At 30.6% G+C, this 144,179-nt stretch overlaps 5 protein-coding genes across 7 annotated transcripts in view; 2 read left to right on the forward strand and 3 right to left on the reverse strand.

Moving 5' to 3' along the window:
• The window catches only part of LOC132935281 (leucine-rich repeats and immunoglobulin-like domains protein 3), a 12,411-nt gene extending 4,124 nt beyond the window's left edge, over window positions 1–8,287 (reverse strand). The window contains exons 1-8 of the mRNA XM_061001773.1: window positions 7,679–8,287; window positions 6,707–6,778; window positions 4,231–4,302; window positions 4,018–4,149; window positions 3,766–3,909; window positions 3,508–3,651; window positions 3,270–3,410; window positions 2,981–3,124 (exon numbers count right to left, since the gene is read on the reverse strand). Of these exons, the coding sequence (XP_060857756.1) occupies window positions 2,981–3,124; window positions 3,270–3,410; window positions 3,508–3,651; window positions 3,766–3,909; window positions 4,018–4,149; window positions 4,231–4,302; window positions 6,707–6,778; window positions 7,679–7,848 (1,019 nt within the window). The 5' untranslated portion in view covers window positions 7,849–8,287. The remainder of the gene's footprint in view (window positions 1–2,980; window positions 3,125–3,269; window positions 3,411–3,507; window positions 3,652–3,765; window positions 3,910–4,017; window positions 4,150–4,230; window positions 4,303–6,706; window positions 6,779–7,678) is intronic.
• A 9,481-nt stretch (window positions 8,288–17,768) lies between these two features.
• Window positions 17,769–34,718, reverse strand: LOC132936375 (uncharacterized). 2 transcript variants are annotated; one of them, XM_061003095.1, is made up of 4 exons: window positions 34,551–34,718; window positions 21,431–21,578; window positions 18,315–18,651; window positions 17,769–18,206 (listed from the first exon to the last, which is right to left on the reverse strand). In XM_061003095.1, the coding sequence occupies exons 2-4, from the start codon at window positions 21,517–21,519 to the stop codon at window positions 17,985–17,987; spliced, it is 648 nt and encodes a 215-aa protein (XP_060859078.1). In that variant the 5' UTR covers window positions 21,520–21,578; window positions 34,551–34,718; the 3' UTR covers window positions 17,769–17,984. The 2 variants fall into 2 exon arrangements, with proteins under 2 accessions (XP_060859078.1, XP_060859079.1); XM_061003096.1 differs by lacking the exon at window positions 34,551–34,718 and adding an exon at window positions 34,212–34,405.
• A 4,695-nt stretch (window positions 34,719–39,413) lies between these two features.
• LOC132937310 (protein unc-80 homolog) lies at window positions 39,414–91,397 on the forward strand. Of its 2 annotated transcripts, XM_061004137.1 has the most exons (61): window positions 39,414–39,762; window positions 42,751–42,799; window positions 45,028–45,054; window positions 50,517–50,537; window positions 52,414–52,559; window positions 62,907–63,072; window positions 63,159–63,351; window positions 63,448–63,557; window positions 63,764–63,844; window positions 63,955–64,026; window positions 64,097–64,215; window positions 64,830–65,012; window positions 65,818–65,987; window positions 66,090–66,292; window positions 66,368–66,486; window positions 66,561–66,657; window positions 66,739–66,939; window positions 67,000–67,235; window positions 67,315–67,553; window positions 67,630–67,802; window positions 67,924–68,072; window positions 68,144–68,261; window positions 68,343–68,502; window positions 68,675–68,834; window positions 68,902–69,014; window positions 69,089–69,279; window positions 69,346–69,549; window positions 70,273–70,408; window positions 70,477–70,761; window positions 71,084–71,224; window positions 73,953–74,047; window positions 74,113–74,290; window positions 74,380–74,537; window positions 74,620–74,739; window positions 74,969–75,129; window positions 75,189–75,342; window positions 75,403–75,650; window positions 75,714–75,921; window positions 76,014–76,206; window positions 76,263–76,438; window positions 76,549–76,797; window positions 76,881–77,013; window positions 77,295–77,435; window positions 77,579–77,772; window positions 78,515–78,625; window positions 78,716–78,945; window positions 79,005–79,200; window positions 80,492–80,710; window positions 81,420–81,556; window positions 81,621–81,825; window positions 81,882–82,034; window positions 82,096–82,299; window positions 82,434–82,550; window positions 82,641–82,784; window positions 83,389–83,515; window positions 86,272–86,484; window positions 86,572–86,756; window positions 86,816–86,978; window positions 87,164–87,370; window positions 87,931–88,052; window positions 89,286–91,397. In XM_061004137.1, exons 1-61 carry the CDS (start codon window positions 39,668–39,670, stop codon window positions 89,736–89,738), a joined length of 9,951 nt encoding a protein of 3,316 aa, XP_060860120.1. In that variant the 5' UTR covers window positions 39,414–39,667; the 3' UTR covers window positions 89,739–91,397. The 2 variants fall into 2 exon arrangements, with proteins under 2 accessions (XP_060860120.1, XP_060860121.1); XM_061004138.1 differs by lacking the exon at window positions 71,084–71,224.
• Window positions 91,398–93,265: 1,868 nt separating this feature from the next.
• Window positions 93,266–101,688, reverse strand: LOC132937311 (homocysteine S-methyltransferase-like). The gene is made up of 6 exons (XM_061004139.1): window positions 101,441–101,688; window positions 95,711–95,904; window positions 95,484–95,630; window positions 94,098–94,360; window positions 93,711–93,919; window positions 93,266–93,625 (listed from the first exon to the last, which is right to left on the reverse strand). Exons 2-6 carry the CDS (start codon window positions 95,883–95,885, stop codon window positions 93,478–93,480), a joined length of 942 nt encoding a protein of 313 aa, XP_060860122.1. The 5' UTR covers window positions 95,886–95,904; window positions 101,441–101,688; the 3' UTR covers window positions 93,266–93,477.
• A 23,500-nt stretch (window positions 101,689–125,188) lies between these two features.
• Window positions 125,189–126,166, forward strand: LOC132950311 (uncharacterized). Its single transcript, XM_061021717.1, has one exon. It carries the CDS (start codon window positions 125,189–125,191, stop codon window positions 126,164–126,166), a length of 978 nt encoding a protein of 325 aa, XP_060877700.1.
• Window positions 126,167–144,179: the final 18,013 nt, after the last annotated feature.

A 144,179-nucleotide genomic window follows, 5' to 3' on the forward strand; every position in this document is an offset into this window, starting at 1 on the left:
AGAATGATAGTTAGTATACTAATACTAATCTAACTACTTCGAACCTAACCTTGATGTTATCAATCTTCTATCTATTGTATACTATAATATTGATATCAGATTGTAAACATTGTCCAACCTACTTGGCTTCAAAAACCCATACACAGTAGAATATAGAGTTGGGCATCTAGTATAGTAGTATATAACTGTGAATAGCATTGTAATAAATGTCCATAGATAATATATAATTGTGTAATATATAATTATGTATTATCTATGTAAATCTTTGCAACTTAGGCCGAGGATATATACTTTTTATATTATTAGGTAAATTAATAAAAAATATTGATATATTTAATACTGGTATTATAGTATTTAAAAGAAACATTTAATTAATTGGAAACTATTTGTTGTATAGTTCTATAGACAAAAATTTATAATATGTTACAATTTATATATTTATGAAAAAAAAAATTGTAAATAAAGAGTTTAATGCTGTTATAAAGCTAATTAATTTTATAAATCAATTTCTTAAACTTTCCCCAATGCTGGAATAGTAGATAACATAAAAAAATCTATATCATACAAATACTATTGTTCATAATTAAAGACCGGATATAATTGAGTTAAAAATATGTCAAAATTGCACTAAAAATATGTTAAAATTATGAAGAAAAGTATGTTTGTTAATTTAATACAATTTTATTACTTAAATAATATATGGACATTAACATATTACAGAACTATAAAATACTATAAAAAAAATATTATAAAAAAGTATTTAAGGATTAAAATATATTATTCTTCTGAAGTAAAATGTATAATTATAATATACATTCCTAAATTTTGTTTATGAAAATTGTATCGTCTATTACTTAAAGTAATATGTTTAATGTTTATACATCGAAAAATTACATACAACATCAACATTTTCTATCGTAGTATATTTAAAACAATTTTAAAAAAGTTGGCGTTATATCTAAATAAATATTTTGATTTCTGACATAACCTCAGAGTAAGTCTTAATAGTTTTCTCTTCTTCATATTTTTCAAAGACATTTTTAAATTTATCCTTAACTTTTTTCCCATTGGGACCTGGAATACTTTGGCCAATAAAATTATTATTATCGATATATTAATAATATCACAACATTCATATGAGTGTATGACCTGAGTGTAGCTATATAACGTTTATCTACTATTAAGGACAACCATGATGTGAAAATGTACATCATATTTGTATTTTTACGTGAAGTATACAAAAATTATAAAAGATTGCAATAAAAAATTAAATAGGAAGACTATAATTATTCCGATTGGTGTACATATTTGATTAAATTTATCCGGTCTTTAATCATAATATATTATACATTCTTAATATTATCAAATTTGTTTAAAATAAATATTTTTTTTTTTTTTTTTATTTAAAATATAATTACAATCTATACAATTTGGTACAATAAGTAATTTAGATAAAGGTATTTACATGTCGAGAATAACAGATAGGGGAGGGCACTCAGTAGTGCCACCCGACAGATTAAATTAGAAGGTCTCTAGGCCAGGAGCGTTTTAAACGTCTCTGGGGGTTATCAGGGATTGTTAGAGAAGATATGCGTTTTATTAATGGATTGTAGTGTTGGATTAACTTGGAATGAAAGGAGACGTAGTGAGACTTTGTTAATTGAGAGAGCGATGGAATATTTAGATCTTTGTGGAGATTGTTATTTGTGATAAACCATGGAGCAGAGACAATTTGCCTCAGACAGATAGACTGGAATGCCTGGATTGTTCTCGTGTTGGAGGGTTTGGCAGAGCCCCAAATCTGGATGCCATAGGACCAAACAGGTCTGATGATGGTTTTGTATATTAATAGTTTATTTTTTAATGATGTCTTGGATCTAAGAAGTGGGCGGAGTAAATGGAGTCTGGAGTTGACTGTTTTTCTTTTTATTTTAAGGTGTTGGGCCCATGTGAGGCGCCTGTCAAAGATCAAACCTAGGTATCTTATTGTCGGGGTGATTGGGATTTGATTATTATTAAACGATACAGAGGGGCAGTCCCCTGGTCTAAGAGAGAAAGTGATAAAGGATGATTTAGCTTCATTAATTTTGATCTTCCAGCGGTTTGACCATAGTTGAATCGAGTTGAGATGATTTTGTAGCCGGAGAGATACTACCTGGGGGTCATGGTTTGAAGCCAGGATTATCGTGTCGTCAGCATATGTACCCAGTGATGTATGGGGAGAGGTCGGAGTGTCGTGGGCGAATATAGAGTATAAGAAGGGAGCTATGTCACTTCCTTGAGGGACTCCAGCTAGTATTTGGAAGTTTGATGAGTAGCTGTTGTTAACGCGGACACAGAAGGTGCGATTTTCGAGGTATGATTTTAAGAGAAGGTAGTAGGGGGCAGGGAGGAATTTTTTGAGTTTGAAGAGAAGTCCTTCATGCCACACCTTGTCGAAGGCCTGAGCCACGTCAAGGAGTACAGCCGCACAGTAGAGTTTTGATTCCATGCTGGTAGAGATTAAGTCGACAGTGCGGTGGAGTTGGTGGATGGTGGAGTGCTTGGACCTGAATCCAAATTGGTGGTTTGGGATGATGTTGAGTTTGTCCGATAGTGGAAGAAGCCTTTTGAGGAGTATTTTTTCAAAAATTTTTGCGAATGTGGGGAGGAGAGAGATTGGTCTATAGGAAGACGGGATATCAGGCGGTTTGTCCGGTTTTAGAATTTGGATTATGTTTGAATGTTTCCAGGCTGTAGGAAAGTAGGATAAACGAAACATAGAGTTGAAAATTAGTGCTAAAAGAATGATAGATTTTTCAGGGAGGTGTTTGACAACTAAGTTGCTTATTAGGTCGTGCCCAGGGGCTTTTTTGGTTGGGAGTTTGCGGATGATGTATTAAATTTCACCCGGGCTAGTATGTTTGGCAAGGAGGGAAAATAAATATTAGGTATATAAATATGACTAATTATATACAGTATGTATACTAATATAACTTACAGTGTTCGGATCATTGGTGTATTATTAAATGATCCTTCTTCAATGAATGATAATCTATTGTTATTTAAATGTAGTTTATGTAATTTCCTTAAATTTTCTAAATTACTCTTTTCAATGTACTGTAGTTTATTATAAGACAAATCCCTAAATAAACAAAATTATACATATGTGTATTAATTAAAATATACTTGTATTTACAATAATAATATCAATATGAATTTTTTAAATAGTTTTAAGCATTCAAATCAATTATTTGACAAAATAGTAATTTTAATATATGATGACTTACAATTCTACAAGGTCTTCACAATATTCCCATCCACTTATTATTTGATCTATTCTGTTATAACTTATATTTAAGTAGATAAGTGAATTCAATCCATATAACCAGCCTTTGGATATTTTGCTCAAATTATTATCTTCTAAATGTCTGCATTTAGAAAAATAAAAAGTTACAAGAACAAATTAATAAAGTTGCCATTATTGAAAATTAGTTTGATAACGCATTAAATATAAAATATACTTACAATGCTTGTAAATGCATCAATCCATAAAATGATCCATCTTGTAAATCTTCAATAAGATTTTGTCGAAGTATTATTGTTTTTAAATTTACCAAGTCCTTAAATAATAAACCATGAATGACAGTTATGTGATTTCTACCTAAATCGCTAAAAATAACAAATGTTTATTGAAATTAAATGTAAATGTTTCAATAGACAATAGAAGTTAAAGAAAAAAATATGTATGTAAGATGCATACATAAATGCAAAATCAATACTTACAGTGTTTCAAGATTTTTAAGTTTTTTGAATAATCCAACAGGTAAATTGTTCAGCTTATTATGGGATATTTTTAACTCTACTAAGTTTGTCAATGTGTCCAAGCAATTTGCACTTAAATTGGTGATTAAATTATTGTTTAGATTCCTAAATATATATATAAATGTATAATAAAGATACAATAGATTCATTAAAATCCATATTTTAGTTTATTATAATTGAAGAATGAGTTGAAATGTAGAATGTTATACTAACAGTATTTTCAAGTGTGTAGATTGTGAAAAGGAATTATCATCCAAAAATGTCAATTTATTTTTGTTCATGTCCAAATTTTTTAAGCTAGGTAAATGCTCTAGAGCCTCCAATTTTTCTATTTTATTATGTGCTCTGAAATCAAAAATTTTAAATTTAACTTAATATCAATATTAAAATACAACATTTGATAAGCGTTAACAAAATTAAACTTACAAATTTAAATTATTGACAGTCGATCTGTTTACAAATATTGGAAAAGATACAATAGAGTTCTTAGTAAGTTTCCTAAAAATACAAAAAGTCAATTGTTGGATTTTAAATAATTTTTTAAATATAAAACCTAATAAGTTTTAACATTTTAGATGATGTTAATTCTTAAGCATTATACAAATAAATCATAAGATAAAAAGTGTTAACTGACTATGGAATACAAAAGTACAGTAAATACTACCCAGTATATAGGCATGACTTAAGTAAAAAGTGAAAAAAAATGTATTTCAGTGCATCACAACTATATTTTTTATTCTGAATATATTTTTGATGAATAAAATAATATAATTTTTAAAAGTACCTAAATTAATAATGATAAGAACCGTTAACAAATACTTGAGTTGATAATATGAGGGACATGTTCAATGAAAAATCAAGTTATATAGCTAGTACAAAAATTAAATCCTAAATTTTCTGTTGAAAGTTCATCTAAAATAATCAATTTTATTCCTGAGGTCCGTTCTTAGTTGAGACCAATCTTTTAAAAATGATTGTAGTTGCTTATTTTTATACAATAATTTACATTTTATAATTCGTTTTTTGCACAACAGTCTTTTTTTTCATAGATAAATGTAACATGTCTAAACAATAATACATAATTATATATTAGGCATTCTAAAAGTATTAGATATTAAGTTAATATAGATAATATTTTTATACACATATTCAATTTATTTAACAAAATCTAATCATTGGTTAGGTATATTTTGATTTTTTTAAAAATTTACTGTGTTCTAATCAAAGGATATGTTAATATTTCTTTTTCATATTCAATGATTAAAAAAATAGTATTATTGCATTTGATTTTTAGATTCTGGAGCTTTGAACGTATTGATTTTACAATAATGTGTTTGGTTCTGTCTGTAAACATTTTTTTCTGATCGATAATTGAATTTAATTGGTATTTTTTAGAGGTCAAATTGAAAATTTATAGAAGTTTTCAAGTGTTGGTAAAAACAAAAATTGGTGATTTTTAAGCAAAACTAGTTTTTGAGAAAATAAGTTTAGTTTTTTTGATGTAACTTATAAACTAATAACTTTAAATACTTTTAATTTTCACCGGACATTTATATTAACATATTCTATAGACCAAATAAATTTCTTTTTGAGCTTAAAACCACAATATTTTTTTGAGGGTCTGAAGTAGGAGTTTCAATAAGTCTGTGTTTGAAATTTTTTCAACATTAGATCAACTGTAAATAAAATTTTTTTTTTATTTTGTTGTCATTAAAAAACAAATAATTGTAGATAGTTGATCTTTTTAAAAATTATTTATTTTATCATTTTCTATACATAATTACATTTTCAAAATATTTTTATCCGTTTTGAGCTATTTATAAACATTTAAAATTTCATTTTTATAAACATTTTAATAAAATGTTTGTTTAATCAAAAAACTTGAAAGTTAAATACAAGATTCCTCAAGTTGTTTTAACAAGTTTTAATAACTGTTAATATTAAAGATAAATAGGAATGATTTTTTAATAAACATTTAAAGATTCAAATTTGACAACATTAATCAAAATCTCGATAATTTGCAAACTATTTTGTAATTAGGAATTTATAAAATGTTAAGTTTTATAAGCTAAGAATTTAAAATTTAAAACAAGGTTTTTCATAAGTGGTACAGTTTTTATACTGTCCCTGAAAAATCTAAAAAAATATACAAACACATTTTTTTTATGTAGATATTTGTTCAAGTTCAGGTTTGGACAAAATTAGATACTCAAACGAAAAATAACTGTTGTAATTTAAAAATAATATTATAATATAGGCTAACAATAAATATCTATATTATAGTAGCATTAGTCACTATGTTAATTTACTTGTCACATATTGACAAGTCACCAAAATACCATCATATTGTCATTTGCCTATATGTAATAATAGTTTAATCTAATTTTGTTAAATTATTGATATTCAAAATTAGAAACAAAATATTATTGGCTAGTAGTGATTCAATAAGTACTCTCCAAATTCAAATACAAAAATAAGTTTGCTATATTTACAATGATAAAACATTATTATTAATACCTTATTAAGCCTTTACCTATAGTTTTTTATTAATATTTTCTATTAATAATTTTATAAAATTATATACTTGTATCATAATTCATAATAAACAATAATAATATAAAATGTAATTACAGTAGAATACCTATTATCCGAACAAGATAATACAATATATATAAATCATTCCATACAATTATTATCGAACGCTGATTATCGGCTATCACCGCTACAGTGGTATTTTGGTATAAATAAATGTTAATAAATAATCCGGATATTTGTGTATCCGGACCATCCTTGAAATTAATTTGTCTGGATAATCGGTGTTCTACTGTACTAGAGTAATTACCTAAATTGTTACAAAATAATACATTACATAATTTAAATAGTTTTAATATTGATTACTTACAATGATATTAGATATGGATAACTATTAGTATTGATTGCCAAAGTTCCATCAATCTTATTAACACTCAAATCCCTAAAAATAAAAATATAAAATTTAACTATAGAAAAAATGTAGGTATCAAGATCTAGATTACAGTTTTTTGAATGAATTTCTATATCTAGAAGAATCATTGCTAATAAATTCAGAGTAATATTTTTAATAAATAATTCATTTAATTTGATTCGATGCTATAATTTGAAGTAAAACCAAAATTCTTGGGCAAATTAGGTTAGATTTAGTTTAGATTATTTTAAAAAGTTATAGGCTACAGACTATAGTGCTATACATTAACGGTAGGAATATTTAACATTATTATTAATCTTTCTGGTAGTTATTCTCAATCACAGTAAAATTGTCTTATGTTAAATAGAAACATCGATTTTTGTTACCATACATGAGGCATATTTTTTTCCAATTAGATTTAGTATTAGTACGTTTTTTAAAAAAATTTTTTGTATCTTTTTGTTGTAATTGTACATAGGTAGGTAGGGAAGTTTTATAGATTGTATCTTACCATCTTACTTTTTTTAAGCATTACTATTATAAAAATTAGGTAATGATTAAATTTTAAATAGTGGCTCTCATTTGGTCAACTTTAAATTCAGACTTTGGAGTCATAGTTGTGAAGTCAAAATTACTTTTAAATGTAATTTATAGAAAATGCAGTTATTTATTTATTACAATTTTAACGGGACTAGCCCTTTAAACTTGGCACAATACTACTACTACTAGTATTAAACTAATTACTTTTAAAATTTAATTTAGTACATTAGGTTCATAGGGAAACAATATTAAGTACCTCGGTAATATGCTACTGGACTGTTGTCATAATAAATGTGATATCGAAAAAGAAGCAAGAATATTTTTATAGTTTATACAGACGATGGATTATGTACAAATGACTAAGTACTAAGTGGAAATTTGGTTACTTACAAAGTTTCCATCCATTGAGGCAACCCTTCAGGAAATGTGTTGAGCATTTTTTTGCTACAGTCGACATACGTGCCGAGACATTCACATCTCTTGGGACAGTCCTTTTTGGCATTGCAAATCAAGACTTCGTAGAAAAGAGTCGACACCAACAACAAGTATGCAACCAACATGATCGTATCAAACAGTTATGCTACACAAAACGATTGGAGTCAAGTGAACGGATGCTGCAAAAACGGTAAGCATTAAGTGTCTATCTTCGGCCCAGCATTCAACACGTTAACAGCGCAGCATAATGATGAATAATCCTGACACTTCATGTCGACTACCTATTCGAGGGAGCCATATTTTTTTGTTCACATCGCGAGTGCACAAACACGGACAAACAGAAAATCAAACTCCCGAGATAATATTCAATGCGCGTGGAAGACGTTATCCAAGTACGCCTACATCATTCGAATTTCTAATCGTCATTCGCGTCGGCAGGAAGGGAAATAACGCACGAAGCACCAGCTACCTAAAGCGGCAACAACCTACTAAAAACAGTAAGCACATCAGCCACGGTAATGACTAATGAGAGAATGAACCGTTATCACTAATTCCTAAACGACGTTGATAGTGGTTTTTTTTTTTTTGTTGTTGTTTAAATTTAAATAATACTGTAGCCTGTAGGTTTTGTCAAGGACCTCCTATACACAGTTACCATTTGTGGGCGGGCCCGTTCGCACCGTACACGAGAAACTCTACACCGGCGGCTGCCGACCGACGCGACACCGACGTCGTGCCGACTGCCGAACCGTATAATATTATCTACTAATATATTATTATTATTAAAAAATTATTATTATTATAATGCCACGATATGCGTATCCGGTGTTTTGGTTTACCATTTACGAATTTGTTGGCCAGCAGTAGACGCTTTTTTGAAAGATATTTCTATGGCGTCACCTCTAAGCGCACGATATAAATATATTATAATATAATGACTTCAAGACTCATTAATCATTATGATCTATTGGGTATCATCATGCTTAAAAATTTCCGTACCAAATGCATCCACAAGAATATTATATTTTGTCATAAGCACTAATACATATCTGCATAATATACAAATATATATGAGTGTTGCACGGCTGCGTACAGTAAGCGTAGGTTTTTATAAACATTTTCACTTGTTTGGCGATGAGTCGAAACTCGAAAAATTCCTTTTCAAAATCAGATACCTACAGCTTGTGTAGCAGTGGTAGGTAGAATAATAATAATATATAGGTATATACTTTGTTGGTAGGAGTGGTGGTGGTTATGTAAATATAATGGTGTTGCTGAATGAATCACTGTGTGAACCCACCCACCCACGTACCAACAATAAAAGATGTTGCACCTGTTGCCCTGTGACCTGCTGTATTATGATCGTCACCTGCGTCCTGCACATAATATTTTAATATATTTAATAAAATATGTGTATAAGAGAGAGTTGGGCACGCACAGACGGCAGTTGTTGAACACAATGAATACCTACTTATATTATACGAAGACTGCTTGGTTAGTGTGACAACGAGGCATTATTCTGATTTAGGCGGCATGCACAGTACCGATTTTTTTTGTTGTTGTGCAGCTACATATTCATGTATACAATATTCTTGTCTGGCCGGCACAATAAAATGTACCTACAGATTTGAATATTATTAATCGTCTTGCAGCTTTTGTCCCGATTTTGTGATTTCAATGTAGTCTTAACTTCTGCAGTTTATCACAAAAATATTTAAAATACAAATATTTTATTTTATTAGCATTTAGAATATTTAATTTTAATTTTGTAGGAAGACGCAAGGCTGTCCTAATAAGGAATTTATTTATTTATTTGGCGATACCTGCATCGCTTTTACACAAAAAAAACACATCTGGTCACTTTATACTTGATGTTTATCGCCATAACAAGATGTTCACATGCAAGACAGTAAGACGTAATTATTAAATGAAAAGATACCACGGGCTAGGTACTTCTCGTACATGGGCAGTCGCCAGCCAGACAGGGGGCATATCCGCATATCCTAGCACTGGTGAATCAGAAATAGGTATGCCATCACAATTCACCGGGCACAGATGAGGATTTGGTATTTTCGACGTGGAGACAGTTTCTTATTAGCATCTTAAGAATAACGAATGTCACGGATTATTAGATATTTTTATTAAACAGTAGATAAACGTTACGGTCCTCTATGAACTCATACATTTTATGGATACAGATGAATTTTACTATATTTCAAAAAATTTTAACTGCTAAGCATCGTGGTAATCTATTGAAGGCGGGCAAGTTAGTGAAAATAATTAATTTAAGCCAAGTTATGTAAGAGAACACAAGATCGATAATAAGTGAAAAGTTTAATCAAGTCAGTTAATATAATTTAGGTAACAAATATTAATTTAAGGTAATATAATATTATGCCTATCTAATCTACTAAAATATATATTCATTTACTATAAAATTATTATATCGAGAAAAATAAAATAAATGTTTGTATTATTATTACGGTACCTACCTATTGGGTTATTTTTATTTTAATATTAATATTTACGTATAAAGCTATAAAAACGAAAAATGTCAAAATATGTTTAACTTGATTGGATTATTTTTAAATCAACTGAAAAAAGCTAAATTATTTCAAAAGTCAATGAAACTAGTTAAATTTATAAGTTTATTTGAAAATGAACCAACTAGTAAATGCCCTATATGTCTATTGATATGACATTGTAAAAATCAATACATATAGAAATTATTTAAAATCACTAGACCAATTATGAATTAATTAGTAGGTAGGTAGATGCTTATTAAAAATAATAATATAAATAAATAGGGAAGTATCAAGTAGGTAACTATTAATATATCATTAAATGAATAATATTATGATCAAATTATACAGTACCTACGTAACTACTACGTATGATTATTGAGGCGGGCAACCAGTGCACGATTACAGCTGTGTGAATTATAAAATAAGTATACAAAGAATACGTCTGGCGGGGCCTTCGCGGTGAGAGGGTGGCAATGAAAGACACACCATACACAATAGAATCCGCGAGTGTATTTTCAGATTTTTTTTTGTCACCGAGTCCTGGAACACCTGTCTACAGACTGGTGAGTCGAGTAAGGTACCTACATATAATTTTAAATTCGAGTAACGTGAAGTTTATATATTATATGAGTATACGGAGCACATAATATAATAGGTTAACTGTATGGGACTATATGAGTATAATATGAAAACATTACATCATATTTGAACTATTTTGAACTCTGTTTTTTTTTTTTTTTAATAATGTTATTGTCATTGAAATAATAGAAGTTTATTATAATAATATATAAAATATATTGGTAATCCTCACGTATTTCCAATAAAAAATACCTATGTGGCTATGTACGTCTATTGTTTATTGCAATGTAATACTATAGTGTTGACAACACTCAACGATAACTGGAAACATTCAAATATACTCAAAGTCAATATCTCAACGCCGAGTTGTACAATATTATAATCGTTATTGATATATTGTTCATAAAAAAGCAAAAAATACCTATGATTCCTAGAATTGTAATATTCGCAATAACCAACCATAATTTTATTATAAGACAATTCCGAATTCACAAAGAATGTGTCCATGCGTCAGCTTCAATTTATAATCAAATTTATCACTCACCAGTTACCGTGTGGCGTGTACTATAACTACTAAGGCCGGGGCTTTACACGGCGTATTCCGCCGGTCGGCTTGCGTTTTCCGCCGCGGATGAAAACGCGGTGTATTACGTATTTACGTCCGTCATGGCGTCATGTATTGCTGCTCCGATATAAACCAATTAATTTTGAATTCGACGGAAAACGCTGCGGAATACGCCGTGTATAAGCCCCGGCCTAAAGAGAAACCCAGACGGCAGACGTTAACAAAAATAAGAATAGTCATAGGAAAGTCTCATATTCCAAGCTAACTTATACGATGCAGGTCATTGTTCAAAATTTAGTCAACATCGTTGCCTGTATAGCTGTACAAGTCATTTCCATTTCCAAGTAATATAATAATTGTCAATATAATTATTGTTATAGGTACACACGCAATAAGTCTAATTTAAATTTAAACCAACATATTAGGTACAGTTGTAGTAATAAGTAGGTAGGTACTAAGTTGTTCTCTGTCCTCAAATCTAATAATATGTATCTTTAATAAATAATAAATATACCTTGATTTAAGACATACGGATTTTTCTTTTTTAAGCTACTTACTTAAGTACTCGCTCCAACTGTGTACACAGACGTTACTTCAGAAGCTTTTTTTAGAAGTAGAAGTGACCGATACTCATAAAGTTACACAGGTTCATAGTTAAGGGGGGATATTATAAAAAAATAACAACCTTAATGTACAAAATAAAATATAGTATAAGTACCTAATATCTACATGGTTACATACTGATATTTATAGTTTGGAAATTAATTTATATTAAATCATAGCTATATTGTAATTTGTATTACAAATTTAATTATATTGGTACATTTTTTTTTTAACGTTGTGTCGAAGACCAGAGGAGAAACTGCTGTGGCATTGCTTCTCCTCCGGCCACCATCGTTTATTGTTGCAAGCAAAACATTTTATTTTAATTTGTTTGGTTGCAGCCCCGCTACCTGGCGGACTTTCCTTAGCGTGTGCTATAGTAGTATAGAGTATATTTCGTGTCCACCAGGGAGCAGCGTTAGGAGGGTTTACAATCAAAAATATAAATTGCTCAGGGCGACGGAAGGCTTGAGTCATTGCCTCCTGAGTCTTCGTGACCCGGCTTTCGTCAGCCGGTCTAGACGACTCGTACAGGGAGAGGGGAGGGACGTCTGACGGAAAGTCCCCGTCACCTTCCCTCGGCCGCCTGCCATGCTGTCTCAGGTTATTATATTGGTACCTGTATACAGGTATATAATAAAGAAACACGGTTTAAACGGTAATTTTTGAGCCAAGTGAGACGGGTTTTATTAAACAACAATGCATGCAAATGAATAAGTACCTACCAATTGTTTAGTGCCTTGATGAACTATAAAATCACGGTTACAATTGAATAACTCTACGCATATATTGTTTATTCAATCAATTGAACAATACAATGTAATATAGGTAATATACCTATAAACACTTAACAGTCCTGGTTGTTAGGATGGTTTAATTCATTGAAACTATATACCTATTAGGTACAATATAATTTGTACTATCATGTATAAGGTTCAAGTGTTCAACTTAAGTACTCGCTGTCACAACACCGCAACTTGCAGCTATTATAATTTATTTATATATTTGCCAAGGTAATAGCCATAATTGGCTCAAGTACAGTTATTTAAAACAATTTATGAGTAAATATTATAACAAAACTGTTTATAGGTAAACGGTCACTTTGTACGGTCCATTGTTCAAAATGTATAACGCGGACACTTTGTACGGTCGGGTAAAAAGGTACATTGCAGAACGCGGACACTTTGTACTATTATATACATAAAGTATATATATTATAAATATAAGTTATATACCTAAGTTAGCAAGTAAATAATACTATATATTATATATGACAAATTTTACTAAGTTTTTGGACGGTTTTGCGAGCAATACAATTGGATGAATGTGGCAATAGACTTCATAAGAGACAAAAATCCTATACTGCTGGCAATAATAAACTATTAAATTTATGTAACAAACATCAAAAAAAGGAAATAACATATATGGAATTTTTAAATTCCATATATTATACATGCAGTTTTTAAAGATTTTTTTAAATATTAAAGAATGGAAATTTTATATTTTTTAGATCGTTAATTTTGACGAATTATTTCCATATTATAGGTAAAAAATTATATTTTATTTGTCATTATGACATATTTATATTGTACACATTTTTAATTTGCTTTAAACTAATATCTAATATTATAATACAATTAAGATTTATAATAATATTATTGTTTGTTTGATTATTTTGATCATTATTAATATACGATGAAACAATTTACTTTTTATTTTTAGTTTTTCTATTTTAATAATTTACATTATAATTTATAATATTATATATACTTACTACTTAGGTATATAACTTATATTTATGATATATATATACTTTATGTATATAATAGTACAAAGTGTCCGCGTTCTTCAATGTACCTTTTTACCCGACCGTACAAAGTGTCCGCGTTTCGCACTTTTAATGCTCGACCGTACAAAGTGACCTAGAACCCTGTTTATAAGATAATACCACATAAAATAAAACTAATACGAAGCTTAAATTATATTGTAACATTGTCTATAACTGGTTAACAGTAAATGCGTATTTAGTAATGGAAAAAAGTCCAATCAGGACTTTGTTCGGTGGAATTTTATGTGGAAAGAACTATAAGTTCGGGAATTGTCTATTATAATTTATGGATATATGTGACGAAAGTCAGTGGAGGTGGCCAGGCATGGATCTAGAAATGAAAAAAGCGGGGGGGGGGGGGGGGGGGGCTAAATGAAAAAAATTTTTTTTTAATAACTAGAGGGAAATATTTTACACCCCGCATCGATCTCTGTTTTTTAATATTTTATTCTCAAACTTTATAATATATCTAAAAAAATACAAAATAAAAAGCATTTTTTTACAATTTTTTTTATACAATCGATTGAAATAAAATACAAAATCAGTAATCAATGCAGACTGTAGGAAGTTTTCTTCTTTTAGATAAAAAAAATAGTCATCAAAATCCGACAATTCTACTAAGCTGGAGAGTTATTCCTGTAAAGTCATTTTTTTTTATATAATACACCCTATACACCCCCCCCCCCTCCCTAAATAGGTATTGGGTAGTAGATACGTGGAAAAGTCTTATAATTGAGGGGGGCAACTAAAATGTAAAATTTAATTTCCAAATTTTATAAAATTGTGGAAAATTTGAAAAACTGGCACCGGGACCCTTAATGTAAAAACTAATTTTGAGCTTCGAAGGAGTCAGATGTAGGCAATTATTAAAGCATGCGTGTGCGCGCGCCGTGTAAGTATGAGTCTATCAAGTAAGGTTCTAATTTGAAATATTTCACAACAAATAATATGCTGACAAAAAAAAAACAAACTTCTATTAGTCCAATTTTAATTTTGGAAAATTATTTGAACTTGATTGCTTTTTCTCTTTTTCTATGTTGTAGGAAATAGATTTTTGATATTTTGGATGGTTTAAGTATTTATAATAAATGTAGTATGGTTCCAAATATTAATTTATTTAATTTCAAAAAATGATGCACTTTAAAGGGCCAACGAGACAAAAAAATAAAAACGTTTTTCCTACAAATCATAGGAAAGATGCTAACGAAATTGAAAATGCTAATTCAAATTATTTTTTAAAATTAAAACTGGACTACACGAGGTTTATTTTTTATTAGTTTATTGGTCTAAACTCTAAATGCTTGACAAATACAATCGCTTAGAATTTCCTTAAAATATTATATCAAAATTGAAAATGTTTTTTTTTTTAACAAATAACTTAAATAACATTCAATAGTAAAATATATTCTATTATTCTCATAATATTTTATATTATAATATTACTAGTTGTTATTAAGTTCTAACTTATAAGTCATTACGAACAATCTGAAGTATTATTTATTGATTGATTAAAAAAAATAATTAATTTGCCCATAATTATTGAAAAGTAAAAATTTGCAGTGTTTTTAAAAATGATCAGGAAAAACAAAAAAAAAAAGGGAAAGTAGGTAAATGCTCAGCTGTATAGTATAGAAGTCAAGTGTAGGACGTAGGTATAGGTACCTCGTCATTAAGTAGGTCGCTGTAATGGGTACTTATGTTAAATTTGAATTCAATGATAAATCGTTGCATACGAAAAACCTTCTGCACAGAGACTGTCAGACATAAGCCTATTATCATATAATTAATATATTGCTATTAATTATTTTAGTAATATTTATTATATCTAAACATTTTGAAAATATCATTGTGTATCTATATAAAATATAGTATTATACATAAAAGAGTAAAATCCCAAATAAAAATATTTTTAAATTATTTACAAGTTATAACAAAATAACATAAATCGTTATTATTCGTTTGAATATCAAAAAACTGCGTAAAAACAGTAATATAATAAATAAAAATTTCATCAAAATCACGAAAATAAATAAATTATTTTCTACTATAATATATTAATAAGTAATAAAGTTTTAAGTTAAATATCATATGTATTTCTTTTAATTTATTTTCATCACCATGAGGACAACCTCAAGCAGTCGGAGGATTCTATCAAGTTTCCTTCGGCATAGCCATAAGTTTCATACGTTTTTATTATAGCTATTAAACAATTTTCAAGACGTCTGATTTTTTGGAATTTTACGAATCATTTACAAAAAATTAGTCAAAATCACGACAATTTTCGAATTACTTTGTACTTAAAATTTCTTTTCATATTATCTAAGATTTGAAAATTTATTTCAAGATTTCAAAAAAGTTTTTCTGCTTAAAATAAAAAAAATTTTATCGGAAAGTCACATTAATTTTTGTGATTATTTGAGGTTCAAATTTTGATGACATTTTGGATATTTATCCGTAATATTTGTTGTAATTCAAAAACGAATAACCGTAGATACTTGAACTTTTTTCTAAATATTTATGTTTTCATTTTATATACATTTTATTATTTTTTTTTTATTTAAATTAATACCTATCGAAAGATTACTGGGCCTCACTGAGAGAAACTCGTGTGGAGGCCCATGGTATAGTTTTCAAATTATGTTGACTGTTTTTGAGATATTTATAGATATTTAAAATTTTTTATGTTAATCAACATTTATAAAAAAAAAATCATCGTATATTTTAAGTTGTTTTATTTTGAAAATTACACGATGTATAAAAAATGCTAATATAAAATTTTTTAGTCACTTTTGTTATACTTGCTTTTAAATTATATTATATACTTTAAAGTTTAAACCATATTTATTACACATTGAAATATGTTATGTAATTAATAATATTGTTATTCACGTAAAAAATCATAAAAAAATATCAGTTTCATAAACATTATTTACTTATTAGATATTTATTTCGTATTTATATTTACACACATACCTATATAACCATGCCACCCCTTGAGTTGCTGTAAAGTGTCAAAATCAAACTCGACTACCACTTATCAAATATTTACCTGTATTCATAAGTGTTAATACTTTTCTTGTTTTCTATATTATATTATTATATATAGGACCTAACATAAAGTAAATATTAAACTTTTTGGTTTGTGTTATATAGATATAGAAAAAAATTACAAAATACAAACAAAAGTAGTATATAACAATTATGTAGGTATAATATAAAGGTAAATATAGGTACCTAATATAAAAATAAAAATAAATTTCTTTAAAATAATTGTTTTCATTAATTATTTGATTGGTGGTCATTAAGTTTGATTGTAAAGGCAACTGGCAACAAAAATATTTTATAAAAGTTATATTTTTAATACTTTTTATTTTTTATACATATGTATAACATAAAGAATGTTTATTAAACATATTATTAAACTTTTTGTTTTGCCGAAAAGAGAAAGGTACAAATTTGATCAATAACGATTATGCCCTTCAATTGACTATTTGAGTACTAAATTTAACTTGAATTAAATTCTACATCAATTAAAATCTCTATAAATATTGTTGTGAATGGTGTAGTTCTGTTATACAAATTAGAAAATGTTATGTATGAGGTTAGCAGTACATAGTTTAATGTGAAATAAATAAATAGGGGGCTAGAACAAATTTCAATAATGTCCAACAAGTCTATATAAATATTGCTGAAGGTTTTTTGAACGGTTTCAATAAAAATATAATGTTTTGTGTGAAATTAGTAGTACCAAATTTAAGGTTGGATAGTTAAAAAGGAGCTTCAACAAATTCCAACAATATCCATTTAGTCTATTAAGACAGTAAGTTCTTTATATTATTAATACGTTTTGAAAAGTTCTGCTAACAATAATTGAATAATGTTATGCCAGAGCTCCCACCTCTCAACAATTGTTTCAAACCAAAACTTATGAAGATACAAAATAAATAACAATACAATATTATATATTATGAATAGGTTCCTAATTACATTAACAAATTTAGTTAATTAGGTAGTTGACTTCAACTTAAGTATAAGTACCTATAATATACAATATGATGTAATCACTTATAGATAATAATTTAGATAATGTCTAATGACTAATGAGTATAATGGTTGACAGAAATTCATATTGTATAATTATAATTGATGACATACAATTGTTCAGTTTGTATCTCCGTAAGGCTCTGCCCATATTTGATCCACTACTAATGACGATAATCCTGATTGTTTAAAGTTTTCATAAACTCCCCCAGCGACTTGAATACCAAAGTTGGTAATATTTTTCACATTTAGTGTAGGTCCATCTATTATTTCTTTACCCCTATAATAGGGGTGGAATTGTGAAATTGGCATTTTTACTGTGGTATCTGATTCCGTGTTGACCTGTTAAAATCATTGTAAACAAGTTATTAAGCATATTATAGGTTGTAAAATATATATACCTATTAAAGTTACATTTGTGTGTAGTTTATTATAGGTAGAGGTAGGTACCTTAAATTTTTGTTCGTAAGTTGGGTTTGGCTCGTCATTTAAATTATTATGCCTTAAAATAATCTTGTATGTAGTGGCATTTCCCGCGGTTTTGCATACAAATGATATATATTCATATCCCTCAAGGTTTAATTGTGTTAATGTACGGACGCCACTGAAACATGCACCGTTTGGTAATGGATTTAGCAATGTGAATAAGATTGCAGACTGACTAGTTTGAGTTTTATATAAATCAAATGTTGCTTTTGACTTTCCTGCTGATCTCACAGTGTCAGATTGTTCTGTCCAGTTATTTAAATCGGTCGCATTTTGAAAATCAAATAACAACAAACTTGATCTAAATATCAAAAAAATAAATAAAAATAAAATGAAAATATTAAGCTGTTATTAAATTATTGATTTTTGTATAAAATGATAATATAAAATGTAATGGCTGAAATCGCTGTAATGGCTGGACGAGTAAGTAGTGTATACATTATTCATCAAATAATATGAGGTAGGTATATTATATTATTATATGCCTACCTCATATCCGTTTTTGAATATTTCAAGTATTTCTTTATGAATTTATAATATACTTACGATACACTATTTATTTTTCTATTTTTCAAACATAACTAAATATTTTATTATGCACTATTATAAAAAACGAATATGAGGTTGTCTTCGATATATTGTTTACTTATTGTTTTTTTTTAGTGATCCTGCTTTAAAATCGTAACTTCATATAGTCAATAGAACAACTCAAACGAAATATCATTATTTTTCGTTCTGTGGTTGTTTTTGAACTATATGTTCTTACGATTATTTTGTCAAAAACATTTTTTTTTATTTTAAGTACAAAATAAAAATTTTGAAAAAAGTAAGATTATTATTAGTAGATTATTATTTTCTATTGTGACATAAATTATATTTTTGAAGTTCTATTCATTTTTTGAATGAGCAAAATATTTTTCAAGGGATTCCGATGTATTCAAATCGAATTTGAAAAGTCTAATCTATTAGGTTTAAAGTTTTGACGAGTGAAGGGGTGTGTCACTACTGTCACATATCAGTTAGGGGTAAGTACCATGCAAAATGTTTGGTTTACTCTGTCAATCAAAACTTTAAACAGGTATGAACCTATGTATGAACAAATTAACTACTTGTTTAAAATTTGAGTCTGTGGATCCAAATTCTCTGGAAAATATTCTGCTTTGGAATAGAAAATTAAAAATGTTAAGTTGTTATCTATAAAAAAAGTAACACTTAAAAATATTAAAAGATATTACACTGTTCAGAATTATTAAAACGTTATTTATATTTTTCATTTAGCGTTATCAACATTTTCAATTTAGCTTTGATTTGTGTTTGATATTATGATTGTTATAAATTATTATATGTTATGACTTATAACAGCTGTTATAACATTACTCTATTGCTCCATTTAACAAGATGATGACTTATTGTATATTTGTATCGTTAAATTCACTATGTATACGTTATTATATTATATCGAATAAAAAACGAATACACTGCATGATTTTTGTATTTGTAAACATTTAACCTAATTATATGTACTAATAATTACTAACAATCACTGCCTTCATTTGATATTATTGATGAGCACCTTTCCTTAAATATTTAATCATCACAAAAATTGGTTGCAGTGTAATTTTTTAAGTGCACTTATCAGAATTTCAGAATGATCGAAAATATAATAATATTATAAACACCACAGCTCCAGAAATGCTCCAGCTGTAGGAATAATACATGGGTAGAAATATTAAAATCAAGTTTTTTTATATATATATATGTTACTGTGAAAGACCGCAATTGGTGAATGCTGACTGTCACCGGTTAATGCCAACATACACTAAATTCATTGGTGAATGTCGATTTATTGATTAAATTTGTGACCTTAGTAAACATACACTAGTGAATGTCGACATTTATACAACAATATTGGTGAATGTTGGTAATGCCGATATTATTTAATCGCAATTATAAAACAGGTATTATACAAATTGATAATTTTGATAAATAATTTTGAATAGAGAAGTAGCAATCACCAATCTTCAAGTGCAAGCTGTAAAAATGTTGCGAACTTCAAAACAAAAGTTTCAGCCGGTTAATGTTGGAGAAATTGTCCGTATTCGAGTTCCAGATGTTGATCGTAGTAAAATGGATCCCCAAAATATTTTAGCTGTAGTATTAGATATAGTAGATAATGATTTTTATAAATTAGCTACCAAAAACGGTGTTATAAATCGATTATACACCAGAAACCAGTTTTCAGTGTGTAAAGAAAATTTAATATCAATCACTGATGTACAAAGGGATGTACAAATTTCTTTAAGGGAAGCTTCTACATCAAATTCATTGATTGGTGGGCAAGGATATACAAGATGTAACTGTAAAACAAAGTGTACTACAAAAAAGTGTAAATGTAGAAATGTTGGCATTTTATGTAGTACACAATGTCATGACAGTTTGTCATGCTGTAATAAGTAATATTATAAAATAATCATAATTTAAATACCTAATAATTATACAAATATAATATTTTATAATATTGTTTAATAATAATAGTAATAATAATATTTTTTTTGATTTAATTAAAGATATTATGTTGTTTCTACTTTATAACATAAATTACATTCAACTATTAACTATATGTATAGTACTTTAATAATAATATATGTGCGAATACGTATCTATGTCAACATTAACCAAAATCTTGTTGTGTATGTCAACATTGTCCAAAATCCTAACGTAAATGTCAACATCCACTAGTAAATGTCTGTATTATTTTAGTTTTTCAACATTCACCAATTCATTAGGTGTATGTTGACATTCACCAGGTGACTGTCAGCATTCACCAATTGCGGACATTCACAGTAACATATATATTAGTACTTATATTACCTATAGATAGTAAATTTACGCTATTACATTACAATATTTTAGTCTACATGGTATGGCGTATAACCATAGATTAAATAATACTATTGTAATTATTTATAATCAATGGTATAATTGCCGCATAGTTGTGCGAGTGACGTAATATATTAGGGCATGTTTTAACCACCACACAGTCTTATAATTGTATTTGGTATTTATTGATATATACTTACACCGTGGGATTTTGGGCCATAATTGCCGAACGAGAAACTTGTACTGCACTAATCGAAAATAAAATTAACACCTTCAATTTCATCAACATATTACATATATCATATATTCAACAGATTGATTTCTTTTGTGAATTGAAAAACTATAATCCTGAAACCAAATATTAATAATAATTAAAAATAATTAAATAAATATAAAAATAAGGAATAAATGTACAAATACAGCTGATTGAAGAGATCATAATATTATATATTATTTTATAAGGTATATCAACGAACTAATGACCACTTTTAATTAAAGATAAATAATGATACAATATGATTAATGATTATACCATGTCACGACCTATATTTAATATGATCACATATACCTACATATTATATACTATGTATAATTCACTTAATGAAATCGCTCATAATGTTTTAATAAACAATATTATTCGACCTTTTCGTAAAGTGGTTAAAATGAATCAATGTAAACTCTTATATTTTTATGTTTATAAAATTGTATTTTTATAATAATATAGCCTATAAGCCTACCTAAACATTTAGTTTTGTTAGTTATCTTTTTTATAGAATTTATTTATTTAATACTAAAATTACTTTATTACTAAGACATAGGAAATAAAAATAATACATTTATTATGATAACCTGATATATTTTATACATTTTTATTTATTTGCACAAGATTGAGAGTTATAATAATGACTATTGCACAACATTTTTTTTTTAATATGCCCATATTGATGTTAGACAATGTGTTTTTAATTCACAAGAACAAGATGAAATACCTTATCCACTTGTTCTAATACAGTCTCACAATTAGTTTATTTTGTCATTTGTTAAAAATGTCTCACATATTTCATACAACCACCTCATTTAACGTTTCTATAATTAGTAATCAATTTTTTTCAAAATTATTATGCACACAAAATATTAATTGGGTCTGTAAGCCTGTAGTTTATTGGAACAGCCATTATTATGCAACGTTTATATTCATTTTATATTGTTAAAATTTGTTATTTAGTAAGTACCTATACAATGCTAATTGTTTGTTTATTTATTTTTTTTTTGTATTAATGTAATAAATAAATTAGAGAATTTTAATAGGATCGATTCCACCAATATAACAATATATCCCAATTTTTGTTTGTTTAATATATTTTTAAGCAATATGAGTGTTTTTTTAATTGGACGTTTAACAAAACACTTGAATATTCAAATGAAATTCATCATTTTTTAGCCTTATAATGCGTAAACTATAATTCGTTTCAAATGTCTGTATGATCCCATGAATTCCCGCACGCGTTCCCGAGGATTGCTTATCCCTAATAGTGACCTAGCAGCGTACCCTGACGAAGTACACTCGACACTTACTACCTATAATGCAAAGCCACTTCTATAGAAGTATATATGGGATTTTTTAGTTTTTTTTTTAACAGTTGGAAGTCTAGCTTAGCCACTACCGTTGACTTCGTCACCGTATTGCTATAAATAAACTAGTATATGTAAATATATAATATAATATTTATTGTATATCATTCATCGATGAAAGCGCTTCTCGCGTCGGAGCCCGAGACGTTGTGCTCTCTGTTCATTTGTTGTTTCTATTTCTTTCACTCGATGAACGTGCAGCTAAAGTCCCGGGAGGGCTCCGGATTGAAAGTCATTGTGTAGATGTTGGGGGGGGGGGGGAATACATAGGTAACCAGAATTCCATCGTCAGAAACACGTGCCCGATAGCACACGATTCCCAACTTATAGTACACGCACGTGCAAGTACGCGTGATGCATCTATAGACACCGCCCGTTCAACTCGAGATGCAACATTTACGTCACATCAACGTGACATTAATTTCGAAAAATAAAGTCAAGTGAATATAATTTAAACATTTCCGAACAAACTATACTAAAAATAAAAATAATATTATACATTCTTAATTTACATTGGGCTGTAGACACGAAGTTTTGGAGTGAACAATAAGTCGTAGGCCAATGCCTAACATCGGCGGTTAGAACTTATTGTCACTGATCACAAAAGACACCACCTTGGCATGCAAAAAAACTATTGTGGTACCTCATGGAAAAAAATCATAATATATGTAACGGCTCACTCTGTTCAGTTGTACCTACTATTATTATTATTTTATATTCTTTTATACTTTACATAAAATATTAACAAATATTAATAAATAACAAATTGCGTGTGTAAATTATTTCAAATTATGGATAATATCAATAGCTGATGGTTATTTACGTAATGATAATATAATATATAGGTTAGGTACATTTATTTACCTACCTTTTTGTAAAATTATTTGGTTATAATAGCTTAAATTGTATTTTTATCCTTCTAATTAACGAGTGGGGGTAGTTAATAAATATTTAAATAAAAATCTGTAAAAATATAATGTATAGCCAATAATTTAAAACGCTCGTAAAAAATTAATTTGACTTTCAGTAAACTATTTTTTTGTTCTTAAATGTATAAACAAATTTAAGGGGAATCTTGTATTAAATTTTCAAAGTTTAGATACAAATAGAAACAATTTTATGAATTTCCAACTCGAAATAATTTGGAAATTTACGTGATTTTGATGAATTTTGTCTAAATTTTAACTTCAGATGCTCATAAAAAATATTGTGCTCAGAATCTGACACTATAGTTATAACGCTGGTCACTGTGAACGCTCTATCTAAAATAAGAGTATTTGGAAGTTTTAATTGACCCTATATTATAATCAGTTGATTGCGGTAATTTTTTTATAGTTAGTGATTTTTCTAGAGATTCGATTTTCGATTTGCTCATTAAAGAGTTTTTGAATAGAACTGCGATAAAAATAATTGTTACCTAATGAGTAACAACAATCATTGGCAGATAATAATTTATTATTGATTTAGAATTTAAACATATTCAATAGTATGATTTATAGCAGCGTTCCATTTCTAGCAAATAATTAATTAATTTATCGAATAAGTATGTCGATTTTTATTTTTGATAAACGCTTATTGATAAATAATATATACATCTCAACTATCGAATTAACTATTCAATACTTATACACTTTGCCAAAGCTTAAAATAAAACAAACTTAAAAATTACAACAAAAATCTATCTAGTTAATAATAATATCCAGAAAGCAATTCAAAATCACTTTGCATTGTGAGACGTTTAATATTGTTATTGTTAGGTAAAATAAAATACTGAATAACGTGAGGTGGGGACGTCAACTCTTACTGAGGTTCTGACAAAATCGACATTTTCATTTTCCACCATTATGATACCTCACAGTTCACTTTTCCTTTAATGGACGTCTATTAAAATATTAATTATTATTAGGTACTATTAAATATAATAAAAATATATATAATTTAATGGTTTTATTGAAAAAATTGTAAATTTGTATGATTTATAATTTATATTATATTACACCAAGGTGTTACTATGTTAATTACAATTAGAGTATAGAAAAACATGATTTAAAATAAATAAATATATATTTTTTTTAATACAGTGATTTTATTTAAAAAGGAAATATTGTACCACGATGAATGTAATAAAAACTAAAAATCAATACAACAATGACTTTATTAAAATATAATCATAAATGAAACTTAATTAAAAATACAGAAATTCAAATGATGCAAAAACAATTTCAATATTTTGAATTCTCAAATATTTTTAAAAAGTAATTGTATTTATACAAAGGTATATAAATAATTTGTAAAAGTTTAAAACTTCTAAGATTCAGGAACATTTTTAATTATAAAGCAAATTTTATTTTATGAAAAACTGATGTATCGTAAATCGGAGAGTGATTTTTAGCAGTTTTTAATTATAAAATCTATAGTTTTGTGCAAAATCGATTTGAACACAGTTTTAATAATTAACTATATCTATATTTGAAAATTAAATAATAGCTTATCCTTTTGGTGGCCGAATGGAAAATGATATTGAATAGAGGGTCCTTGCATTATATTTAGAGCTATTTTTAAACTTGAATGCCCAATTATATTATATTAAATTTGGCAAATTTTGAGTGATGGTGGTCTAGTTTTCGGTGTGTAAATTACATACGAAAACACTAGAAAATGTAAAAAATACTTGACAAAGCTTACATATTATTTGCTACCAGGGATATCAATGGTAATCACAGGGTTTAAAAAAAAAATAATTTCAAGTTATAACCATAAAATAATAACCAACATTAAACGTAGGTATCAATAATTATTATATTCAATAGCTTAATTATTGGTTCTTTTATATAGAATATTACAGAAAGTATAATTCAAAAGCTATATATTATTATAAATTATTATAGGTACCTACCTACGATTACGATTATGTAATTTTATATTTTATTTTTTTAAATTCACTTTATAAGTTCACTGGTGGAAAAGTGTACCGTTCAATTTCATACTGGTAGAAAAGCGAATCGACCGCAGTTATCTGGTATGGCGGAAAAGGGAAACACCCATCATAGTCGTACTATATACGTATATTATTATACCTATTGTATTATTATATCTCCATTCTACAGAGTGATTCTTTTATCAAAAAACTTTCATTTTCCTGGTTAATTTACTTATAAGTTTTTGAAAACATTTTATGAATCATTTTTTTTATCATATATTTTAATGTTGAGTATATCTTTTACATCAGTTTTGAACTTTTATTTTTGAGTTGTTTAATTACTATGGAGAGGCACAGGGGTATCTGAAAAATGTTAGTGCATGCGCACTTATTCACTAATCAGTTCACTCTATTAACTTAGTAATCCCTAGCAATTAAATCGGAAAATTATAACGATACATTTTTATACGAATATTTTGTTGAATATAAATTATATAAAAAAAAATATTTTAAAAAACACTTAAATAAATTAAGAATATTACCTACTGGCTACTGTTTAGAGATAAAAGAATCACATTGTATACACATTATACTGTACTGACTAGGATGTGTAAACAATATAGTCGGTGGTTTTGGAGTCACGTTCGTGGTCGGTGCATTTGTACTAACTATGTAGCTGTTCTCTCGCGCGTGTGACTGTTGTCGGACAAGACGACGTGTTTAACTGTGTAATAATAATATATTATATTATATTAAATATACGATCGATAGCCTTACACAATGGCTATGTATGCGGGTTGCCAGCCACGGTAGTTGTCTGCGCCCTGCACTTGGCCACGTCCTATATAATATTATGGGTCGCCTGCTCTTATTTCCCTCGTATATACGCAACCATTGTCACGCGATATATCGTCCCCGGTACACGAATTTGTGATGCTGCAGGAGGGTTCAAGTAAGTAGATAGCGATTAGAAAATCCACTCAACGTTTATATATAATATCACGTACCTATATATAAAGACTCGATAAAAGAAAAGTTGAGCAGCCGCTTTAAGATGAAAATACGGATTTTCGTGATATTTATAAAATTTCAATGCCTAATATACCATCCTAACAATCCTAATTTCTCGTATTCAACGTATTCAACCTATCACCGTAGGTGAATCAGTTAAATTTATAAATTATAATTTTTTTTTACTAACTTTATAGAATTGATTTTATTTGGTTTTAAAATAGGCCCAGAGACCACTGAAACAGTCCAATCACGGCTTAACCCAGAATCATTTACCATTCCCCACTTCACAAGTATTGATTTCACGAGGGTTTTGATTTTGAAAATAAAACGCATTCACCGTGATGAGTTGAACTTTCGAGGGAAACATAGTATTAACAACCTTTATTTTAAATATTTAACCATATTATTATATTATTATTAGTGTTATACTGTTATTCCTTTATTATAGATATATTAATCTATAACTGTTAAGATGAGTTAAGTCCTAGATTAAGGTTTTAGCTATAGTTACATTTTAAACAAGTGTGTGTCGCTCTGCTGTACACTAGTGTACAGTAGGTTACAAGTGTTTCACTGTATAATGGATGGTGTTAAATTTGAATTCAATGATATAATATCATTGTATACAAAAAACGATTCTGAGCGAAGACGGTCAGCCAGCTGCCATGCTGCCAGCCCATGATATTACTATAAGTATATTATTTGACGATATTATTGTGAATAAAGTAATTTATTTTCCTATTTACGTTGAATCTTGTTTTTAATTTTCAATCCTTAGCAAGTTAAATATACATAAAAATATAACATATACAAATAACTACAAAATAATTTTAGATTCTGAGTGAAACGATGAATGTATTGATTTCACAATGATGTGTGTTTTTTTTTTATTTTTTTTTTTATTTTTTTTTTTATTTTTTTATTTTTGTGTCTGTGTACACGATAAGTAGTCGAAATAATGCTTCGATTTTCGACTTCAGTATCTTGTTCGATGGGAAAGTGAATATCGTTGGTGCATTGGGGAGGTCAAAATTTTAATTTCCCAGTAGTTTTCAAAAGCGATGTGAAAAACAAAAGAAAAATTAAGGAAAAACGGGAATTTTTACGCAAAATCAATTTTTAACAAAATCGATTTTGGTTATTGGTGTAACTCTAAAACAAATGACCGTAGATGCATGAAATTTTCACTGGTTGTTTATATTTGCATTTTCTATACACAATACAATTTTGAAAATAATTTGACTTTTTTTGAACTGTTTACGGACATTGTCAGTTTTCAGTTTTTTTAAATTTTTTTTCTATAAATATCAATAAAATTTTATTTGTTGGGTAAAAAAGCTTGAAAATTTAATAGAAGGCTCCTAGGTTATTGTTTCAAAGGCAGATGAAAAAAATTAAAAATCCTTAGTCACAGTTTTTTTTTATACACGTTTAAAGTTCAAATCTTGAAAAAATACGGAAAAATCACGAAAAATAGCAAATTATTTTGAGTTGAAATTCATAAAAATTTTTCTTTTTAAATCTAAGATTTGAAAATGTAATATAAGATTACTCATAAGTTTGTCTACCTTTATCAAAAAAAAAATGTCTAGAAGAAACTTAAATTAAATTTTTATGAGCGTCTGAAATTTATATTTTTACAACATTTGATATTTACTCGATTTCTCATGTAACAATTTTCTTATTTTATTGTAATTAAAAAACAAATGACTGTAGATACTTGAAAATTTCACTGAATGTTCATATTAGCATTTTCTATACACCATAAAATGTTGAAAATATTTTGACTCTTTTTGAGCTGTTTACGGACATTGTCAGTTTTCAATTTTTTTAGTTTTTTTTTCTATAAATAACAATAAATTTTTATTTGTTGGGTAAAAAAGCGTGAAAATTTAATATAAGGCTCCTGATATATCGTTCTAATAGCAGTTGAAAAATATTAAAAATACATAGGCACAATTTTTTTTTATAAGCATTTAAAGTTCAAATTTTGACAACATTTATCAAATTTATAATTTATTAATTATTTTGTGGTTAAAAATGTATAAAATGTTTAACTTTTATGGCTAAGGATTTAAAATTTAAAACAAGGCTCCACGTAAATAGGTTATATATAAATTACTTTATTCACAATAATATCATCAAATATACTTGGTAATATCATAGGCTGACTGACCGTTTTCGCTCAGAATCGTTTTTCTTATACAATGATATTATATCATTGAATTCAAATTTAACACCATCCATTACAGTGACCCACTTGTAACCTACTGTACAGCAGAGCGACATCCACTTAACCACCTTTTTTAATTTTAAATTTGATAATTTTTGGCAAAATTTGAACTTAAAACGTTTATAAAAATTTAATTTGACTTTCCAGTAGATATTTTATTTTTATAAATTTAGAGATACATATGAGAAATCTTGTATTAAATTTTAAAATATTAGATTTAAATAAAATTTATTATAAATTTCTACCAAAATAACTTGTACATTTTCGTGATTTTTACGTATTTTGTTAAAATTTAAACTTTAAATGCTTATAAAAAAAATGGTGACTATGTATTTTATTATTTTTCAACTATCATTGTAGCAGTGTGTTAGGAGTCCTGTATTAAATTTTCAAGCTTTTTAACCCAACAAATACAATTTTATTGACATTTATAGAAAAGAAAAACTAATTGGAAACCTAAAATGTCCGTAAACAGCTCAAAGCAATTCAAAATATTTTGAAAGTTATGATGTATAGAAAATGCTATTATAAACACTCAGTGAAAATGTGTTATAGAGTTACCGATTGTTAATAATTATTAATTATATTTGTGATATGTTTATTTTATCGAAATAATTCACACCAAACACTATCTAAAATATATGTTGACAAGCAAATGAAATCAATTAAAATGTAATAAAATAATATAAAATTGAGGACAAAATAAATTAACATATCTTCTTAAAATGAAAATTGAATTCGTTGATTTCACGTTATTTAAAAAATAATTAAGTCAAGTTAGTATAGTTAACAGAAACCAAAAAGTAGGTTAGTTAGTAAGTTAAAAAATTTAAGTAAAATTGATTTTTTAACTTAACTTGAACTGCTTATAACTCATTAGTGTTCATACTTCATATTTTGTTATAAAAAAAACATTTGGGCTTTAAGTGCTTGAGCTTTAAACTAATAAAATGTAATACATATTATTATTACTTATGAGTTTTGTTAAGAATTATGATCAGTTTTGTGAATTCAGTACACTAAAACGTAATTTTTTACCTATACATATATAAATTGTACACGATAACTATTATTTATTTTCCCTATCTGGTTAATAATATAACAAGTTCCTCTATTATACACAAATAGTAATTACACATTTATACGTATGTATTCTGTACTTATAACATATTAAAAAACAAATGGATAAAATAAAATATCTAATAAGACTAAAGCGTTTCTTTAAATTATTTCTTAAATCATTTTTGGGTCTCAAATTTAAAAAGTAATATTTTAAATATAGATCTTGTTTTTAAAGTATATTTTTTTGTAATCCTTTAAATTAAATTGTTTTATTACATTTTTATAATTTTATAATTGGTGTTATAGTTTTCAAACCACTTGTCAATCATATTGTACGCATATACGTCGTATATCCATATTAATATGTATGTATCATATAAGACATATGCTATCTGTGCAGTGAATTTATACATAAGTATTGATTTTAATGTTACCCTGACGTGTGAGAGATATATATTTATAAATACGACTGCGATGCCTATATTCGTAATATTATTGAACCATTGGTATATAGCATAAATTTAAACAAAATGTATCACGTACGTATCTTAAACTTAAATGATTCTGAAAAGTTACTTATATTATGTTTTAAACTTTATACCAATACGGATATACAGTTATTAAAGCCTTAAAGTTTAGGTGCCATACAACGAATAAATAGGTAACTTAAAAAGGAAATTTAAATTTGTGTAGGAATAAAATTTAAATTTTGATTATAACGAGTACGAAATCGACCATATACTATTTCTGTCGACTTACTATCATAATCTAGGTAGGTATACTTGGTATATACAGGGTAATTGTTGTAACAGTGATTGTTCATTATCTTGAAAAGTATTAAGTTTTAGAAAATATTTATTTTTACATAATCTAAAAGCCTGGAACTCATAACATTTTTGAAAAAAATTGTTTTCCGTTCTTTGTCATTATCGTTTTAAGTTTTCTAAGTTTTTACCGTACTGAATAACAGCACACATTTTAGATTCTGAGTGGATCGATAATTATTTATTATGGTTTTATAATGATGTGCGTACTTTTTCCGACTGTCGTCACCTTTTGGGGCAGTAAAAATGCTTCAATTTTCTCTTCAGTATCTTTTTTTGGGATAAAAGTGATTCTAGTTGTTAATTTAGAGGGTAAACTAAAAAAAGTAGTTTTCTAAAGCTTAGGATAAAAAAAAAACCTAACCAGTTTTAGACAAATTCGATTTTGTTTTTTGTATAGTAGCTCAAAAACAAATAACTGTAGGTATTATAAATTACACAAAATGTTTAAATGACCATTCCACACATGATACAGTTTTCCAAATATTTTTACTATTTTTGAGCTATTATTTTAACATCATAAATTAAAAACAAATTTTAAACTACCTATATTGTCTTTGAATAAATTTTTGCTTAGTCAAAAACTTGAAAATGTAATACAAGGTTCCTTATAAGTTGTTATCATAGTGAAACTAAAAATAAAATAGTTGAGCTTATATTTACAATAATTTATTATGAGCGTTTAAAATTAGAATTTTGACAAAATTTGTTAAAATCACTTAAATTTGCAAATTATATTGAATTAGAAATTCATAATTTCTTAATTTTATCTCTAAGATTTAAAAATGAAACACAAGATTCCTCAAAAGTTTTTCTACCTTTAACAAAAAGAAAAAAAAAATTAACGAAAGTCTCTATAATTTTTGATGAGCGTCTGATGTTCTGCAATGGATATTAACTCATAAATTAACGATTTTGTGATTTTCGTATTTTGTTTTAATGATACGAAAATAAATAATTGTATCTAAATATTTAACATTTTCAGCAAATGTTTATTTTATAATTTTCTACACATGGTAATACATTTTAAATACATAAACGTTTCAAAACGTTGACGTACCTAATTCTCAAAAATTGTGGACTTTGGTAGGTAAATAATTATCTTGTAGTAACAAATTCTTCAAAATGCAATATTCTTACTTAAGATTTGAAAATTCAATACAAGATTCTTCATAAAATTATCATATACAAAATATTAATATTAAACAATATTGAAAAAACATAGTCACAACCTTTTTTTTATAAGCGTCAAAAGTTAAAATTTTAAAGAAATTCGTAAAAATCTCAAAAATTCGCAAAATTTGCAAAATATTTTTTAGTAAAAATTTTTTAAAATTTTTAATTTTTATAGCTAAGGTTTGGAGAGTGCAGGGTTCCTAATAAGAACTAAGAAGATATTAGTACTTACACATAAAAATATAAATAAAACATGATAATATTTCATAATAGTTCAAAGAACTAATTGGTACTATAGTCTATTCCACGAGAGATCATGCCGGTTCTGCGTATGCAGAATGATCCCGTCGTCCGCGATGAGCCGTCTTATCGCCTCCATGCGTCTACATTTTACCTACAACGAACGCACAAGTGCTGCTGCCGCCGGCGAACGCCAAATGTTAAGAAATTGGTGGGGGATGCGCAGCGCCGACGAAATTTCGTTTTCCCGCGGCATGATCTCTCGTGAAACAGACTATAGTATATTAGGGGGTCAAATGTTAAAGACTCCCAGTATTTTTCAATATAATAGGGAACAATTAACAGAAAACAACGTCAAAATCACGAAAATATGTATATTATTTGCAGTATGAGAAACTATATAATATGTTGATTAAGTGTTAAGTTAAATAACACATTTTTTTCAAATTATATCACCATTAGGACAACCTCTAGCAGTCATGGGATTCTATCAAGTTTCTTTTGGTTTATCCAGCGGTGTTATACTATTGCGTAAATAGATGGATCACGATATTTTTGCAGGTTTTTTTTACATTTCAAAATGTTTTAAATGTTCAGCATTATTTAATGCTAAGTGCTTTATATGTTTTTCTGTACTAGTAATTTGAAAAATAATATTTTGTAGGCACTAGAAAGTTGTTGCCACAAGTCACAACTATTATATACCTACTTATAATTTTTTTAATTTGATACAAATATTTAAATATACAATGAAATAATTTTTTTTACTGGGTCAAATTCAAATGGTTTGAAAATGTAATTCAAGGTTCCTTATAATTTTTTATAATAGCATTTTAAAAATATTAAAGATACCTTTGTAAGCATTTTGAAAAATTCATCAACATCTCGAAAATTTGCAAATTATATTTTGTTGTTAAACATTTATAAAATGTTAAATTTTTACAGCTTATGATTGACAATTTAAAACAAGGTTTCTCACAAGCAGTTCATAATTTCATACTGTAACCAATCAATTAAAAAAATTACAAACACTTTTTTTTTAGTTATTTTAAGTTCACATTTGTACGAAATTCGAATATTTAAACGGAGAGTAACGATTTTAGTAATTTTGTTGTAATTTAAAAATACTATTCGTGGGTACTTTTAAAATATATTATTATATTATTTTATATACACGGTGGTCGATGACATACAAGTAGGTAATCGATTATCGGTTTGTCAATATTTGTAATATTTTGTATGATAATATTATATGAGGTAATACTAAACAATATGTCAATATTAGAAAACTTGGCAATTTGCATACAAAAACACGATAGGTAATAGAGACCTATAGTCTATACCTACTTAAATTTGGGGGGGGGGGGGAATTGCGATTTGTTAGGTAAGTATGTTCATTACTATTTATACGTCTAAACCCACGTGACATTTGATGGTTAAGAAGAAATAAGTCTATTCAACCTTAAGATTAATAATTATTAATTAATAAAATATTGGATAAGTATTATGCACATTTTTATTATATACGATTAGAAGGTTGCGGATCAATTTATAAATAAGACGTATAAGTTCATGATACTCATGATTCATGAATATGCAATTATCACGCTGTACATTGCCTCAATTAGACTTCAAAGTGCATAACTATATTAATTCATCAACTGTAAATTAAACTCGATAGGTACCTGAAATATAATGTTTGATAACACTTCTAATAAAAGTATCTGCATAAATATTTAGATGATAATGGCCGAAAAAAATGTTACAAGTTAAGTAAAAGATCGTCTTGGAATATTAATAATAATAATTATAGGGAACAAAATTATTTCACAAAGTAGGTAGGTAGCAATCTGTTAAGACTTAACGAACGAGTTGATTACCAGCAATTATTCGTGTGCCCAATAGTGTATAAACCGACGTTGTGCGCCTTTGGTAAAAAACTTTTAGTTGAAAAGTTTAACAGCGACCGCGAGTCAAAGTCGAATTAATTATGGGAACAAACACCCAAATAACTTAATGCTCAGCTTGTTTGCCATACAACATCATCCGAGCGGAGTCTTGCGGTCGACTGCGGCCCGTGGCGCTGTGTTGAAGCACCGTTGTACGAGTGAAAGGGGGGGAGGGGAGGGGTGACGTTCTGGTCCGTGGAAACGGGGTAAGGCGAATGTGGTTAGAGGGGTGGGAGGGGTGGTGAGGAGTGGAAGTCGAACAATATTTACCTTTCCGGTTTTCTGTGGCGGCCGAGCGTCGACCGGTGTAGAACAGTAAACTGTAGACGATGAGCGAGCCAGCTGTGAATAATAACAAAAATAATATGATTTGTGAGTTCGGCTGTGCGTGCGAGCAGTACGACGCGGACGGAGTGACTGCAGCTGCGGCAGCTGCCGTCTGCCGCTGCACTGTGTCGCGTCCGCGGTTTATAGACCGTGGAGGGAGGGTCATCGTGCCGTCGGCGGCTAATGATACGCACATAATATTATTATATTGAACGTTACGTCATAACAGTGATAGTCAAGGTGGATATATTATATATATCTATATATCCACCTTGGTGATAGTATTATTTATATTATACCGCCGCCGGCATCGTCTTGATAATATTTAATATCAGACGCTCGGGGCATTGGCACAGGGCCTACTATAGCAAAAGCCCCCCCCCTCCTCACCCATGCAAACCATCAAAGAAAAATAATAATAATATTACATTACATGGTCCCACAAGTTTGCAAGAAAATTTTATACTACTTTTGAAATTTTTAACAACACTTTTCGAGTACCTATACGTAACTGTAATACAATATTTTGTAACTATATCATATCAAAATGTATTATGTGGAATCTAATTATACCTTCTCTATAATATGTTGTACAGTCTGTAATACGAGGTTTTGATATTTTAAAAGCTACATTATATATATTTTATATAACTCATTCAAATTAATTGTAGGTATTGAATGTTCCATGCACATAGGTAAGTGTAAAAACCTAATCTTATATCCGATAGTACTTACCTACTTTAATATATAATATATACTTTAAGAAGTAGGTATATGGTATATCTAATGACTAGTCGTAGTATATCGCAGTCTTTTGAAAGTATTCAAGTACAAGTCGATAACTGATAAGGCGATAAAAGCGGCCCAACTGGGAATACCGGTAAACGAAGACATACTTAACTTTTATCGTTCTTTTTACGGTACCTTTTTATGGTAATCGTTTACAGCATTATAATATTTATCTAAATATTTATTAGTGGTACTGGTACATAGGTATACACATTTTAGGTAGGTATTACCCCATGTTACCTATTAAAATTAATTAAATGTAGTTATTTACAAATAATTTGTTTAATTATTAAAAAAAAAAAAATAGTATAGGTATGCGTGTCACTTATACATAATTAATGATGATAATAATAATTTATAAAAGGGGTCTCCAACCTACAACGGCCCGCCAAGCTTATTGATTTTTTTGAAAATATTTTAATAATGTAGGAATTATTAAAAATAATTCTAATAAACATTAATTTAATTTCCTCTCTATCCCTATCTAAAAATGTTTGGCCCGTGTTGCCAAAGCGTATTACAGGTTTGGTCCACCCAGGTCCGTAAGGTTGAAGGCTACTGATTTATATCATATTCAATATAGAGCAGTGGCGTCATTTCAGTTTTCAATAGAGGGGGGCAAAGGTTTGGACCGGCTCGAATGGGTAAAAAAAAAAACCGCACACATATTAGTAGTTGATTAGGATATCTTCTTTTTTTATTTTTGAAAATATATCAACTGCATTATCTGTAAATCAATTTTACCTGATTCATTACTATTATAAAGGTATATGATATATTTACAAATTAATATTATCTTAAATTATAATATATTTTTTTTTATTGCTTGCTTACCGGCTCAAGTTTTGTCTGTTTGTTAAACATGCTAGAAATTGTCGATACTTTTCGAGCAGTTTGCGGTAATTTTATATTTTTAGTCGCACCACCCATTTATTTTTTCTAGATCATATTTTGCCCAAATTAAAAGATTAATGTAAACATGCGTCACGAAAAAATTTAATTTAAATTTAGGTAGAATAAGGTACTCAACTAAGTTAACACAATACGCAGAATAGTTGAATCATACACGACTGTCACAAGTTAACTGAAGTCCGTGATCAATGAGTGCCAATTGGTTGTTGTTTTTAGAATTTGTATTTATTTTAGATTTTAGAAATTAAACTATACGAGATTATGATACTAACTGTTCATTTTCCTCACAAAACACACTCACACAAACACACATACATAAATACATACCCATACATACAATGTGTACGTCTCCGCATACGTCTAAATATAAATATATTCCAACTATCAATTAGTAAAAATGTATCATTGTGACAATAATTTCTTAGTACATACTATAATATTTTCTGAAAATATTATAAAATACCCAGACAGCAAATGTTTGACTAAAAATATTATTATAACATTATTATAGCCACGTTTTTGCGCTGATAAAATATAATAATGGTAAAACGGCAACAACTGGACACCGGCCCATCGGGCTGCTTTTAAAAACAGACAGGGGCAAATGCCCACCTTGCCCCCCTCTAAATGACGCCACTGATATAGAGTATCGTTATCGTTCGCTAATCGCTATACGGGTCCCCGTGGACTTAAGTCATTTGGGTTACCCGTATGGGCAAACATCAAACAATAATAATAATTAATAAGTAATAACTATAACTACATTATAATAATTATTGAATTATTCACAATATGGTGGTGGAGGCACATAAGTATATGATAATATTATTATCACGAGCTCATTATCTCAGAACGTTAAATATGATTACAATGTAGGTAACTAGGTAAGAGGTAACCGTATCCAACATAGCGAAGTCCGGAACATTTAGCATTAGCGCTCTTAAAGGGACCTTAGGGTATTTTTGGGTGCTCTAGGGTTCACCGCAGTCACTGAACAAAAGGGTTAGGTGGTATTTAGACCTAGTAGACCTAATAATCTATTCTGACAAAACTGTTGGATCTAGTATTATAGTCATAAACAAATTTAATTTTTAATTTTTTTAAGAACACTACTTATGTTTATTAAACATTTAATAGCATTTAAAAATTCTTTTAAAATGTATTGTAAAACAAGTAATAGTAATACTCAAGGCTGGGCAAGTTAATGATTTTTTTTAACTCAGTTAAGTCAAGTTAATATGCACCAATAACAAAAAGTTAAAAGTTAAAAGTTAATTTAACAATAGGTTAACTCAGTTAAGTTAAAAGTTAATACACGCTTTTTGTTAACTTTTTATTAAGTTAAAAAAAAGTTAATATGTTTATACAACGCTAGAGTACTTAATTTTTTTCCAACCTAAAACTAAATTATAGACTATAGTGTTTATACTTTATGCAGTATTTCCATATTAGCTAGATTCGAATGATATACATTTTTACTTTAAGCAATTAATGGTCAATATTTTTTGATATGAAAACGAAATAGACTGAAATAGTGAAATATAATAAAACAAAAACAAAATAAATTAACTAAACTTACTTCTTGATATGGAAAATTAACTCGTTAATTTCATGTTAATTAAAAAAGAATTTTAGTTAGTTAACAGTTAAGTTAATGAAAAGCCAAAAGAAACTAGTTAAGTTAAAAAGTTAATATTATATTAACTTTTTAACTTAACTTTAACTTTTTAACTCGTTAATACCCAGCATTGGTAATACTACTGCAAAATTTAAAAGTTCTTAAACTACTATAAGTTATAACACAGTTTTAAAATATTTTGAATATTAACAATAATGACTTTCCACGTAGCGACATCGTTTATCATTCATGTTATCATCGTAATAATTGTTTTGTTGTGCAGTTTTAATAACTAATGCTCTAAATAAGACTAAGTTCATGAAACACATAATTTTTTATGCATAGAGCAGTATAGTGAGTAGATTGATTTATTACTAATAAGTTATTTATCACTAATAATACTCAATTGTAGGTATACAACCAAATTTACAACTGGACTGTAACTAAACGATTATCGTTTTTTGGAGAAAAATATAGCTATTTTGAATTCTTTGATGGCGAGCGGAGTTAACGTTACGCTTTTGTATTCTCGTTTTATAAAATAACTAAAATCAAAATTATTTTCCAGTGAAATGTTGTAAATCAGACTTAAACCAGTTCTATATACTGACTTCAGTTAGGTATGTACCGACAATTATTTTGAAAACAGATTTTATTTTGTTGTCTACTTAGTGTCTACCTAGTGTAGAATCCCAATTATAATAAATAAATAATAACCATAGTAATATTATTCCTTTTACCTTGTAATTTGTTCGGAAATTCGTTATTTAGACCCGATTTTTGGCGTTTTATCATAGGCAGGTACTTCGTAATATGATCTTCAAGGAACTCTGGCTATATCGTATTACATTTCGCGGTATACTACGCAGTCGGTGTGAAAAAATGATTAACCACACGCGACCAAGAAGTGTCGTCAAAAATCGCCTGCCACAATTGTTTACGGGACCGTTTTGTAGACATATAAGTTTTTGGGAGGGGGATGTCGTAAAAAATATAATATATTTTTAAGCCCGCGCGGTGGCACCGGTAGCACCGGTGGTGGCGGTGAGGGTAGTTGTTAACGGCGGTGGATTGCATATATCAGGGAGGGAACGGGTGGGTGCTAGCGCGCCGACGCCAGCTTCGTCGTCGTCGGCGACTCCTCGTCGCGACGCCACCGTCCGCGCAAAACGCAACGAAACGGCCGCGGTTCCAGTCGTCGTCGCCGAACGGTTATCGATCGCCACCACCGCGCTCCGGTTGAGATATATTCATTACGATATCATAATATAATATTATTTAATATCAAACACATTAGCATACAAAGGCGCCGCAATCGTAGGTAAAACCGTATATTACCGCTCCGGTTACCTATTATTTATCGTCATATTTTGATCCATAGCGGCACGATACCGGCACGTGTGACCACCGCCCGTCTTCGCGACGTGCGGTCCTCCGATGCGTCGCCGTCTTGCCATCTCGTCGGTCCGCGTACCCGCGGCACATTGAACCGTCCGGCGGGCGATGCGCGAACGGCGCACCGCCGCCGCCGAGACTATCAGCCGCACATCACAGCGACGCCGACGACGGAGACGGTTAGGACCGCAAGTACGAAGACGACGACGACGGAGTCGAAGACTGATCACGATCGCGTACACTCATAGATCACCGTCAACATCATCATCATCATCATCATAATCATCACAATCATCTCGTTGTTGCTGTCTTAGTTATTATTATTAAATTATTTTTATACGCAATCATGGAAAACAATCCGTTGAATTGGAACGACTTGACTACCGCCAACGACCTGCCCGTCCCCATAAACCTCCAAAATTTCTTTTGGGGTTTGACCAGGTGAGCGCCTTTATATTATATTACCTGCTGTACCACGCAAGAGCGTCTCTTGACCAATTTGTAGGTGGGGTGGTCGAAAACCAAAGGTTTATAGGTACTCAGTATCTGCGAGTATAATTTTAAATTTTTTATTATAAAAATAATATATATATAGAGAGACAATGTTAACCACATATTAAAATATAAATGCATTAAAATGTCATCATAAATCTTATAATATTAGCAGGTATATGCATATTAGATGTACAATTTTATTAATACTAATGCATACAAAACAGTTGAGTTACAGAAAAGCAAAGAATAAAAAAAAAAATGATATTTTTAAAAAAGTTACAAAGTTTGGGGAGAGGTGATTTCCACCTGCGCCCAGTCTGTAAGACGCCCATGATAATATCAAGATAATTCACTCGCGTGTTTTCGTGACTCATTACATTATTACGGCGCTAGGGGATGCTAATAGTATGACATTATAGCATTGTAGTAATATTAAATAAATATTGACGTTTTTAACAATATTATATGATTATGTATTTATATTGTAAATATGCCACTGAATGTGAGTTTATTAATAACGACAGTCACGTTTGAAACCAACGGACCACGGTTCGCGTGTAGATAGGTCAGTGTTTGTCGAACCAGGAAACTCGTTGTATCTAAAGACATAATTAAACATATGTAGTATTTTTCCGGATCTCTGATTTCATTTATATGACTAGGGTGATGTTCCTATAATCTTATTAGTGCAAACAAGAAATGACAACAAAAGCTAGAGGCTATCGTGTTAAATCTCGGCATTTCAAAATATTTAGTATTATTATCATCAACCGTATATACAACCTATTGTAACAAATTATTTAATCTGATTGTAATTTCCAGTTACTTACATCGATTGATTTTCACTTATTACATCAATTCATATTATATATTATATTTATAAGTACATACAAATACATAATTGATTTCTTACGAATATTATTAAATATTATTTAATATTTGCCGCAACAAAAAAAAAAAAAACGATATTTGGACGCCACACTTCCATAAATTATTTTTCATAAACGTTTTGCTTGGGCAAGAACACTTCGGGTATATCCTTAGAAAATATATTTTCAGATATTAACCGAATTTCCACCGTCAAAAAAAGAACTTTGACTCTGAACGATGATTACATTTTTTCGATATCATTAATACAAAAACTATTATAAAGCCAGTTATTTTTATGTTTCAAACTTAAACAATACTTTCTTTGTGAGCAATATCGAAAAAATAAAAATGACATTGCATAAATAATATTAATATTAATTAACATTGCATACGGCAATGCCCAATGCACAGTCAAAGTTCTTTTAGATTCTGAGCAGAGCAAAAGAATGTATTGTATTTAGGTACAATGATATGTGTTTTTTTTCTGTCTGTCATAAACATTTTAGGTAGCAACAACTTTTCGATTTTCAACATCAGCATCTTTTTTGATAGAAAAGTGAATCTAATTGGTACTTTTGAGAAGTCAAAGTTTAAAATTCGTAATAGTTTTAGAAAGGGTCAGGAAAAAAATACGAAAACGTAGTGATTTTTACGCAAAACCAATTATTGAAAAATTGATTTTATTTTTTTGGTGTAAATCGAAACTTATAGAAGTATTTCCTTGAAATTTTCACCAAATATTTATACTAGCATTTTCCATATTATAAAAACAACTTTTTCGAAATGTTTTGATTCTTTTAGAGCTAATTATATCCTTGAACATTTTTTCGAATTTTGTAAATGTATTTAAAATTATACTCGATAAAAAAGTTTTCACTTAATAAAAAAGCTCGTAAATTTAATGCAAGGTTCTTTGTAATTTTCATTAATGAAAATTAAAAAATATTAAAAATACATAAGCACAATTATATTTTATATTAATTGAAAGTTAATATATTTGACATTTCGAAAATTTTGAAATTATTTTTCATTTAGATATTATTCATAAAAGTTTTTCTTATCAGTTGACATTAAAAAAAAAATACCCTTGAAATGTTCAGAACATTTTTTTTAGCATTTTTCATACATGGTAATATTTTCAAACTATTTTGGCTCTTTTTGAACTTTTGAAGTATATAATAGCTATAAGAAATTTTTCAAGTAGAAATTCTTAAAAATTTTTCTTTTCATAGCTAACATTATAAATTTTAATAGAAGATTCCCAACAAGTTTTTCTACCTCTTACCAAAAACAAAAATGTCACCGAAAAGTCACGCTGTTTATAGTAATTAAAATAAAACACATCCATTACGACATGCTACTGTACAGCAGAGCGGTACCCACTTGTTCACCTTTTTTTTATTCTTAAAAATGAAGGTTCTTATACAAAACCACTTTAAAATTGAACTTGTGGCGTTATCTTAACTTAAATGTGATTGGAAATATTTTATTATCTTCAAGATTGATACGGTTTTCTAAACATCCCCGTTTCAATTTAAAATTATAACTCCTGCAGCAACAGTATAAATCAGAAAAAGGTATTTTGTACAATTTTATTTTTCAATACTAACATGAAGATGTATTTTAGTTTTTAAATGCCTTCAAAATTCTTTCAAAAAGTATCCAAATAGTATTAAAACAATTCGAAATACTAAAATACCAGAAATTATTTTGCATTTTATTATAGTGTTGTAATAAAATACATCATCGCATATTATACTCTAAGGCATTATTTAATGCAACCATGGTTAATCGTTATGTCAATATATAAAACGAGAAATATTAAAACACATACCTATAAATATTAAATACATCATATTAAATAGCTAGGTAGATACTGCAATAGATGTGCAGCTATTAACCCATAGTTATATAGGATAATTTATATGCGAGCGTAATTTTAAAAAGATTAAATTTGTACAGTTGAAAAATTATAATATTATTAATACTAAAATTTGTTATAATTTAATATAGCTATTCGTTTATGGCACATAATGTTATTATAATGTTGTATGTATTTTGTAGTGCATTCATTCGACCTAAAGTTGGTAAACTACATGAAAATTCGTGTTTGGTAAGACAATTTAGTACACCTATATACTTATATTATTTATTTATAATATATCTGGAAAATATTTTTTTTTGGAATTTTGGTACAGAACAATTATTTTGTATTTTTTCAACAACGCTGGTACATTAATTTTGAAATCAATTTTAGAAGTTAAATACAATGTACATATATGTTCTATGTACAGGGTGATTCAACAAGCATGCTCACCGTCATTTTTTCCCCTTAATGATAAATTTATTCAAATTCTGATTTTTTGAATTTTTAATTATGTCTACCCAAAAACAAATTTTTTTATACTTGGTACTTAACGGTACTTAAGGAGTGTACTATGGTAATACAAACTCCTCCTCTTTAAAGGAGAATCCCCCCTTTTTTATTGTAAATTATTTATTAGATAATTTTTTGAGTTATTAAAATGTTTGTACTAAGGATAATAGTTCTTAAAAATGGTTTTACAAAAGTAATACTGGAACTAGTATTTAGTATACTTGGGCCATTTTTACAAATTATTAATGTTAATAGATTAATATTAATGACTACAATTTATTTTAAAATTATCATAGCCCCTAAATTAAACACAAAGTTAAAAAACTTAAATACTACTCGTACGAATTTTGAATTTGATCTGTCAAATTTTTCAGAAAAAATATCCATTTAATAAACAGTTTCCTATGCAGTGGAAATAAGGGTTCGCATTTGAAGAAACAGAAGTCCGTTTTTAACAGGACACGCCTTAAGTAGTACAAACAATATCAAGAATATAAAAATATAGTCTTTAAGTATATTTAACAATTTTAAAAATCAGATTTTGGGTAACTGCATTTTGACAGACTTGGGTTGTTCATGAATTCCACGGGTACAATTAAAAGAGGATTGTTGTGTGTGTGTGTGTGATGAAAAATTGAAATGATTGAAAATCAAGGTAAAATATTATTAAAATAAAAATAATATGTAAGTTAAATATAAGTGTGTGTAATTAAAAATTGAAATGATTGATTGAATTGAATGATTTAGATTAATATAAAATTCCCTATAGATTTCATATATTAATTTTATCTTAATCTTTACAAACATACAATTTTATCTTTTATATTGTATCATACTCGCTCGAACACATTATAAGAAACTTGCCCCAACACATTACGTTTATTATGTGGGTAAAAAGGTAATTCACCCAAACGCATGACGCCCAACTCCATTATTGAAGAAAAAAGGGGGTGAGCATGCTTGGTAAATTACCATGTATACATACAATGGTTATAGATAACAGAAAAAATATTAAACGACACTTGGCACCTGCTACCACTTAAGTCCAAAATTAATAATTGTAATATTTTTGGATATAATTTCTGGATATTCATTATTATTATACACATTTTAGGTATTTATCGTTATAATGTTTTAATATATTTTATTTTATCGGTCACGTATATTATAGTTTATCTATATAGAAGTATAGTAACCTAGTAAGTATTGTTTAAAAATTATTATTGCCATAAATGTACAAAAGAATTACCTAAGTAAACCTTTAATTCAAACCGTTTAGTCTTAAATATTTCCTAACGGAAGTACCTATATATAAGTAAGAGTAAATACTAACGTAAATGCACAGTATATAATTTATTTAGGTATAACTTCATAATAATACATGTTCACTGAACATTTTAGAGATATTTAAAATTAAATAAAAAAATATCTGGTTTAGGTATTGGTATGTATTATAATTTCATAGGTATCTATATATAATATTTTTTTTGTTTTTTTATTTGATAAAATAGAGTATTTACAATCTGTAATATTTATATAAAATACAATAAGTAAATTTAATAGCTAATATAAGGTACATAACATGAAATGGTGTGAGGGGGGAGGCCCACCAGTGTGGATACCCTCTAACTTGGGGTAGAGCATTTTATTTATTTTTTTATGAATACTGGTCGAAATTCAGGAGTTCTCGACACCAGTGCCTTTTTAATCGACGTGGGAGGATACTTGGCATGAATTCACTGGGAACATATAATATTTAATTCTTAATAATAGCTATTGCTATAGGTAGTAGGTGCCTAATACCTATGTATCAATTAGCTGCAGAATAAGTTGTACCAAATTTCCATATTTCCGTTTTCATTAAATAATAATATATATTATGATATTCAGCTATTGTTATTAATACACTTAATTAGATTACCTACTAAAAATATGTTTATTATTTTTGCTGGCATACCATAAAGTTTTGTCAACATACAGCTGGACATCACGTAAGTTTTGTTTAATTATGTTTTATATTTTCATACCTCATTTTACAAATATATTAATTTATTGTTCATATTTCCCTTTTCAATAAATTATAGCTTCGACCAAATATGGTTTAAGTTTAAATAATAAATATTTTATAGATATATCTACTGCTTCATATAGAATATTATATACCAAACTATAAACTGATATGAACTCATTATTCATCAATTACCTATATTTAGTTAGAATTGTTTATGATATATTAATATAATATTATAATATTATAATAGTATATATTTATATATGATAAACATCTAAACTTGTAAATTGTTTTCTCGCTAAAAAAATGATATTGCATAATATTATAATAATCAATTAAATCAATAATTACCTATTGATCAATATAATATATAATAATTTAATTTTTTTTAAAATTATTATAAGGCGTCAACTGAATTGTTATTAGTCTGATTTTTACTGTAAAGGGTACGATTGGTTCGGAACACGTGTATAATATTATATGATAAATATAATGGTAATTTTGTATTATAATTTAGTAATAGATATTATTATTTAGAGTTTAAATTACATAAATATTGATGAATTCAGAATTTAAATTTGCTATACACTTATATAGGTATTTAAAAATGATTTTGATATTGAATAACTATAATAATGTATAGTTGTATACAATGTATATGCTTAATTTTCTCACCGTACTTCCCTCATAAAATATTATCTTAAATAAATTAGACAATCGTGAAATAATTTTCTTGTAGGTTTTATTTTAATTACGACAAAACAATGTTAACTCTAAATTCAAGCAAGAATGATTCATATAACTTGTCATTTGCTTATATTTGTTAACAGAAACTATATTCTATTTTCTGTTTTTACTATAGTAATAAAATTAAGACATTTTAATAATAATATTTAAGTTAGGTTACATGCTTAAAGCCCAGAATATATAGGTAAATGTTTATTTTAATATACATTTTTTAGAATATTTATTTTTAATAGTGATATGTACTAGTATTTTTAATTTATAACTTAACTGCATTTTATATAGTTAGCAATATTATTAGATTACGAGTGATGCGAAAAATGTATGTATCCTAGGTACAGTGATAATATAATATATTATTATTATTATTATTATTATTATTATTGTCCTTATTAACTTTTCCTGTAAACCCTTTTCTTGGTAAAAATGTTGTTCAAATAATTTCATGAAACACTTTTAAAGGTCGAAAATCGAGTCTAGATGATAGTTTGAAGAGGTGATTACCCGTATTTTTACCTGTTGCGGTTTTTATTGGTTATCACCACGAGTGTCCACGACTTTTTCTAAAGGTCCGCGTCATGCCATTATGCCAACTAGAATGGCCGCTGGCGTTGACGATGGCAGTTCAACCAAGACTGTTTACCTGACACACTATTAAAGTGTCCTTTTTTTTCGTTGAACGTGTGTGTTCACTATAATATTATATTATACATTCTAACCGATTAAAATAATTTATTTTACTCTGCACTATTATCCCTTAAAAATAAATAATATACAGATTGCTTATATTTTTACTTAAAACAAAGTGTTAAAACTAATAATATTGTTAAATTTTAGTAAAAAACTGAAAATCTGTTATGTTATACTTATTTATATTTTATTTTGAAAGAACTATAGTTTAAGTACTAAGATAAGATAAGCAAATAAAAATAAGAATTATTGATGTTAACTCATTTTAACGTCATCATGTAAATGATAACTCATTACCCGGCCTGTGAATTTAATGATGCATATCGATGAATTTCATTATGAATTCAAAATAAATGAGATACAATTTGGTTCCGGATATGAAATTTCTGAATAAAAAATTTTATTTTATTTTTAGTGAATTTCCTTTATATTTTAGTGCACAAGGCATGCTATTTCATTGTTTTTTGCGCATTACAGTTAAAACCCCGGTAACTACCTCGTTTCTGTCATACTTGATAACCTAAAAATGTTACAAAAAAAACTTTTTTCACAAATTCTAAAATATTTTAAAAATACAAAACCAAATTACATAAAAAAAATTTATCTTACACTAATAATTATTTGAATAAATTATGATACATCGTTTTTTAATATAAATTCTCTTAATTAATACTTAAATTCTTAAATATTTCAAGGAGAAAGAGTATGTATTATTAAATAATATATTATATAGATAATATACTCTAAATTAATAATCATGTATAGCAAATTATGACGTATTTAAAGTATTGCTATAGAAAGTATAAAAACGTAGATACCTAAAAAATATAAAAATAATAGTAAAACATATGTTGAAGTCACTCTGCTGTACATTATAGTAGGTTTAAAATGCAACGAAAATATTGAGTAGGTCACAGTCATGGATGTATGTTAAATTTGAATTCAACAATAAATATTTGTATGCGAAAAACAATAAATTCTGAGCGGAGACCGGTATGTCAGCGCGTATTACTTCGGATATTATATAACTATACTACTACTAAATCTACAAAAACCGACTGAACCAGTATATTCATCGCTCGCATAAAAACTAAAATTAATGTAACTTGTAAAGCACAAAATGCCCTAAAAATACAAAAAAATTAAATAAAAAACGTAAAATAAAAATTTTACCATTAAATTCTAGTATTCTACATAATATCATGAAGAAATTTTCTATAGAGACGATCAACATTATAATTAAAGCATGAAAAATAAAATCTTAGGTGATTAAAAATCAACATTTTATACAATAAAATAAAACAGTAATATATAACTTATTTTGTCACATACTTATTTATAAAATTATAAACGTATAAAGTTATAACTTATATCCAGGACTTGCATTTGAAAAAAATTCCATTTTATGTTATTTACAATTAAAACGTTACACAATTTTTTGAGTTTATCGTTATTTAAAATTAAAACGTTATTCAATTTTTACGTTTACCGTTATTCAGAATTAAAACGTTAGCCAATACAAGTCTTGCGTTTATCGTTATTTAAAATAGTGTTAATACCTATTAAATTAAAAAATAATAACTATTGCGGGTAAGTTAAGGCCGGGATACGGAATATAACATAATAAATTCTTAGATTGTTTACATGAAATAAATGTTTCAACGAAACCAATAGATCTTTTAAATAAATAGATTTTAAAATATTTCGTTTGTGTTATTTTTCGTTCAATGATATTTTTATAAATTACGTTTTGCGTTATGTTTTATTTAACGACATTTATATATTTTCAATTATGTTAATCGTTATGTTTTGTTTTGTGGTATTTAATTATTTTTGATTGTCGCTTTCCGTTATAATTACGTTTACAAACTTCAATAGTTTTTTGTCAAATATAACGTTATTATAACGTTTGCAAGCTCTGGTTATAACACTTGCACTACTGTAATATAGTTTTAAATAATTATCATGAATGATATTCTGATTTATAATTATTATTTATTATGAAATAATTTACAATATTAAGTACCTAAGTTAATAAATAATAATAAAAAAGTTTATGAAACAAACCAAATTGTTCAATCTTATATGAAAAAAAAATGTTTATTATTTAGTATTTAATTAATGTAACAATCCTTATTTGTAACTAATGGCCTCTGTTGTCGACGTTATTTTTTTACGATCAATAAAAAAAAAAAAAAAAAATAATAAAAAAAACATTTTTTATATAAGTTTTAAAATATGTTATGATGTTGGGTTAGTTTATGAGTTTACAACTTAAGAGTTGACTTGCAACTTGATGACTATAAACTTTTAGGTATAGGTAATAAATATTTTTTTATTTTCATAAAATAAAATAAATATTTAGAACATTTTACGAAATACTACAAGAAAATTAATTTCATGAAATTTTAAAAGCCTATTTATAATGTGTACACAATTTTTTTAGATATTAATATTCAATAATTTATTAAAATTTTTGGAATGGCTTATTAATTATTTGTTGTTTTATTAGGCCACATCGATTTATATACAATATACATTTTTAAACAACAAACTTTTACAAATTTTTATGTCCACGTTTTGGTATTGAATATTTGATTATACTTTAAAATTGTAGAATTTTTTTATGCAACAAACGGTTATTTTAAATATTATTTATCTAACTTAGGTAATCGTGTTCTAATATAATTTGATGAATAATTTCATTGTACATAAAATGTTAATATATATTTTTTATTATTGAATTATTTATAGTTTATATTTACAATCCATACAATGCTTACAATAAAAACATTTGATAACAATATAAAAATACTTACTGAAATAAGTGGGGAAACCATTCAACAATAGCACCTCTTTTTTTGTAGCTTGCCGGCTCGATTTGGGAAACCGTGTTCTAAGTAATGGCGTCCTTTGACTGTTTTTCAGTCTTCTCGGTGGATTATATGGATGGTGATTGATGACATACAAGGGATTAGAGGGTTTTAGTTCGAATAAAGTTTAGAATGGAATTTTTTGTAATGTTTAGTCGCTATACTATTTTGGTTACCTCTGGGGTTTGTAAATCCTTATGCAGTGCATTGTCGGTCATATGCCACGGGACATCAGTTATTTGTATAAGACCTATCGTCTAGAAAGTTTGTATAGGTTTTATATTGTATCTTTGTAGCGTATGGATTAACCCCGAATTGAATAAGTTTTGAATAAAAAAAAATAGTGTGGCCAAAAGTGAATACTTGAAAGAAAAGTGTAAATCTGTGTACCTCGTACAGTCGTATAAAAATATTATAATACCCTAAACAATCTTATTTTAAACTTAATTTTACTGGAGTTGAAATACTATGACTTTCAACATAAAATGTTTTTAAAACAGTATTTATTTTGCATTATTCGGTAAACAGTTAAATGATAAAAGTACATATTTGAATTATGAATGTTTGTTCTATATTTTGTTGTTTTTATGATATTTTATATATTTTTAAAATCTTACTGTACCAAGGTATTATAAATAAGTTATTCAGATTTTTCCATTAAATGTTGAATGTGTATTATATTTATATATTAATATATTGGCGATTGCACCTAATCTATTTATATTAAAATATGTCCAGTAGGTATAATATTTATAAACATTTAAAAAATGAATTGTTTTAAAACAGTATTAGAATTATTATTTCATAAAAATATTTATCAACAGTTATTTCATGGGATATTGTGATACATAATAAATGTTTAGTGGCTCAGCGTGGTGCAGTGACTAAATCAATCACTCGATGTGATTGAGAGTAAGTAACGGCCGCTGCCACTAGTACTCGGATGGGTGACCACCAGGGTTCGTATGCGCAAAAACCTTGCCACACATACTCGTGTTCCTAACCGACCGTACCAACCTTATAACGCCCAATGGCCTGTGTTGCCACGAATTAAGTAATAATAATAAAAAAAAAATAAATAAATATATATATTATAAAGCTTATTATGTAACTTATTTTTTAATATACATTTCAGGAAATGAAAGAAGCATGCAAGGTAAGAATATTTTTGAATTATAATTTTTTTGTGCTAATATTTCCTATTAAGAAATTAATAATTTAAAATTATTCAAATTTTGTCAACAAATAAAACTTACCAAAATTCAAAATTTGCAATATTTTTGGGAAAAGAATTCCTGTTATATATTTTGTTGTCATAGTACCGTCATCATGACGTATTTTTTAAGGTCCAAAAGTGACTCAATATTTTTTCTTTATATTTAATTAGATCCATAGTGCTCGAAATAAAAAAATTACGAACTGGAACCTTTATACAATTAATATGCCTTATGTGAATATGCCTATTTCAATTTTTTTAAATTTAAATTTATAATATTTTATAAATACATACCTATTATATTTTAATCTTAAAAAATGGAATTATACAATTCAGAATTTTTATAATAATTTCATCAATGCTCCGTAACTGTTGATACTTTTTTCGTGTTTGTGTGACTTGCAGATCCTACATAAGTGTTGTAGCTAGGGGAAGGGTGGGGATCCCTCAAGTTATCAAATATCAAATTTTATAGATATTTTTTGCTACCAATCATACAATTTTGGGGCAGTAAAAATGCTCCAATTTTCTACTTCAGCAGGTTCTCTGATAGGAAAATGTATCTAGTTGAAGCTAAAGAGGTCAAAATTGAAAATTTCTAGTATTTTTAAAAGCGTCGGGAAATACAAAAAAAAAAAAAAAAATGAGAATTTAAACTAATCACCGTAGATATTTTACCAAATGTTAATAATATGACTATTTTCCATATTATGCATGATAAGTTTAAAATTATTTTGACTCTTTTTGAGCTATTTATCGCCATGAGAAAATTTCGATTTCGTAAAGTATTTTTATTATTGTCTATAAATAATTTTGCGCTCGATCAAATAACTTGAAAATCTAATACAAGGTTTCACAACAACTTAAATAGTGATACCTAATTAAAACAAAAAGTTGAGCGTCAATCCAGAATGATTTTTATGATTGTCTGAATTCAGACTTTTGACAAAATTCATCGAAATCTCAAACATTTGAAATTATTAATATTATAATTCATAAAAAAATTTCTTTTCAAAGCTAACATTTGAAAAATTAACAAAAGTTTCCTAAGATTTTTAATATTAAACAAATGTTTATCGGAAAGTAACATTAGTATATGAGCGTTTCTACAAGGCCTGAGAATTATTCCCGAGAAATAATTTTTTTCGATATAATACATCCTCTAAATAGGTATCCGTAGGTTACTACAGTGGAAAAGTATTATAATTAAGGTAGCTCCTAAAATATAAATTTAATTTTAAAATTTTATAGAATTGAGGAAAATTTGAAAACTGGTGCCGGGCCCTATAATATTTTTACGATCTGGACTATTCAATTTTAACTATAACCAACCGGAACGGACGCAAAGGCAAATATACGTATCGAAACTGCATTCCGGTCCATTTCGAACACTGATTAGATCAAATACCTATTGTTATTTAAATAAAATGTAGCTTATGCACATTTTTATTATTTTGTAAAAGGGTATACCCACGTACAATAGAAATCAACTACAGTTTTAATTTTGGTGTACCTAGGTAATTTAATATTCTGACATCCATGCTAGATGTAGTATCAATATTGTATAGGTATCACATTATCTACTAAACATTTTTACTTATATTTTGATAATATAATACTATTTAAAATCTCAAAATATATAATCTGCGAATTGATTACTAATTTATTTTTGATAGATTTATTTAAAAAAAAATTTAGTTGTTTTATGTGTTAAGAATATTAAACAGCTTTTAAATACAAAGATAATCACGTATTCTTACAAAATATATTTAATGTTATACATTGTCTAATTCGTTTTATTTTGTTTGACTCTTAGACTTTTGAACGGTTACTAGTACTAGACTCCCAAATTGACTTACCAGAAAAACTAAAAGAGGAAATTAGATTATTACCTAGATGGAATATCATTCAGGCTTCATTCCCACACATACTACATTCTACAGCAGCTATTCTTCAAAACCGGTAAAAAATTATCGATATTTAATTTAAAATTTGAAGTTTGTGTTGTTAGTTTCTCCTATAGGTAAGTATAGGTATATTATTATAATTGTTTAAAAACCCATTTAGTTAATGGAGTTTATAAAATATTAATACTTGAATGTAATAATACCTATGCGTTTTAGTATAATAAAATGTTATTTTATTGGGATTAGAAATATTATGATACATCTGCATATTCAATTTTTCAAACCGTATACCGTCTTTAAAAGCCGAAAAAATCTTATTCGCTTCTAAAATGGAATTTTCAGATTAACTTCGATGATGCTTTTGGAACTTTTACATACAATTCTAGTTGAATTTAAGTGACCAAAATTGTAATTGTAATACCTTTCTGGCTTTCTACGAACTGATATTTTATAAAAGTTGTATCGATTACAAATAAAAGTTCCTACATAATATATAGGTATAATAGGCTACTTTTGTTACTCAAGCCAATTATTTTTAAAAATTGTTGTAGAAAGCTTTGTTTATTGATTGAATTATTAAAATAATTAAATAAAATATATTTTAATTAGTAGAATTACTGAATTACATTGACCATAATAGGGATAAGAGGTAATTTAATTTAAATTAAGAACTTTGGTGGACGTCAGCAAGAAAACCACTCAATATTCAGAAAAATCAATTCTTAAAATTCACTTTTTATGTTGGTCTGCACTTGTTTTAATTTAGCTAGGATTTTTTTTTTTAAATCAGCGTTCTTGGCCATTTTATTTTGTGTCTTCTCGGAAAATTCCTTAGGATTGTGTATGATAACATACGAAGGATTAATGGATTTTCATTAGAACGGAGTTTTGCGAGTAATCTTTTGTATTTTCGGGTAGCTAGTTCAGTGTCGGTTGGGATTAGTAAATATATTCGTGTAATGCGTTATTGTTACTTGTTAGTCAAACACCACAGGGCACGGGCTTAGAATATTTTTCTCAGATCAACAGATTGAACAGCTTGCAATGGTCTTACATTGATGGCCGTATAGCTAGACCATAGATTTAAATGCTAGTCGTACTACCAGAGAGGTTATAATTGTTTTATACATTTAAATTATTAAAAACATGATTAGAATTATTTCAATTTGAGACCACAACATTCAAACATATTGGCCGGTTGGGTTTTATCAATTACATTTCACATTTTGAGTGATTTTTTTTTTGTGATATGAGATTTGCTGCGTAATATAAATGATATACTGACACAATGCGTGTGGCTTGACTGCGTAGGTACTAGCCACTAGGCACATAAATGTTATATATATTAATTATTACTACAAATTTTCCACCACTTTTTTATTTTTAATGTTAACATTTTTAAACCTATTAAGTGATGTTAAAGTTTGATAAAGTTTTAACATCATAAGTTCTCATCAAAGCTTATGTTGTAAGTTGCCTTCAGGTCCTTGTTTAATCCGTATATACAAATATAGGTACATTATATAAATATATATCGTAACAGAGTCATTAATAATTCACCCAGGTGCTCATTTTGCTTCTCAGTTTATTTTTGATCAACATTAAACACTATTATTTTTAAAATTTATTTTTATTTTCTGTAACTACTCGGTCATTCTCGTTTTATATATTTAAATTTTACTAAATTATACCACTATAATTATACCAATCTCCTGCAGGCCGTAGTTTACTAGAACTCAAACCAAATGTCTGGGAAAGGTTTAAATTCAATTTTTACCAGCCTGAGTTTCAATTTCGTAAATAGTAATGAATAATTTTCACCGTGTCAGTTTCTTTAATTGAAATCACATCTATAATTTATTGTATTCAACCGCATCGGAAAATTCAAAAATCTACAGAAATCTTAATATCTAGTTTTTAACTGTTAATACAATTAAATTTCAATGAGATAGGTGAGGTGCTTTAATTTTTTTCACAATTGGAGTTTTTTGTTCCCACAATAATTTTTTTGAATTATAAATTTTAACAATTATCAAACTTATATTAAACTAGATTTATAGATTTTATTAGCTTATTTTATTTTTTATGTCATATAATAACATAATATATTGTTATGTACGTCTACACAACTAAATAAATGAAACACGCAGTGAGGTAGTTAACTACTATACTTTATTTGAACACTATGTTAATACAAAAATACACGGATTTGTGGAGGCTCTGTCGGACTGACAACGACTGACTCGCCTTGGGGACGAGTGCAGTCGAGCGGGCCCGTTGTGGCTCAAAAATGCCCATGCAGCGGAATGCCATATACGCCGGCCATGCTCGTTCCTACAGCGGATACATGGTTACATATATATGTCAAAGAAATGCTTATATTACAAATACTTATATTACTAATGAATTATAACACTCCACGACTTAAATGAGAAATGGGGGCTAAATAGTCACCACTTTTCTCCTATGTTTTATGTAAAGAATAAAAAAAACTGCAGGCCTAGGCGGTGCGAGATTGTGCAATTTCTTGTACATTATGAGGTTCTGCGATTTCAGGTGAATATAATTTTGGTATACTACATCGATACTTAATAACAAAGTACATACTTATAATAACTAATGTAATGACAATTATATATAACAATATCAAATGATGTTCTGGTTTTACAAAAAAATTTTCTGTGGTATCCTTGTAAAATTTCTTGAGTTTGTTTAACCTTGAGACTCCCGAGCTAATTTGTTAAAATGAATATAAAGCGTATGATTACTGATTTTCTGAGGTTCATGATGTTCTGTTATTTTCTTAAGGGATAATGGTAAGTTTAGACTTGGACTTTTGGGTACGAAATCTTTATGATTTCTTGTTTTAATATTCCTGATTGGTGTGAGTATTGAGTATAGATTGTATAAATCACGCAATGCTCCGGAATGTCTATTTTACCTACCCCAGTAAGTGTTATTTTATACGGGACTTGACGACAGGCTACTGTTATCACCTGATGAGTGCAATAATATAGCCACGAATTTTGATACTGAAGTTTATGCCATACAGTGGTTTGCAAACTCAAATATCTGAGGTTACATGTGTCTAAATGACTGTCTGGAATGTTGTATAAAGATACCTTTTAATTTTCTTTCTTAGTACGTTTAAAAATGGATTATAGTTCTATACATAATTTAAACGAGAACAGTGATTTACACTTATAATATTGAGGTTCTGTAAGACTAAAATGGTATTCATTATCTAAGCTTACTGCTAAATATTGTGTATCTGGATTTATTACAGCTATATTCCCGTTCGGAATAGTTATTGGCAAGGGGATGTTATGATAGAGATTAAATGGTATGTTTGATAATAACGGTATGCTTGCTACAAACATGAGGGTCTGTTGTAGATACACTACACTTAAAGTAGATGCTCGAAAGAGTTCAGGAAGGTCTAAATAAGATTTTATAACAGGGAGTTCTAAAGTTGGTGTTAACGTTGGTTGAATTTCCTTTATTTCGTGATAAAGTTCTGAGGGTGGATCAATCCATTTAAAGCGAAATTAACTATTGTTTGGAGGTTCTGAGTTTCCCACGCAAAATTATTTAACAGGATGAATAATGTAGTAGTATGCTCATCGAATAGATTTTTAGCGTTTAAAATATCGATTGCGTTTAACGTTCGTGTGCATTGTTTGGATAGTTTTTGGATATTTGATTTTGTTTTCAGAGAATCTGTTACTAAATCGTGAATCGTGAAGTTCACGTCTTGTACAACTGATGACACAATACGTAATTGCTCTTGTGCCAGATGTAATGATTTTTGGTTGGATTCTTTTAGATTTTGGATTTTTGAGGAGAAGAATTCAGCGTCTTCATCTGAACAAATGCCGAAGAGGACGTTTGTTAGCCTATCTACTGCGTTAATTAGACCCCGATTTCGTCTAGACAGATGTTCTGAAGTTTTTCTAGATGGATGATCGGGTAGGTCAGGTTTGTAAAAATGTGATACAGACTTTATTTAGAGTCTCTTCTTTCTGATCTTTAAGGTGTGTTTATATGTCGCTAGTGAATTGGAAGTAATCCCTGAGGTTCTGAAATGTATTATCGTAAATAGTAAGGTTGACATATGTCACAAAGTCCCAGTTTGAGTAAAGAATTCAGATTGGACTTATTGATTCAAAAAAAGACCAGTAGTATTTCTGAGTGACGTTACGTGTACATGCTTGTCTATGTTTTCTGATCTTCCGGCTATGATTATGGTTAACACTCTGAAACATAGTAGGAGTTACTCGTGGAATAATCTCAACAGGTTCTGTGTAATCGCGTCTGCTTATTACGTTTGAGAATAGTGACGTTGGGAGAATCCGTATGGACTTCTATCACAGGATATGGTCCTAGCCATTTAGGTGCTAATTTGCCTTTACTGGCTTTTTCTTGAACGAGAACTTTATGGCCTACGTTAACAGTCAGAGGTGTGATTTTCTGGTCATAGCGGTCTTTGGATTTTATTTGTTGTTTGGTTACTATTTGATGAGTTTCCTGCATCTGTCTTTTCATTTCAAATTGATAATCTTGGTAATTATACTGAGGTTCTGGGGTGCGTGTTAGAGAATTTGGAACGACGAGAGGATATCCATAAATCGCCTCGTGAGGCTGATATCCCGTGGATGAATGTACTGATAAGTTGTTAATTCCCACTTAAGTCTATCTAAGCCGCAGCCTAAACGAGGACAAGCGAGTTTGGTAACTTGAAGTTCTTTGCAACGTACCTTAAGATTCTAAAGACTTTTAAATAGGTTTTCATACGATGGTCTTTGCCATTGAAGTTCTTTAGTCAACAAATAGAAGATGTACCGCTTTCCTTCCCGTATGGAAGCGATCTCCGTGACTGAATGGTTTTGGAGTCAGAGTTCGTCGAGTCGTTCGTGACTGAATTCCAAAGCTATTCCCTTATTCATTGTCATGTCAACTGACACGCAATGAGCTAAGGAAGTTCCTAACTCCGTTTTGAATATGTCTCCTATCAGCTCAACGACGTTTGGCGTTGGGCCTAGCTGTGCTGTGACCCTTTCAGAAATTCTGGGTAAGTCTCTGGAAACTCTGTTTCTTCTAGATGTGTTTGATTTTTTTGAGGATTTGTAGGTTCTTGAGGTTCTGGTAAATCTGATGGTTCTTGAGTTTCTGGTAATTCTGATGACCTGGTATGCTCCCTAGTAGAGACAACATATATATGGCTTAGTGCATCTGCGTTCGTGTTATTTACTCCGGGTTTGAAATGAATAGTATACTGGTACTCTTCTGGCCAACTTCAAACGCCATCGAGTTAAACGTGATCCTGGATCTTGAAACGGTGCGTCCAAATGGACGACCCGCATCGTAAATAAATAAAATGCTTGTTGGTTTTAGTTATCAAGTATATCTATTGCTATGTGAACTGTATTTTATATTTACAATATTGGGGGCTTGAGTAAAGCGTCGATTTGTGCCGATCAGACTTAAATAAGTGAGTCGGCACAATCGGAGGCGCTTGGGTATCGGTCGAGCAATCGCCGGACCCTATCTGTAGAATGGGATAGGTTTGATATATATATATATTATACAAAGTGAATATTGGGCAGAGGAGCTGGCCGTCGTCGGTACAGACTTAAATAAGCGGTACCCCGGCGACGAACCAGGCTCGGATCGGACAGCTTAATTAAGCGCCGAGGTCGGTGACATGTTGGCCCTGAAATGGGCCGTTTAGAGATGTAATACCGGAGGTTGTGGAATATCCGGCGATCCCGTAGGCCTGGATTGATTGACAGCGGTCGATGACTGGTTGGCTGTGGTATCCGTAGATCGGCGTCGTCGCCGCAATTCTATAAGTCGACACGGGTCTTACAGCCGTTGAGCGGCAGCCACGTGGAAGATTTGTACTGTCGGCGTTATTGTTGTCGGTCTGCGGGTATGCACCGGTCTCGCGCCGTGGAGTGGCAGATTAGTCGATGTTCACCGGTCGAACGACGCTTGCTGCCGTGGAAAGGCGTATCGTCGTTGGTCAGCGGTTGAACGACGTTTGCAGTCGTGGAGCGGCGTAGTTGTCGGCGGTCGGGCGATGCTTGCGACCGCGGAGCGGCGTGTCGTCGATAGTCGGCGGTCGGACGATGCTGGCAACCGTGGAGCGACGTTATCGTTGGTGGCCGGTGGTTGAACGATGTTTGCAGCTGTGGAGCGGCGTTGTCGTCGGTAGTCGGCTTGATCGTCGGTAGTTGGCAGTCTGTGTTTTGGTCCGGGTCTTCTTCTGTCGGAATTTTGGTTTTCGTTGTGAACAGATTGAAGGCTTGAAGTGGACTGACTAGATTGTTCCGTGTATTCTGTTTTGACAGATGAACATCACACCGTTGTCTTGCTGTTTGCCTTTACTCGGTGTGGTTTTCATCTGTCAAACTGATTACTTTACCCAATCACTTTTGCTGTTGGTTTGTTCCGTAACAATCTGTTATGTTGAATAACCAAACTAAAGCACGATGGCGCGTTATTATATTAAAATGTTGTCCAAATAGGTACGGCCTAAATCTTTTTATTCCCCATACAATACTGGTCAATTCTTTTTCCGTAGTATTGTAATTTATTTCAGCCTTGTTTACTGTCCGTGATGCGAAAGCTATTGGTAAATCCTTTCCAATAGTTTCTTGATACAGTATACAACCTATGGCGTAGTTTCTTGCATCACACGTTAGATTAAATGGCTTCTGGAAGTCTGGGTATTGTAGAATCGGGGCTTGAGTGAGGACGTTCTTCAATGTTTCAAACGATGTCACCTATAAGGAACGTCCTTCTTGAGTAATGTCGTTAATAGTTGAGAAACTTGTTCATAATTGTGTATAAATCGTCTGTAATAGCCTGATAGTCCAAGGAACGACTTCACTTCCTTGACATTCTTTGGAACTGGAAAGGACAGAACACATTCAATCTTTTGAGGATCTGGTTCAACCCCTTCATCAGTTATCCTGTGATCTAGGTAAGTGATCTCTTTCTTAAGAAATTCGCACTTATGTGGTTGTAATTTCAAATTATACTGACGAAGTCTGTTAAAGATTTCTGAGAGTTTCTGAGAATGATCTTTGAGGTCTTCTGCATAGATTATGATATCGTCCAAATAGACAAAGGCCCCGAGTCCATTTAAACCAGTCAGAACCTTATTCATTAGTCTTTGGAATGTCCCTGGTGCTCCTTTCAAACCAAATGGAATCCTTAAAAATTCGAAATGACCTTTATCTGTGGAAAAAGCCGGTTTCTCACAGTCTGATGGATTCATTGGTACCTGATGGTATCTATGTGCTAAATCCAGCGTAGTGCAGTATTTGGACCTACCCAGCTGGTCCAATATGTCTACAATGTTCGGAAGCGGAAATGCATCTCCTAAGGTGACTTTGTTTAAGCGACGAAAGTAAACACAAACTCGAAATTTTATTTTCCCGTTTATGTCCGGCTTCTTTGGGACGACCAGTAGGGGCGCGTTCCATGGTGATTCACTATGTGCTATTATGCCTTCACGTTCAAGATCTTCCATCTGTGATTTCTTGACGATGCCGTTGGGGTAACCGATATAGTTTCATATGAATTGGGGGAATCGTCGTTGGGGTCCGCATTTCGTGGGCTACGGCAGAAGTTTCTGTGACCTTGTCTCCTTCCAAGAAGAATGCGTCTGAGTATTCGTGACAGACATCTTCTAATGAAATCTTTTCTTCGGAATTTAAATGCGTTGTGCGAAGGGTTTCGTTCAACAGGGAGATTCGGTTCCCGTTAATCTGAGGTTCTGATTACTGTTGGGGCTGTACTGTGCGCACCAACGCTTCGTGATACGGTTCGTATTCGCGATTTTTGAGACTTGAAAATCGTAATCCGACAGATTTTTCCGTTGGATTGATGAGTAGTACCAAGGCATCCTTGTCCTGGATCCGTACGTTGCTACAAATGGTTGAGTCAGCTAATTCTTGGTTTGTGATTTCTACTTCTTCACTTTCCAACCGATCTTCAGCTCTGACTTTGACCAATGTTTCTGTACGTGGCTTAAGAACTATGTCTGATTTGTTAGGAATGGTTACCTTGTTCGTTTAATAGTTGGTGATGATTCGATTTGATGCCAAGAACGGCCGTCCGAGAATATCATCATGTGGTATTGGAAAATCGGAGTGTACCACTTGGAAATCTGTGACGATTATATTTTCTCCTAATTTAACATCTAGATAGATGAGTCCAGTTGTAGACACCAGTGAGTCATTGATGCCTTTAAGTTGGAATACTGTCTCTTCAAACACGATGGTCTGGTCCTTTAACGAAGATATTTTTATGAGGTTCTGTTCGCTCCCCGAGTCCAAAAGTAACAATGAGGTTCTGCGGATAGTCTGAGAGATATGGCATGTTACATGGTCTCGTTCCAATTCTGACTGGAAGTAGAGGATTTGGTTGGATTTCGCAACCGGACGTCCACCGTGTACCGCGGGTTGTTGCTGGTTTCCTTTATTCTCTGTTTTCTTTGAATTTACATACTGATGCTTCCTACATTCTATGAGTAGATGTCCAGGCTTCTTACAATAATTGCATATGATCATTGTTCTACTACCACTCTCAGATAGTCCTAAGGTGGTTTTGAAGATTTCTGATCTTTAGTGCTGCGACATTCCCTTGCTGAATGTCCATTTTGTCCACAGTTAAGACACGTTAACTTGACTTTTGGGAAATTGCTTGCCTTCGTGGTCCCAGTGTAGAGTTTCCTTGATTCAGTGTTAGATCGTCTGATTCTTTCTTCTTCAATAGCGACTTGTATCGCCTTTTCGAGAGTCGGAGGATTACGGGCTATTATGAAGTCCTTTAATGCCCCCAACCCTTCAATAAACACTTGGACAATCTGGGCCTTTAGACTAGCTTCTAGTGCTTTCAACACCTCCACTGATTTGCCACTTGTTTCCTGTTCCAAGATTAAGTTGTGTAATTGTTCGATGCGGGTTGAATAAGCCATTACGTCTTCTCCATTTTTTTGTTGGTTATGATACAATTCCAAGAACAAATGAGCCGTTGTTCTTTGTGGTTCTAACACCGTTTTTAATGCTTCTCTGAGTTCATGCCATGAAGAGAAAGATCAAAATTTAACTGCTTGGCGTGCTTTCCCTGTCAGTCGCACGATGATACCTTGTAGTAGTCTTGCTCGTGCCGTTTCACTTGCACACGAGATTGCAAACTCACATTTTTCAAAAAAACTTCTGTGTCTTCTTGTTTTTCTCCGTCGAATGGGCTTGGTAACAACCGTAAAGCTGCCTCTAACCCGATGGTGTCGGTTAGTTCTATTGCACGAACGGTGGCATCATACTTTGCATGATGTATGAATCCTTGATTTTCTGCTTTCGTTGGTTCCTGGTGACTACCATGTGAATCTGCAGTTCTCACTCCCTGTGAGAGCGATTCACCTAGGGGATTTTGTGTTTCATTTGGTGATTGAGTATTTTCATCATTCACTGACATGTTTGTTCCTACGATAGTCTGATCTAGTAAGTTAGTTATAATGGAGTGGTTCGCGCTTGTCAATACTTTGTCCACACCCCTGATAGTTTGGTCAACGTTCTTAAAAAGATTATCTGTTTCTTGTAGTTGAGCATAAAAGAAAGTAGATGTTAGGTCTAACAAAGGTTTTTCAGATTTTGGGTAGATCTGGGTTAGAGAATGTGCGTGGATCAGGGCTTGGGTGTTCAATCGGATTTTGAAAATTTTGAATAGCGTTTTCTACTAGAGTTTCTGCCCTATCACCTAACTCAGGTGTTCGAGATTTTGAAAGGTCGCTATGGTCACTCATGAACGAAATTTAACTCACTTAAATGTAATTAAATACTCCGACTAATACTAAACCTTTTAAAACTAATTAAATACTAGCGTTACAGCTATTTGTATATATTGGTACAATCAAAAAAAAAAAATCTTTTTATTACTCACGTGACTGCTACTGAAATCTTGAGGAATTGACGTTCGCTAGCCCCGAAACTGCTGGCGCGGTGCACTCGCGTATTATATGTAACCTACCGGCTTGGGGACGAGCGCGGTCGGGCGGGCCCGCTGTGGCTCAAATGTGCCCATGCAGCGGAATGCCATATACGCCAGCTGTGCTCATTCCAACGCGGATACATGGTTACATATATATGTAAAAGAAATTCTTATATTACATATTATACTTATATTACTAATGAAATGGGTTTATAACAATATTATACCTATAAAAATGCATACGAACATATCTAAGCCTAATTTTACTATTAATTATTAATATTAGTTATGTACCTAAATGGGTACCAACTAATATAAGCATACACTGACGATTTAATTTTTTTTTCAAATTATAAGTTTGGTTATTTCATTAAAAAGTTAATTTATGATGTTTTTTTAGAAAAGGAACAAACATACAATACATTGGGCCAATAGAGTCAAAATTATTACTTATTCTGCATTGGATAATTCAGGATGCACCTGACGAATGTGCAGATTCTGATTACGAAAAAGGAACGTTCCAAACTTTACCTCATTATTACCTTTTTAATATTCCTACTATGACAGTAAATATTATTTTTACTTTGTAGATTATGATTTTAATTATCTACTGTTAAATCATATTATTTATATAATTAACAATTTGTTCTAGTTATTCATTTATTTGATTGCACCGTTAATAAATCAAGTCAAAGAATCAGATTTGATAAGTAATGGGTTAGAAAGTGGATTGAAAATGTGGCAAGCGTTTTGGGACAATCGCACACCTGCAATTGCATGTTTTTCGGCGCACTGTAAACCAAAACCTAAATCCCTATGGTATAATCTTAAACGACTGTCACAAGGTATTTCTATATAGATTTTAGTCCACAACAAAATTATAAAATTATTAGGTAATTTTAATATTATATAACTTACATATTATTGTCAATAAATTCTAGAGAAATTGAGAAGTCAAGAATATAATAGTCGTACAATATCAGCATCGGTTAGCTCACCTCATAATATAAACCATAATGAGTACTGCCAAAGCAAATCACTCGATGATGAGGTACCTTAATTTATTTAATTATTTACGCATACTATTATAGGTATCTTGAACGTTTAATTGTATTATATTAGGTTATTTATACAATTTAACATATATCATCACTAGGTAATCAATTATTAACTGATTATAGCGATGCTTTTTATTTTAAATGCATGAATATGGAAAATGTTAATAATATTATTATTACCTTTATTACTTACGCGTAGATGTGGATAACATCTCCGAAAGAAAAATGTTTTCCAGAAACCATACCTGAAGAAAGTTCAAGTACGGAAGACGAACAAGTTGTAAGTTAAGAAAAAATAACTACTTAGCTGAGTGCCTGCGAGATTAATATTATTACTATTATTTTATAAACATATAACATTATTATTGACATATTATATTAAAATTAAAGGTGATTTTTCACATACCTCCATACGAAGAATATAATATTAATAATGCAGACAATTTACAGAATAATTACCAAGTAAGAAAATGAAATATGTAATTATTATATAATCGGTCATTAATACTATTAAATACATTATATTTACTAGGGTAAACCAAGTATATTTCAATTGCCAGTTGGAAAATCAGATTCAAATTATACTTATGAAGATTTGGCAGCAATAACTTTACCAGAAATGAAGCAATTACAAAAAAAGATGAGATTAGGGTAAATGTTCTCTATATCTCTCTCCCTCTCTCTCACTCCCACCCAATCACACAAACACACTCACAATTACATATTAGGCATATATATATAAATGATATTTACTCTACAATTTAACTCCATAAATCAGTAAAAATAGTTTGCATAGATGTTAATAACAATTTGAATAGTTCTATATCGAAAATAACGATAGAGATATAAATTATAACATGACCTTAATTTAATAATCATAGACATCTAAATTAACGTACAGATAATACATATTAATATTTAATACAAAAATATCTGCTCGTTATATTGTAATTATTTATAATAGTATATTAATCCTTGAATTAATATACACACTTTAACAAAAAAATATAGATATAGATAATAGATATATCATAAAATATACTTAGTAATTAGATTGACGGATCTTCTTTAAAGAAGATCCGTAAAAAACAAAATCGTTTTACGTATGCAGAAATTAAACATTTAGATAACTTATATGATATATTTTGAATTAAGAATAGACATTGTTTTAACACACGATGCAACCAATTTTATAGATATTTTAGTTGGATTTTCCACTATATATTATTATGCATACATTTGATAATTTACGTTTTCAATTATAGAAATTCAAAAAAAAAAATCACAGGCTCAAGCACTTATAAAAGCTCAAGTTTCTTAACAGAAGAATCTGTTTCTATTGATTTGAATGCTGCCACGTTTTTAGATGTTGCAGTATTAAGATGTTTATTTGTTCCTCAATGGTGCGAAGAAGGTGTTTTCTGGTCTCTTCAATTCTTATACCATAGGTTTGTACTTGTAGTTTAAAATAATCTTACGATATAATTTAAATTTAACCATGTTATCTAACTTAATCTTGTTAAGACTGTATAGTTGTATCGGACAAAGTACCTATCTATTGATCTTAGTATCAAATTTATTTAGTATTAAATCAATTTTAGAATAAATTCTTTACCTACTAACAAAGACATGCATTAATTCTTTATGTTCTAAAACAGTTATACTTCTTATTTCTTTATTTTGTTCTTGTCAAACGCAAACGTATGTGATGTATAAAGTTAGACAACGCAAATCAATTTACAACCACACATTTAAAATAACTTCGTTTTTATAAAATAGTTTTCTTATTATTTTTAAAAAGTTCAACATCAATAGTATAGAAAAAAAAATCGTTTGCTTAGAAATGTATTCATAATGTATTATATTTATATTAATTATTATTAGTTAGGTTCCTACCTACTATATAGGTAAGTAATAATACGAGTGAATTGGTTATTGTTTATTACAATAAGTGTTGAATACTTAAATATATTAAAGTAGGTATCCTTCACTATATTCAAATACAAAGAAATAGTCAGGAATAATGATTTTTACCATGTTTGACATTTTTTGTTTTTTAAAATCCTGGAAAACCCGTTATTCTAAAGAATTGAATATACAGTTTGGCAGTAAATTAATAGTATAACAGATTATTTGGGAACCTTTTATATACAATATTATTTATTATACGAAAGATAGATTAAGTTATTTAATTTATAGCCTTAAAATCCAATATTCCACTTAATGCTGCTTATGCGTCTTCTGTTATAATAGATTGCAGAGTATTAATGAAAATTTAAAAATTAAACAAGAACCTCGAAGACGAAGTAATTCATTGCCAATACCTAAAATTGAAGTATCATTTCATCACGAACCAGATTTTCGAGGTAGAATCGTAAAATCAAATTATTCGAACATATTCGATACAGGCGATAATTCACCAGGTATGTATATTTAAAAATGTATTGTTACAATATTAATATGAGTGAATGTACTTACATGTTCAATGTATGACATGCATTATTTTTGTGTTATTATTTGTATAGAAATTATTAAAGATAGAAAAAGAACGTTTTTTGAAGATCGAGATGTAACGAACCTTCATTCAAGGCATGCTAGCGAGCGAATTAAGAAAAAGAAAAAAATCGTGGACTTAAAAGCATTTGCAGTGGGACGTAAACTTTTGTCAAAATCAGAAAAAAATTTACAAAAAATAGATTATATTAATGATGTGATGATGATTGAGCCAGTAATTACCAATACATTTTAAGCAGTATTTTTTAATGAAAATATTCAGTAAAACATATTTATTCTTTTATTACAGTGTCATGATGGCTTTGCAAATGAGGAATTACCCAACCCTTTAATTAAAAAACTAGAGTTTTTGTTTCAAAACAACAAAACTGGATTTCTCAATAGAGGAAAGAGTCTTCCAAGTCTTAGGTACCTATCAAAATTCTGTATTTATGTATAAAATGACTATATCTAATACAAATATATACATTTTTTTCTTTCAGAGTTAATGATATAAAACATGTTAAAAGTTTTCTAAATCCAATTATTACAATAACGGAACACTCTGGTATAACTTCCCCAGATATAAATTTCTACAAGGTAAGTTTGTTTGATTGTTTATATTTGTTCATGATTTTCTTTTAACAATTTCTTGTATTAAAGCTGATTATAATATTTCAGGCAAAATTTTTTGATGAATATCAACTTGACAATGTATTTCCACAAGGACAAAAACTATCTAAAGAATTCCGTCAGTCAAATTTAACTAGATCTCAAACTGATTCAAATATAACATATATTAGCGAAGAAGTAGCAGAAGTTCCAGGCTCATTAAATTACATTACAAAAGACGGGGATGTTGATTTTGAAGTTGTATTAAGGGTATGATCGTTAATATCTTATTAATATTTTTAAATATTTACAACATTTATGATTTTTTAGGCCATCCATTTTTCAGTATATCAAGTGAACACATGTAAAACATTCAGAGTATGCGAAGTTGTTATTAATTTACTAGAAGTACTGCTGGACTTGGGAATATTGAATCAATCGTGGCATGGTGATGTTTCTAAAGTTCACAATACTAGTTTACATAATTTAAGTCCAGAATACTTGGTGCATTTATCTTACAGTAAACCAATGTCAGCACATGCACTTGCCATGAGCTCCATTATAAAGCAAGTGTTTCTATAATTGTCTTGAAAGTTGAAACAAAAAAAATAATAGTTATATTTTTAAATTCAAATTACTTTACAGGATAATACAAAATTTAGGATGTCCCCATAGTTGTGGTGAAGGACACAGAGGACCCCCAGCAAATTTTGTACGAACCCAATGTCAATGTTTACTAAATCGTCTAAAGCAATATGATAAACGGCAATTTTCAAACTATTTGAAACATTTCATTAAAAACAATTCGCTTACTTTTATAATTAATTTTATTCATTCATACATTGGATTCTGTACTGAACCAATGCAAATTTTCTCACCCATGTGTAAGTATTAATACATCAAAATCAGTTTTATCGGTATTTATTCAATTTGCTCTACATGGTTTTATATTTTGTACAGACAACAAAAGGAAATCTCTTGATACAATATCTCAGATGAGTGTATCTCCATCAGGATATGGACCATCGATATGTAGTAAAGGGAATGAATTTCACGTTATAAGTGTTATATTTAGAAGTCTGATTACTAGAGTTGTTGGGTCGTATAAAGAACTAAAACATCCTGAAAATGCTGTAAGTATAATTATATTATAAACTTTACAATAGTTTGGTAATAAAATTTATAATTGTTACATAAATTAGTTTTAAGTAATATTAAATATTTAATAATAATACAAATTCAACATTTTAATAGGATATTTATAATACCCTAAGATTTTTAATCGGTTACGTCAAAGACACTCATTCGTCTGTATTTAGACGCGTGATGTTGAGTGGATTACTAGATGCAGCTAACAGGAACAATGAAAAACTTTGTAATATTCAAACTACACGTGTAATTAGGTAATCTTTGAAAAATAATTTAATTAATAAAAATTTAAAATTAATGTTTAAATAAATGCGTATTGTTAAAGGCATATACCTATTCATGATCACGATGAGCATTCAAAATCTATAACAGAACCTTTTGTACTGGACAGAACAAATAGAAAGCTTTTATTTAAAAAAAGAAATACAATAGCTAGTTACTCAGTTAAGACTCGTTGTTTTTTAATTTAGTATTTTCAAATGTTAAGAAATCTTCAATAGTATGATTTTTATTTGTTTGTTTAGAATGCGTTTGAAAATCAAATTAGCGATGACATCAGGAATCAAATGTCTTCAGTTAGTTTGAAGAGGAGAAAAAATCCAATGTTAGTTTCAAAACCCAGTGAAGGAAGTATGCAATGTTCTAAAAAATCATATACGAACCGTTTACAAATCAAAGAAATAGGTGTGTTGAAAAATTATTTTTTTAATAGGTACTTTTAATGGAAATTTATTATAACAATATAATATCATATAATATAGATAGGAAACACAAATATTTTATTATTTAATGAATTTAGATTAACATTTTATCTAATAATTTCCAATAATATCGTTTTACTATCATGTGTTATTAGTTAATTGGATTAGTTCAAAGTCAAATGTGCATGAATGCCGTGGAAGAGCCCAAGGTTTGAGTTCATCTTATGACTCATCTTCGGATGTAGGGTCACTTGTACGACAAGCAGCAAATTTACATCAATCATATTGCAGAGGTTCTAAAAAGAGTAGAACTGGGTAAATTCATTTAATATGGATATTATTTATTTAGTTTAAAATATGTAACATTTTATAAACATTGTAGAATGTCTCAAACGTTCAAGAAAACTAAGAAACGAATGGGCCACCATCTAAATAAGTATGTTTTTCGAAAAGGAAGAAAAAAGGATAAGAGTACTGAAGATTCTCAAGGAAGCTGTAAATTTGTTATTTTGAGTTGTATTTATAGTTGGATCAAAACTTAATTACAAATATTCGTGAATTTTTTTCAGATTTAAGTCGTCGAGATTCTTTAGACGATGGAGATCACCCTCATCAATCAGAATTTGTTGTTTTGAAGGAAAGAAAATTAGTGCAAATTAAACAGTTAAGAGCAGGAATTCAGCGATTTTCAATAATGATGGAAATGTGTGGACCAGGATCTGTACCAGATGCAAATTTCATATCTGCAGCATTTGATTTGGTATATATAAAAAAATTATACAATAACTTATCCAGATTTTAATTTTCATACACAATATTTCTATAGCCAAACACACCAGTTTTGGCAAGAGCAGTTTTTCTTTTGGAATGTTGTCATTTTGTCCATGGCTGTAATAAAGGTCAGTGGTCTACTTGGATACGAATGGTGAGACCTTCTGGTTTAAATTTTAAACAATCAGTGATTTCTGGAGCCAAAAAGTCCGTTGTCGTTCAACATAACGCTGGAAAACTTTTTCGTCAGTGGGGAGAAGTAAATATATATAAATACACGTATTTGTACGAGTAGTGATATAATATAGTGGATTCCCACCCTTTTCATATCATCATCATGCCAGAGATTTACTATGTAATAGTAAATACCATTATATTTATACAAAATATAACATTTACATACTCGTACTATGTTATAATTAATTGAAAATATTAAAAATAAGTGAGCTGAAAAATACCTACAGAGAATACTATAATAATAAGTTTAGAGATATTTGGACTTATATCCATAGTATTCTAAAAATATGACAAGTGTCAAAATAATATTAAATGATCAAATTAAACAATATTCATATGAAATAAACAATATTCGTTTGTAATTTTTTATTGGCGTAAATTATTTAACATAAATAATCTATATATCCCTAGATAAGTAAGAACATAAATATAATATCTTATATTAGAACAAAGTAAGTTAGATCAGCCATTATGGAAGAAATATTATATAACTGCACTTGAAAATTATGCAGATCATATAATTGTTCAGCTATATTTGCATACAATTTTCAAGCTTATAAGCTGAGCTTAAATACTAAAAATTTAAAATTCCGTATGCCTATAAATATGTAGCTTAAAATTAGTCATATCTCAAATTTGAAATAACTAAGTATATCAAACCCCTCAAAAAGTGAATATGTGGCAAGTGTATTATCAAAAATTGAACAATATAATATATTATTATGTTATTTATTTTATCGTACAGATTATTGCCGCACGTTTAGATGAAATGATTTCTGATGATAAAAAACAATTGCCCCATGTCTTATCGTGTATTGCTGACGAAGCTAATCAACGAGAGTTACAAACGATAGATGAAGAAGAAGACTTTTTAGATGAAAGTAAAAATAATTTTAATATTACCTAATTCTTCTAAGACACATTTTAAAACATATTATTTATGTATTAGCATCTGGAATTTCCCGAATGTTCAGTTGTCCGATGGTCTTACGGTTGATTGCTTGCATGCTATTTTTGGAAATAACGTCCTATCTACGAGAGACTTATAGAAGTTTACCAAAAACTCGGCCATCGAACCCCTACACAACGTTACCGGTCACATCAAATGCCTGGGAAAGGGAACGGCAATCGCATAGTAGAGAAGGACGACGATGGTCAATGGCTTTATCGTCGATGGGCCATTCACAAGCTTCTGCTCAAAGTTTGCAATCGATTTCTGGTGAAAAGGATCAAGGTATATTTCACTTACTTTACTTTAAGTTTATTAATGTTTTTTATTCATTACAGGTTCTACATGTTAGGAATAAAATGTACTTTTTATTCCAGTAAAAATCTCATAAAGTATGACAATTACTATTGAATGGCGTTATAATAATACTAATGTATCCAAAGATCGATTATTGAGTTCTATGATCCAAGTTACATGTTTGAAATTAGCTTTCGTAGTTATACTTATACATTTGTTAAGAAAAAAACTTGAGTGTGAACAAATATTGTATCTTTGGCAAAATTGAATGCTTGTTTAACGAATGGATGTCATTACTGTTGTATCGCAGAGATGGAGAAAAGTGGAAATGAGCTTTTACAGAGTCATTTAAAACCAGAAGAGGAAGTTAGTCGAAAAAGTAGCGTCATTGTTGCTACAAATGTGTTGACCAAACTTCGCAGACACGCTAAACTAATAAAAGAAAAGCGCGGTATGAGCTTCAAACAGTGTTACTGACCAATAATATTGCACTATATATACAAAAAAAAATAGTTTGCATGGAATATAGTCCGAAACTAATTTTTACTGATGCTTTTACCAAATTAATTTGTGTTGACATTTGTTTGATTTGTTTGCCTTGCGCCTTGTGACAGACTGATTTTGCTTTGCATTCCCGATAACAATTTGTCGATAGCAGTTAGAGCAGCCATGCTTATTTACCAACTTATTTATAAGTATTACATTTCACTGATGAGGTTTTACATTTCAATCCATTAAGCCGTTAAGCTATCATTATAACAACTACTTTTCTCTATTAAGAAATAACACCCGTTTAATATATTTTGTTAATTTATATAATTTAGGCACCTACATAATTACAACATTTGAGTATTCAACCAAATTTTTTTTTTTTTTGGTTTTTCCGGCCTTTAAGACCATCATTCAACCAAATATTTAATTTAAATAACGTAGGTATACCTCTATTAAACAAAACATAAAACTAATATACAATTACAAATACTGAATACTATTATTAATTATGTACATAGGTACTGCAAAATAAATTTGTATTCAATAAGGCCAATTTAAATCTGTTTGGAGTTACTTTCCAGTTTCCACGCATCTGACACAAATTAACGGAGTATAAATAACGCGATGACACATATTAACATTACTTTATTCCATATCACAATTGAAACACAAACACTGAACAATTATTTAAGTTTGGACACTTTTTATTAATAATTTATATTTTTATTGCAGTTTTCAAGTTAGGCTTCAATACTAGTCAAAGGTAACTATAATTAGAGCGAGCGTGAATCCATCGGATATCATATTGTTAAGCATTTAATATAAATTAACATACCTAACTTGTGCTCAAAGCTATTAAAATTAAACTAAAATAGTAAAACTACATCATATTAAAATTATGTGTACATTTAATACTTACCTATATGTTTTTTATACTTTCTAAATAGATAATAGATAAAATATTTAAAAAACCATTACCTACCTACCCAAAATATTATTTATAAATTACATGAGATCTATTTTTTTTTTTTTGGTATTAGCGGCCTGTCGGACCATTCCTATAGACATGAGCTCTAATAATATAATATTATTAATATATTTTTAATAACTCAGGCTTTTAATTAAATTAAACCATTTTTTTGTATACATACTTAAAATATTTAAAACTTTACCTAGCTTATAGGTATAACACCTGTAATCTACAAACATATTTAAAAATGTGTTATACAAAATACAAATAACATAACTGACTTTACTCATAAACGCATAATCTACTTAAACATCGTATATTCGTATCTTTAATCTATAATTTTAATGGGATTAATCGATCGATCGAAACTATATAATATGTTATGTAAAGCATTTCATAAAATAATATATTTATGAATAATTATTTGTCAGTATGGATACTAACAACTATAATAACTTACGTTTTATATTGATTTTTATTTTTAAATCATAATACCCTACTGCATACTTACTTAATGTTTCGTATGAACGCGTGAATGTATGCAACAAATGTGTAAATTATTACCGAGTTGCACAAAAAATTGATTAATTTATATGGTATTTAAATAAATTTATTAAATGTTGAACTTTGATGCAATCCAGCGCATAGACTGTGTAATGTATAATGTGAAATGTACTGTGTATCTATAATTGTGTGGCATCTGTAAATAAATATGTTATACGAGTCACCATTTAGTCTGTAAAATGTATATATGTTATATTGTAATAATGATTTGAATCCTACTATTAGTTTTTGCACTTTATTAACTTTAATAAAATGTCCTAGATTGAAACAGGTTGAAATTTTAGGTTGATCAATCCAAACATCACAGAAACATATTATGTTCTGAGTACAATTTTTATTACTTAATACACATTAATACTATCTGTATATATTTGTAAAACTATGTACCCACCAATACGGACAATTATTCTGTTATTCTACTTACTGCAAAGAAAACTGAACAACAGTTATTATTTTCCTGTATTTTTTACCTTCTCTATAGATTGCTTGGTAATATTTACAGAAGGATTACATTTATTGCTCACGTGCGTATATAATGGATATCTAAATAAGCATAATCAACATAAAAAGATAAATTAATCATTAATGCACGAACTTTTAACAACCCAATCGTTTTCTAGCGTTAAAATGTATATTCTATATTTTATATTATATAACTATTTTCGTAATAAATCTGTATTTCTATCACCCATCATTGAAAAACTAAAAATACAAAGATTAATTTGTAATATATATAAATAGAAATGCACATGTTGTAAAAAGTATATGTCATTATATCGTACTCCAATTATTGAAAAATCGTAAATATTAGCTGTATAGTCTCTGGTAGAATATTAAAATTGTTTGAATAGTGTAATGTCTGTAATCCTGCCACTACAGTTCGTCGAAGTTTTACGTAGAATATAGTTAATATTCAAGTTAAGTGTTTTTATTTCCTACTGGCTACTGTGTATATGTATAAACCTGAATCATATTTGAATAGTTTATATCGTTTATAGTGTGTAAATTGTGCTGTTAAAAAGCCATTTTTGTTGCATAGTTATTGGTTCCGTAGGGGTTGGATTACCAAGATTACACTGTAATATTAAATACTATATACATAATTTCCATACAATTATTTTGACAAATTAAATATTTTTTTTCGTCTGGTCAGCTCCTGTCGACAAAGGGAAAACATGTCTGAAGCGAAACGATTGTGAATCGGGACAGTCAAATGAAAATTCTAATTCAAATGTTCATTTTAATCAGGTGATTAAATAAAAAACAACCATACTTTTGAATGTTATTTAATATAAAAATGTTTTTTCTGTTAGTGGGACGAAACAAGTTCAGCGAACACGGATGATAAAAGAAATAAAGGGTCGAGTCAATCCACTGTTCATCCTTTGTCACAGAGGAAGAGCATGGCGGGGTCGATTAAGCGATATAGCTTGAAATTACGAAGAAATACTAAAGAAGGAATTAAAGAAATAATGTCTTCCGATGGAGATTGTACGTATTGGTGTACTATTATATACACAATTAATATAGGGTACGTTATAATATAGGACGTGTCTAAAATAACTGAAATTTTCTTTAAGATCGAAGCGATACGTCAGACGGTTGTGCTCCAGTAATACCTGGTGAAATCAGTGGTGAGGATGAATCAGGAGCCATGATGAGTGATGATCATGCCCCAACTAGCCCATGCGAGAGTAATGAGACTGACGATACGACATATTTTATGCCATGGTTAAAAGTAATTTTGTTAATCCACATTTATACGAGTTGTTTTTAGAATATAAACTCGCACAGTAATAATACTCCAATTATAATTTCAGACTGTAATTCAAATAAATAAGTCGTTTGACCATAGTTGTACGCACCAGTCATTTTGCCATCCATTATGTTATAAAAGACAGATGCGATCTTGTTCAAGACTTATTAAAGCTATCAGAAAGGTAACATTATTGAAATATTTTATTTTTAGAACATATGAGTATATTATGCAGTACCTAAGTAGAATATAGTGTCTGAATTCTCTAATGTATTAATTGTAATTAATAAACTTAATTTATGAATGAGTATAAATTATATACTCGATTTAATTTAAGGATATTACATCATTTAGGTCATCTAATCACCGACAATATTATTTGTTTATATTATAATTATTACTTTCGTACATAGTTATATGGTGAAGAATTTGGTTTAATGGCTTCAATAGAAGGCAGTAGTAATTTAGAAGAATTTAGCACGATAACAAAAGTCGATGCTAAAAAAAATTTACTGTTATCGAGTTGTCAATCTTCTCCAAACAAACGAAAAGATAGTCTTGGAAAAATAGAAAAGTATTATCTCCATACATTTAAATTACTAAATTTGGTTTTACATTTTTCTTTTTTTTTAGTTCTAATTTACTTTATAATCTCGGAGAAAGTATGTCAAACAATAAAAGAATGCTGTTAAAATCAGATTCTAAGGTTCACGAAAAAAAAGATAATAAAAACACCAACGAAGATAAGAATGATCCTCCAATAATTTTAAAATATATAAAGAATCAAGTAATAGACAAACGATTTAGATGTAATTATACATAAATGATAAATTATACTGTTAAATAGGTACACGACATTTTCCATTGTTCAATGGCCTTATTGATAAAAGCAGCTGTTGTATTAACAGAGGAACAAGTTCTGGATATCTTACCAATTGCGTGGGAATTTTTACTGGATCCTAACCAAGAATTAGTGGCATCCTCTTCGACTTTATTCATTATAGCAGCATTTAAAGCTCCTCAAAAATGCATTGATCTAATTAGTAGCAGTTTAACTAATAAAGATTCTATAATTAGAGCAAACGCAATTTTAAAGTAATAAATACTGATTGTTTTTATATTAGTATATTCATAATTTTGATTTATTAATATGTTTAGATTTCATGTTTTATGGAAAAATCGATTTCAACCATGGCCTCGAATGGAAGAAGGAGCGCATAATTCGTTTAGAATACCTCCACCTGGAATTGAATTTACTTTAACTTCACCAAAAATCGGAATAGAATGTTTGCCTATAGTTGACCCACCTTGGATGCCCCAAGTGGAAACTAAAGTAGAAGAAGTGACAATTGGCCAGGATACACATGTAAGCAATCTATAATGATATTCTCTAAGATAATAATACAACTATGATAATATTTACGTACGTCGTACGATGTGTATAAAATTAATTTTTAGAGATCATTAGTAACAGCTACTAAAACACGTAAAAAGCAGCAGACAGAACTTATAAAATTGGCTTTAGAAGCTAAGGAAGATCAAAGAAGAAACGAACGAGAAAGTTTCCTCATCACAGCCATTCCTATTAATAGTCAAGCAGCACACGAGTCAAGCATGCATCATGGTTTATCTGATCCAGAATACGAAGAAGGTTGATCATTGATTTGTTTACGTTTATTAGCTTACTTTACTTCATATTATGTATAGGTGTTGAAGTCGATGAACATGAAAATCAATTACGTGTTGTGGCGCATCATTTAGTTCAATCAGTAACTGTGTTATTTCCATCTGCTCTTTGTTCTGCAGTCATTGATATCATAACGTTATTAAATGATCCTGCTGTTACAGCAGATGGTAATTCAGTGTGTGAAACAGCTTATCAGGTATAAACTAATTAAGTATAGTTTAAACAAATGTATACCATATAATGTTTATTGTATACCTAACATCATATAAAGTTTATAAAGTGTTAAAACCGTATACAATTTCATAGGTTATATGGGACTGTCTGGTGGAAGACTGTAATTTATTTTTACGTTTTGTGTTGGAAAGACTAACCAGAGACAATCAAGAAAAAATGTTCAAGTTGTTACGTCATTTAATACGATTTGTACCAAAATTACCCCACCAAGCTGCGTTTATTTTGTATAACTACATAATTGGGTATGTTATGTTTTATGTGAGATCACCACATGAAGAAGGCCAAACTATGATAGGTTCGGCTTTATCCATTTTATGGATGGTAAGATAATATAATTTGACTAATTAATAAAATAATTTATTTTACTAGTTCTTTTTTATTGACATAATAAAACTGGAATTTAGGTTGTTCATAGTGTGCATGGTATAATGTTTAAAGATTTAAAACAAATATTACGAAAAGAACAATGTGATGGATCAATTTTGCTCACAGCTAATGTTCCTTCTACAAAGAAAGTTGTAGTGCATGGTCCTCAAGGTAAATACAATTTGATTAAAATTAGCATTCACTGAATCACTATAGTACACTTATAGTCAAGAGATAATAAACAAATTATTAGAACATCAGTCGTATTGTTTGTGTTTGGATTTAAAAAAGATGATAATCTTATTATGGAATGGCAGCTATATAGTTGTGTGATTGATAATTCCCCTCAGCTAGTCACCATTCCGATCACATTACTTCACTTGCTTTTAGTATCAGTCCAGTACACTGAAAAGATTTCAGAAATAAAATTTAAACGTATAACAATATTACAGAACAAATGTCTGGAGGTATTCCATCACAATTTCCTGTTCAAGAAGATACACAATTTTTCCAAATTTTAAAAGAGTCTTTAGATTTTTTTGGTATACCCGAAGATCGACACAGAGAATTTTTCCTAGTTAACATTAAAACTCGTGAGTACAACTTAAATATATATATAATATATTGTTTAGAGCTTTTATTCATAAATATATTTTAGCATGGCCGTGGCCTGTGACAATAAAAAAAATATGTTATAGAAATGGAAAATTAATATTTATAATTTTATTACTTTTAGGCCAGATTCACAATCCTACTTCTTATGTCAGAGATTATTATTTTTTCAAAAGATCACAATATCCACAACTGGAATTAATCCAAATGGATCTTGTTGAAGCTTTTAATCAGTTACAAAGTCAGGAACTTATACACAAATTCATTGAAATAGGAAAAGTACTTCTCACTTGGGCTATTTTAAAAAATGTTGATATGGTAAGTTATACTTTTTAGTATAGAATAAGTAATTACTACTAATAATTTACTCAAAATATGATAAAAATTGTTATAATAACAATGTATTGATCGTTCTCAAAACTGGTGGTCAATTAAAATTGGTGGAACATTACGTAAACCAAACGATAGAGGGTTGCTTGAAATTTTTGATAATTGTATCTAGTCAAACGTATAGAGTCCATGGAAAACCATAAAATAAAAATTATCATTGAACAGCCAATGATTTTTCCAGATTGACATAGTAACATCAATTAATCCCATTAATATCATACTAATAATATCCTTAATATCTCAATGCTATAATTTTTGTTTAATATCTTAAATAGTACAATTAATTGAGAAGCCAAATAACATTATTTCAAAAACCAATAACAATATTATTTTCAAAAATGTATATTAATTAAATGACACCAAATATTATTTTACTTAAAACAAAAAATAATTTTTCCAAACTTTAGTTACAAGTATTTTAATATACTAAACAGAATAGCTATATTATATGAATCCACAAAAATGTACCAAATTAAATGTTATATAATTTATTATAATTGAGTTTTATAATGTTTAATTCATGCTAGGATTCAATTAATTTATAACGTTCAGTTGTTTCAAGATTAAATTACCATACCTTTAATATTTACTATACTATAAATTATCGTTCAGAAGGTAAGCAACAATTACACAAACGACTAATAGTTCATTTTGAATTTTATGTTTTAAGGTCGTACAAAGAGTGGTATTTTTACATGAGGAATTAATTAAACTTCCTTCATTTCCTAGAAAAGCATTAGACGCAGATCTCGATTTATACAAAGGTGGTAACATGGGGAAGGTAAATACCTAAATAATTTTTTCCATATAACATAATTAGCAATATACTTATTGGTCTTTAATCAATATTGTGTTTAATACGTTTTTACAGGAGCTATTAGGATTGGATTTATTACATAAGTTTATCTGGGTTCGATTACTTGCTCGGATGTTTGAAGCAATGGCTGGAAACTTTGCTTATTCGGGTGACATTCATTTGTTTTTGAACGTATTAAATGGAGCGGTGACATTACACAGCGAAGATTCTTGCGTATTACGTTATGTAATGGCTACTTATATAAATGCTGCTCGCAATTTCAAAAATATATTTTCAAGCAACGGGTAGATAATACAAATTTAAGTGTGTCTTATTGGTATTTCATTGTTATTTATATTCGAAGGTATCTTTTGATTATCCCCACACTACTCCAACTATACGCAAGTCACCATACGAATAAAATTGTCACTAGGTCGATTGAATACACCATTAAGCAATTTTACTTGATGAATCGTAAGCCATTCATACTACAAATGTTTGGCAGTGCGTCTAGTATATTAGACTTAGACGATGCAACAAATGTAGAGGATTCAAGTCGTGTATGTGATTTATAGCTAATATATTATTTATGATTCTGACAGTACCTATTATTTTGTAGTTTCTTTTTTAATATTTTCTACCTATACAAATTGTATACAAAAAATATTTTATTTTTAGAATTTACTTAGATGTATGGCCAGTCATTGGGTTTTTGGATGTATCCATGTTTTGGGTATACACTTGATTCTTCGGAACCGTATTGTAGAGGTGTTTACCCAATATATGGCTATATCTAAAAAATCATATATAACAACGATTTTAATAAATACCTAGTACCTATAGATTATAATAGGATAAGCTTTCTTCCTTGTGTTTATCAAAAGCTGGGCAAGTTAATCAATTTTTTTAACTAGTTAAAGTTAAGTTATCCTAAAATAAAAAAATAACTAAGCTAAGTTAAAGTTAGTTTTAAAAAGTTACTGAATTTGAGTAACTAAGTTAAGTTACAGATTTTCATGAAAATAATAACTAAGTTAAGTTGAAATTTAAGTAAATTTTTTTTTTTAAATACCTTTAACTTACTCATAAACGTTTTTTTATCTCATCGTAGGAAAATAACTAGTTTTGGTATAAAGTAAAACAAACGCTCAAATGATTACATTGCCGAATGACTAAATTCACTGTTGGAACTTGGAACCCTCATAGTCACACACTCACACCAGTTGACACACTACTACATAAGCTGATATTATATAATATAGAGACTTATAAATTGACAACAATTAATTCTTATATATTATTTTATTTATATACCAATATAATATTATAGGAATGTAGAGTGTAGTTTGTAGAAAACACAACATATAAGTATCACCGTATCAGAAATTACTAATTAGGTCCGTTCTGGAAATTGTATTATTATACCTATAAATGTACACAGTACACTAGTAACAATGTAAAATACATCTTAACCGTTGTCATTTCATAGAAAATATAAAGTTCCTAGTTATATTTCAAATAAGTAATAAATAAGTTCCTACAATCGTCGGTAGATACACTTCCGTCCTGGCGGCTCTCAGAAATATCAATGCAAATAATATACAGTTCATAAATAATAATAGGAAAATTTTTGTAAATAACTTTTTACAAATAACTTAATTTTAACAAAATAACTAAGTTAAGTTACAATTATTTATAAAAAGAAATAGCTTAGTTATTAACTAAGTTATTTTCTACATTCTATTTTTTTTTAAACTAGTTAAGTTAAAAGTTACTTTTTTTGATAACTTTTAACTATTTAACTAGTTACTGCCCAGCTTTGTGTTTATCTCATAAAAGTGAATTGTTTAGGTCGAAGCTAATTACTTTTTCAAATTGATATTGAGCTTGGAAACTGCATCTCCCGATCCCATTCATATTAGTGAATTGATAAAAGAAGAAAAGCCGTTACAAGCGGTTGACTTTTGTTATCAAGACGAAGATGATACTATCACAATACAAGATTGCATATCTTTATGTGTAATGGTTATAGCATTTTCACCTGAAACTTTACGCTCATATCAAATGCTCGTAAGTATTTTTAAAATTCTACTTCCACGTGATAAATAGTTATTAAGAGGATATCAGTGAGCTATTTGGATTCTCTCTCCAACCCAAATTTACGCTCAACAGAACCAACTGTATGTTGCTACTTTAAGTATTAGAGTGAATTCACCTTATCAAACTTGAAGTTAGAACATTACCTGCGTCGTTACACTGACTATTTTATGATATTTGAATAATTTTTTATGCATGTTATGAGCATGTAAATTATTACAGTTAAAAAATGCTTATAAATTGCATAAAGTTTAAATTTTGTAAAAAAGCCAACGTGTTCTTATCTCAAAGTTTGCTAATAGGTGAATTCACTCTAATATAAAAAGTAACAACCCAAGGTTAGATTTGCTTTACGTAAATTTGCTATGTTGCGCATGGGTCAGAGAGAAAATTCAAATGGTGTGCTGACATCCTATAATGAATAAAATTCACTAGGAACTAATCGTTTTAAATGACGTGACTACGAATAGTGGTGTTGCAACTATAATAAAATATTCAAAAGAGAAAATTTTAGTACCATTTTTAGCTTGAAATTCTTTTATTATAATTATATTATTGCTGTCAACTTTTAAATAACCATTTTGAGTATTGGTTTCAACATTATATCATCATTCCATAGTCCGTATTAATAGTATTCGACAATAACTATTATAAGTTTGTATATTATATGTTTGTTACGCAGCTTATTTTGGAAGCTATTTTACCATGTTATCTGAAACACATTCAGCAACCGATGTACCGAGATATCGAAAGAGATGTAATCAATCAATTAATCATTTCTATAAAAACATTAATTAATAACAGTGAAGCATTATCGAAGTATGCATTATAGTATACAACAATAACTATTATTAATCAAAACTATTTAACATTTTAAAACTAGACATTATAACGGGCCACAAAAAACTAGTCAGGAACCAAAAGATTCTAGTCAGAGAAATTGTAGTAAAGGACTATGTTCTCCAACTGGTGGTGAAACGAAAGATCTGGAATCGAATTCAAAAATGTTTAGTGAAAGGAAAATTCATAAATCTCCCTTCGATAGGGAGTTTTTGGAATTTGAGATACAAGTTGAAGAAAAATATGCCGTAAGATAAATTTATCATTCATACAGCTATTATATTATTAAAGCTTACTTTTTTAGGCTTTACGAAATGAATTTCGTCGAACTAGAGATGTCTTGTTATCAGTTGTAACAGATTTTGTGGTTATATGCCATGCTAGACTAACCGAATTAAGTCGCAAGTACCCTCAAGAAGGGAAACCTTTTGAAATTCTAGATACACGGATGCAAATCGTTAGTTTATATTTGTTAATTGTAACTTGTCTTGTTTACTTATTATTAAATACTTTTATAGAGATTAGGGGAAGTTGCTCATAGTTTATTAAAGGTCTCGCCTTATGACCCAGAAACGATGTCGTGTAAAGGACTACTGAAATACATGACAAATATTTTACCAATAGTTGATTGGGCAGCAGAAGCTTTACGCCCAACTCTCTTAGGAATTCTTAGGAGACTTGACAAAACGTTCAATAAAATTTATAAAAAGCCATCTATCCGAGTAAGTGGAGATTAAATTTTTCAAATACCTTATGATAGTTTAAAATGGTAAATTTAGGAAAAATATTTCGCATAGTAAAATTGTAATTAAAATATATTAGAAAAGAAGACTAAATTACTTTTATTATGATTTAGAGATACACTGATTGGTACGCTGCAGGGGAATTAATAAAAGGTGTTTATGAAATACTATCGGAACATCCATTTATCGTACACATTCCACATTTCAAAGCTCTCATTTCCACTTGTCAAGTAAGTAATATCACTTGTTTATTTTATTGTATATTTTAATGGAAGGTTTATTTAATTTTATTCAATACAACTGTTATTTGTAATATATAGGGTATCATAGTTGGCGATTCAGGGAGTACTGCTACCGCGGCAGTTGATAATTTCCAACAATCTATAATACCAGTGGAAACACCTCCTCCACATTTTTGTGCCATTGTCATACGTCTATTGGCTTTACATATTTTGGCGATAGGGGTAAGTTAATCAAAATATTTAGGAAAATATGAACAGTAATAATCTGCAATTATACCTAATTAATATATTCTTGTATCATTTCACCTCTTTTATATGCCTGCATAATATTATAAATGTATACTTTATAAATTTCTTTTAATGTGTATTAATCAGAAATAAAATGTAAATTGTTGTTAAAGTGTTAGAAAAAAAATATCATTGAGATCGTAATCAGATTTGTCTAAAATCTAATAACACGTAATAGCATGATTTTATATAATTTCTATAAAAAAATTAACGGAAAGAGAAAGTCTATAACATCCATTTTGATTAGTCAATATTTAAAAAAATTTTAATTTTTAAATTTTTAAAATAGTAAACTTTTGTAGACGATTGAAACCATTTTAGTGTACTGTTATCGTAGAAAAAAAATAAAATTGTCCAGACCATAGTAAAAATAAAAATTTACAATTTTGTTAATAATCACAATAATGCATACCTAACCTATACTATATTTACTTATACATAAAGTTATAAATAAAAATAATAATATATTGTACCAATATTGAAACATAATTATTTTAAAAGTTACAAAAATATATTATACATTTTATTTTGTTACTAGGATAATTATACGCTGGAACAGTCAGTCGGAGGAATGATCAACATAATGTCATCTCAAGTTAAAACTGAAAGCTTTCTAATGAATTTATTTTTACCACTTTGTTTCAGAGTTGGTATAGGAAAGAAAGGTAAATGAATTCTCAAATTTATATAGAACTAAATAACTAATCTTGTTTTATAAATGCATCAAGTACCTACTTGATAAAAGTTTTTCAAACCGGTATTTAAAACTTTTGAACAGTATATTTTTTTTATTTACTGTCCCCCGTCAGGTTATTTATTCTTAGGTCTAGTTTTTTTTTTTAATATGTATTGTATCTATGCGAAAAATGTGGATGTTCCAATATTGATTTTGTACGTAGTGTAATTTGTATAGGTACTCTAACTTTCCTAAATGTAGGTATCTATTATTTATTTAAATATATATACAGTAGAACTTCCATAAAGCGGTCACTGAAGGGACTGTAAATAATGACCGCTATTTAGAGGTGCCCGTCCTACAGAGGTGACCGTTAACAGAAGTTCAAGACCTTCTAGGTGACCGCTATATAGAGGTCATACAAATTTTAAAAATAAAACACCAATATTAAAATAACGCATATGAATATGGGTATTAAAAATTGTATTTATGATTTACGAAATAAAGTAGGAAGGTAGGTACAGTTTAAAATTAAAAAAAATCTCATAAGCTTTTATAAATAGGTACATATTATTAAAATTAAAAAAATTGAGTTATATTAGTTTGTTTTAAATTCATTTGATTATTTGAACATTTTTTTTCAAAATAAATTTCTGTGGTTTTTAACATGTCATAACCATCTACGTCACCTTTTTGAAGAGTGAAAGCTGATAATTGTTGTATTTGAGTTAAAACCTCAGAATAGTTTGATACAGTGTACTCGGATTCTTCAGTTTTTTCAGTTTCTTCAGTTTCTTCATGTGTTTCCTCTTCGTCATTATCTGTTATTATGAATGACTTGATATCAGTACTATCTTCTTCAGTTCTTAGATTTTTGTCGACCAAAAAAAACTCTTCACCTTGCATATGAGTTGGCAGCATATTAAGTAATTGTTCACCAACAATTATTTCGTTTTCAAGATCTGTGTTATCTAAATCTACAGGCAAATTTTCCAAAATAAAACCTGATTTTTTAAAACATTTAGTAACACAACTACCAGTTATTTGCTTTACAGACTGTTTAATCCACATCAAAGCGTCTAATACAGTAATGCTTTTTGCAAGTTCATCAGCATCTTTTACTACGTCTATCTGTGATAATATTCGTCTAAGTATCATTTGTCGGTAAATAACTTTAAAATTTTGGATTATACCTTGATCTAAAGGCTGACAGTGTGACGTCGTATTTGGTGGTAAAAATACTAAGTTTATGTTTTGTAGTTTTAAATCAGGATGTGATGTTGCATTATCTAAAAACAAAATAATTTTACGCTTTTGTTTTAAAATCGTTTCTCTTTTTTTTATTAAGTCGGTGGCTTGAGTTCTTCCTATTCCAAATTTATCTGCAAGAGTACGTGCACTCACATTTTCTTTTTGGTAAAAATCTAACAATTTGATTTTTCTGTTAAAGTTAGATATTTTTGTTTGGACGCCATTGAAATTATAGGTACGTACTTCGAAACGTTTTAAGCATACACTGAACACAAATGACAAAATACACAGTCACAGACAATTGTTATCGCCTTATCGACATTATAAATTAAGCTCGTTAAGATAAACTGTCAAAAATAATTTCGAAATAATAATTTTCCATTTGATATATGTATGTACTTTTAAATGTTGACCGTTAATTAGAGTGCCCGCTATTTAGAAGTATTAATGTATTTTTCCCATAACACTCGACGGGACCAAACAAATTGACCGTTACATAGAGGTGACCGTCCTATAGAGGTGACAGTTAACGGAAGTTTCACCGTATATATAATATATAGGTATATTTGTTACTTACAGTTATGGTTTTATACAGTACAACGATAAGCGAAACTTGATAAAAAAAAATCATTTTGTAGAAACTAGAAACCACAAAAATTATAGTTGATCAGTTACAATTAAAATCACTTATAATAATAATAATATTATAATAATAACTTTATTGCAACAATAACTACTTATCTTTACATATTTTAATAAAATATTATATATAAATTTATAAATAAACTTATATTACAACAATATTTATAACTTTTAAGACATTTTAAATCTCTAGCGTGTGTTATATCTTCTCCCTTAATCACGTTTGATTATTGTGCATAATATTATATATATAATATTTTTAAAAAAATACTGAGGAAAAAAATTTAGAATAAACGGAGGGCAGTCCAACGTCAAACATTTAATTTCTAAATTATGAAAGTTCAGCATATCTTATAATATCTGAGTTAAGTTTTACCGGTGATAAGGCTTTGTATGTATAAAAAATCAACACTTTTTATAGTATGGTACGTAAATGTCCAGGATCTGATATACGGTTAAGTTTTCTTTAGACGATAATTTGCATTACCTATACCACTGATGAAAATGATTGGTTTTATTGGTTTAATTTGTCTTTAAGTAATGAATATTTTTTAAAATTATAAAACTACTAATTACTATCAAATATTCAATGTTACCGTTTCCGACAACAAATATTATAATTTCGCTAAAATTGTCGAAAACAGGAACCAAAAAAAATACTGTTTTCTATTATTAAATACAAAATATAAATATAAGGGTTTTAAATACTAAGATTAAAATATTTAATCTATTATAGTTTTGATTGTAGATACGTTTATATGTATACATCTTAAATGTATCATTACATTTAAATTTGACATGCGTTCATTTAAAATATTTGTAAATATAATTTGTAATATATTTTTTTTTAAGATATGCATTGTATGAGACCATGTGATATCAAATTTATGTTGTCAGTCGTCTTAAATTCAATGAGTCCACCTGTAAAAACAACATGTCTGACATTCGTGCAACTTACAAATGTAAAACAAACGTCCGATTTGCGGACAAACTCGTATACATTTAACAGGGATTCAAAACCAGCCCCAACAGTTTCTAAATCATTTTTCAAAGTTTTATTTTTAGGTGATTACTGTAAAAACTATACGACTACCTAGTTAAATTGTGGGTCTGTAATAATATTATTGGTTAATTTTTAATTGTGTTTTGTAGCCTTGAAAATAATGCTCGTGTGCTTCGAATGCGAGTTAGCTTTGCAATATCAACGTATCGCGCATACTGTGAAGGAACTCATGAACGTGCAAGACGCAAGGGCGTCCATTTGGTCTTTTATTGAGTTTATCATTGTTAACAGATCACCACTCTTCATTCTTCTTCAGCCTTTCATTATGCAAAGAGTAAATTATATCCATGCACATTTTCACATAACTCGCCGATTAATTAACTTAATTTTCAGTTGGGATTAATGAACGTGTCAGAACACGAAACAACATCACACAATTTGCTTAAAGAAAAGCTTACAGAGTATACTGCCATCACTCCGTTATGTAGAAGTTCTCTTCTTGTTGAACTAATGAATGAAATGACTGAACTCAAACAAGAATTAGATGATCGATTGGGTACGGTTCTATTTTTAAATTTATATTTTATCATGCTTGATTTTGGAGTAATGAGTACAAAAAAAGTCAATTTCATTAATTTTGATATTTATCAAAACTTATTTTACAATTATTTAACATGATAACGATTGTTGAAATATAATTTTACTTAACATTTAAGTAACTTTTTCTATTTGTTTATCTAGATGAACAACGAACAAGATCTAGTAATGGTTTGCGAAATTCGTGTGAAACTCAACATCGTCCATCTATTATAAATTTGTTACCAGGGAACTCAAACCCATCTTACAGTGTATGTACCATAAACACACACAGAGAATCAATATCAAGTGTACGCAGTAACTTGAGTAGCCAAGAAAGTTCCATCAAGAATTTAGGAAATCTGCAAAGAGGTAATTTTCTTTAAATATTAATCATAATATTATATGCTGTGAGTGTGATTTAAATAAATATAAGTTATTATTGTCAACACATTTTAAACAGCTTATAATCATTATAAGTTTATTGATTAGCAAGTATTGCAAAGCTGATGATGTTATTCTAAAATATTGTAATTTGAATTTCTATGTACTTGATCATATACAATATAAGGATATTATAACATTATAAAGTAATAATTTGACCCAGCAGTAGCGATATTTTAAACTTTCGTTATAATTACTGTTATTATTAATTCACCTATTTTTCTACGTAGAATCATAATTAATTAACACTTATATACGTATATTCGTACACGCTACACAGTCAAATACACATGTGAAAACAATTGTAGATAAACCAATTAAAATAGACAATGATTATTAAATAAAGATAATAGAACAATTTATGTTAAATTGTATACCACTTGCAGCTATATCCCTATTACAATTTATAATTTTTAAGTACTACCTATAGTAACTAAAGTGAAATATTAGTTGTTCATTCATTTATTGTATTTTCATCTCAAATATAGATCCGAAAAATGCAGATGGAGACCAAACCGATGTATCTACCAAATTCAACGAGCCACGATTACAACGTTCAAGAGCGCAGAGTCGAAAAATTTTTAGATTTCGTCAAAGCCGTCGTATGGAGGTAATCAAAACGTATTACTATATGATTTTGTTTGATACTTGCTACCAGTAGGTAGGTCCTTCTGGTATTTACTTATATGAAATTTTGATTCGTCGAATTTTAAATCACATGACGATGTAAATATCCAATTTACAAAGAAAACGATTTCATTATTAATACTTTGTATGTATGCATAATTATTGTTCCTGAATCACACGTACCTATTACACCCATAAATACTTTTAAAAGTATTTTAGTATGTAACATCTGTATAACCAAAAAGCGTTGAATGATATTATTATTACATCAGAATTAATTTCTAACTGGTACACCACTGTTGTTGGTCTATATTTTCAGTATATCATGACTCTTATGTCAGGTTGCACAAAACATTTAATGAATCAATAGTGAGCTAATGGTCCCTTAAACAAGATCTAGTGGCCCACTGTTGGCCCATTAAATTTAATAAATTGTTTATACAACCCAGCATTAAAGTCATAACTCATAAGTATGATGTTCAATTATTTGTAATGATATATAATTTGCAACCTCGTGACGTGGCGTTGAGGATAGGCAATTTTAGTGCACTGCTGTCAGTAGTATTTCCTCGACGTTTTATAAGTATGATAGCATCAGCGACAATTTAAAACATTAAAAAAACTGGTTTAGTCCTAGTGACAACGAAGTTGATACATGTATCAAATAGAATCGTTCTTAAATAGTCAATACACTTGTACTGAGTTGTATGTAAATTTAGTTAGGGAAGAGGAAGAAAATCATTCACAAAAAATTGACTTCTCATACTACCATAAAATTACAAAACACTTAAATTAAAATATTTACCCATAATCTAAACAGTTTTCATGCGGTGTACCTATATAAAGTACATCCAAGGGGAGAATAGGTAAACAATTTTATAATACATGTGTTAATACAGACGATTTTTCGTCTACGAGTTCTTTTATTTAACAGCAATATTTATTTTAAGTTTCTTCAATGCTAATTTTACAATAATTGTTTTATTATTTATAATTTATAATAGAAACAATTACAAATAATAATAAAAAAAGTCTAGGCCTAAGGGGACTCGCCCATCGCCACCCCACCCAAATACGCCTCTGCCATAATATGATTAGATAGTAATTATGATATTATTATTATAAAATATAAAATCGATCTGAGAGACTCTACTTCGGGGCTGATTTGCCCGAGCGCGTCGTTTGTATTTATCTCAATTACTGAACGAATCAACAGGTGATCCCGCAGGGCGTCAAGTCACAACAGCAGCAGACTTGCGACGACATGGACAAGGTACAGATGATGCCCAGCAACTGCATATGCGAGTGTCTGAGCACGAGAACGATGCCACTGGATGATGGCCGGGCTTCAGTGTCCAAACCTGAGATGATATGGGAGGAGGATAGCCACAGCGCGCCGTCACGGACGTCGAGCACGTCAGGGTACCGCGAGAACTGCAGCCTGTTGATGATGCCGATGGGCAGCTCTGACGAGCGGTCGTCATCGCCGGTCCACTTGCACCACCATCACAACTGTCTTACCGCAAGCTGCTCTACTATTATGCCGGCTGACAGCCCCGGCTCAGTGGCGACGGCGGCCGGCGGCAGTGACCGAGAAATGAGTGGTAACGAAGACGTAGGCAGTCAGCAGACGATCGTCACCTACGAACAGGAGGACACGCTGCTCTGAGCCGTCACTGACGACAACCTATTTGGTTTTGGTACAACTACGATGACAACTGCAACGATGGTTTTATTATTATTTCGAAGGTGTCTGTATGTAAATATAACATAATCGTAGACTTATACTTATTAGCATAGGTAATAAAGGACTTTTACAAACATAATATGAGTGAGGCCTGCAATCCATGTACCTAGTAGCCATCTGAGGAAATGTGGTTACCGTAGTAACCATGCCATGAAAACTCACCTCATCTTTTCATAATATTCTGCAGTTACAAAAATCGTAGATAACCTCATTTTACTTCTCTAACTTTCCTTAAATATCTATGCATATTATATTGAGTATAAGTCGATGAATATAATATTATGGCCATCCAGTTGCGGCTAAATTATGGTGTATTGAACATTATTAAAATCGCATACAGTACACAAATTGCAACAAGTTGTAACAAGTATCAAAATATCTAACTTTGTATTTGTTTTAATTTTACATATTATATTATAATCAACCCACCAACCACCACCTGCAAAATTAGAAAGTGAAGTGTATCACAGGATACTCTTTAGCCATGCGGACCTGTGTATAACAACAATGATATATATTTTATACTGTTATGTATTACCATTGAGTATATTATATTGCACAATATAATACTCAAAGGTATTACACTAAATTATTATATGTCATATCATAGTCACAGTAGTTAAAGATATGTTTCCGGGGACATACCGTTGATACAGAATATTATATATAATTCTAGTTGTTGTCACGGTACAATATCGGTGGCGTTATTTCATATTTAAAAGAAAAAAATTGTAACCTTAAAAAAAATCAAATTTTGTCCTAATTATAACTTTCTTATCCTTTCTTATATTTCTTATATAATATTATAGTGGGTAAGTTTCTCATGTTGGTCAAAAATTTAAAATTTAATATAGGTACAATATAAATGTTGATAATTTTAAACGGTCATTGGTAATAAATCATCATATACGAAAGTAAAAAATATACAGCAATGGGTGATTTATATGAAATGTGTGTATAATATTATTGTATTAAAATAACTAAAAATCGTATACAATTAACTGTCCGTCAATATTATTCGATTAATCTATAAAAAATAATCGTATAAAGTAAATTCCGATGGTAAGTTGAGATCACCAACAACCGGTCCGTCTGTATGCTTTTAAAGATTAACGGGAGCAAATATAACCACCTCTCCCACCAACCTAAAAATAAAAATGACGCCATTGTATATTTTATTACATAGACAAAGGTAGACAAGTGGGTAGATACCGAATTTTGCAATGGTTGATGATATATAGGTATCATACGTATTATAGCGTAGATCTTTGTTATTTATAGATAGGTAAACTGATAAATTTTATAATGTGATTGTACTATTACGATAGTTGTACGAATGGGTTCTTACAGGGCTTGAAACTGATATCCGTTATAAAAACCAAACTAGTTGGAAATTTGCAATCAATAAATTGTTATAAAGATTAAAGACGGTGTCAAGCCCTGACCTTATTATACACAATTCTAGGGTTAAATTATTATGATAATGTTGTATGGAACGTCACTATACTGCTCCGATCTAAACGAACATAAATTGTGAGTATATAGGCATAGAGTCGTTACAATTGTTTTATTATTTTTAAACTAAACCTGTGATTCCTAGTTTAATATAGTCGTCACGTATTTATTAATATAGTGTTAAATTCCGGCCATAATGATATCGATTCTCGATAGAAAAAAAGTTATATATATATATATTTATATTGCGCTCAGATTGTCGTACTTATTTTTTTATAACATTCGCGTTCACCTATGATACCGGCTGGTCGCCTCACAGCTTTTAAAACCACCACCGGGTTGGTTATTACTAATAAATCACTTTTAACGTTTAAAGCTGTCGGCCGCCGAAAACTTGGTTGAACGTTCTCTAATATCATGTGATCAAAAACGATGGGTTTCTATCTTATGTTTCAAAAATTAATGACTGCGCATGTCTGCACCGTGCGCATGCTCGAGGGAAATAAAATCATATTTTGTGCAATATTTATTATTATTTTAATGGTTTGATGAAAAAATTATAGGCAATTACATACACTACGTGCCTATAAGTAAAAACGAAAATTTTCAAATGACAATAGGTACTAATAAAAATTGTCTTTTAATTCATAACGTCACAATTTTAAATAGCACTTCACAGATATGATAGGTTTAATATACATAAATAAGAAAATGTCTAGTGCCTAGCTAATAATTTATTATATCTTAATACGTAGCAATGAATAGTCAATTTTAAAATAGGTAGCCGTCCAGGCCTTTATTATGACCAAAATTATCCATAATAATTTTTAATTTAATTTAGTTATTTCTTATTATACTCAGTTCTGTGATAAGAATAAAGTAATGAGCTTTGGGTTATCATTAGCATAATTTGAATACAGGTTTTTACATAGCTATTAGGGGTCTATAACTACATCATTTATAAGGGAACTAATTGGCAATATGTTTCGATTTTAGTAGATATTGTAATATTAAGTTAGGTAAGTGAAACTAATATTTTTCAATTTATATATTGTAATATTATATAGGTACCTGTTAATTCTATGAAATAAGATTATAAATAGCGTTAATTTTTAAAGTGTAATATGTTCTTTTAGTGCCAAACAACCAAAAATGATGTTTGGTATGTTATTATATATATATATTATGATGATTAATGATTATATTATCAATTACTATGTATAATATGTAGGTATTATACGCATGGACTATAAATATTGTAATATTATATATTTAATATTTCTAACAAAAAAAATCAAAGGGATTAAGATCGTGATAAGTCTAAAATTAAGCACCCCTTGTCATATTTATAGCTCCATATTTTGGAACTTCGTTTTGTACACATACATGTTTATAAGTCATGTATATAATAATATTATACAATCGTATAAACAATGTTCTAATACCTACCAGAATTTAAATTATTATATTAGGGTAGTAATTATTAATAAGTATTTAACGCACTTGTAATATTAGACATTACCTACCTATTATATTGTATTGTTTTTTAGTGATGAATAATAATGTATTAAATTCATCAGAACTAACACAATTCGGATGTATTTAAATATTTAGTTGAATTATATTATGCAATCGTAAGTAATTATCAAATAAACTATTAGAATATATTTTAGTATATTTGAATTTTTATCGGGATCAAATTAATATTTATTATTATTATTATTATTATTATTATTATATTCTAATATACCTAGTGATAAAAGTTTATGTAAAATGTTTACAAAATAAATGTACTTACTGCAAAAAAATGGTGGAATATATAAGTATTTCAGTATTTAATATTCAATATAATATTTATTTAATAGTATTCAAATTCTGCGGATGTGTAAATAAGTGAAAATTGTTTCTAATTTTATAATTCACTCTAAAGACTCTAAAGGACTCTAAATGATATACAATCGAGAATCCCGCCATTAGGTAATTAATAATACATATTGAACGAGGTTTTTACGTAATTTTATTAATTACAAAGTAATACAAAGATATTATAGTAGGTATATTTAGTTAATTCCAATAGACGTATGTTTTATTTTTATGAAATATTTTTAAACAAATATTGTAGCATGATATATCTTATATTCAATAGAATAATTTAGAATTAATATTATTTCAAAAATGAATAATAATATATATTTAGGTGTTTGCATTAAGAAGATAAATTGTCAATTAAGTTTCTAATACGTGATATTTCAGTTACACCAGTGTTACAACAACCTCCGATTATTTTCAGACCTTTTTCACTCCACAAGTTTAGATCGTCGATGGTAACTTGGTACATTTGAGTATTATCCCAGCTATATAAATATGTCAAATTAATAAATAAAATAAATTAAGAGTAAATACCTAGTAGCGAGCCTAGTAGCTAGTAATGACACGTACCATTTATTAACGGCATCCCATACTCCACCTCCATTTGGATAAGTTATGAAATCGACATTCTCAGTTTTTACGGACGTCAAAAGTGGTGTTATGAGTTTTGGGTCCAGACAGTTCATGCCGATGGCAATCAATTGTTTTCGTAAATCATTTGTCCAGAACTTTTCAACAGCGCTTGCAAATGTTTCTCCGTGACTTATGTGTTTGCTGTCCTACAAACAAATAATACAAATATCAGTTAAAAAAAATCATAAATATTTTTAATATAACAAGAAAACCTTTTTGAGTAACATCTGTTTTGAATCAAGTCAACACTCGGTACAATATGGTTCTGATTTTGAATAAGTTATCCTATGTGGTGGGAGGTTGTAATATTAAAAAAAAAATTACCTTACACGAGAACGACAAGCATGCTTTTTGATTTGGATACTCGGCCAGTATGTTTAGCAAAATGTCAGCCTCGACGATCGAAGGAATCGTTTCAAAAAGTACTACATCGACACCAGCCTCTACCAGTGCTTGGATCCGAGGCTTGTGCCAATCGTACAGATCTTTTGAGCCAATTTTGCCTACATAATTTCCATTGTACTCGGAACCATCACACAGTGAAGCGCCGTACGGACCAACAGATCCCATTATTCGAATTGTCCTCCCTGTATATTAACTAAGCTACAGTAAAATTTAACATAGCCGTCCCAAAGTTTTCGAGACCAGAGACAAATTAATGCTATCAGGCCCCTCAATCATCATAACACGATAATATGATGAAAACAAATTGTCACAGACATTTGCAAAATGTTGGAACCAACCTTAGTCATTCAAATTCATGATATCGGTGTGGGTATACTCACTACAAAACCCGAATAAAACATTCTGGTTAACCCGAAACCTAAATAGTTTTTTATTTTACAACCTTCATGTGATATATAATTGTGTAGGTAGGTATTTTACGTGGTTAGTTCAATTTTGTAGTTAATTATTTGCTTAACATGCAATAAAAATATTAGGCCATTACAATCATTTGGAGGTAAATAGTAAATACTATGAATATTTTCTTAAAATAATTAGAAAATAAAATCGGATTCTATCATTAGGTTCTGATTCGACCAAATTTCCAGATTTTGAACTATTTAAGTTATAATTTATTACTTAATTAGTATAGAACACATTTAAATTCCAAATATAGAATGAAATATAAATATAAAATATTGACGTGTTGACGTATGTCTGATAGTCAGGTATGATCTGGTGTCAACAACTAATAACTATATATTGTCAGCGATCAAATACTATAAATATAATTTATAGTATTTGCAGTGACAATGCTACAGGTTACTATCTTTTTGGAGGAGGCTAAACAATTAAAATTTAAAAAAAATATCTAACAAAAATAACTACAAAAAATTATGTTTTTTTCTGAACTACTTAACACCCATATTAACCAATATTAACCCGAATAATAACGGTTATTAACACCCAAAAGTTTGTTTAATTTTTTTTATTCTTGTGTTTGAACAGCCGAATACATGTAGCACCGAAAACTCGAAACCCGAATAAATAAATACCCTGCTTATAATGGGTAACGCCGAGTAATCTCAATCATATTATGTATTACTATACCTAACACACAAGTAAATCTGGAATTTCTAGGGGAACTCTAGAAATTATCCTAAAATGGAGCCCGGTGCAAAAACTTTAATATTTAAGACAATAATATTATGATTTTATTCGCTAGGTACCTACATCACCAATCAGTACAAAAATATCGATATTTACCAGAACTTTCTTCCATTATTGCTCGCCGACAAATCGTGACAGATTTTTTGATCAATTGGAAACTCTGATCATAGTCGAAGTTCAAGTATTTTTGAAAGCCTTCGATACTTGCCTGGTAAGTGTTGGTGGTCAGAAATTCCGCTCCAGCTGTAACACAAAAGTAGATTTCTGGATAAAAAAAACATTCTACTGCAGTTTATCGTGTGCGTTTTTTTACAATAGCAAACCTCTGATATAATCTCTGTGGGCTTTAACAACAGCTTCTTCGTTGTTAAAAATCAAATTAGAACCCCAAAGTGGATGTTTCATGACGCTGTCGTACTCCACGTATGGCAAAATTCCACTGATAAAACTTCCGTCCAAGAGGTACATTTTCATATTGAGCACCGTTGAATCCTGCATGTTAACAAAGCACTGAAAACTGCATGAAAAATATAGTTATCATAAGAGAAATGCGTAAATGCGTGCCTTGCACTATTATTAAAATAATTTAAAAAAATAGGTATATAAACCACCTATCTGAAATCTATGCTCCACTACTACTAATACACTAAAATTCCTTAAGGCGACGTGGTACCCGCATGTCTTTTCTCCGTCGTACACGCGTAGGTATGACAAATCAAATTTTCGTTCACCAGTTTCAAATTTCAATAATGTGCTGCCAGTTTTGATATCAGCTCGAATTTACCTATTATCAAACTTTTAGGTTAGTAGGTACATAATCCATGTTTTATTGTTGTTTTTTTACGATATTAAAATTTTTAAGTGCATTATGATAATTTTCAAATATGACTATTTTATATACTCATAAGTCATAACTCTCTTCATAATTAAAATTTCGTAAAAAACAAACGAGGGACCACGGATAATGTTCTTACCTTAAAGTTTGATAATAGGCCAATTCATTCTAATATCAAAACTGATAGCACACTAAACTGGCGAACAAAAATTTGGTATGTCAAACTTATGTAAGACGGAGACAACACATGTGGTTACCACGTCCTCTTGAGAATACGGAACTATCCACAAAAATCTAAAATTTATTGTATTGTATATTCATCATTATATTATCTGTGTCATGTTAATTGTTGGGTTCTATTATTCGGTTTATTATGTTCATTATTTTCTCTAAACTTTAATATTGTAAAATAATTGTAATTAACCCTTCACTGCATGACTTTTTTAAATTAAAACAAATTATTATTTTAAAATTATTTTATGCTCGTAGAGTTTGAGAAAAATAACTAAAAAATAAATTTTTATTTTATTAAGTTCCAAATATGAACTTAAGTCCATGTTGCATATTTGCAACTATATGTATACGAAGTACCCGCCTAATTTCTAAATAGCATTGCATATAGTACCTATACTGAACTAGGATTTTTTTTTAAATTTTGTCACGGTACAACACAACATTAGAAATGCAGTTTCCTGTAAAAAAGTACAGAAAATAAATACTATTATTTAATAAAAAGAAATGAAAATAGTTAGGTACTAAAAATAAAATAGGTTATATATATATATCTTTGAACAAAAAAAAAAAAATTGTAGAAAAACAATATAATATTTTATATAAATGGGAAAATCATTTACTTATATGAAGTCAACAAATAGTTGATAAACAATTTTATAAATATTAAACATTATGTAAACATAAGTGAACATCAGTGAACAAAATAAAAATTATTAGTAAATTAAAAATAATAGTTTCCAAAAACAAAAACAAAATTAAATCATGTCTTTGAATAAAAAAAAATTAATACATTGTTTTCACTGGTATAACAGGATGAACTGGTTGTGTATTATCAAATGAAGAGGCAGGAGGAACATCAATAATTATAGGATTATTTTGGATTAGTTCATTTACCTCCAATATCTACTGGAACCAATATATCATTATCAACAGAGTCCAACAACTAATATAACTCATTTATAAACAAAACGCCAAACGATTTGAACGCAACTGGCAACTAAAATAATTGTAATATTATAGCCTATAGGATACCACGCAACGCTGGTATCAATATTCAATAACAACACGTACTCGGTCCACACCGTGTAGCATATATACAACACATGAAATACATCGATTTTCTACTAAAACAACACTCATAAAGTCAAAACGTCATATAGTCTACATATTTAACATAATAAGCTTGTGGAAAAATTTTTTTTCAATGGTCTGATAAGAATAGAAATGTTGATAATATAACCTAACCTATGTTACTATACACGACTGACAACTTGTATACACTAAATAAATACCTAATTAATATTATCGCATTATTGAAAAATTAGGTTTGTATGCATTATATGATTCATATAGATTAGTAATATACACATTTTAAGCCATGCAGTGTAGAACAAAGCATCAAGGGCCTTTCCAATTTTTAAAAAAAATCAATGGAAACTGAAGACATGTTTGATAAAAATTTCGAAATAAATCAGTGGGTGCTATTAAATGCATGAATAAATGAACGAATCTAAGAGTATAATTGAGAAACGAGAGAAGTACTTTTGCTGTAAAGCAAGGGGTCTCCATAACCTACAGCCTGCGGAGAATTCCGGCCATTCAAGCTTTTCGAACCGAAAATACATTGATAAAATAATAACTAAAAATAATATTTATAAATCTTTAATTTCATTACCTCTCTATTTCTATCTAAAATACCACTGCGACACTGCTGTATAATAGTATAATAAAGATTAGAGGTCAAGTATATAATTTTAATGGATGTGTTAAATTTGAATACAAATATAAATCATCGTGGCTATATGAAAAATGATTTTGATTTAAGACGTTACTTTAGCCTATATTTATAAAGGTATTTTAATATCAATTTATACTATTGCTATAAGTTATTTATTTTTCAATTAATAAATAGTATAATACGGTATGTTGAACAGATTTTTCCACAAAACTACATATTATTCTATAATAAAAATTGTTTAATAATTATTAATGAGTTCTATTTGTATAAACTTAATACTACTAAGTACCTGATATTAACATATAAGTCAATATTGACAACGTATCAAAGGACGAAGTGAATAAGTACGTAGTATCAATAGCTTAAAATTAATATATTTAGGTATTATGAAAATTGTGCATAGTGTAGGTATATTAAGAAGAAATAAAGCTACAGGATATTCTGCCATATGGTGATAAGTTTCAAGCACTTGTCTAAGATTAATATTTTTTAAATTACATACAAATAACTTAATTTGTTAATCTTTTTTTTAATATTGAATTCCGTCAGCGCACTATTTGTTTTCTCTCTCTGGCCCACACGCAACATAGACAAAACGCATTTACGTAGAATCTTTTTTTTTATGTTTTTGAGTAATCTTAGAGTAAAATCACTCATTACAATAACGATAGAGAATAATGTTTTTGAGGGTTTGACATATCAGTTTGTGTAAAAACTGTCTCAAAAATGATTTAAGAAACATTTAAATTTACAATATTTTTATTTTTAAATTCTAATATATTAATAAAATATAAAACCGATATGTTCACCCTCAAATTTGTCGAAAAAGTATTGTTTATATTTTGTTACTGTTATAATACAAAAAAGTATTAATATTGTTTTGTTGAACATATATATTTATTTTAAGTTATAAAGTCTGACAATAAAGTATTATTGATGAAGCATACTTTAGATTTTGTTATTGTTATAGCTAATAAAAGCAAATATTAATATTTCCTTTTTGTAGATTTTTTTTTTATTTTGACTAATATTCTAACAATCATATTATTCGTACACTGTACAATGTACATCAATTTAAAAAATATACATAATATATAATATATAATACGTTACGTTGAATATTTTTCTCTAAAATTCGATGCAATAAACAGTTACAATTTGGAAGTAATTTGATATTACACCAACTAAAAATTAAAATACTGGAAAATGTTGTAATTATTGGGACGTTGACATGACGTTGGTTTGATGTTGGTTGATCAATTCTAATCATATCCATCACATTAAATGTATTGAATTCCAGATATTATTATAACACTTTAACCTTTTCTAAAAATGTCTAACAACAAACACAGAAAGTTTTTCTTGTCTTCTGAAAACATTTATAATGTGGACGTACTAGGTTATTGCACCGGTGCCTTAAATTTTTTACCCTCTATAATTTTTGTAATAGGTAACTTTATTCTATGATAACTCAAAAACCATAAAAAACTATTTATTAATTAAATAATATAATAAAAACTTATAAGGAACCTTGTACTATATATTCCACACTTTTTGACAGTTGCAAACATTTTTTATCGAATTTATAGAAAAAACTAAAAAAAAATCAAAAATGTGAAATTTTGTAAAAAGAGTAACGATTTGAGTTATTTTGTTATTATTTCAAAATATTCTTCATGGGCTCTTGAACCTTTTAAAGTGTATTATTATATAAATACTACACACAATTACATTAAATTTGTTAAATGCAATTTTTTGGCAAAAATTATTTCGACATACCGTATTAGAGGAACATGGGGGCATGGGGCAAAGTGAGCACGCTAATGTCTGAAGACCTGTAATTCACTTAAAAATCAACTTTTTCGTTTTAAATTTTGTTTACACGATCTATAGGTTATGGTAGTTGATAATACATTTTTTTATGAAAGTTTGATTTTTTTTTTTATGTAAGTTTAAAAAGATGTAAAAAAAATACAGTTTAGGTATGGTGCAAAGGGGGGACATGCGAAAAAAATCTATATATGTTAATTAATTTTATAAACACAACAAATTATTTATAAAAAACGTTAATATACTTAAATGTATAGCTTAACTTGAAAGAAATAAAATTATAAATTGTAACTTTTTATATGTTATAAAACATTATTAATAACAAAGCTTAAAATAATTGAATATATAAATAACAATAATTATGCAATTATATTATGAAATAAATTATAATAGGCATAATATGTCCAGTTTTTCATAGATTAATTGCAAAAAAATCGATAACCACACAATCTCAAACGACCAAAAGAAGCCATAAATCCAATAATATTATTAATTTTTTACATTAAATAAATAGATAATACAATGTCCCCACTTTGCCCCGGTACCCCACTTTGCCCCATGTTCCACTACTAATATGTAAGGTATAAAGTAAATATTAATTTAATAACAATAATAATATAATACATTCTACTTAGTAATATTATATTATGCTGACAAACCATTTTTATTTCTCAGAATAGTTTTTCGTAATAGTAATATAATATATAAAAAATATAATTTAAAAGAACTATAGAAATAATGATTGACGTAATGACTCCGCTAAGAATCTTTTTTGAAAACAATGATTTAGCATTGAATTTAAATTTAAAACATCCATTACCATTGGTGAAGCTAGAATATTTTTTCGATAGGCCAATAAAAATAAAATACTTCTATATAAATACAATTTTAATAAAACAATATCGATTAGTGTATGTTAAAATCAAATTAACTTTCAAAACTTAAATAAAATTATAAAATAGTTTGAATAAAAATCATATTTCATATAATAAAAAGAACTTTACGTTTAAAACAAAATATTTTCAAAGAGAAAACAAACTCGTCAATTACAGCATATAAGATAATGATATACAATAAATATAATATTATAATTTTATTATTCTTTATAGGTATCATTCGAGTCGTACTATGTGACTATAATTTCGGTGGTTTGGGTTTTGGAATTGTGTAAGTCCGGGCCACGTAACTGTCTATTACAGAAACTCAACATCGAATTACTTTGAAATCTACATAACACTAGGAGTTTTCCGGTTTTTTACGCTTATATTAAAAACGTATATTTTTTAATGTTTACAAAATTAAATCTTTAGAACTGGAATACAATTGTGTTTTTTTAAAACATTTTCTTAAGTGTTTTTACTGATATTTGAAGTAAATATGAACTCATTAGATTATTTTTATAAGAAAACGACTTGCCTTTTGAGGTTGTGATGAAAATAATATACAATATTATTTATATCGAATAAATCGAATATATTTAATATAAATACTACATATAGGTTCACCAGCCGGCTAATCTGCACTGCGTTCGCGACCGATGACGACTGGCGATGTATTGCCCACAACGGTTTGCATTTGACGAGAACGATTATAATATTATTATATTATTATGTTGGAAGTATACAAATACTTATATATTCCTAAATACACAGTTTGTGAAGGCTTCAACGAACACAGGTGATGGGCATGAGTGCATGACGCAATGTACACGAGCTATTGGATAACTGTTATCGGAACGTTTAAAATCTGAGTGGAATTTAACCATTAAATATTACGAATTCTATAGCATACCGTAGGTATGAATAATTGAACTGATAACCACGACGACATGATAACGACCATGACTGTAACAATTAATACTTACGAGTTACCGTTGCCGAATATATTATGAGCGTCATCATTCGCTAATTATATAACAATCTCGTTTTTCGTCAAGTCTTCGTCGATACTATTATTATTTTCAATATGTTGAGAGTATATTATTTTACATATTATTGCATTTTGTCTAATCCAGCTGTTCCCGAAGTATGTTCTGCGGTGGCTTTACCGATGCATACGAATTGCCTCCCATCTGATCAGTAATGACACTCAAACCTGAAAATTTCAAATGTCTACGAAAAGCAAAAAATAGGTCGAAATATTTAAAAATTTTTATCATGTATAGAAAATGATAAATTAAAATTTTGGTTTAAATTCGAAGTAATTACGGTTATTTATTTTTGAATTACAACAAAATAAGAAAATCATTAGATGAGAATTCGTTAATTTACGGGTGAATAATAATATCTAATGTCAAAAACAATTAAATTTTAAACGCTCATAAAAAAACGATTTAATTTTCTGTTAACTTTTTGTCTGTTTAAGATAGGAAAACTTATGGGAAATCTATACTTTTAAATTTTCAAATCTTAGATATAAATATAATTTTGTTTATACATTTATAAAACTCAAAATGATCTTTTTGACATTTAGTGAAACATTCTGAGCGTCTATAGGATTATTTATTTTTGAATTACAACAAAATATCAAAAATCGATAGATGAAAATTCGTTAAGTTACTGGTGAAAATCCAATATCGTAACAATATTAAATTCAAATACACATAAAAAATGTATTTTACTTTCCACTAAACTTTTTTTTGTTGAAGGTAGAAAAGCTTGTGGGGAATCTTCTATTAAAATGTCTAATGTTATCTATTAAAAAAAGAACTTATATACATTTTTAACCGAAAAATAGTTTGAACATTTTCGAAACTTGGATAAACTTTGTCAAAATTTGAACTTTAAATGCATTTACAAAATAATTGTGCATATGTATCTTTAATATTTTTTAACTTTATTAATGAAAGTTATAAGGAACCTTGCATTAAATTTTCAAGCTTTCTTACTATTCAATTTTGATTTGTTCAAAGTACCAACTAGATTTTAGCACTTTTCTATCAAAAACTGGAACATTTTTACCACCAAAAATGTGAAATGTTGATGATTTACAGAAAAAAAAACACAATACATTGTAAATACAATACATTATTCTTTCACTCCGCTCAGAATCTAAAATGTAATTTTTGAAAATTATTGATAATGATTTAAAAATAATTGAAGGTAATCGATTATTGATAAAAAATATTAATAATAAATAATAATAATAATAATAATAATAATAATGTTGTATAGTATTTTAAAATGTTCATAATTTATTAGAAATTAAAAAAAAATCTAACCTAGGCAGTATTGGTATATACTATATAATTAATATGCAAAATAAATATTTACCTAATTTAAATTTAATTCACATAGGACACGTCTATAAATCATACTAGTGGAATGCATAGTGTTGTACTACTTGGAAATAACTTTTTTTTTTTAATTTCGGTTATTATGATTTAATAACCATTGGTTATAATGACATAATTCTTCTCGTCCTCCGAACGTAATTATAAATAGTTTGTGATATAGATTGCAGGAAATTAAACAAATTTAATAGCTTAAATATTTTATAATATTGTTATTATTATTTTTTTTTATTAGTCCAATGTTTAATTATTATACCTCAACAATTACAACTAGGTATATTATAACAATTATTAAATTAGGTATACAATTTTAAAATTAGATAGGTACAACTATTTACGTTGCAACTATTTATAATGATTTTAAAATTCTGGTACTTATGGGTTTATATTATATAGTGCGTGAAAAGAACAAATATCCATAGTTCTAATACAATTAAATAACATGTATTTAATGGTGAAATTAGATTATGAAGGTAGATAATAAAATTACGTGGACGTTATGCAATTAAGGAATGGCTATAGTTGAAAGTGTTGGAACTAAACAATGATTTTCCAAGACTGTCGACAGTAAAGCTAATAGTGGTGTAATAAAAAATTTAAAACCATTGAATGTTTTATTTAAAATTTAAATCCTCTGGTTATTCAGTTGTCATTGGTCAGTGATGTGTGACCTCAAAGAATAATTCTCTTAGAGTGAAAGCGTCGAGACTTCATAGCTGATTAGGGCGATCTAGTCTTGAGATAGAGTGAAGAAGTGATTTATTTACATAGTGTTTGTGTTTGGGGTACCCTTTATAAGAAGCTGTAGGTCCTCTGCGCAAAGTGCGCATTTGACGGGAGCTTACTATTTCTAATCCTTAAAAATAATCTCCAAAATAATTATTAAATTTTAAACTTGATAAATTTTGTCAAAATTCGAACTTTGAAAGCTTATAAAAAAATTGTGCCTATGTATTTTTAATATTTTTCAACTGCTATTGTAACAATATATCAGGAGCCTTGTATTAAATTTTCACGCTTTTTTCCCAACAAATAAATTTTTATTGATATTTATAGAAAAAAAAACAAACAATTGAAAACTGACAATGTCCGTAAATAGCTCAAAAAAGTCAAGAAATTTTGAAAATTTTATCAAATATAGAAAATTAAAATATAAAAATTGAGTAAAATTGTCATGTATCTACAGTTATTCGTTAATTAAATTTCATTTCACTCTTATGTCACCTTTTTTTGCAACTACAGTTTTTGTTCCTATATTATAATACACTATTCTGTTTTTATAGTTTTTTGTGCATTGTGTCAACTGTTTATAGTCGTTGGACACATCGTACGGGTGATCTCGTCGTGATCAACATCACACCCTGCAGTGAGAGAACGCCACGGTCGTATAGTTGCATTACTTACAGACAAGCTTGACATCTTTTCACCTGCCTTACATTAAGCAAATTTCTGAAAGGAATCCCCAATTATTTTATTTGTGCCCTGTGAACATTGAATCAGACCGGATCGACCACAGGCCCAGTTCCTATAACATAACCCGTACCATCCTGTTTCCCTAGTTGTACATAAAGTCCTCTTCCTTTCCGTCGTCGTGGTGCGTTAATTATGTTGCCTGTCCACCCCAATGTATGCCGTGCATGTAAATTTGCCAACAAAAAAATTATAGGAGCAACATTGTTCTCGGGCATAACCGAGTAGTCGTTCAGCTGTTCCGTACGCTTTCTCGGACGCACACACTTCCTATAATACAATATTTATGATTAACAAATGTTGTGTGGGCTTTACCACGGTGTCTTTCTACCTCTTCAAAAATGTTATTTTCTGGCATAAAAAGTTGAAATAACATTTGTCATCTAAAATATATTTTAAAACATAGACAAATAAAATAAAGTACTTATATAACATATTTCATAATGGATACATAATACAACATTTTATACGTCTATGAACAAAACAGAATTAAGAAAATAAATTGTAATTTATACATATAACATTTAAAACCAAATATGAGGTGGATTAATTATTTAATGATCTTATTTAACTAAATTAAAATGTTGGTAATTAAACTAACATAATACGAGGTCACCCAAAACACTTAAATTTATAAATTATAATATAATATATTAATATCGTCGGCCAAAGTCGCAAAGGGCGTAACTCCATTTTTTTTCGATTTCGGGCTTATTGGTGATTAAAATTAATAACAAAACCCCATCGTACGATAAAGTCGTAACTGAAATTGTATAATTTTATCCTCCATGAAATCGATGATTAGAAATTGTCGTAAATACTTTTTAATTTTTTTCTTAATACAGTTAAGCCGTAATAGCTTGAAGTTGTGGGGTTAAAAATTCACTTCGAGATATCTAACTAATTTATTGGGGTAACATTTTCTGGGGGAATAAAACACAATTCGAGTTGTCAAGTTTTTCAAGTTATCGATGTTCGAGTTATTACGACTTGACTGTATTTGTGTTTACCTTATAAATCAGAAAAACTAATTTTTATTGTTGGAATAATAGTAGTCACGGAGTATATTATTGTAAATATCATATACGACATTAATAGGACTTGGTGATCCAAAAATTCACAAGAGGATAATTATTTTTATAAGATTTCCTATTTATTATTAAGTCTCATGAATTTGAACTTGGAAATCGGCTCCAAATAATCCCTAAGCCAACGTTTTTATTATTTGACTTATATATGCTACTGCTCGAACACTAAAAATTATATAATGCACACACCGCACTACCGTTGAACCGGTTTGTGACTTCCTGATTTCCGATAATAATATAAAACTCGGCGTATTAGTGTCGCACTCCCCTCGACCATAATTACAGAGAAAAAACTGGTCACCACCATCCACAATTCCAATTTCAAATTCCTTTGATAGTAATATACTGCTGTGGCTTGTAACCTATGGTCGGGACGGAGTGAGTGTGAACCCAATACGATCGTAGTTATCCCGATACCATGGGGACCAACGATGGAAACTGAAAACAACTGGAAACCACATGTCGCGGTCGTTATCGCAACGACCACGGCGTCTCCATCGACGTCCGTGAGATCGCGACCGACAACCGGTCTGGTCGCCGCCGGCGTCACGAGCCGGTGATGGCGGTGGTGGCAGGCAGCTTTTGCCTGACCAGCGTCGACGCAACACTCGCGATTATATTGTATTTCGTTAATAAAACGTGTGTGTTGCCAAGACGTTATTGTCTTTATTTCACCCAACCGTTCCTACACCTACACACAGACATCAATGCATCGACGACGATTCTACGAGACAGCGATTCCACCCGGCAAAACAACAGGTACATTGACTGTCAGTTAATAAAAGGCACGTAGAACTGTATCTCCGTCATGACGTGATTGGTTAAATAATCTCAACCACCGAATGAATATTTTCAATGTTTTACGACACATTTAATCCAATTTCAATGACACTATAGCAGAGATAAGAATCTGTCCATTAAACAATATAATTCAAGTTCGGTGAGTACCTACCAAACATTTATTTATAGGTAAATAAGTAGGTTCTCACTTATAAATTATAACAACACTCATGTTAAAGTGGTCGCTGGTGTTTTTAAAATAACTGCATACGTATTATTTTACTATCCAAATTTACATTTTTTTTTGATACTATAGCGATTCCTGCTTAATAAAATTGTTTAAAATGTTTTTTTAAAAGTTCAACTCACTGCTCAAGTGTTAAAATTTTAACTTTAATATTCCTAAGGCACTAAAATATTTCAATCGATAAAATAATGAATAAGTGTCCAGAGAATATAAGATCACCCATATACTTTTTTTACCCAATTACTTATGGTTTATAGATAAGGATAGCTATACGCTTTGTGAGTATCATGTGTGGCTGCGTTAGCAATAATGTAATGTGTAGTTTTTAATAATTTTATCATAATAATAGTAATATATTATTGTTGGAATTATAAACAAAATACCCTAAATCATGTAGTTTATAAGTAAACTATTCATATTATAGTACAGGCGTAAATCAGACGCAAAGTATACATTTTTATTTTTTATAATATTATGCCATATTTGTCTTGTATAGTGTTGCCCCAGTAGTCGTTGATTTATATTATACATTGTAACACTATTGTACATTGTATCATTATACTTATTATTATATTATATATATCATATCTTATTATTATTTACCTTCAACTTGTGTTTATCTGTGTATTTCAACAATTATTATGATATCCTCTTGTATAGCAATTACTTATTGATACGTAGTTTTTACAAAATTAATTACCTACCTATTATATTTATAATTTCGTATACAATATACTTTGTATGTGGTCTTTCTATTAAGTAGTGTGTTCATTAAATGCTCTACTTTACTACACAATTATATTTGTATTATTGGATTCCACGAAATAGTAAGGGTTTTAATCATTTCCCCAAGTTTGCCATCTGCTGTTAATACATTTCATTGTTTATTCTAATAGTTCCCTTCCTGACTTTAATGACTGTATATAATCAGAATATACATACTATCTTAAATTATGATCTATGTTTTAGCGAGTAGTCAAGGCCCAACAATACTATGTTGTTACTTTTTTTGTATTTTTCATGTCTGTAAAATTGTACAAACATTTATTTTAGATTCTGAGCAGAGCCATGAATGTACTGATTTCACATTGAGCTATTTTAAAGTTTAAATTATCAATAAACATATGTATTTTTTTTCTAAAATATCAGCACGTATACCAAATTAAATACAAAAGTTCAAATTTTAACAAAATATGACCACAGACCAGATAACTACGATAACTTCAAAATTAATATGTATTTGAAAATGTATAAGACATTCTAGATCAACGGTTCTCGATCTTTTTAATATATTAGCATACCACTTACGAGCTTTCCACGTTCCCAACGCTGGTCAACATTATAATGAATGAATTCATACATTCAGGCTTATCGTAAAAAAATATCATCTATTAAGAGAACTCCACTCAGAAAACCTCACTTGTGCTTGACACCTAATAAATATATTTGAATAGTTTTAAACGCAATACACTTTACCACCGGAAAAATGATAACCCAGTGGAGACATGCAATAAATATTGGATTAAAAAATATTAAGGTTTTATCAAAATAGATTAAAAATGTATTATTGTTTGATCATATGTAGGTATCTGGAACAAAAAAACAATGAATCATCCACATATGAAACACTTGAGTCTTCACAAATGTAATTAATTTTTCAAAGTGCCTTCGAACCTACTTAGAATTATAATGTTCTAATTTAAAATAGGATAAACTTATATCAGATAAATTAATTGAGATATCTAGAAACAACATTGAACATTAAGAGGAGGATGTGGATCCTACATGTGTTGGTTCCATACATGCGTTAACTACTTAACATAGTAAATATTACGTACAATACATCACGTTTAAATCCATAAGTTAAAAAATCAAGAATGATAGACCTTTTATAAAATAGGTAAGACTATTGATTATCTAGGCAATGTCACAGGTTTTTTTATTATATTTTAATTTTAAAGCTAGTTATGAGTATAATAAGATGTACAAACAATTTACTATTTTAAAATACTACTCGCTTTATAATTAATATATAATAAAAATACTATGACCTTGCCTGGATAAAAATCTCGCCTCTAAATTTTATAAGAAATCAATTCTCTCTAATTTTTAAACTAACGACTCTAAACGTCATCTTCTGAGCGTAAAAATAGTTCTGTTACGTACTTTTTATTAGTTTTATTGGTCTGAAAATTATTTACTTCTTCGCTAAACTATACTTCTACATTAAAAAGTACTAAATAGATACAAATTTACAATTGTATAGTCTAAGGTAGAATACTACAATATTTTATAAGTTGGCTACTATACTGTTTATGTTAACCTACAAAAATAAATACTGCCAAAAATATATTTTAAAACCCCAGGGTTAGTAAAAATCAGAAAAAGTCAAAACTCTGTGGCTTTCTGTTGAGTTCATTTAATCAAAAATGTTTACATTAATATCACAGCCACCATATTATTGTGTGTGTGTGTATGTGTGTGTGTGTGTGTGTGTGTGTGTGTGTGTGTGTGTGTGTGTGTGTGTGTGTGTATGTGTAATACACTATAAGTTTACCTTACAAACAGAAACAGCAAAAGGGGCAGATACGGTAAAAACTAAAAACGCAAAGAACGAAAACCGTTTATTCGGAATTCAGGCACCTGCTACTACTTCAGGTGCGATATTACCGACTTTATACCGGTGTTGGCAAGTTTTTTAAATAAACAGTCGGTGGAATGAACATAAACAAATATCTGGCGGAATCGGATAGCCGCGAACCGGCGGGATTGATATTAAAATATTGGAATCGATAAAACTCCAGTTTTTATAACATATATTATTATATCCATCGGGGTAGGCCCCACAATTGTTACCCAGTCGAAATAGAATAAGCGTATTCAAAATATGCCATATGGAAATCGGAAATCATGACATAAATGTGCGTATGCGACGACAAGGTACCTTTGCGGATTTCAATACGTCTTGTTCTACATAATAATTGTATAATATTCAGCCAAAAGTGTTCTAGTGGATGGTCGACAGATTTCCGAATTTCAAAAATAACGTTCAACGGCGAGGGAAATATTACATTCATATTAATACTAATAGTTCAGTACCTACCTAGCTATAATAATATAATGGTTCACAAACATTTTCTTACACATTTTTTTTTCACTTTACCAATTAAAGTCGATAAGATACATGAACACCAAGAGTTATACATAAAATATTATTATGATTGTATACATACCAACACAATAATTAAATTATACTTTGACTATACTAGGTATAATAGGTTAGGTATACAAAGTCTTTATACTGGTCGGTTCACGATAATCATGCTCACCTCCGTTTTTCATTGAATAAATTGAATTTTGTATTGAATTTCAGTTTTGTAGAATTTTTAAGGACCATATTTTCTAAAAACAGAAAGGTTTTACAAAGCCGGTACGGGTGGTGTATATGTAATTTATAGTAAAGTGAGTAGCTGTATTGAACCCATGAATTTATTAACTGTTAAATAATATAAAAATATTCTCAGTACAATAGATATTTTTGTTTTATTATTGTTAATTTCGTCATAATCCTAAATAATAAAACGTTGTATATTACTAAATATAATATTTTGTAATTTCATAATTATTAATTTTTCATTTCTATTATAACATGTTATATTATGTTACGTACAATTAACTATAATAATGAATAATTCATTTTTTAAAAATGTTTTCAATAAATATAAATTACCTATCTAACTATAGGTTATTATACTCACCAACGATCTAAAAAAAACATATTATTATGATACCGAACCGTTGCACTGGAAATAAGGCTGGTTGTGTTTTTTCGTTTTTCTAAAAAAATAGTTTATGCGTGTTGGTTGAGTTGTATCTACAGTGTTTAGATATAATGGAAATTGAACTTGGATTTCGAGCATGGCAGTTACCTGTTTATTCTTTTGTAAACGTCGTCGAGGGGTGAAGTGGGACAATGAGAAACTGGTGTTTAATAAATCGTAGGAATTCAGAAATACATGAGAGGTTTTACAGAGCCGTAACTGGTGGTATATATTATGTAAGTTATAGTAAACTGAGCTGTTATATTATTGAACCCATGTAGGTATTTATTGTATTTATTAAATGTTAAATAATAAAATACACTATACACAATACTAAGGTATAGGTTTTATCTTTACATTAAATTATTAATATGATTTTTTCAATTAGAATATACATTTATTGTGCAATATTTTAATGAATTTATTATGTTCTTATAAAATTATAGATATACGTGGGTCATTGAATGGTAAAGAAAATAAATACGTATAATCCTCGTGTAATTTATATCAGTAGGTACACAATTTCAATTAAGTATCTACGCAATTAAACCAGAAATGTGTAAATTGTAAGTTATTATTTGTAAAACTTTTAAAAATACACATTTTTGGTAAAAAATGATGAATAATTCAATTTAATAAAAATAATTTGCACATTTCTTGTTTCATTGATTATGTTGGTTGATAGGACAATTAAATAGATTTACAATAAAAAAATGTTGAGAAGATTTGATGATACATAAATAAATGCGTAGTTAGTTTGGTTTTGATAGCAAAAAGTTACCATACCTTAACCATACGCCTAAACCTAAAACCCTCTGTCGGTGGCCTACCATATCGGAGAGGGAGCCCACCACAACGATAAATCAATTACATTCACAACAGCCGAAGGATTGTGAAGATCATCATGAGAACGGAGAAGAATACACATTGGTAAATCGCAAAAGAAACACGATGAAACAGAAAGAAATAAAAACCCCAAAAGAAAATACCGAAGCAGAGAAGCCAAGACGCCTACGTCCCATGAAAAAGCAGGCTGTAATTCTCGATCGATCTAAAGGAAACGTAACATACGCTGACATGATCAGAGAAGTAAAAAAGACGGTCCTCGATAAAAATCTAACATTCGAAATAACAACCAGGAAGGCCAAATCGGGAAATGTTATCTTAGAAATTCCGAGCAAACAACAGGCCGACTCATTAGCAGAACTTCTAAAAGGGAAACTTGGAGAGACCACAAGTATCAGACGTCCTTCACCTACTGTCCTCCTATTTCTTATGGGAATAGAGGATTCAGTGGAAGAAACCGAACTAAGAGAAACCCTTGAAGCCTTTGACAATGAATTCAAGGATATAAAAAACGTAGTTATTAGAGAAATTAGAAATGGACTTAGAACAGCGATCATTCGTGCTCCGCAGAAAGCAGGACGCAGGCTAATGGACCCCAAAAAACTTAAAATAGGCTGGGGAATGTTTCGAATCAAGGAATTTGACGTACGAGATCAGGCGTGCAACAAGTGCCGTGAAAAAGGGCACTCCGCAAAAGATTGCTTGGGACCTGAAAGAAGGAAGTGCTTCAAATGCAAAGAGGCAGGGCACTTAATTGCTCACTGCACACAAATCGGAATGCCGATGCCGACGGTGGTCACGCACAAAGAGATCACCAGCGAAACGTCTCAATGATAAAGATACTACAGATAAACGTAGATCACGGTCAAGTCGCACAAGACTTGACGGAGGCTAAGGCCAGGGAATTGGGAATAGACGTACTGGTGATATGCGAGCAATACCGGAACAGAACTGAAGAGAAAGGATGGTTTCACGACGAGAGCAGGAAGTCTGCAGCAGCCGTCCTAAACCAGGAAGTTTCAATAGAGTTAGTAGGTCCACCTGAAGACATGGGTTTTCGCTGGGTCATGGTCAAAGGAATACGGATATATTCATGCTACTGGTCACCTAACGCCAACAGTGAAAGTTTCGTGGGATTCTTGGACCGTCTGGAAATCAGCGTCAGAAGCATGGAGGTCCCAGTTATAATCGCCGGGGATTTTAATGCAAAGTCGATAGAATGGGGAGACCATAGAGAGGATGACAGGGGATGACTCGTTATGGAGCTCATGTCCTCTCTAAACTTGGTCGCCATAAATTCTGGAGACATACCGACCTTCGAACGTATTTACAGGGACGGCAGAGTTGCTCAGTCTCATATTGACATCACATTGGTCTCCGAATCGATCACTCAAAAAGTAACGGGATGGAATGTACTTGAAGACTACAATGGTAGCCTTCACCGATTCATAATTTACAATATTGCGGATAGGACTGACACAACAACTAATCATAAAGACGGATCCAGATGGTCATGGAGGAAATACGATACAAAGAAATTGCAGAACTATCTTGCAAGTACGGACCTCCCACTTACTGACGTTGATGCCAGGGAAGGAGCAGTCAGGTTAGACAAGTTCTTAAAAGAGGCCTGTGACTCCTGTATGCCAAAAGGTATATACAAGGGCGGCAAGCGTCCGGCCAACTGGTGGACACGGAATATAGCGAATCTCAAAAAGGAATGCCTATCACATAGACGAAAATGCAAAAGGAATCGGCAAAGAAACAATACAGCCCTACAAACAGAAAATCTCGAACAGTACAAGGATGCTAGAAAGAAGCTTAAATGGGAGATACAGAGGTCAAAAAAAGAATGCTGGGGAGAACTGTGCAAGCAGGTTGAGAAGGATCCTTGAGGCCTACCTTTCAAGCTGGTCACTAAAAAATTAGTCAGCAGAAAGGATATACCAGGGATAACGCTCCCGGGAAGACTAGATCACATTGTCGATTCACTATTTCCGAGCCATGGAACTATAAAGTGGCCGGTCGAGCATGAAACCTCCACTTTCCCCCCGATAACGATATTGGAAATTAAAAACTGGGCAACTAAAATACCAACTGGCTGGGCACCGGGTCCGGATGGTGTCCCAGACCTGGTTATAAAGGAGATCACGTTAAACAAACCACAGAAATTCCAGGAAGTCTCTAACTTGTGCCTAAATCACGGTGTTTTCCGTGTTTTCCGTGTTAACCTAACCTAACCTAACCCTAAGACGTGGAAAACCGCTAATCTAGTACTGCTCCGTAAGGGGATCAAGCCTCTGGAACAACCATCGTCATATAGGCCAATAAGTTTGCTGAACACGATCGGTAAATTTTTCGAAAGAATCATTAAGGGTCGGCTCGAGAACCACCTGGTCGGAGTGAACAAGCTCAACGATAGACAATTCGGGTTCAGGAAAGGTAAGTCGACCGTCGACGCCATATCAACAGTTATGGACGTGGTAAATAGGGCAGGATGCGGTCCTCTTCAAAAGAGAGAACTATGTACGGTCGTAGCACTAGACGTCGCTAATGCATTCAACACGGCGAGATGGTGCAAGATTGCAGATGCGTTGAACAGGAAGAAGACACCACCTTACTTGATGAGAGTCATTTATAATTACTTGAGTGAGAGGAAATTGGTGGACGGGGAGAGCAAAAGCAAGACGCTCTCATGCGGCGTACCGCAGGGATCGGTACTAGAACCACTTTTGTGGAACGTCATGTATGACGATTTACTCAGCCTAGAAGTAGAAGGAAACCTTCACGGTCCACCTAAAAGTACACTAGTAGCCTTCGCAGACGATATAGCGATAATAGCAACAGGCAAAACAACCGCAGCACTTCAGACTGCGACAAATGAGACACTAATGGCTGTCAGCGAATGGTTTGAAGAAAACGGCCTTAAGCAGGCAATAAACAAGACTGGAGCAGTCATCCTAACGACAAAGAGAGGATATGACCAACCAGAGTTTATGCTCAACGGGATAAAAATCGATATCAAGGAACAAATTCGCTACTTGGGAGTGGAACTAAGTCGCGTCTTAGGTTTCAGGGAACACATAGAAAAAGTGGCAGCTAAGGCTAGTTCTACTGCATCCAACTTAGCTAGAATTATGCCAAACGTAGGAGATGCATCCCACAAGAAACGGAAGATATTTGGAGCTATAATATACAGCCAAACACTGTATGCCGCCCCTATATGGGCCCAAACAATTAAATTTGAAATAAACAAATTGACACTTCTGAAACCACAAAGAATAATAGCTCTGTCGTATATTACAGACAGTCGTCAAAATAATATTATTTAATATATATGTAATATAGGTGGGAATATTTCAAATTGTAAATTATTGACATAGGTCAGGCCAGCGAAGCAATATGTGCTGAGGCGACAATAATATTTTCTATATAACACCGCCGTACGCGCAGGCACGTCCCCCCGTTGTCGCTGAGTGATTCGGCGAGGACGTAGCTACGACGTGCGTGTGAAACGCCGATCGTAGTACGGGCTAGGCGATCTGAATTTGCTAAGTGTTTTATTTTATGTTTGTTTTAATACAATAAAAGTGTTTCCGACCTGAAAACCCGAGTTAAACATTATTTTAGTCATTCTTACGTTCTTACCTTTTATAGGAACAGCGCCGGGATATACGTACTATGTGTCAATGAAGTTTTATTAAACTGAATAGTGCCAAGGTATATGTAATCTTTGAGTCATTCCAACTAGATAGGAACGAACTAAGAATTGACAAGCGCCTACCATCGTACCTCAACGAGTTAACAGTGCCATTCTAATTAACTTTAGAGAGTGTCATTAACTAGAGAATACGAGGGTAAGGCGATAGTTAGTTTACCGCGTATTGTCTAATACGGGTTATACCACAGAGTGGCGCCCAACGGGGTTCTTATTCACGGGCGGAGACATTTTTTTTTTTTTTTTGTGCGTGTGCCCTGGTACCTCAACCTTGGCACGTTTAATTTTTCGAAGTGTTTATGTACGAGAAGTACAACAGTTTTTACGTGTGGTCTGGGAAAAATTCCCTTGGCACACCAATTTTTTGTACAAGTGAAGTACGACAATTGTGTACGTTTTGGGTAGTAAAACCCGGAGCGAGTTTAGTGTTTTTACCTGTTAAAGTAAAATATACTTTTTGTGTGTGTTTTGGGGTGCAGTAGTAACCCAGAACGCAATTTTATGCGTGTGTATACCGAGTGAGTAACACATACGCGTTCGATAAATTTTTCTTACGGAAAAAGCAACGCTTGTACCTCGTGAGTACACCAATATATAATTTTTTGTTTTTTTTTTGTACAAGTGAAGTGCGACTAATTGTACATTTCTGGTAGTGTAACCGGGAGCAAATTTTTAGTGCTTTACAAGTAAAAATAACAGTTATAAGAGTTTTGGGTACAGTAGAAACCCAGAACGCAATTGTGTGCGTGTATACCGATTAACTAACAAATACTCGTTCGATTTTTGTCTTACCGACAAGACAACGTTCGTGCCGCGTGAGTACAATTTTGCTAACCGTGCGTCTACACATATACGCCAAGGTGAGCAATGTTTTGTAATATACTTAAATATTAATATTAGGATTGTAGATTAGTTTTTTTAATAATTTAAATAATTTTTATTTTAATTTTCGTTCGCCCTTTAAAATTGTATTTAGTTTATTTCAAAAAAAAAATATATTTTAATTTTAATTCTTAAATTATTCAAAAATTAAGTAGTTATTGTTAAGTATAAATATATTAATAAAAATCAACTTCTTTCACTACAAAATAACAACGCAAATAAATTAATAATTCAGGCAGACAAAATTTTAAGACACTAGTAATACCTTATATCAAAATAATAAAAAAAAACAAAAATCCAAAACACAAATGGAAAAAATGATAATTAAACCAGATAGTGTTTCCGGACAAGGAGACATCAAAATATTTCTTAGACAGTACGAAAAAGCAGTACAAATAAACAATTGGGACGACAATGAAAAAATGAAATTCTTATCAATATTTCTGAAAGATACTGCCAACAAATTTTTACAAAACTTGGAAAACAAAGGAAGAAACTGGTCATGGGAAAATCTAAAAAGTGAGTTCATAAACGAATTTCAACCAATAGGATACTATATAATACTGAAAGACAAATTAGAAAATAGAAAACAAAACGACTTAGAGTCAATTTCTAGTTTTGTTACAGAAATAGAATATTTATGTAGTCAAGTAGACAAGGATATGAAAGAGGAAGATATTTGTGTTTACATACTAAAAGGTATAAAGGAACCTATATTACACGCAATTTCACTTCACGACAATAGTAACTTAAAAAAGTTAAAAGAAAATTTAAAAAAATATGAACTTATGCAATTTAGAATTAATTCAAGAAGCTCAGGACTTAGCGAATACACAGAAATTTTGAACAAACAAGTAATGCAATTAAATACCGAAACAAAAGACAGCAACCAAGAAATTCAACGTTTAAATACAAAATTAGAAGGAATAGACAGTTATTACAAAAACAAAATTGATCAACTATGTACCGAAATGAACAATTTAAAAAAATACGACAAGACAGTAAATTTTGAAGATAGATCACGCAACAGAGACAAAAGTCCATATCCACACAAATCAGATTACAAAGGCAGGAACAATTATAGGGAAAAAGGTCCTTATCCCGATAGGTACAACGACTATAAGTTCAGAGACAATAGTAAAGATAGAAATAATAACCATAAATACAGAGATAACAGCAGAGAAATTAGCAATAATAGAGATAGGTCTTATTCAAGGGATAGAAAAAACTCCTACGACAGGTCCAGAGACACAAGCAGAAATAGATATAACAACAGAAATCGTGGAGATGACGCAAATAGAAAACAGCACAGTAGGGACAACAGCAGAGAAAGATACTCAACACCGGAAAAATTTAATGGAAGAGAAAACATAATATGCTACAAATGCAATGAAAAAGGACACTATGCAAACGATTGCAATTTTTCAAAAAAACGAATAGCACCCGAGCTAAGAGAAAAATCGGAATATCTACCTCAGGGAACAAATAATATTAATTTAAAAATCGACACCTCTAAATTTAACAGAGATAAGAAAATTGAAAAAAATAATTATATTCATTTTGTAGAAAATTGGTACAAATCAAAAAATTCAAATAAACTAATAACTAATGAAGTAAACGACGATGACAAAAAAGCTATAGAAAACATCGTAACAATAAGTAGTTTGAACCCACTAAACGAATTTCAAAAATTCCTACTCAGCAATAACGATAGAACCGACTTCCTATGCGATTACAGTGAACAGACGGTAAATATTTTATCATTACGAAATGATATCGCAATCGGCCATTGCACAAGTCAATGCCTTACTATGCCGAAAGGGATCGCATTACAATTTAGAAATAAATTTAACAACGTTCAAAATTTAATAGACCAAAAGAAAAAAATAACTGAAATTGCTTATTTGAAAAACGGAAGACAATGGGTTCTATATCTAATAACAAAAAATGAATATTACGACAAACCAGCATACACTAACATTTTTAGAACACTAGCTAACACTAGGAAATTTTGTATTGAGAATAATATTACTACTTTAGCTTTACCCAAAATCTGCACTGGACGAGACAAAAAGGATTGGAAAGTTATTTCTACTATGATTAAGTTTATTTTTCAAGACACGCAAATAAAAATTTTAATATGCCTTCTACCAAACAATGACGATGAAAAACAAAATAAATATTTTAAAAACAATGGTTCACAAACTAGTAATATAATCACGTTAGGGAAAAATTTCAATAACACAATCAACGATAAATTAAAAAATGAAATCTCACAAATCGCGGGTTCATTCATAAAAACGGAAAATGTACCCGGAGACGGTGACTGTGGTGCCCACGCACTACGAATATGCCTTAAACAACATGGTATATATAGAAAGACAGTAGAATTATTAAATATGCTCGGCATTCCTAATTGCAAATCTGGCTACTATCTTAAAGATGACGATCTAGCGTTTATCTGTGACCAATTCAATTTTAACTTATATTTAATACACGAAAATTCCGAATATACAAATGCCATAATTTACTGGAAATTAAATAGGAAAAACATAGGGATATTCAATAAAAATTGCCATTGGACACCAGGAATCATAACGGAAACATATAACCCTCGTCAATTCAATAACATAACAATAAACACAGTTTTTCCCAACTTTAATACTATAGAAGAAAATGTAGACCATTTCTTACACGAATGTTTCGATCGCTTAAAATTATCCCAACAAAACACTATAGAGAAAAATAAAACCAACAATAATTTTAAAACAGACAAATCCACAAATATAGTACTCAAAATTTTGTCAAGACTGCGAATATTTGTCCACATCCAAGGACATACTAGACGACCAAGATGACAGAGAACAGTATTGGAGCGAGGGGGGAAAGTTATGTTTTGCGAAATATGCGGAAACTACATAAGGGAATATCGGAACCGGCCTATACAAGAAGACGAGAAAGCCATAGAAACCAAAAACCAGCTTATTCAACACAAAAATGAAATCAAAATCAACAATCAAAATATAAGCGTAGATTCAGATACTGAACGAAAACAAAGAGTGCTATCCATAAAAATAAAATTAGACGGTAACGAACAAAATGCAATTATAGACACAGGCTCAAATATATCATGTATAGATTATTCCCTAGTAAAAAATAAACAAGTCACAAAACCCAAAGAACAAATGACTATAACAGGCGCTGGCAACAACGAACTGATACAAATAGGAACAACAGAATTAATAATTACAATCAACGCACGCCAATATCAAATCAAAGTATACGTCGTTGAAGGACTAAATTGTAAATTACTATTAGGAAACGATTTTAATATTAGATACAACCTAATAGTCGATTTTAAAAATAAAAACATACAAATCGACAATAATTTTATAAAAATGGACGAGATATGGTACGAACATAATATAAATCACAACTTAAACATTTATACAACTGAAAGCATCGAGTATAAAACTCAAAATAACGAAACTATGATACATGAGAATGAAATAAGAGACGATCAAGGCACAATAATAAACATTTCTAAGGGACTAAAAAATGATCAACGCGTGAAAGCATCAAAATTAATAAAAAGGTTTAAACATTTATTTACGTCCGACCCATTAAATATAGGGTGTGCAAACGTGGAACCCTGCGAGATTAAATTAAAATCCGACAAACCTATATTCCAACCCCCATACAGAACACCCCCAATTCAAAGAGAAAAATTAAAAACGTTAATTGATAAAATGATAAAAGCTGACATTATCGAACCAAGTCGAAGCAATTACGCGGCACCAGTATTTTTAATACCTAAAAAGGAGAAAGGCGAATACAGATTTTTAGTAGATTATAGGAAACTAAACAATGAAACAATTAGTGACAAACACCCTATACCTAGATCACAAGACCTTTTCAGAAGCTTAGAGGGTGCAAAATATTACAGTTCTATCGACCTTTGCCAAGGATATTTTCAGATCCCAGTAAAAAAAGAGGACCAAGATAAGACAGCCTTTATTACGGATTTTGGCCTATATAACTTTAAACGAATCCCCCAAGGTTTTAAAAATTCGGGCCCAATTTTTCAAAGAGTTATCAATAATTTATTCAGTGACCTTTTATATAGAACAATGATAGCATACTTGGACGATATATGCTGTTACGGAAACAACTTTGAGGTAGCATTAGCCAGATTAGAGGAAATACTCAAAAGACTAGATGAAGCCGGATTAAAATTAAAAACTAACAAATGCGTAATATTAGGTACGGAAATAGAATTATTAGGTCATAAAGTATCAAATATAGGACTAACACCGCTGGAAAAAAATATAAAGGCGATAACACTTTTCCCAACACCAGCAAAAATTAAAGACGTAAGAGCTTTCATAGGATTAACTAGTTATTACAGAAAGTATATAAAAAATTTTGCGAAAATCGCCACACCACTGACCGACCTAACAAAAAAGGAAAACAGATTTCATTGGGATAGCTCTCAAGAAAATGCATTTTCAATTTTAAAAAAAGCCATAATAACAGCCCCCGTACTAGCTCATTTTGAGGACGGACACCAAGTTTTTGTAACCACGGACGCGTCATTAGAAGGACTCTCGGGAATTTTAGAACAAAACGACAACGATGGAAAACGACACCCTATAGCATTCGCTTCAAGAAAATTAAAGGGGGGTGAAAGAAACTTTACGACCACAGAATTAGAAATGTCGGCAGTTGTATTCGCAGTGAACTATTTTAAAGAATATTTGTTGGGCAGAAAGGTAATAGTATTTAGCGACCATTCAAGTTTACAATACTACCAAACAATGAAAAATCCATCATCCCGAATAACAAAATTTATTTTTAAATTATTAGAATTCGACATTGAAATTAAACATCGCCCCGGCCTTTGGAATACAGCCGCGGACTGCTTATCACGATACCCAGTAGACACATTACAAGTAAAAAAAATCTTCGAAACTACAGAGACAGAAGAAATAAATTTTGACACAATAAATATAGACAACATCAAAGGAAGTCAATCAAATGACGAATTTTGCAAAGGCATCATATCCGCAATAACTGAAAACAACAATTCAAAATACAAAAGAAAATCTAGACAATTTACAATCAAAAACGATATGTTATTTTTTAAAAATTGGTCACCGAACGGAATCAAAAATTTATTAGTAATACCAAAAAATTTAGTCAATATAGTACTGAAATCCTACCACGAGTCAGCGCTATCGGCACATTTCGGAATTACAAAAACCTTAGCAAGACTAAAGGAAAAATATTACTGGCCGACAATGACACTAGACACAAACAAATTCATAAAAACCTGTACGTCATGTCAACTTTCAAAAAACCAAAACGGTAAAAAACCAGGACTATTGCAACCTATTCCATTAATCGACACAAAACCTATGTCAAGACTATGCTTCGATTATTTAGGACCATTACCCATATCCAAAGGTAAAAAATACTTAATAGTAGCTACCTGCAATGCAACAAAGATGGCTTTTGCGAAGGCTGTTACAAACGCAGATGCAGCAGCAACCATCGATTTTCTATTCGATATAATAACTACCTACGGCACACCAAAATACTTCGTCAGCGACAGAGGTACACATTTTAAAAACATTGAAGTTAAAAATATATGCGAGAAATTGGGAATAACTCAAAAATTTTCTACTTCGTACCACCCACAAAGTAATGGGATGACTGAATTAATGAATAAAATCATATGCAATGCCCTGACACATTACGTCGACAACAACCAAAAAAACTGGGCACTATACTACAAAATGGTAATATTCGCGTACAATACACACCCACACGCAAGACTTGGCTACTCCCCATTCTATCTAATGTACGGCACGGAGGCAACGCAACCACTAGACAACAAAATCTACCCACCCGAAACAGAACATAATAGAATCGAAGCGATTACACAATTACAAAAAGTTAGGCAAGAACTGCCTAAATTGATAGAAGCAGAACAAATTAAGCAAAAAAAACAGTACGACAAAAGCCACAAGGAAGTAGAATACCAACCCGGCCAAAAAGTACTAGTAAAAATTAAATTTCAGAAACAAGGAGAAACAAAGAAATTAGCACACAAATATAGAGGCCCCTTTAAAATCTTAGAAAAAATCTCAGACGTAAACTACAAGATTGCTTTAACACTCAAAGAAAAAGAAACCACGGACATTATACATGTAGATAGATTAAAACCATACCATGAAAAATTAGACTAAATTAATAATAATAATTATAATAAATTACGCACTCACCAATTGTTCCAAAAAAAAAAAAAATAAAAAATAAAAAAAACATACATAATTAATAACCTGAAAAATAAAAATGATAATAAATAAAAAAAAAAATGTTACAAAAGAAAAAAAAAAAACAAAAGAATAGAATGTATTTTCAGCATAAACAAAAATTCACGAGTCAACGAGTAGCAACAATCTTCTGAGACAAAGGGCGAATATAATATTTTCAAAGTAGACAATAAGCATTAAATCAAAAATTATAGAAACAATAGCAAATAAAATTGTTCCATACGAAGACACGAAAAAGACACAGTCCAAACAGAAATTTGAAATTTGAAAAGCAGAAATATAGATATAAAAATAAAAATTACAAATCAAATTCGACAAAACGAAAACAAGCAAGATAATATTCAAATACTTACCTTATGAAATACAAGAAGAGAAGAAGAATTAACTACCACAGAATCAAAGAATGAAATACCATAGAAAAACAACGAAAATTTATTGCTATTTGTCGAAATAAAAATATTATACTTCAAACTGTGAACAATCTCTAAGAAAACATTTTTCCACAAAAGGACCAATCAATACATTTTTATAACCTTATATTCATATTTATTTTTTTTTTTTTTTAGGCACGCATTATATAATTAATTATTAAATAGTAAGATAAATTAACATGTAAGCATAATTTTATAGTCAACGACGCGAATAAGCCGAGACAGTAACCTAGTAATTATATAAGTTTAGTATTTAATTTTGTAATAAGACATTTTTATGTAGCAATAGCATTAAAAAATGAGGGCATTTTTTCCAAAAAACAACGGGGACTGTCGTATATTACAGACAGTCGTCAAAATAATATTATTTAATATATATGTAATATAGGTGGGAATATTTCAAATTGTAAATTATTGACATAGGTCAGGCCAGCGAAGCAATATGTGCTGAGGCGACAATAATATTTTCTATATAACACCGCCGTACGCGCAGGCACGTCCCCCCGTTGTCGCTGAGTGATTCGGCGAGGACGTAGCTACGACGTGCGTGTGAAACGCCGATCGTAGTACGGGCTAGGCGATCTGAATTTGCTAAGTGTTTTATTTTATGTTTGTTTTAATACAATAAAAGTGTTTCCGACCTGAAAACCCGAGTTAAACATTATTTTAGTCATTCTTACGTTCTTACCTTTTATAGGAACAGCGCCGGGATATACGTACTATGTGTCAATGAAGTTTTATTAAACTGAATAGTGCCAAGGTATATGTAATCTTTGAGTCATTCCAACTAGATAGGAACGAACTAAGAATTGACAAGCGCCTACCATCGTACCTCAACGAGTTAACAGTGCCATTCTAATTAACTTTAGAGAGTGTCATTAACTAGAGAATACGAGGGTAAGGCGATAGTTAGTTTACCGCGTATTGTCTAATACGGGTGATACCACAGCTCTAAGAATTGCCATGGGGTATAGAACGGTTTCCACACGAGCCATATTAGTGGTCGCTGCTACCATTCCTGCACATCTGTTGGCGTTGGAAAGACTGAAATTACATGAGGATAGGACTAGAAAAGATAAATCACGAGAAGTATCGTTCATAAAGTGGCAGGACGAGTGGAATGAGGCGGATACGGGCAGTTGGACAAGAAGGATGATACCAGACGTGAAAAAATGGGCAACAAGGAAACATGGAGAGATAAATTTTCACCTAACGCAAATGCTCACCGGGCACGCAAACAGCGCCTGAACGTTGCGGAAATGTTGAAATTACTAGAAGAGGACAGACCACCAGGTGCGGGAAAGAGTACAGTAGTCGAAGTTGCTGCACTTTCCGATGAAGGCACCACCAAATTCCTTCTTGCAGACATCGTCCTAGAAATGAAGGCTCTAAGGCACGATGTTAGTGATATCCAATTGGCTCAAGGTCCTGGTGGTGGCAGCGCAGTTAATGATGGAACCTGGGCTGCGGTTGCAAACAAGGGGAAAGCTAGTAAGGTTAAGGGCCCAGATGTAGCTCCACCCCTGACAAAAACCGCGGACAGACCAAAGCGCATAAGAACGCGCCCTCAAGCTATAATGGTGAACATGGGCAGCAAGGATGACTTGGAAAAAAAATCAGGGGCGGAACAAATAAAGAAGTCATAGAAGACCGTGTAGTTGGAATGAGGAAAACGAGATCTGGGGACCTTTTGATTGAGGTAAAGGGTGACGCAGACCAAGTAGAGGCAGTTAGAGCGGAGGTGTCAAGGTCTGCCGGGAACGAAGTTGAGGTGCGTACTCTTCAACAGAAGACTCTGCTGGAGATTAGAGACTTGGACCAGTGGATAGACAAAGAAGAGGTGGCAGACTCAGTGGCAACGGCAACTGGAACCAAACGAGATACGGTGAGGTTACTCAGCCTAAGGGTGCGCTACGGAAGTACTCAGACGGCCCTCATTCTGGCTCCGACAGCATCGTGTCGCAATGTGCTTGCACAGGGCCGGATACGCGTAGGCATGGTGAGTTGCAGGATCAGACAGGGTGAACAGAAAGCCCGGTGCTTCCGGTGTCTATCCTTTGGACACATGAGCAAGGACTGCGACGGGCCCGACAGGAGCAAATGTTGCAAGCGCTGTGGCAGCCAAGATCACTTTGCTAAGGATTGCACGGCAGTGGGACCAGACGTTGTTGCCTTCGTAAAAATACTGGAGATGGAGTCAAGTGCTAGAGGGCAACAGTTCCAAGTGGAGTAGAATCATCGTCTCATCAACATGGCTTACCTCCAAATTAATTTAAATAGGAGTAGAGAGGCCCAGGCTCTGGCCCTCCACACAATGGAAGTTAAGGGAGCAAATGTTCTGTGCATCAGTGAACCTAACTGCATACCTGATCACCCAGGCTGGGTAGGAAGTACGGACGGGAAATGCGCCCTGTTCTTCCAGCAAAATCAGCACGTACTGAGAACCGGCTCAGGCGCAGGGTACGCATGGGCTGACTTGGATGATCTCAGAATATACAGCTGCTATATTTCGCCGAAGTGTACACTTAACGAATTTGATGTCTTCCTATACAGACTATTCGATAGTGTCAGAGGAGCTACATCAGAGGTGATTGTTTCTGGGGATTTCAATGCCCATTCACCAGCTTGGGGATCACACAAAACCAATCCAAGAGGGAAAGCTCTGATTGAAATTGTCGAGTCTTTAAACCTTCTTGTGCTCAACGATGGCAAAGTGCCGACTTTTCCACACGTGAACTCATTTCTGGATCTGACGTTGGTGGCAAAAGGAATTACGAGGAAGATTGGCTCCTGGGAGGTACTAGAGCAGGAGTCTTTGACTGATCATCAATATGTATTCTTCAATACAAGGATGACATTGAGAAGTGTACAAACCGAAAAGAACGGATGGTCATGGAGGAAGTTGGATATAGACAGATTGGACAAGTTCATTGCGGAGGCAAAAACACCATTGTCAATGACTGCAGAAACCAGCTCCACTGCGTTATCTGAACTCTTAAGGAACGCATGTAATAGCTGTATGCCAAAAGGTACATACAAATGGGGGGAGAAGCCATGTTACTGGTGGTCACAAACCATTGCGGAGCTCCGGAAGGAATGTATGCACTCTAGAAGGAAGCTGCGCAAATCACGAACGCGGAACGAAGATTGCGTTTCAAAACTTGAAGAGTACAAGGTCCTGAAGAGGAAGCTCAAAGCTGAAATCAGGAAAAGTAAAGAAAACAGTTAAAGGGAGCTTTGTGTACAAGTCGAAACTGACTCTTGGGGCACTCCCTATAATCTCGTGACCAAGAAACTAGTAGGTTAGAGGCCCATAACGGGGATAACAATTCCTGGACGACTGAATTCTATAGTAGCCACTTTATTTCCCGTTCATCAACCAAATATTTGGCCTAGTACGGATTCGATAGAAGAGGTCCCGCTAATTACTTGCGAAGAACTTGTGACAATAGGCCCACGCCTGCCTACGAACAAGGCACCAGGACCGGATGGAGTCCCGGATGTGATTCTGAGACGAATAAGCGAGAGGAAACCAAAGCTCCTACTGGGTACTCTCAACAGGTGTCTTGTGCAGGGGCACTTCCCGAACCCATGGAAGGAGGCCAAGCTTGTTCTCCTCCAAAAAGGTAACAAGCCATTGGACCAACCCTCGTCGTATCGGCCGATCTGCCTTATCAACACAATCGGGAAACTTCTTGAACGCGTTATTAAAGGGAGATTGGAGATGCACTTGGACCAGATTAGTGGGATTAGTAAACACCAATTCGGGATTCGAAAAGGGCGTTCTACAATTGATGCAATAGAAACGGAAATGGATGGGGTAAACGACGCGGGTACAGGTCCGCTGTACAAGAGGGGGTTATGCGCTATGGTCTGCCTAGATGTAGCAAATGCATTCAACTCGGCCGCTTGGGCCAAAATCGAAGAAGCTCGAAGAGGGAAGAGAGTGCCAGCGTACCTGTTACATATTCTGAGGAGTTACCTGAGTAATACGTCACTCTTGTACGGTGACGCGGAGCGACGGGAGGTAACCAGTGGAGTTCCCCAAGGGTCGGTGCTCGGCCCACTACAATATAATGTATGACGAACTATTGCGGTTGGAAACGCCGGAAAATATAAAGGGTATATCTAGTTCAACGCTTATCGCATTTGCCGATGATATTGCTGTTGTAGCGACTGGACATACAACTACCCTACTAGAAGAGGCCATGAACCAAACGCTGGACTTGGTAAAAATGGATGAAGGATATGGGCCTTACGCTTTCCGTCGATAAAACGGAAGCAATCATGTTGACTACCAAACGCGGCTACACTACCCCGAGGTTCATCTTGGAAGGCGCATTGCTGCAACTGAAGGAGCACGTCCGCTACCTCGGAGTGGAGCTATGTAAAAAACTCGGCTTCGGCAAACATTTGCAGTGTGCTGCTGAGAAGGCCACGAAAACGGTGTGCTCACTGTCGAGGTTAATGCCTAACGTCGGTGGCCCGAGGCAGAAGAAACGCCAGCTGTTAATGTCTGTCGCTCAGAGTCAACTGCTCTATGCAGCGCCTATATGGGCCTCGGCGTTAGTATTTGAAGTTAACGTCAAGGAGTTACTGAAACCTCAATGGAAGATGGCCATTAGGGTGTCGTCCGCATATTGTACAGTATCGATCAATGCTATACTAGTCGTGTCAGGACTGCTGCCCTTACACATAAAGGTGCTTGAAAAAACGGTTATGCGGGTAGCACAGAAGGCGGGCTCGACTCTTCCGTCGAAGAAAGAGCTGAGAGAGGAGTCACCTAGCAAGTGGCAGAACGAGTGGGAGAAATCAGGGACGGGCGAATGGACGAGGAGGTTAATTCCTGATCTGCGACCATGGGTCTCAAGATCGTTTGGCCTATTGAATTTCCATATCACCCAGTTTCTCACTGGGCACGGATGTTTTGGGATGTATCTGTGGAGGTTCAAGAAGCTGGATACCCCCGTGTGCCATGATTGTCAAGCGCCGATGGACGACCCTGAACATGCGTTTTTCGTATGCGACCGCTGGTAGAGGCGACGAAGAGCACTAGAGGTGGCTACGGATACCAAGTTTACCCCTGAAACGGTAGTGAACACGATGTTGGAGAGCAGAGCCAAATGGGATGCAGTATGTGGGTTTGTGGTTGAAGTTTTAAAAACAAGGGAGGAAGAAGAACGGCAGCGCCAGCGACACGTCCAGCAAATATGAATTTTCTGTTAATTTATAATTAAGTGATTGATTTGTTGTGGCCTGAAAGGCAATTTGAGGGGATAGAGCCCCTTTGATATGTAAATAGTTCAAATAATGTGAGGATCAGTGCGTGGGAGATTAGCCTGCCACGGTCCAATTAAAATGGATTTAGCTTGTTTTTTTTTTTTTAATAAACGGCTTTCGGCCACTTGGGGGTAGGATTACCGAAAGGGAAAGTTCCCCCCAAGTAACTACGGAGAGCAGATACCAAAAAAAAAAAAAAAGGTTAGGTTAGTTATGTTAGGTTAGGCTAAACCTAACCTCTCCCCCGACGGGACCCACCTTGACGTGGTGGGGGAGCTTGCGGGCCTTTAAAAGGCCTTACCAAGCGGTCCCAAACCCGACTGCGACCTTAACCAGTCGGAGTTGGAGCTCACTGAGCTGGTCCTTACCTTCACTGGTAAGGATCGGCAGGCCCGGTCCACTTGCAACCACATGCAAACGGACTCAGAAGGCCGAAATAGACCCCCTGTCTCAGTAGGGTAAAAATGACAGAAGGCCACTGTAAACCCAATATGAACAAAGAAATTAAGATTATTGTTACTCCTTCAGGGCAACAGGATGTCCAGGAGGCGGCAGCGGTGAGTGGACCCGGGGTAACACCCGGCTCCAACGTAACGGGCTCACTGCGGTCGTCATCAAACGACCGTGAGAGTGTGGGGTTGGACAGCCTAGCCCCCGCAACTCCAATAACTACTAGTGCTGATTCAGAGAACTCCTCGGATGTTGCTACAATTCACAGCTCGATGAGGGAGCTTAAGAAATGCCTCACTACGCAGGACGGGGGCTACAAGCTCTTGTTCAAGAAAGCGCATTGCCTGGAGCAAGTGTCCAGCAAGATCAGGAGCATTGACGCGAAGTCGGCGATCGATGAGGTTCTTGCCGTGATTGCCGGCCTCAAGGCGAGCCGAGATCAAGTGCACATCGCGTTCAACACTATGGCCCAGCGGATGCCAAAGAGCGATAAGATACAGGGTGCTTTGGCGACTAAACCAACTGGCATAAACATGTCTACACAGACCATGGCCAAGCCAACAGCGAACACCTGTGATGAAGCGATGGATACACCGTGCTGGTGGGAAAACTCGTCTGTACGTCGTCAGCCATTGGAGAGGCAGATCCAGAGTGAACGGCCAGTGCACGGCACCAACAAGACTGTCCCGCTGAGAGAGCAGTGGAGCTAGACAACCCCGATCCAGGCCGGAAACGATCCGGAATTCATGGTTGTCAGGAAAAGAAAGCGAAGAGGCAAGAGAGGAACAGTCGAAATCCCAACTGCTAAGCCCCAAAAAACGGGCACGACTGCACCACAACCACCGAAGCCTGCCGCTCGGACTCTCAGGCGTCCTCCCAAAACGCAAGCAGTGGTGATCGAGAAGCCGCCAAACAAGTCATATGCGGACATTGTCAGAGAGGTGAAGGAGTCCGCCCAGCACGAGTCCCTAACCTTCGACATCAGAACCAGGAGAGCGAAGTCGGGAAACCTGGTCCTGGTGACTAGCGACAAGGATCAGGCCAACAGTCTGGCTAGTGCCTTAAAGTGCCGCTTTGGAGAATCCAGGGGTATCTAGCGCCCATCCCAGAGTGTCGCCTTGCTACTAATCGGCATCGAGGACTCAGTCGACGAAGCCGAGCTTCGAGTGCTCTTGAGGCACACGACCCTGATCTAAAGGCGTCAAACGAGATCAGGATCCGTGAGGGTCATAACGAAGTTAGGACGGCAATAGTCAGGATGCCGATCTCTGCAGGGCTGAAACTAGTCGACCGTAAGAAACTAAGGATTGGCTGGGCTACCTACCGCATCAAGGAGATGCCGTCCAAGCACAAAGGGTGTGTCAGGTGCTCCGCCCCAGACCATGCAGCTGGTGACTGTAAGGGCAAGGAAACCAGGAAGTGTTTCAGATGCAAGGAAGTCGGGCATCTTATATTTTGTAAATCTCCCAACCAGAGTGTCCACCTCGGAGATTCGGACAAAAGCCAGCGCGCCGGAGCGCAAGCTGAGCAACCGCCCTCCTCGTCATGCCCCTGACGTCAGGTCCACCGCCGGTGGTTAAGGTGCTGCAGGTGAATCTTAACCACTGCTGGACGGCACAGCTGCTACTGGACGCCGAATTGCACACTGCAGGAATTCGACAACTTCCTAAACGGAGTTGAATGGGCCATTTGGAATTCGGTGGACAAGGACGACAACCTACTTGTTGCTGGAGACTTCAACGCCCACTCGTCGGAATGGGGTTCTGCTAGGGACGATGCTAGGGGCTCGCTGTTGTCCGGCTTAGCATCATCTCTGGGCCTTCTAGCTTGTAACGTGGGCTCTGAGCCAACTTACAGTAGAGTCAATGGGGAGTCGGTCATCGATGTGACATTTGCTCGCTTCCTACCGAACGCAAATCCCCTAGTCGAGAACTGGTCTGTCCTCACGGATCTTGACTCAGCCAGTGACCACTCCTACGTGGAGTTCAGTGTGATTTATTCGTTTAGAGCTTCAGCCGCGGCACCGGTCGTCCGCCCTAGGGCAGCCAAAGCCTGGGCGACCAAGAAGCTCTCCCCTTTTGCCCTCGAGGAACACTGGAGACGCACTAGAGTGGCTTCACTTCCGCTACCAACGTCCGCGCCCGCTGAGGATCATGTAACCCACCTACAACAGTACCTAGGGCCCCGGCTGTCAATCGTTCCGAAACCAGGGACGCTGTAGTTCAAGCATACTGTGCCGAAGCGGCGGGAGTAAAGAATCACTCCGTCGTTAACGAACGCCGCGACGAATACGAAAACCGACGACGTTGGATACCGGTCAGTTCGACAAGACCACCGATCACCGCGGACGACGCCATGTTTCACACCCATCGTGAAAGCGCTCAGACGAGAAACACTCTGAAGCTGGAGACGACGACGAGAGCAGACCCGATACACGTGACGAAGTGGACCAAGGCCAGTCCGCCTCGATACAAAACCTGCCACCGCAGAACCCGTCCACGAAGCGACAGGAACCGCGTGGCTCAACGATTACGAGCTAGGTAGACCCGCGAACTTTATTTTGTATTCGTTCGAATAGATTTTTATATTGATTTTTATAATGTTTTTTTCGTTAGTTTTGAGTCTTACCGTCTATGTCGACGCAGGCTAACAATCGCTCCGCTATGTGAATTGTCTTATTGGATTTATTCGAAAATGTGTAATTATTTAAAATGTATTGATTTTACAATGATGTGTGTTTTTTTTTTTATTTTTGTGTCTGTCATCACCTTTTAGGACAGTAAAAGTGCTTGGATCTTGGATTTTCTTCAACAGTTACTTTTCTGATAGGAAAGTGAATCTAGTTGGTCAAAGTAAAAATTTCCCAGTAATTTTCAAAAGCGACGTGAAAAAAAAAAGAAAAATTAAGGAAAAACGGGAATTTTTACGCAAAATATGTTTTCGAGAAAATCGATTTTGGTTTTTGGTGTAACTCTAAAACAAATGACCGCAGGAACATGAAGTTTGACTGAATGTTTATAATTGCATTTCCTATACACCATAACATTTTCCAAATATTTTGACTTATTTTGAGCTGTTTACGGACATTGTCAATTTCCATTTTTTTTAGGTTTTTTTTCTATAAATATCAATAAAATTTTACCTGTTGAGTAGAAAAGCTTGAAAATGTAATAGAAAGTTCCTAGGTTATTGTTTCAAAGGCAGATGAAAAAAATTAAAAATCCTTAGTCACAGTTTTTATTTATAAGCATTTAAAGTTCAAATTTTGACAAAATACGAAAAATCACGAAAATGAGCAAATTATTTTGAGTTGAGCTAGAATTCATAAAAATTTTTCTTTTTAAATCTAAGATTGTAAAATATAATATAAGATTACTCATAAGTTTGTCTACCTTTAACAAAAAAAAAATATCTACAAGAAACTTAAATTAAATTTTGATGAGCGTCTGAAATTTATATTTTTACAACATTTGATATTCACTCGATTTCTCATGTAACAATTTTCTTATTTTATTGTAATTAAAAAACGAATGACTGTAGATACTTGAAAATTTCACTGAATGTTTATATTAGCATTTTCTAAACACCATAAAATTTTGAAAATATTTTGACTCTTTTTGAGCTGTTTACGGACATTGTCAGTTTTCAATTTTATTAGTTTTTTTTTCTATAAATATCAATAAAATTTTATTTATTGGGTAAAAAAGCGTGAACATTTAATATGAGGCTCCTGATATATCGTTCTAATAGCAGTTGAAAAATATTAAAAATACATAGGCACAATTTTTTTTTATAAGCATTTAAAGTTCAAATTTTGACAACATTTATCAAATTTATAATTTATTAATTATTTTGTAGTTAAAAATTTATAAATTTTTAACTTTTATGGCTAAGGATTGAAAATTTAAAACAAGGCTCCACGTAAATAGGTAATATATAAATTACTTTATTCACAATAATATCATCAAATATACTTGGTAATATCATAGGCGTCGCTATTCTTTCTGTTTAGCTGTTACCGTTGAGCACGACGAATGTGCTCGCGGACGATCTGCTGTTAATTGTGTTTTTTAGTTCCTCTTTACTCAAAAGCCGTTGTTCGTTCTTCTTTACATTAAAAGCCGTTATAATAGTATTGTCATCGTATTTATTGAATTAATAAACCGAGTGATACCATTAAGTTGCTTATATTATTCTTCCTGACAACCCCTTACAAATGTATTCCTTTCAATACGAAGATCTATTAGTTTATTAATATTGTATTGTATGGTATCTGCAGCAGTATCTGTATATCCTCCATAAAATTTATAATTACCAAATTTGAATTCCTCAACCAATCAAGTCACCTAAAAACTGTAATGTATTAAGAGGGTATTACATAGAATACATGTAGGTTAGTTAATATATTGTACGATTATCTATTCAAATATAAAAGAACCATAATATAATCCAGCCCCGTGTTAAATTATATAGGTGCGTTGCATAAAAAGTAAATAATAAAATTTGTAGATAATAAAATCAAGTATTAATTTACTATTTATTAAATAGTTTATTTCATATAATACTCATAATTAAACCACCTATATAAGTTATTTCAAATAGTATACATATAGTCATATCATTATACAATTTAATTGCCAGACTTTAATTAAATACATCTAGTTCTATTTTGCTTATAAATATTGTAATATTTAAAATCTGTTGCAGTATTTGTATGCTACACTAAATTTGTAATTACCAAATTTGACTCACCTAAAAACTGTAGTACCTACCTACTACATAGTATATTATATATTTAATATTTAATTTTTAACCACATAATCGAGCCCATATCAAACGATTTAGGTGCGATGCTTAATAAATTTAAATAATAAAAGCAATAGCTTTGTATAATGTATATCAATTAATTATTATTATTTATTAATTTGATTTTATGCTCATGATTAAACCTATCAAACGATGCTTAATAAATGTAGATAATAAAATCAAATATTAACTATTATTATTTATTAAATAGTTTAATTGATCACTTAATACTCATAACCAAACCTACCTACATAAGTAAATAAGTAATAGTTCTAGAAATAATTGTAGAAATATTTAGAACCTGTAGCAGAATTTGTATGCTACACTAACTTGACTCACCTAAAAACTGTAATATATTAAGTAGGTACCTACTATACACGTTCGTGAACTTAGCAACACTCATGTAACAGAACTCAACTAAACCAATCCAACAATTTTGTTGGACGTTTGTTGGACGTTGTTGGAAAGGTTTTACAATTTGTTGGACTGCCATTTAAAAGTTAGGAGCAAAGTTCCAAAACTACCGCTAAGTTCACACCAACGGCCAACATTAAATCAAACACATCAAAAACTGTACAAAACTGTTCTTCACGGTTTGTTGGACATTGTTGGAAAGGTCCCAACATTTGTTGGATCTCCATTTATTTTTTACGAATTTTTAAAAAAGTGCCACTCGGCCAACTTTTTTAAAAGTTCCAAAAGCCAACCAAAACGGTTCTATATGGTTTGTTGGACGTTGTTGGAATAGTTTTACAATTTGTTGGACCACCATTTAAAAGTTAGGAGCAAAGTTCCAAAACTACCGCTAAGTTCACACCAACGGCCAACATTAAATCAAACACATCAAAAACTGTACAAAACTGTTCTTCACGGTTTGTTGGACATTGTTGGAAAGGTCCCAACATTTGTTGGATCTCCATTTATTTTTTACGAATTTTTAAAAAAGTGCCACTCGGCCAACTTTTTTAAAAGTTCCAAAAGCCAACCAAAACGGTTCTATATGGTTTGTTGGACGTTGTTGGAAAGGTTTTACAATTTGTTGGAACGCCATTTAAAAGTTAGGAGCAAATTTCCAAAACTACCGCTAAGTTCACACCAACGGCCAACATTAAATCAAACACATCAAAAACTGTACGAAACTGTTCTTCACGGTTTGTTGGACATTGTTGGAAAGGTCCCGCCATTTGTTGGAACTCCATTTTTTTTTACGAATTTTTGAAAAAGTGCCAGGAGATAGTATTATAGTATACTATATATTTTTATGTAACAACGTATTTTTAATTTTTTTGATAATTCTCATGTTTAAATAATTTCAACAAAATATAAATTATAATATAGTTATATATTATTCAAAAAAATAAGGTATAAATTAAAAAATTTACTTCTAACGCATATTAAAAAATTATAAAAAAAATTTCTCTTTGCATAAATAAAATACTTACCTATAACTTTTAAATTAATATTTTTTATATATTCAAAACCTTTGAAATCTGAATCAAAATAAAATACTTACCAATTACATTATAAAATAAAATAAAGCATTAATACAAAATTGAAAGTTATTATTTTTAAATCTTTATATAAAAAACTGTATGTGGTACTATACGCATTGTATCTTTAATTTTTTTAACTGCGCGAGTGAGATCGTCATGCTGTTCCCACTGTCCACTTAGGCGTCTTACATATGCTACATAATGACCTATTCCGCTTAAGCCACTTGGTTCTATGAAGGCAGTTATTCCTGTGAGACGGTACCTGAATATAAATTATTATATGTTATTTATTTATTAATTTATTTTATCACTTGTTTAATTTAAATACATTTTATTTTATTATGTATTTAGAAAAATAAATGATCTATCACAGTATTTTTTAAAAGTAAATTAGATAATTAGATTTTATTTAAAAAAATGTAAAACGCAAAACTATACATATTTATGTATTTATTTTACAATCAACTTTAAACATTCATATTTCTTTGTATATTTATGTTTAGCTTAATTGAATATTGCCAATATTGGTCGTATTATGATATACAAATTCATTAAACTTTTATTGACAATTTAACTTAATTGGAACGAAATTTAATTTACTCATAATTTGTTGGGTATGACACTTAGATACAAGAATAAAAATAAGTTGTTTTATAAAAACATTAATAGTTAAACTTTTTTTTACATATCATATTTCCTCGTTTTTTTCAAATTTAAATTAATTTCACATAATATTTAAAGTATTTTAATTTGCATGCCATATTATTACCTGTTTTATTTGTATTTAAATATTCTTACTTATTGCTTTCTATGGAAATTTCCTCGGAAACATCATTAAGATAACACATCAATGTATTGTTGCTATCAAATGTATCCATCACGGTTTCTATAATTACGTGGTGGCCCAATGTTTTTGTTATTGTTTGTGTACCTTTGCATCCATCTCTTAAACATGGCCGTTTGTAAAATGCTAATTGTGATGGATACATAGTTACAGCGTTCTGCATATTATTAAATGAACCTATATAATATAACAATAAATTAATATTTTAATAGGAATAATATGATTACTTTCATCACTAAATATTTTTATTTTAATAAAATTACCTTCGACTAATTTCATGAGATCAATCGGGAATAGTGGTAATCCTGTCACTGTTTGATTACATTTATGATTGCTACATGTATTGAATTGATTTATACTTGGTGATTCCAGAAATAGTTTTTCAACTAATATATTTGTGTTAGCTTTAGCATCAAATTGAACGACATGTGCAAGTTCCACATTGCTTTTTGTATACTGTTTTACAATTGAAATGCGTTTTTTATAAAAATCCATGTTAGTGCCATTCATAACCAAGTAGTATGCTAATTTCATCATTTCGCATTCAGATGCTCTTGCAACATTTGCATATGTTACGGAATCGATTATACTTGTAGCCAAAATTTGTAAAATTGAGTCTACTGGACATGTGTTTAGTACACGGATTTTACATTTATCGACAGTTATTGGGCGTAATAATGTTCCATTCTGAGCTATATCGATCTGACGTTTCCCTTTCATATTTTTAATTTTTTTTCTTTTAATACGTATTTCTGGGTGATTATCTAAATATATTGATCTCTGATTTTTTTTATCTCCTTTATTTCTCCAATTTTCCACAGTGTTACCTTCTTGTTCTTCTAAATTGACCAAAGTTGTTTTTGTGACATCCTTATCACCAGTAGTAATGTCATCTCCACTTATACAACTGTCTGAACTGTAAATGGTAAAAAGATTTTTTTTCAAATTTTTTTTATTTCCTCCATCTATATCCTCATAATTGTCTGCATATTTTGGTGATACCTTTATATCATTTTGTAAATCATAATTTGTTCTATTTTCATCGTTATTTTCTGAACTAGTCGTTAAAATTTCCATTGCTGTTTGTTTATTTATAGAAGCGTCATTCTTATGTGTTTTTTTATACAATTCATAGATTTCATTTTTGTTATTATCAATATCATAATTGTAACCTTTTTTATTTATTAAAATATTAGTGTCTGAACTACTTGTAGATAAGAAATGCTTCATTTTCATTTTTTTACTATGTAACTTATTTTCAAGCACTTTGATATTACTTACTGATAATTGTTTTTCATTCAGACAGTCTTCATTATTTGCATTCTCTCCATATAGCTCAATGCATTGAAGGTTGCTTTGAGCCATCTTAACGTCCCCTCGGAGAGCTCGAAGATGTGTAACTATAAATTTGTCCGCTCTCATTTTTTATGTTCTTTTTGACAAAATTGATGTTTTAAGATTGGCGAAGTAACTTTCTATTCGAGCAGATGATCCTCTTTTATTAGGAGAATTGAAATGCTCTAATAAGACTCCTGTCCGCAAAGGAAATTCACGGCATATTCCTAATAGCGGTCTTACAATTCCTGGACAATATAAAGCGTTTAGTCGATCCCCTCTAATTGATGATTCATCTTTTGATTTGGAGTATATATATTCAATCCATGTATAAATTTGTGAATCATTATCTGATGAAATATTATTTTCTGAGATATAAAACTCGTCGTTATCATTTATTCCTTTATAAACATCCTCATCAATTACCACGTCCAATGCAGTTTCACCAGTTGCTATACATTCCGATAAGGTTATTCGAGCGATTTCAGATGGCGATGGCTGTTTGTTACTAATATTAAAACCGTCCATTTCTGACAATGCTACTGTTAGTATCATATTGAGTTTTCTTTCAAATTCTATCATATTAGTAGATTTTATTAAAAGTCCGACACATCTTACATAAAAATCTTTCACTTCTTTTCGACCATTCAAACATTTCCATCTACAAATCATGTGTATAATGTGAGCTACATCTATTCTTATAAAAGTTTTTGGTAATATTGCTACATGGTTACACAGATAACTGAAACAGCTATTTATGTAATCTCTTATTGTTTGTTGATTGCAGTATGTTCTGGATATAGCTCCTAATAGAGCCTTAGAGTAATCACACACAATCTCATTTGGAACTTGCATACCACAATCCATAAAACACCGGAGCCATGAATATATACTAGTTATATTTTGTCTCTCTGATAACTGCTGGGAAATAGGAACAGTTTTTCCATTCATTTCTACTACTATTTGATAAAGAAATATATGTGAAGACGATATTTTATTTTGGGTACGTATTATTGGTAACACCAATGAACCGCTTGCATCAATGTACTGTGTCGTCCATTTTGTTCTAATATACGTTTTGTATATATGCTCTTGGGTAGGTGTCCAATAATGAACAAAAAATGGGTCAAATCCGATATTTTGTATTGCACCCTGATGTTCGTTGGAATATTTCAAATTACCTATGCTAAATATAGGATTATTTTCATTTGATATCCCTAGTTCAAGATTTGTAGCTTGCTGCTTCGCCTTGCGTAAAACTGAACTGGAATATAAGTTAGACGGTTCGACATCACCATAATCCATTGTTTGATCAGCTGCATTACGACGCCATTGTGATGGATTATTACTAATTAAATTTTTGCCTACTTCATTTCTTTTAGAGCCTTTTAAAATTTTTTTTTTGTATGTGGAATGTCTTTTGTATCAATAGTTAAGATACTTAAAATAACATCAGAATTTGATTTAGGTAACTCATCAATATTTCCAAACATCATAGCAAGACATTCTGTACATTTTCCTTTAAACGATATATAGTCATGTGTCACTTTATGGTAAGAAATCGTATAGCAGCATGGTAATTTATGTTGGTCCCAGAGTGCATCGAAAAATACATCAGTCCAACCATTTTGTAGACGTCTAACAAGTTTTTTTCCTTTCTTGGTACGAAACTTTTTTTCTTTCGGTTCAATATTTTTAAATATTTCATAAGGAATTACGACTTTAAACGATTTTGTATGTTTATCTTTTCGATTAATAACATTTTTATACTTCAATAATTCTGTTTCACCATCTGATGTCGATGAAGAAATAAAAACATTATCATCTGATATCTGTTCAAATATATTTGGCTCTTCGTTGAAACCTAATTTTGTACGGATACTGGTTAGAATATTGTATCTATTTTCTTTGACCAATGTGTATAAGTATTGCGAAGTTATACATTTCTGACCATCTACTGCACTGCTATTAATACTATTTGTGACTGATTTCCAAATTTTAGAAGACCAAGGCGGTAGTTCACCGGCATTATTTAAAAAAGAAGGATGATCTAATATTTTAGTAATTATTACGTCAACTCGTTTAGAAGCCATCTAGAAATAACAAAAAAACTAATAAAAAAAAAACTTGTTAAAATAGCAAATGATGATGCCGACACATAAATGCACAAAACTTGGTGTACAAGATAGTTTTTCGTGAAATCAATTTCGAACTCGACGTAGAAAAACTTATTTTGATTACGAATCTCGTGATACTCCTATAACATATCCTAAACAGAATTTCAAAATAAATTTTATTCATCAAATATTAGACAATATGCTCTAATCAATAAATGACCGATTTATTCAACTTGAAGACCATAGTAAATTATTTTCATTTCTTTATAATATTTCTAATGTCATTAATTATAAACATTTAATGAAGTGCTGTAAAGATCTTCAGCTAGCACTTTCTTCAAATGACGGTTTAAATTCTGATATAAATTCTGTTGAACTTTGTGAAGAAATAAATACATTACTAAGACATTTGAAAAATGAAAATGATCCAAAAGCAATTTTACAATTTATATGTGAAAACAAATTAATAGAATTATTTCCTAATGTATACGTAGCACTAAGAATTTTATTAACATTACCAGTAACTGCAGCTTCAGCCGAAAGAAGCTTTTCAAAATTAAAAATTGTAAAGAACTATTTAAGATCACAAATTTCACAGGATTGTTTAGTTGGATTGGCAACAATTTCAATTGAAAATCAAATTGCGAAGATCTTGACATTGACGATTTAATTCAAGATTTTGCGTCATCAAAAGCAAGAAAAATACATTTTTAAAAATTATAACTAAATATTGTATTTTATAATAACTATTGTAATACCTTACAAACAATCTATGTAATATTAATTTAGTAATTTCTTTTTTACTATATAATAATTGACAAGTGTAAAACGTTTTTAAATTTTTTTGCTTCTACATAATACCTACATAAACCACCTATCATAATAGTTGTTGTGACGTTCACTAAACTAAGTGGCTAATCTGCAATGCTGGCAGTTGTTTTCATACTGATAAGATCAACCGCAGCGCCGGCGCAAGCAATTTTTTATATGTAAGCAAAGATCAAAATTGCCGCCTCTTATTTTATTATAACTTAAATAGATAAATATCATATTATTTATTCTTTGCCTACACATAAAAAGTTGCTTGCGCCGGCGCTGCGGTTGATCTTATCAGTATGAAAACAACTGCCAGCATTGCAGATTAGCCACTTAGTTTAGTGAACGTCACAACAACAACTATTATGATAGGTGGTATACATTGTGTGTTTTATTTTTATCAAAATGACACAAAAAATATTGTAAATTTTAAATAAAAAAAAATTACAAATATAAACTATTAATTTATAAATTTAAGTGGTCTGATCTCTTATAAAATGTAAAAGTAAGTAAATAATCGACAGTAAATAATATTGTATAGTAACAAATAATATCAAATTAATAAACAAATGTCATTTTTACTTACCTTAGTTGTGTTTAAAATAATATGACAGTGAATATGATTCCTTTGATTTCGTCAAACAATAAAATGTATACACAGAACCATTCAGTACTGGACATGACGGTAAAATGACGAAACTTTCTCAGTCCAATTATAAATTTATATTAGTATTTAGTATAAACTATTGAATGATAATTTTATTATTAGCTAATAATAACTATTTATATAGATATTATATTGCATTTATAAATATAATTATTTTATTAAATTGTATACAAGCGTTCAACTGAATTTATTATTCGACATCACCCGGGAATTCCGAAAGACCGCTATTGCCATAACCTGGCGTCTTCCCGATGAAGTTCGTAAAATACAATCCAAATTACCCATCCTATAAAATGTCTACACACTGGCAAACACGATATATACGTATACAATATACATAATAGGAATAGCTGGTTTAACACACGTATAATCACCGTACGTATTAAATGTATCTTTAAGTTTGTACTCTTGTGAGTTGTTAGTTATACCTACATAAAATATTCCAAGTATACCTACATTTATTCATACTGTTCATGATATTATGCTATCGTACGTACGATTCGTACCCCGTACTCCGTAGTGCCAGTTGCGGGAATATAATATAAGTACCTACCTATAATAACACTGTCGTAGTGATGACGTCTGTCCTGCACTATACATCGTCGCGTTACCACCGGCATATTATTTCACAATTATTATTATTAATAATTATTGTTAAAAGGTCTATACAAATTATAATTGTTATATTTTTTTTTGGAACATTATTACGCCCAATAACTGTTGATAAATGTAAAATCCGTGTACTAAACACATGTCCAGTAGACTCAATTTTACAAATTTTGGCTACAAGTATAATCGATTCCGTAACATATGCAAATGTTGCAAGAGCATCTGAATGCGAAATGATGAAATTAGCATACTACTTGGTTATGAATGGCACTAACATGGATTTTTATAAAAAACGCATTTCAATTGTAAAACAGTATACAAAAAGCAATGTGGAACTTGCACATGTCGTTCAATTTGATGCTAAAGCTAACACAAATATATTAGTTGAAAAACTATTTCTGGAATCACCAAGTATAAATCAATTCAATACATGTAGCAATCATAAATGTAATCAAACAGTGACAGGATTACCACTATTCCCGATTGATCTCATGAAATTAGTCGAAGGTAATTTTATTAAAATAAAAATATTTAGTGATGAAAGTAATCATATTATTCCTATTAAAATATTAATTTATTGTTATATTATATAGGTTCATTTAATAATATGCAGAACGCTGTAACTATGTATCCATCACAATTAGCATTTTACAAACGGCCATGTTTAAGAGATGGATGCAAAGGTACACAAACAATAACAAAAACATTGGGCCACCACGTAATTATAGAAACCGTGATGGATACATTTGATAGCAACAATACATTGATGTGCTATCTTAATGATGTTTCCGAGGAAATTTCCATAGAAAGCAATAAGTAAGAATATTTAAATACAAATAAAACAGGTAATAATATGGCATGCAAATTAAAATACTTTAAATATTATGTGAAATTAATTTAAATTTGAAAAAAACGAGGAAATATGATATGTAAAAAAAAGTTTAACTATTAATGTTTTTATAAAACAACTTATTTTTATTCTTGTATCTAAGTGTCATACCCAACAAATTATGAGTAAATTAAATTTCGTTCCAATTAAGTTAAATTGTCAATAAAAGTTTAATGAATTTGTATATCATAATACGACCAATATTGGCAATATTCAATTAAGCTAAACATAAATATACAAAGAAATATGAATGTTTAAAGTTGATTGTAAAATAAATACATAAATATGTATAGTTTTGCGTTTTACATTTTTTTAAATAAAATCTAATTATCTAATTTACTTTTAAAAAATACTGTGATAGATCATTTATTTTTCTAAATACATAATAAAATAAAATGTATTTAAATTAAACAAGTGATAAAATAAATTAATAAATAAATAACATATAATAATTTATATTCAGGTACCGTCTCACAGGAATAACTGCCTTCATAGAACCAAGTGGCTTAAGCGGAATAGGTCATTATGTAGCATATGTAAGACGCCTAAGTGGACAGTGGGAACAGCATGACGATCTCACTCGCGCAGTTAAAAAAATTAAAGATACAATGCGTATAGTACCACATACAGTTTTTTATATAAAGATTTAAAAATAATAACTTTCAATTTTGTATTAATGCTTTATTTTATTTTATAATGTAATTGGTAAGTATTTTATTTTGATTCAGATTTCAAAGGTTTTGAATATATAAAAAATATTAATTTAAAAGTTATAGGTAAGTATTTTATTTATGCAAAGAGAAATTTTTTTTATAATTTTTTAATATGCGTTAGAAGTAAATTTTTTAATTTATACCTTATTTTTTTGAATAATATATAACTATATTATAATTTATATTTTGTTGAAATTATTTAAACATGAGAATTATCAAAAAAATTAAAAATACGTTGTTACATAAAAATATATAGTATACTATAATACTATCTCCTGGCACTTTTTCAAAAATTCGTAAAAAAAAATGGAGTTCCAACAAATGGCGGGACCTTTCCAACAATGTCCAACAAACCGTGAAGAACAGTTTCGTACAGTTTTTGATGTGTTTGATTTAATGTTGGCCGTTGGTGTGAACTTAGCGGTAGTTTTGGAAATTTGCTCCTAACTTTTAAATGGCGTTCCAACAAATTGTAAAACCTTTCCAACAACGTCCAACAAACCATATAGAACCGTTTTGGTTGGCTTTTGGAACTTTTAAAAAAGTTGGCCGAGTGGCACTTTTTTAAAAATTCGTAAAAAATAAATGGAGATCCAACAAATGTTGGGACCTTTCCAACAATGTCCAACAAACCGTGAAGAACAGTTTTGTACAGTTTTTGATGTGTTTGATTTAATGTTGGCCGTTGGTGTGAACTTAGCGGTAGTTTTGGAACTTTGCTCCTAACTTTTAAATGGCAGTCCAACAAATTGTAAAACCTTTCCAACAACGTCCAACAAACCATATAGAACCGTTTTGGTTGGCTTTTGGAACTTTTAAAAAAGTTGGCCGAGTGGCACTTTTTTAAAAATTCGTAAATAATAAATGGAGTTCCAACAAATGGTGGGATCTTTCCAACAACGTCCAACAAACCGTGGAGAACAGTTTCGTACAGTTTTTGATGTGTTTGATTTAATGTTGGCCGTTGGTGTGAACTTAGCGGTAGTTTTGGAAATTTGCTCCTAACTTTTAAATGGCGTTCCAACAAATTGTAAAACCTTTCCAACAACGTCCAACAAACCATATAGAACCGTTTTGGTTGGCTTTTGGAACTTTTAAAAAAGTTGGCCAAGTGGCACTTTTTTAAAAATTCGTAAAAAATAAATGGAGATCCAACAAATGTTGGGACCTTTCCAACAATGTCCAACAAACCGTGAAGAACAGTTTTGTACAGTTTTTGATGT

The sequence above is a fragment of the Metopolophium dirhodum genome, chromosome 1, assembly GCF_019925205.1.
Source record: "Metopolophium dirhodum isolate CAU chromosome 1, ASM1992520v1, whole genome shotgun sequence".
NCBI classification, from domain to species: Eukaryota; Metazoa; Arthropoda; class Insecta; order Hemiptera; family Aphididae; genus Metopolophium; species Metopolophium dirhodum.

Coding starts and splice junctions, on each gene's coding strand:
- LOC132937310 (XM_061004137.1), top strand. CDS start 39,668: ATGGAAAACAATCCGTTGAATTGGAACGACTTGACTACCGCCAACGAC. Junction 82,551..82,640: donor CTCTCATTTCCACTTGTCAA/GTAAGTAATATC, acceptor TGTAATATATAG/GGTATCATAGTTGGCGATTC. Junction 87,371..87,930: donor TTTAGGAAATCTGCAAAGAG/GTAATTTTCTTT, acceptor TCTCAAATATAG/ATCCGAAAAATGCAGATGGA.
- LOC132936375 (XM_061003095.1), bottom strand. CDS start 21,519: ATGTTGATGAAATTGAAGGTGTTAATTTTATTTTCGATTAGTGCAGTA. Junction 18,652..21,430: donor ATGGCCCAAAATCCCACGGT/GTAAGTATATAT, acceptor TTTGATATTTAG/ATCAAGTTTGTTGTTATTTG. Junction 18,207..18,314: donor CTTACGAACAAAAATTTAAG/GTACCTACCTCT, acceptor TGATTTTAACAG/GTCAACACGGAATCAGATAC.
- LOC132950311 (XM_061021717.1), top strand. CDS start 125,189: ATGGCTTACCTCCAAATTAATTTAAATAGGAGTAGAGAGGCCCAGGCT.
- LOC132937311 (XM_061004139.1), bottom strand. CDS start 95,885: ATGCAGGATTCAACGGTGCTCAATATGAAAATGTACCTCTTGGACGGA. Junction 95,631..95,710: donor CCACAGAGATTATATCAGAG/GTTTGCTATTGT, acceptor TTTGTGTTACAG/CTGGAGCGGAATTTCTGACC. Junction 93,626..93,710: donor TGGGATGCCGTTAATAAATG/GTACGTGTCATT, acceptor ATATTTATATAG/CTGGGATAATACTCAAATGT.